The 144179-nt window shown below is 36.3% G+C and overlaps 3 protein-coding genes across 3 annotated transcripts in view; 1 reads left to right on the top strand and 2 right to left on the bottom strand.

Annotated features, from left to right (window-relative positions):
• Window positions 1–1444, bottom strand: part of LOC106139604 (neuroglobin) — a 21459-nt gene extending 20015 nt beyond the window's left edge. Inside the window, exon 1 of the mRNA XM_013341081.2 lies at window positions 881–1444. Within this exon, the coding sequence (XP_013196535.2) occupies window positions 881–1059 (179 nt within the window). The 5' untranslated portion in view covers window positions 1060–1444. The remainder of the gene's footprint in view (window positions 1–880) is intronic.
• A 2080-nt stretch (window positions 1445–3524) lies between these two features.
• Window positions 3525–66072, bottom strand: LOC106139761 (neuroglobin). Its single transcript, XM_013341260.2, has 4 exons — window positions 65941–66072; window positions 35140–35559; window positions 10047–10278; window positions 3525–6117 (listed from the first exon to the last, which is right to left on the bottom strand). The coding sequence occupies exons 2-4, from the start codon at window positions 35331–35333 to the stop codon at window positions 5971–5973; spliced, it is 573 nt and encodes a 190-aa protein (XP_013196714.1). The 5' UTR covers window positions 35334–35559; window positions 65941–66072; the 3' UTR covers window positions 3525–5970.
• Window positions 66073–75281: 9209 nt separating this feature from the next.
• Window positions 75282–81240, top strand: LOC132902540 (uncharacterized). The gene has a single exon (XM_060948138.1). It carries the CDS (start codon window positions 75814–75816, stop codon window positions 81136–81138), a length of 5325 nt encoding a protein of 1774 aa, XP_060804121.1. The 5' UTR covers window positions 75282–75813; the 3' UTR covers window positions 81139–81240.
• Window positions 81241–144179: the final 62939 nt, after the last annotated feature.

Genomic DNA, 144179 nt, shown 5'->3' on the forward strand with positions numbered 1-144179 from the left:
ATAGGTATTAAACACCCTCGTTACTAAAAAAACCCGTATACATACCCGTGTTTTGAAACTAGAAGACGTGGGGATGTCCTGATGGTTAAAATTTTGCAAAGGTGAGCATTTTCACCTTGAACCAAACGAGCGAGTTAAAAATACTTTATTTTGTTAACCATTAGCTGAGTGTAACGAAGCATATTGTTGAAAAATGTGCTGTAGAAATATTTACTTTAGTCTGCCTGCCTGAATTACGGTTGAGCTACTTACCAACTTAAAATTAAAAGGTTTATAATATACTAGCTGTGCCCGCGACTTCGTCCGCGTAGAATAGTTATTTCGGGCATCATTGAAGCCCTCAAGGTTGAATAAATTCCCCCGTTTTTTTCACTTTTTCCATTATTTCTTTGCTCCTAATAGTTCCAGCGTGATGTTATATAGCCTAAAGCCTTCCTCGATAAATGGTTTATTCATCACGAAAAGAATTTTTCAATTCGAATTAGTAGTTCCTGTGATTAGCGCGTTCAAACAAACAAACAAACAAACAAACTCTTCAGCTTTATTATATTAGTATAGATTAAATTTATTTAATGCACTCTCTTGGTTTGGTATGCGAATCGGTTTTATTCATACGTAAGAAAACACCACATTACCATTCACTCCCTATAGATAGGTGTTTCTATTATAAATAAATATCTATTATTGTAAAAGCAAGAATATAAGGCAGATAATGATAAAGGGTTTTGTAGTAAGGTTTAATAAAAAGTTGATTATTTTTCAAGAATTCCTTATTCTATTTGTAAAAACTGCATGAAAATCGTAAGTCGCATGAACAGACAGAGACAGAGGCGCAGGAACAGATAACATTATTATTTTAAAAGAAAAAAACCTTACTTACTTTATAAACAGTATAATTCCAGTCTTCTCAATTTGCCTGAAGACTCCTTTCCACGAAGCCAGCATGCAGTATTGTTGTTTCGTGGTCAGCGGTGACCTAGGATCCGCCTCGGGAGGTGGTCGGTCCAAAGCATCATGATTCACCTCCGAGGCAGCCAATTTCGTCAACTGACACCCCATTGTCCCTTCTATAACACCAATAACACTAAAAATTTCAAATTCAAATCCACTATCAATCTAACTTTATTCACTGGCAATATTGAACTGCTGTCGAATGCGATAGATTGTCTATTTCAGTTGTTTTTGTTTCACGCTGAGAGCCATCATCGGCGGATTAGAACGGCATGAATGATATAGGACCGAAATTACTCCCCTGCGGTATGCCAACGATAACGAACATTGAAAAATATATTTAGTCCAACGACGTTGTTTTTAAGGCGCGATATAATATCAATTAGAGTGGTTTTAATTTGGAATGTTATTAAAATGCAATAATATCTTTGTTATTTTCCGTTGTATAAATGTTTATTTAATCGAACGCCTTGACTAGTATAATGACCAGAGCACGTTTTGTTACTGAAGCTCTATTATGAAAGTAACAGGACTAGTGATGGGATTATTTTTAGACGGTACCTGCTAATAAATTGTTTCATTAAGAAATTTCAACACGTTATCAGTTTTATTGAAGTTCTTTACATATTGTTTTGAAATGGTTTTTTGGTTCGTGACTGTTTAATAAACAAGGTTAAGATATTTTTCAATAAACTTGTTTTAGATTTTATATATTTTTGGTCGCTAATGCTTGATAGAAAACTCAATAGTTCATTGAATATTAAAAACGAAATAAGATAAAATATAATATTAAAGAGACATGTAGCAGAAAAATAATTAATTTTGTTTTATTACTTAATGTAGTGATAACAAATAAGTAAATACGAGTTTAAAGAAAATTATGGAAAAATTATACGGTTATACATACCTATAGAAATCGAAATGTAACTTAAATATAGAGGTAGGGTAGACAGAGCCAACAATCTCGAAAAATTTGAAGGCCTTTCAGCTGGTTGGCTTTATGGACTTGAGAGTGAGATAATGGCATGTTGCTAGCCCATCACCAAATAGAACTCTAAGTTTATCAGCCTATCTTGAGATCAATATTATACGAAAATTCTGTATTATTATTAACCCAGCTATGTTAAATAATAAACATAATTTTCACTTGAAAGCTAGCATAACACACGTCAAAGTTCATGTTACAGAGAAATTATTTATGTTCCCTTTATTATATTTATTTTTAAGGAAGAAAAGAAAAAGCTTTTAGGAGCGTATTTCGTTCGCGTCTCGAAAGAAATGTGATAAACTCACTTTCATTTACCGTCATTGAGACGATGTTGTACAAATTCTAAATATATCTATTTGTGCCGTGTCGTTCCCGGTACCAATAAAAAAAAAAAGGACCACTCTGTCTCATTCCCATGGATGTCATAAGATGCGACTAAGAAATAGGCTTATAAATTTGTGATTCTTTTTATAGGCGACGGGTTAGCAAACTGTCACTTTTTGAATCTCAATTCTAGCATTAAGCCAAACAGCTGAACGTGGCCTATCAGTCTTAACAAGACTGTTGGCTCTGTGTACCCCGCAAAGAATATAGACGTGACTATATGTATGTATTATATTCTTAGAGTTCGCTTCATGACATTTCCCGATTTTTTTAACAAAACTCCGATGTTGTCCCATCACTACACCGCAACGGAACATCATACACTTCATACAATTTTATGACGTGCACTGCAATTGTATGATAATGGTTTCCTTTTTCGTAATTATGGACAATCTACGTCATTACCTTAAAGGATTCGATGAGCAAACTCAAACCTTATCACAAGCTGATAAAGTTGAATGAAATGATGAAGAGCCTTCACTGATGTCTATCGTTGTTCAAATGTGGACAGAATTTATAGATTCGGTAACAATATAAGCTGACTAATCTAAGAATGCAATGGAATACGTGATTGTACTGGCGACTAGCGTCCTAAAAGACTCCAGTTTTGTTGGGTCTGATTCAATTACGCAGTTCCGGACAATAAGATCAGGGTAATGCCGAGTTACTTATGTGACCCAGTTTCTTTTATCTTCAACGAACCTGTATATGTTTATGTCTATTGACATACATACAGTCACGTCTATATCCCTTGCGGGATAGATAGAGCCAACAGTCTTAATAAGACTGATAGGCTATGTTCAGCTGTTTCGCTTAATGATAGAATTGAGATTTAAACTATGTATGTACCTATATATTTTAAATTTAAAAGATATTAATATGTAAGTAAAGACGTTTCGTGGTATTACCCTGAATATAAAAGAGCGGTTTCTAGCTATTTATAAATGCGTAGGCATAGGTAATTGCTGGAGCATTATTTCTGAAATTTCGCATACTAACTAACTTACTTAAACTTCATCTCTATACATAATTTGTGTTGAAAATATGCGTTAGAAAAGAGAATACGTTTCAAATTAAAAAACTCATGACCAAACATTATTCTACATGTAGAAATAGCCTTTATAAATTTGGACCTTTGAAATCAACAGCAGAAAAAGTTTTTGTTAATACGCTTGGATGAGGACGAAGTATAAAAACAGTGTTCACTTTTAAATAATTTTTATTTAAAACCAAATTAACACTTCATTACACAGATCTTAAACGACGATTTGTTACAACACATTCATCTCTTAAATAAATTATTAATTACATTAATATAAACTCCCGCCCAACACGGCCGTTTCAAAATTGTGACACTCTCGCTTTTGTGGCGATAGATGGCGTTAATATCGAATTGTATCACACAATCATTATTACAATCATCTTAATTACAATTTTAAATACAATCATACATACATTATTACATTTAAGTTAAAAGAGTAGTCCATCATTTGATTTTTAAATAACAATACTGGCTGGATTTACAATTTTCTACTGACACATACCAGTTGAGAAATGTAGAACGTAACACATTTTCTATAGACAAAATGTATTGAAATTTATACTGTCTGTACATTTAAGTATTACTCGCCAGACACGTTTATATCCCTTGCGGAGTGGACAGAACTAACAGTTTTAAAAAGTCTAAAAGACCACGTTCTGTATTAAGTAATACAATAAAAATTATTCGAAAAAAAAATTGCAATACGATGAAAAAAATAGAAGATAATAACATCATTAGTGCCTACCTGAAAAATAAAATAGAAAGAACAACAGTAGACTTAATAGGATCTTGATTGATTGAAAATGATTTTAATTTGATCAATCCCGTTGTGAAAATTCTATAGTAGAAAGATTTCCTTAAGGTGAAGTAGGAATAGCTATTACTACATTAACGGCCTTTCATTTACAATCAATCAAAATTTCAGTAAAGCAATAAGGGTTTAATTTTATAAAAAAATTTCATCTATCAACATTTTTCTAAGTTGTTCAAACTATTTTCTCCATGTCAAACAACTATCAAACTGTCATTTTTATCGACGTTGGAATATGCTAGAGAATCGTTTATAACTTGCAAGTTACAAAGTTCGAGTTCCGATCGATCGAGAACAGCGGGCAGGTTAGATTCGTACGAGTATTCCGAAGGCCACACAAAAGAATAATAATGTAAAGGCTCTTTTTCTTGTAACTGAAATATTCATAGTACTAAGCGCAACAGACCTTAACAACGATGTACAACTATTACTCAATAAAATACGAGTATTAACAAACTCGTTTGATTGTGTAATTTTACAACTAAAGTTTTGTTGACGAAATTGAATTTAACTTGATGATATTTTGATAATTTGCTGCCAAACTGTACACATTTTACAATTCAATATCATGTTTCTGATATAAATTTTAAGCGCTTAATACTACATCGGATTGAAATACATTTCGATATACAAAATAACTATTGGTTTGTTATTGTAAAGTTGTAATAAAAATCTGTTTTGTAAAGTGCTATCAACGAGTTGAGATTCAAGTCTAAAAAATATTTGCGTGTACATTTTTCTTCACAATTGCTTAAGGTATATTATATTAAATCGTATTTCAAAAATAGTATTTAGGTTGTGCTACGTTTGCGCTTCTGATAAGACCCTTGGTCCGAAATTACAATGACTCTTACATCTGAACCAAAGAAAAAAAGAAAATACGAGTAGAAAAGATATTAATAAAACACACAGGAAGACGCAATTTATATTCTAAAAATCGAATAAGAAAAGAATATTAATTCCTAAAATATTGGACCAGCCATATAAGTGCATTAAATAACAACAAATAATACAATTATAACTTTAACAAGCGTTTGTTACATCAAAATAAATGTTTATTTATATTAATAATACACGCACATTTATACCTATTATAAACTACATATTATTTCTTTACTTTATTGAAATTATATTCTATTAATAAGCGTTCTATAAATGATAGTTTAAAACAACTTCAACATTTCATACTCCAATTAAACATAAGGCCTAAATGCTATAAATTATTATGATTTGTCTAACAATTGCAACGAAAACATATTCCTATACATAATGTTTATATTACTCACTTTATACACATTTATGTAGTCCATTATTTTATAACAGTTCTTGACAAATTGACGTTTTTAATTCCACATTGCGTTGACGACTAGAATTATACTGTTCTTACTTTTTGCGCCATATCTAAATATCCCCAGAAAATTTGATTATTATTATTTTTATCAGACACCTAAACAACAATGACAGTTATAACCTCATATAATCAAAATATCTTTTTGCCATTTCAACGTTACAATCTTGGCACGTAAAATTTGAATATTTTCAAAGAGGTTTCGGAACGGTTCTTTGTTTATTCCATTAATATGCAAGGTTTGTTAAGGATTAAATTTGGTAAGCGAGTCTTTACTTAATCAAAATTATTCAGTCAAACCATTTCAGTTGACTTCTTTTTTTTTGACATTCGTCTCATTGTACCAACTTTATCAACAATTATCGATGTTTGATACAATAAATCAATATTTTTCTCAGCGAATAAGTTATAACATGGTTTAAAATCATTAGGGCTTATATCTTTGCTCACGAGCTTTTGCCAGCCTTCTCAAAACCTTCGACGAGGGTTTCTAATATAAATTTAATTGTTATTTTGTAAATGTTCTCTACGTTTGGCGTGTACCGGTCTCCTAACGTAGACTCGACGGCAGCCAGGAACGGTGCTTCGATTTTCTGAAAATAAAACAAATTCATTTTATTCTCCTGGCTTCAACTGTTTTGGGATATTTTTTCTTCTTCACACATAGTTCCGAATTTATAACACTCTCTAATTAAATTGCCTTAGGTTATTATTTACATAAAATTACAAAGTCTACTCTCTACTTCTTAACCGCGGTAAAGGCTGAATTAGATTGATTGAATGCTAAGTAGTTTACAAGTACAGATATAATTTGGGGATCTCATGTAAGAGATACAAATAAGATTGATTTTGGACCTTTTGGCTTATAAAGAAGCCTTAATTATATTATTATTTTTGAGCAAATTTATTTCTTTCTTTGATCACTCCTTTCCTTGTAGTATTACCCCTTTTCCTTACATCAGAGAGAGGGGAAGCCAGCCAGTAAGGGTAGGTAAGTCAGTCTTATTAGTGTAACTCATAAGGTTGAAATCAAGTACACACTGAGATGATGATGACCAGATCAAAGTTGATGTAATGACAATAAAAAAAAACTACACAAGTATAATGACGCAGATAACTGGAGTGTAATGAAACAATTTGCCAGATGTATGATCCAGGTCAGTGGATTGACATAAAATCGATATGAATGCACTTAATACCACCAACTATGGCTACGTGGCCAGTTTGAATAAGTTTGACCTATTTTTCGTTCCGTTTGTTGTATGTTGAATGACATATGGTAAAAACTTTCAATTTACATTAGACGAGTATGTAGATGACCTTTATGTAGATGACATGGTGTTTTGAAGATTCGTCACACCCGCTCTTATGCCTGTTAAACACAAGAGTGAATCAAACGGCAAAATTTACATCATTCTTCTTCCTCCTGGCTTTAGTCCCGGTTGCATCCTCACCTCTCTGAAAAGGAGCCCGGGGTATGCCATTGACCATGGATCCTAGAGATCGTGCAAAAACTTAACTCACCCAGTTAAGTTTTTACACGAAGCGACTATATGACCACCGCAACAGGTAAACACAATCCGTATTATATCCATGGTTACACATCCTGGATGTGCATGTTTCCTTACGACGTTTTCCCTCGCCGTAAGAGCATGGGTTAGTATTCAAACTAATATACATATCTTTGAATTAGTCATTGGTACATGGCCAAGGTGGAATTTGAACCTGTGCCTTTCTGCGCATCACGCATTTTAACCGAGCACCTTACCGATTCGACCGTCTACGCTCGTTTTACAAAAAATTTACATCATTCTGATTTAGGAAAATGTGAAACATTAATTATGACTATTTTATTCTTGTGTCTTCGGTGTACTTGAACCAAATCTTGAATAAAATATTTCCTTAAATATATAAAAGAGAAATACGACAGAACTCTATAGAACTGCAGATAACTCATGAAAACGGGTCACGTCTCATTTCCTTGTATCAAACGGCCCTCGACCTTCGAGCCGCACAAATCAGAATAATAAAATATATTTTGTAGAATATTTCTTCTGTACGCCATTCTTGATTTAGAATCTTGGGTTCATGTTTTGAGTAAACATTTCAGTAGTCACTTCATTGTTACACAACTCCGAGTTTGTAAAAACAAGATCATTTTCATATCGATATTACTCAAGTTCTAATCGACAATCCATCGAGTTCTCAGAAAGGCAGTTTTGTGTGTCATTATGGATTTAACACGAGGATATGAAATGTTTCGAAAAGTGCCGTGTGGTTCCCGGCATCAATGGAAAAAAGAATAGGGCCACTTCTTTTCCCCATGGATTTCGTAAGAGGTGACTAAGGGATAGGCTTATGTACTTGGGATTCCTCGTTTAGGCGATGGGCTAGCAACCTGTCGCAATTTGAATCTCAATTCTATCGTTAAGCATAATAGCTGAACGTGGCCTTTTAGTCGTTTGATGACTGTTGGCTCTGTCTTCGTGAGTATAGACATGATTATATGTTATGTTATGAAATGTTAATAGGTTTCCCATGCTATCCCTTTTCTTCTGCATAATATGACAACTCGAATGTTTCTTGTACACATACATTTCCGTGTCATCTAATTACTGATACAAAACTAAGTCAGTGGAGTCATTACGTTTATAAAATAGATCAAAAATTTGCCAGCTGAGTAAAATGACACATTATAATGATCAAGTTTGGAATCGACGTGGTTCAAAGGATATTGCACCTGCTATAAATCATCAACTTTTATTTTTAATGGTACTATTTTTGAAGCAACGCGTATTATTGGAATTCAGCAGTTCCATCGCAAAGTTTCAGCGTTTGCTGAGAATGATATTTTTGAAACGTTATTATTTTTTGCATTAGTTTTAGTTTGTACCTACTAACTTTTTAATGCGATAACTTTATGAATGGTTGGTTTTGTTCGATTTGTTTTAGTTATATTATTATCGCGCGTTTTTGCGACTGCGACTATAAGATCTATTATAATTTTATTATATGTTGGTTTGATTAAAAGTTTAAAGGAATTTTACTAACATCGCTCCCGGAAGAATATCCAAAAATAAGCAGATTTCTACTTCACGTTATTATTAGCTTTGTAAATAAAAAAGCTGCAAGTTCTCTATTTTGAGACATTAAAACATACACATAATCATGTCTATATTCCTTGCGTGGTAGACAGAGGCAACAGTCTTAATAAGTCTGATTGGCCACGTTCAGCTGTTTGGCTTAATGATAAAATTGAGATTCATATAGTAACAGGTTGCTAGCCCGTCGCCTAGAAGAAGAATCACCAGTATAAAAACCTATATCCTATCGTCTTGTTATTTTTCTATTGGTGCCGGGAACCACACGGCACAAATTCAATCAATGTACAAAAATATCTTAACAACTCGTAGTAAGCACAAACAAGGTCACTATTTTATGATGGCAGTATGGAAGTTATATTAATTTCACGAAAACTACTCTGTCGCAACAAATAAATATCGATTATTGTAATGCCTGTTTTTATTACTGCCATAACATTTATTGGGAGTTCAATATATCTGGCAAGGATCTCGAAAGTATTATTATATTTATAACAGTTATTGAGAATATGTTAGTAGGATATAGACGTAATTATTATGTATATATGTTGACTGAATAACTTTTTAATGGGGATTAGATTAATTGATACTTTGCAACCAGATATAAGAGATTCTTTTTAAACTATCACGTCTTAGAACATAATAATTCTATAATCGGAAGAATGCCTTTCATTAGACGACTATATCTCATGTTGATGATGTCTTAAAAGTCTAAAATACAGCCGATACATGAGAACCGAACTTACACGAGACTTGGTATCAAGCCTACTTGACAAAATCTTAGTCTTAAAAGGATTTTTTCCTCCTGGCTTTTATCCCGGTTGCATCCTCTGGAGAGGAGCCCGGGGTATGCCTTTGACCATTGTTTCCTGGAGTCGGGTTTTTACACGAAACGTCTCCCGTCTGACCTCCGCAATCTGCAGGGGAACCTAACCCGTATTAGATCGATCATGGTTACACATTCAGTTGCCTGAATGTGCAGGTTTCCACACGATGTTTTCCCTCACCGTAAGAGCATCGGTTGGTTTCAAACTAATGTACATAACTTGGAAAATTATCATTGGTACATAGTAGGAGTGGGATTCGAAACTGTGCCTTTTTGCGACACACGCGTTTTAACCAGGAACCTTTCCGATTCAACCACCGACGTTCTTTAGTCTTAAAAGGACCTCAAGCATTTCTCGAAAAATTCTCATTAACTCGAAAATCATTCAGCATAATGGATGGATGGGAAAAGTTAGGTTTATACATACATACATAAAATCACGCCTCTTTCCCGGAGGGGTAGGCAGAGACTACCTCTTTCCACTTTCCACGATCTCTGCATACTTCCTTCGGTTCATCCACAGTCATAACTCTCTAGGTTAGGTTAGTTTAGGTTTATAAAATTGAAGAATGGAATAAATTTTACAGGATCTTACCCAAAAATACTCGACTTTGAATCCCGGTATCTTCCGATGGCTGGCGCCGACTTGGTGTATATACTCGAAAAAGTTGTCCAAATCATCCAGCCCCTTGATGCCTTCGTCCAAAGTGTTCATAACGTTGTTGGCATGTTCCGCTAACTCCATTGAATTGATTTGTTCCTCTTTGGTCTTGCACTGACGAAATTTCTCGAACATGTTTAGCAGGTCTTGGTTCTCTTCAAATAATCTGCGAAAGAATAGCTTACATTAGTTTTGTTACATTATCACCATCATTAATTAATCTGGCCTTTCAGACTTTTGGCAAGACTGCTGGCTATCAATGGGATATAGACGTGACTATATGTATGTTTTTATAAATCTGTCACTAAGTATGCTGACATATTTACATTCGCAATAGTTTCAATTTAATTTTATACAAACATACATACATATAATAACGTCTAGTCAGGTAGACAGAGCCAACAGTCTTAAAAAATCTGATAGACCACGTTCAACTGTTTGGCTTAATGATAGAATTGAAATTTTGAAAAAGTATAGTGCCGAGTGGTTCCCGGCACCATTAGAAAAAGAATAGGACCACTCCATCTCTTTCCCATGAATGTCGTAAAAGGCGACTAAGGGTTAGGCTTATAAAATTGGGATTCTTCTTTTAGGCGACAGGCTAGCAACCTGCCACTATTTGAATCTCAATTCTATCATTAAGCCAAACAGCTGAACGTGCCCTATCAGTCTTTTTAAGACATGTTAGCTCGACGTGATTATATGTATGTATGTATAGTTCACTCCATCTCTTGCCCATGGATGTCATAAAAAAACTAAAGTAACTATAACTAAGGGATAGTCTTATAAAATAAGGTTTCTTCTTTTAAGCGATGGGTTAGCAACCTGTCACTATTAGAATTTCAATTCTATCATTTAACAGCGAAACGTGGCCAATCAGTCTTTTCGAGACTGTTGACTCTGCTTTCCCCACAAAGGATATAGACGTGCTTATATGTATGTATACCACAACAGATGAGCTGAGCTCGACACCATTCTTGGGGAAATAAGATTATAATCAATTAATGTTACGTTTAACTTATCTCTTCTCCGTGTCAACAATGATAAGAGTTCATAGTGGCTACTCACATCAATTAATTTACAAATTCCTAACAGGAACCCAAATCGTTTAAAATTTATCAGCTTCTCTATCCCAGTCCGCACCAAACACGGTTATCTATAATAGCGAGCAGTCGATTTCATACGTGTCAAATCAAATTGGTTTTGTAAACATTTTGCCTTTAGGTAGGTATTTTGCCTGAGGTAAATACCTTTCCAACACATGAATATTTCATGGCCTACATTGATTATTTGAAAAGGGAATTTAGTTTAATGGATTTGCACATATAATGGGTGCTATTAGGAAAGGAAAGGGTGTTTAATTATGTTGGCTCTTGCTACTGTTATTCTGGGAGTGAAAATCTTTCAAACTTACGAATGAATATGTATGAATAAGTTATGTTATAAATGAATGAATTAATTAAATAATTTTAATTGGCAGTAACATATTTTGCAGAAATGAGATTATACATGCATACATTTATTTATTTTACATTTTTGGGGAGCTTACAGTTCAAAACATTAGTAGCCTAACGACATAAAGAATATAAGGCCTATTACAAGTTTCATGTTGAGAGAAAGGATAAGGACAGACTAACGAATGGAATTTATAAGGCAGAGCTAACCGTAAAAGTGGAACAGGGCCGGCCTCGTCGAACTTTCAAGGACCCAATTTCGAATGTCTTGAAAAAGGGAGATGTTAGGAGTGCCCGTGATCGTCGAATATGCATGAAAAGAGTAATGAGTGTGGAGGAAGCGGGAGAGGTCTGCAAGGATCGTAGCAAGTGGAATTCCATAGTCTCTGCCTGCCTTAATGGGAAATAGGCGTGATGGTATGTATGTATGTACAAGTTTCAAACGATAAAAATTTTTATATCAGAAAAGAACGTCGGAAAGTCAATTATCATATTACGTTAGAATCTTGCAAATACTCAAAGGACACGTTCAGTTGTATAGCCTTATAATGAAAATGAGATTCAGATAGTGACAGAGGTTGCTACTACGTAGCCCAAAAGAAAAATCCCAAGTTTGGACGCCTATCCTTTGATTGACTTTTACAATCTGCGTAGAGAGCAAAGAAACATCTGGCACGCTTTAAATATAGGAGTAATGTTACTTTATTTCATTTTATGGAGTATCAGTTATAGATTGATACAACAATCTTCAAATCAACATAAACTCCCGTGGGTTTGACGGACAAATAACTCTATTCTACGACAGGGAGTTATAAATAACCTCAAGTAGAAAATCTGAACAAATAATAGGTAACACTGACTGACATTATCTATAAACATAGGCGAAAATAAACAATGGTTATGTTACGTAAATTGTCGCAGACACAATGTGGGCGTTTCATTATAACAGGTTTACCCTCGGCCACCCAGCCACGAGGTAATGGGGTTATGTCCAGCAAAGCGGCAGAACTAAACTATTTATAGAATTCCTAGATTGGCATCTGTTAGTTAAAAGAAAATATATATCAATACATACTTACAAATAAAAAATCTAAGTATATCCCTTGCGGGTAGACAGAGCCAACAGTCTTCAAATACTAAAAGGCCTCGTTCAGCTGTTTGGCTTAATAATAGAATTGAGATTCATATAAAGTGACAGGTTGCTAGTCCGTCGCCTAAAAAAAGAATCCCAAATTGATAAGCCTTAAGTCGCCTTTTACGACATCCATGGGAAAGAGATGGAGTGGTCCTATTCTTTTTTCTATTGGTGCCGGGAACCACACGGCACTTTATCAATACAAAAAAAATTAATAAAAGCGCGATAAAATATGTATATGGATAAGCGATATAAGAGTATCTTTCGCTTGCCACGATCCCAGCATTTCTTCAAGCAAGCATCTGGGGGCACGGCAGTGCCCCGCCAAGTCGAGCAGAAAAAAGCGGCACGGCCGTACCATCCTTTTCTCGAAGAAATTCAGGCTATTTTCGATTCGGTTTACGTACTACCCTTGACCTCACCTATCGCCAGGACGTCCCCAAATTGATAAAGGTACGTTCATTTGTTATTTATTCATTCAAAAATATCTTTTAAATACAGAAAAAAAAACTCCCAAACTTATCCCAACGTTTTTAAATTGAATTGATGGGAGGGTTGCGTGTTATATGCAATTTGTAGGTGTTACAGTGTGGGCTGTGAGACCATAGTCATTAATCACATTTTTAAATTGATACCGTGTACCGTGACTTGCAATTTGCTTGGTTATGCCGAAACCAATTACTCCGACCGACCTTGCAATAGTTGAATGTTTTCAGAACTTTTCAATTTACTACATGAAAATTTTCACATAATGTGAATACTTCCACTTTGACGGCCTCTGTGGCGCAGCACAGTCAGTCACATCTATATACCTTGTGGGGTAGACAGGGCCAACAGTCCTGAAGAGACTGGCAGGCCACGTTCAACTGTTTGGCTGTATGATAGAATTGAGATTCAAATAGAGACAGGTTGCTAGCCCGTCGCCTAAAAGAATTCATACATACATATGATTACGTCTTTATCCCTTACGGGGTAGACAGAGCCAACAGTCTAGAAAAGACTGATAGGCCACGTTCAACTGTATGATAGAATTGAGATTATAATAGTAACAGGTAGCTAGCCCATCGCCTAAAATAAGAATCTTAAGTTTAAAAGCCTATCCCTTAGTCGCCTCTTATGACATCCACGAGAAATGAGATGGAGTGGTCCTATACTTTTATATATTGGTGCCGGGAACCACTCTATGTTCTTTATAAATATAAATAAAGTATTCAGGATTTTCGTAATCTCAGCCCCGATAAATTCTTTTAGTTTCAGTTTCTTTGTTCAAACAAAGAAAAAAAAGGAAAGGTCGGAGTGGGAATGCCTAGACGAACGTATCTCGATCAAATTAAGGACGTCCTGGCAAAGGGTCAGGTCAAGAGTACCCGAAACTTGCAAACTTGCATGAAGAGAGTTATGAATGTGTATGAAGCGAAGGAAATGTGCAGAGATCGTGGCGAGTGAAATTGTCTCTACCTACCCGTCAGGAAAAAAAGGGGTGCTTTTATGTATGTATGTGTCTTAGAAAAAAGAATAGGACCACTCCATCTCTTTCTCATGGATGTCGTAAAAGGCGACTAAGGGATAGGCTTATAAACTTTGGATTCTTCTTTTAGGCGACAGGCTAGCAACTTGTCACTATTTGAATCTCATTTCTATCATTAAGCCAAACAGCTGAACGTGGTCTATCAGTATTTTTAAGAGTGTTGGCTCTGTCTACCCTGCGAGGGATATAGGCGTGATTATATGTATGTATGTATGTGTGTATTCTTTGTTCAACCTAACAAAATGAGGTCAGCGGTAATCGGAAGTGATTTCTTAACGGATTTTCTCAATGATCCTTCCTATAGTGTGGTATTTTTACCATAGTATTTTATTCTTAAGCTTCTAAGGCTTTCTAGAGGCACGTAAAGTGTTAACGATATAGTTAACGGATGTCAGTGGAGGTAAATTGTTTGCTAGCCTTAGCTTATTCTATGGAAGGGTAATTAAAAAAAAATGTTTGCCTTGTGTTATCCCAAGCTATCCCTTAATCGCCTTTTACGACATCCATGAGAAAGTGATGGAGTGGTCCTATTTATTTTTTTTCATTGGTGCCGGGAACCACACGGCACGGCTGATATCCTAGTCAGTAAAATACTGAAATGAAAAAGACCATATTCATACTATCATATAATATTATAAATGCAAAAGTAAGTTTATTTGTTTGTTATCTTTTCACGCGTTATCTACTAAACTAATCTTCATGAAATTTTGCGTATATATAATAACAAGTCTGCAGAAGGACATAGGATACTTTTATCCCAGTGAAAATTATATAATTTTGGAGATTTTATTTTATAATTCGCTTCTATTTCCATCCCAAGATAGCTTTGTTTTATTAAAAAGACGCATAAAAGACAAGAAATTGACATAAAATATAGAAAGGAAAATCTTAAACTAAATCGCTGAATACTGCGACCCGTAAACAATTCCCTTTGAGACAAAGGGACACCCTTGTCAATTCCTAACAACATTAACAAACCGGGAACAATAACAGAATACAAACAGAAATAGATACTTACAGGAAACATATTAAAAATATTTCCTTGTAATGGAAAATTGGTTGAGAGTGGTGCTGTTAGATTGTAATATGTACCTGGGTGACCGAGCGGTGCTCAGTGGACGTAATAAGAACCATGTAAAGAGATCCACCCATTAATTCTGGGTCGGTAAATTTCTAAAACTCGTTCTTAAGTGTAACAAACACTTTACTGAAAACTGCATCAAAATCGGTTCAGCGAAACGCGAGATAATCGCGTACTTGTATCGCGTGTTTGTACGTAATATTTTATGTCTAGAAACATAATATAATGTATATGTAATAAAGATTTAAAATATTATTATTATATTTATTGCTAATAACAGCGACTTGCCGCTTTTTTACCTTAACTTGTTGACTGGAAGAGATCCCTTCATTGTATAAGTCCGACATTGCAAGTTATTATTTTTTTATAATAACATACATACATACATATAGTCACGTCTATATCCCTTACGGGGTAGACAGAGCCTAAAGTCCTTTCAATTTCTTGTAACTGCATAAATTTCTGTGCAATAAAGATATAACAAACAAACATACAAAACAAATAACACGTTGTTCTCTTTTCGAACCCTGGGCCCGTTAAATACCGTCAGAAGGATATAATAACAAAGGTCCCTTTATAATAGCCCCTAAAGGGAAATGGAAAAAATAATGAATGTCAAAATGTGAACCGCATCAAAATGGAAACCCCGAGACTCGAGAGCTTTCATCGCGTTTTTTATTTCAAAAGAGGGGGGGGGGGGGGGGGTGATTGTTATTTTTTATAAACTTATAACCTTTCAAACGTGTTGTGGTGATAAAAAGGTATTGGTATGTTTTGTCACGAGATTTTAAGAATAGAATGGATAATATCAAAATTGGATACAAGGTACCACTTATTGACATATCACATCACTTAAATCTAACTATAACTACTACCGCTTCCAAAGCGCACGTGTAGAAGAAGCGACGGAACAAACTACACTGCAGCATTTTCACCGGACGTCATATTAGAAATTTAGATCTTTTAAATCTAAATAGTGGACGAATGCACATTATTTGCCGGGAACAACACGGCACCAATAGAAAAAATAATAGGACCACTCCATCTCTTTCCCATGGACGTCGTAAAAGGCGGCTAAGGGATAGGATAGGATAGGATAAACTTGGGATTATTCTTATAGACAACGGGCTAGCAACCTGTCGCTATATGAATATCAATTCTATCAGTAAGCCAAACAGCTGAACGTGGCCTATCAGTAGCATAGATAATCAGTAGTATCAAGATTAGCTCTGTCTACCCCGCATGGGATTATATGTATGTTTGCATTATTATAGATAACATGAAGTCCTTTAAAATCTGGTTTGTGAGGTATTAAGTTGCATTCAATTTGCAGGCATTTCATATTTAGTAAAAAAAATTGTAACGAAGGGTGAACTACCCCTTAGGGAGCGGGGGAGTCTAACTCAGCATGTCATCGTGGAGGCAGACATTTTGTGAGCTCGGGGGATGAGCAATTTGCCAAATTGGCTGTTTATACAAACATGGGCTGCGTAAACGGTGTTAAGGGACAAGGATTTACTTTTAACATACATACATATAGTCACGTCTATATCCCTTGCGGGGTAGACAGAGCCAGCAGTCTTGAAAAGACTGAATGGCCACGTTCGGCTATTTGGCTTAATGTTAGAATTGTGATTCAAATAGTGACAGGTTGCTAGTCGATCGCCTAAAAAAGAATCCCAACTTTCTAAGCCTATCCCTTAGTCGCCATTTACGACATCCATGGGAAATAGATGGACTGGTCCTATTCTTTTTTGTATTGGTGCCGGGAACCACACGGCACACTCTTTAAACATAATCCAAGTACTTTGCGTAACGATACATATGGGTCCAAGTGAATTTAAGTATCTATACCTACATCGTAAAATATCCCCAAGTCGGTCCGTTCCAAGTAACACGAACTCTCTCTCCATGTCATAAATTGTTTTATGGCGTACCTTAAAACCGTATCGTTTTCCCATAAAACAGGAAACTTAACCCATATCCATAACATTTTGACATACTCGTATGTAATTATGTTAAATTTACATTTATTTTTAGGCAAGAAAAGGTAAAGTAAAATTATGTATGTTTAAAGAGACGTTATGTTAACAGATTGTGAAGTAATATCGCATCCGAATGAGTTTATTTTTTAAGCGGAGTTGATTTTTAAACCACAAACCCAAAGAAGTTAGGCATAACTGATTTTAAACGTTCTCGTTGCATTTTATACTATTTTAAAATATTACATACATACATTATAATCACGGCTTTAACCTTTGCGGGGAAGACAGAGCCAACAGTCTTGAAAAGACTGATGGGCCACGTTTGGCTGTTCGGCTTAACGATAGAATTGAGATTCAAATATTGACCGGTTGCTAGCCCATCGCCTTAAAGAAGAATCCCAAGTTTATAACCCTATCCCTTAGTCGCATATTACGACATCCATGGGAACGAGATGGAATGGTCCTATCCTTTTTTTATTGGTGCCGGGAACCACACGGCGTATTTATAAATAATACAGGTATTAAACGCGCATGTGTCAAGAATAGAATAATAATATAGGTATAATGTCGAAACAGAAAATCTTGCATGCAGAGAGTTACAAAATGTAAATGAAGAAGTATGCAGGGATACGCTCCCAGGTCGAACGATGAAGTATCTGCCTATCCCTCCGGGAAAGAGGCGTGATTTTATGTATGTATGAAACACACATCCTTCATCAAAAGTACTTGAAACCATAAAGGCATATACCTATGTGTGTCAACCACGATAAAGCCCTATTATAACAAAGAAGAGGGTGAGCTTTTAAAAGGTTTTATGACGCATTTATTGAAGCCTTCCCAGCTTTTAAGGGCGACCTGCAAAGCACTGCCTTCACGACCTACATCATTTTCATATTTTTATTAAAAACGTTTTGAACATTGCAACAGTAAAAACAACAAAGCCTTGTTTTGATTTAAAAAGCTTAATCAAAGCTTATATAAAGAAAAACTAAGACATTTTGACGGCCTCTGTGGCGAAGCGGTAGTACGCTTGTCTGTGACACTGGAGGTCCCGGGTTCGAATCCTGGCCAGGGCATGATGAGAAAAGAACTTTTTCATATTGACCTGGGTCTTGGATGTTTATCTATATAAGTATTTATTATAAAATATAGTATCGTTGAGTTAGTATCTCGTGACACAAGTCTCGAACTTACTTCGAGGCTAACTTAATCAGTGTATTTATATTTATAAGATTTTCATGCTGAGAAAATTGTCACCGATAAATATAATAGAATATATTTTTATACAAAATTGGATACAAGGTATCACTTATTGATGTTCACATCACTTAAATATATTTATAACTACTACCGCTTTCAAAGCGCATGTGGAGAAGAAGCGGCGGAACAAACTACACTGCAGCAGAAGAAGCAGAATTTCAAAACATAAGAAGTGATCCTCATGTAAAATTTTCAATCATTAAAATTGCAATTGGGACTAATGCTACAGAAAGTTATCATATTTTTTTTTTATTAAATTAAATCTAATTGCTATAACTTTTTCTAAATACCATCAGGTACTATAGAACTACTGTGAATTCGAATAGAACTCTTACAAAACTTTGATATGCTGGAAGTTGTTATGCAAACCTAACGCACACGACCCTGTCATATGTTTACAGTCAGCTCTTCTTAATAAATTCCTTTTAAAAATAAAATAAAATAAAAATTTTGGGCATTATTGAAGCCCTCAATGATGAATAATTAACCCCGTTATTTTTTCACATTTTCTATTATTTCTTTGCTCCTTATAGTTGCAGCGTGATGTTATATAGCCTAAAGCCTTCCTCGATAAATGGTCTATTCAACGCATAAAGAATTTTTCAATTCGTACCAGTAGTTCCTGAGATAAGCGCGTTCAAACAAACAAACAAATTGTTCAGCTTTATAATATTAGTATAGATGATATGCAATAAAGATTTTGTATTGAATAGAATGGAAAAAGCATGCAATCCAGGCATTGTACCTCGCTCGACCACGGCCGCTATCGACCGACTCACACTTGACCTGTTTCCACGTCAGGTAAATAGCCACTTGTGGACGGGCTCGCTCCGTCCGTTTATAAAGCTGCTTCATTTTATAGTAAACTTGTTTTTGCAATGCACTCACTTATGTGTAGTTTGAAATTTCAAGAAGACTGGTTGAAATAATGTTATGTCCATACATATATATATACATACATATAATCACGACAAAATCTCTTGCAGGGTCGACAGAGCCAACAGTCTTGAAAAGACTGATAGGCCACGTTCAGCTGTTTGGCTTGATTTCTTTTTCTATTGTTGCCGGCAACCATACGGCACATTATCTACAATTTCAAAATAATTAAGAACAGGACCACTCCATTTCTTTCCCATGGATGTCGTAAAAGGGCAACAAAGGAATAAGCTAATAAACTTAGAATTCTTCTTACGATACGATGGTCTAGCAACCTGTCACTATTTGAATCTCAATTAATATTCAAGCCATACAGCTAAACGTGGCCAAGCAGCCTTTGCGAGCCTCTGCCTACCCCGTGAGTGAGCTGTGGGTGCTTAATTACTCGTATTTTCCTCTTGGTCTTATTCCCATGAAAGAGAGAAAGGAGCCCAAGGTCCGCCTATGACCGCGATCCTGAGGTAGCTTTGCAAGATAACCTTGTCTTTTAATGTACTCGTGATATTTTCTCTCATATTATAAAGATTTCTTGAAATATTAATGGAATTATGATACACTAGTGATAAATAAAGTTCAGTAATGGAAGTTATTGCAATGTGACGCAACAAACGATCAGACATCGACATGATGTATGGCTGTTATTAGGAACACCTAATAATCCTTCACCATTACAAGATTGATGACGTTATCGCTATGTTTAACTAGGAGATCGTGAAGAAAATACGAAAATTGAAAATAGGAAAAATTAGAGCGTTTTTTGTTTCTCTGTCTGAGGAATCCCAAGTTTATAAGCCTATCCCTTAGTCGCCTTTTACGACATCCATGGGAACGAGCTGGAGTGGTCCTATCCTTGTTTTTATTGATGCCGGGAACCACATGAAACTTAAAATAATATTTTGACGTTAAATATTAATAAATTAAAGGCACATTTATTAATATTTAACTTCAATAATATTTTTAGTGCCGTGTGGTTCCCGCTGCTGCTACATGCTTTATTCACTCCAAAGCTACAACCTTATAACTACGCTCCCAGTAAATATAACATGAAACCTTTGAAAACTTTCATTTAAGAAGTTACTTCGTGCTGAAAATACCTCAAAGGAGATTGGAACTATTAAATTTATTTCCTTTATAGCAATACTTACTGTGCACGTTGCCAGTTTATTTACTAGATCTTGCCGGAGAAACATGAATATTTTCCGCTACGTTGAATTTTGTTTCCGTTCCGTGTAAATTTTTAATAAGGCTTTTGACTTAGGTCCCACTGAAAGTTCATTTATTTATAAAAATCATTGATAAAATGAAATTGTAAACGCGAAAGTTTGTATAACAAAATGACAAGTAGTAGGTACGATGTAGTCTCTGCCTACCATACATACATAAAATCACGCCTTTTTCCCCGAATGGTAGGCAGAGACTACATCTTTCCACTTGCCACGATCTCTGCATACTTCATTCGCTTCATCCACGTTCATAACTCTCTTTGTAAGCTCGTCGGTTTCGGGTACTCTTGACCTGACCCTTTGCCAGGACGTCCTTAATTTGATCAAGATACGTTCGTCTAGGCCTTCCCACTCCGACCTTTCCCTCCACACTCTCCTTGTATATCTGCTTAGTCAACCTGCTTTCATTTAACCTCTCCACATGACCAAACCATCTTAATATACCCTTTCTATTCTATTCCTGTAACTACATCTTCTTTCACATCACAACATTCCCTTATCACGCTGTTCCTTATCCGGTCACTCAGTTACCAATACGTAAAAAAGGCATAATTTTATGAATGAATAGGTGTTTGAGTATGAACATACCACTAACTTGGAAGAAGAACTCGAATCCTGTTATTCAAAAATTAATCCTATTTATATAAATACTACTAAAAAAAAATACTGTGCCGTGTGGTTCCCGGCACCAATACAAAAAAAAGAATAGGACCACTCCATCTCTTTCCCATGGATGACGTAATGGGCGACTAAGGGATAGACTGACAAACTTGGGATTCTTTTTTAGGCGATGAGTTAGCAACCTGTCACTATTTGAATCTCAATTATATCATTAAACCAAATAGCTGAACGTGGCCATTCAGTCTTTTCAAGACTGTTGGCTCTATCTACCCCGCAAGGGATATAGACGTGACCATATGTATGTATAAAAATACTCTTATACCCGATGCCAATAACAACTTTAATCAGTCCAGTAAAGTAAGTTCATTTTCTGAGCTCAAAGACGGAACTTTTAATTTCCGCGATACGGCTCGCCTTCCGTTAGATAAATACGACATTTCATATTACATGATTTTCATTAAATATCAACTCGTACATGACAGAAGGTGATTAAGGAAAAGGCATGTTGTAAATGAAAATATGGATGAAATAAGATCAAGTTCATTATGTTCTGAAAATAGAAGTACGATACGATCTTTTTGCTGAAGTTTTAAGTGGAATTGGACCAGTCTATATTTTGCTGTGGGCTGTGGATATCGTAGTAAATGACTGAAGAAGAAATAATTAACAACAAATAATGACAAAAATATAAATAAAATAATGAGAACACTTTAACAAGTCTAGGTGTTACGAGTATTAAAAAGTTAGTCGGCAAATGAATTGCCAAATCTATACCAATATTATAAAGCTGAAGAGTTTGTTTGTTTAAATGCGCTAATCTCAGAAACTACTGGTTCCAGATGAAAAATTATTTTCCGTTGAATAGACCATTTATCGAGGAAGGCTTTAGGCTATATAACAATACGCTGCGACTATAAGGAGCGAAGAAATAATTGAAAGTGTGAAAAAAAAACGGTAAAAAATTATTCATCCTTGAGGGCTTCAATGATGCCCAAAACAACTATTCCACGCGGACGAAGCCGCGGGCACAGCTAATCGGATTATAAAATTTGAAATAGCCACACAGACAAAACTGATAACAACACAACTCTCCTATACGCTTCGTAGTCGAGTAAAAACAAGGACACAAAGCGTGTCTAACCCAATGCTGGGTTACAGACAGACAGACAGGCTTTTGTGCGATGTTGTGCATCACTAGCTTTGTCAAGTCTTGATCGACGTTCCGCAAATCGAATGCGTTTGTACAGTCGGCTGCACGTCAAATCAACCCACCTTAGTTAGTATCTGTTGAATTGTTCTCCCTATATTGTACTCTTTTTTTCATCTATTTTGAAGAAATGGTTCACTCTAAAATTGCCTAGTTTTATTTAATTTTACATTTAACTGCATTTTTTCTTAAATTAATAAATATATATAGGACATATTACACGGATTGAGTTAGCCTCGTAGTAAGTTCGAAACTTGTGTTACGAGATACAAACTCAACGATACTATATCTATACATCTATACATATAATAAATCTGTAGAAGGGTCAATTCTGTACATTGAAAATATTTAAAAAATAAATAGCAGAGGGTGTTACTGGATCGATACCGAACACAAATATGTGATTAAAAAAATTTTTGTCTGTCTGTCTGTATGTTCAGGCATCACGTGAAAACTAATGGTTCGATTTTGATGAAACTTGGTATAATTATACCTTATTATCCTGGGCATAAAATAGGATACTTTTTATCCCGGAAAAATACGAAGAAAAAAAAATTTTAATTTTTCAGTTTATCCATAGACGTTCTGTAGAACCGCGAACACACGTTACGTAACCCGCAGTGGATTCAGCGCCGTAACTTATAGCGCCGAAAGTCGAATTTAGCTTGAACCGTTTGTGGCACACGCGGGCCGAACTAATACTAAAACTACTAATTACAATGAAAAAAATACTTTAGTCCGGTCAATGTAGACATTCGAAGCTACAATAATTCCCATCAAGCTGAAAATGAGTATAATTGTTTAAAACACAATCAAAAGCATTATTTCAAAATTCCCCATGATTCCGGTTTAAGGAAAAAAAATTACCCAAGGTCAATGGTAAAAAATGGGTGTTTCGCGATTTTCTTAATTAGGTAATTTTTTCAAATCGGAAAATTACCTCAGACATAAATTGTAGATCATAAAGTTATCTATAAAAAAGGTATCAATATTTTTTTCAATAAAGCTACCGTTCCTGAGATAAAACGATGCAAAAAGTTGCAAGCGTCATAATATGTACACGTTTCCACACTACCTCAGAGGTGGTGTGGTTTTTTTTTTAACATTTTTGTTATTAAACTTGAAAAATTCTGAAATAGGTTAAAATAAACACGTGTTTTCACTACGCAGTGGCACTCAAGACAAACTTTCGCATTTATTATTTAAAACAATTAGAATAACCCTAAGTGAGGAAAATCTTAGGACAATAATAGAGATTACAATTAAATCAAATTAAAACTAAAACTACTTATAAAAAGAAAGAAAAAAGATGACTACAAACTAAAATTTAATTTTTAAATTGTACAGTTCCTGCATAGTACGTATGTATGTACGTATATATATATAGTACGCATGTTAACATGAGGGAGTGTGCCCAGAAGGCTGGCAGCATTGCCAATTTGAATGGCAATGCTGATTCTCTGAGCCAGATAATTTCCAGCCCCCCGGTCAAGAGATACCTCAATCAGCTTTTTCGACAAATGTCGGAGAAGCAGATAGGCCCCCCGGTCCCAGAGTTTCCGTAAAAGGTTCAAAAGTATAGGTAATACCGATACCTACATATTTGCGCCTTTTGAGGTTTTTTGCCTCATTTGAAGCAGAACTGGCCTTAGATTTAGTAACCTGAAGATGAGACGGCGCAAATGTGTCGACACGAGTAGCATCCCACACCAAAGGCCGCCCCGATCTTTAGGGTACCAAAGTCATGCCATCCGGTCTCTTGGCATCATCCCGAGCCAGACCGTTTGGTTCGAGAACGGCTAGAACATGGATGGTGGCAAGAGCACGGAGGATTATATTATTTAGGGTGGCATGGCGCCCTAAACGACCGGCACTCCTAGGGCATGAGAGGCCGTGGTGTCCATAGCCGTCAACGGTATCCCCGCAAGGTCTACTATTATTAATGACTAACGGTATTTCATGTGTTGAGCATTTTGAGATAAAGCAGGTATACAACCCTAGCCACGTACACAATTAAACAGAGAGACAGATGTTGTCTCAAGGTTTCACTACAGTATAAATTAAGGGACTGGGTTTCATCATACTTATATGTATATTTTATACTTTGAATTCAAGTTAAAATTACCGACAGAACAATATTTTTACTTATATTACTGCTACACAGAGTATATACGAGACGTGCTTATGCATATTATGACGCTTGCAACTTTTCGCATCGTTATATCTCAGAATCGGTAGCTTTATTGAAAAAAAATATTGATTTCTTTTAATGGATAACTTTATGATCTACAATCTATGTCTAAGGTAATTTTCAGATAAATCTTACCGTTTTGAAGAAAATCGTGAAAAACCCATTCTTTACCTTTGACCTTGGGTAATTTTTTTCCTTAAACCGGAATCATGGGGAATTTTGAAATAATGCTTTTGATTGTGTTTTAAACAATTATACTCATTTTCAGCTTGATAGGAATTAATGTAGCTTCATTCTTATTTTTTGGTCTAAATTGATAGGACTACTTACATTGTGAGAGTTACTCAAAATGGAGAAATAAACCATCTACGCGATGACCGACATCCGCGCGGACGGAGTCGCGGGGGGAAGCTAGTTTTATAATAAATACTTATATAATTGACATCCAAGGCCCAGGCCAATCAGAAAATGTTCTTGTTCCATCATGCCCTGGCCGGGATTCGAACCCGGGACCTCTGGTGTAACAGACAATAAGCGTACTACCGCTACGCCGCACAGGCCGTCAATTTAAGACCTAACTCTTATCGGTGGAGTTAAGTGGAGCTTCCTCTACTCATCTCTTTCTTCTGTAATTTTTTTACTTGCTGGTATGTTGTAATGTGTACTTTTTGCTTTATTTGATCAAGATATTCTATTCTTGGTCTTATTGTTTCTTTTTATAAATTTTTCCTTTTTTTTTAAAGTTTTAAAATATTTCGTCATGACTGATTAAATGCGTATTAGTCTTTTCAAGACTGTTGTTTCTGTCTACCCCGCAAGGGATATGGACGTGATCATATGTACTCGTATGTATCTTTGATATTTATTAAATTTGGAGGAGAAGCATTTATCACTAACTAGCGTACTCCCAATTTTAGCCGGTAGTCAGTTAATCGTAAAGTGTACTAAAATGTTCGTGTTAATATCTTGCACACTGTACTTGTTTACTGTACCTATTGTACACGTACACACGCCATCATTGTCTACGGTTGGAACAATTGGACATAGACAATGCCGGTACCTAGAATAGTTGGATAGGATGGATACGATGGATGGACATGGCATTCACCTGGTTCAGTAAAATTTTCATTAACTTACGAGAAATATGCATGATTGAGAAATTTTGAAAAATTTACCTTTATTCTTCTTCATCGTTTTCCCACACTTTACGCGGAGTTGGCACAGTATGTTGGTTCTTTTTATTAATTGGATGTACACACACTAATCGCCTCTTACGACATACGTACAAATAGTCACGTCTATATCCCTTGCGGGGTAAGAGCCAACAGTCTTGTTGAAAAGTTGTTTAGCTGTATGGCTTAATAATGGAAATGGGATTCAAATAGTGAGTGGTTGCTAGCTCATCGCCTTCAAGAAGAATCCAAAGTTAATTAGCCTTTCCCTTAGTCGCCTTTACGACATCTATGGGAATCATAATTCCATATATAACGACTCCATATATGGAGTCGTCCTATTTGGAAGTACCGGGAACCACACGGCACAGAACGGCCTCTAACGACATCGTCAGGAGTTCAAAGTACCAGAAACCATGCCGATTACAGGTTTAGTTTACTATAAGCTTCATAAGTGGGTGTCTTCTTCCTCCTTTAAGTCTTGATTGCATCTTCAACTCTCTGAAGAAAAGACCGTAGTATGCTGTTCACCATGGATCCTGGATTCGGTGAGTCAGGTTTTTACACGAAGCGACTCCCATCTGACCTCCGCCACCTTAGCAGGTAAAACTAACCCGTATTGTATCCATGGTTACACATCCAGTTGCCTGAATGTGCAGGTTTCCTCACGATGTTTTCCCTCGCCGTGAGAGCATCGGTTAGTATTCAAACTGATGTACATAACTTTGAAAATAGTTACTGGTACGCGACCGAGGTGGGACTTGAACCTGTGACTTTCTGCGCATTACGGATTTTAACCTTACCGACTCGACCACCAACGCTTTCACAAATCAACAACGAAGCTTCATAATTGAGTGTAAAAAGTGTATATACATACATACATACATATGGTCACGTCTATATCCCTTGCGGGGTAGACAGAGCCAGCAGTCTTGAAAAGACTGAATGGCCACGTTCAGCTATTTGGCTTAGTGATAGAATTGAGATTCAAATAGTGACAGGTTGCTAGCCCATCGCCTAAAAAGAATCCCAAGTTTGTGAGCCTATCCCTTAGTCTTTTACGACATCCATGGGAAAGAGATGGGAGTGGTCCTATTCTTTTTTGTATTGGTGCCGGGAACCACACGACACTTTTAAAAATATCTCCTGAACTTTTAAATTCTCATCGGTACAACCTCTGGTAATACATTTATCGGCACATTTAATTCCAGAGCTTTTGTGGTCGAGAGCTTTCTGAAGCCAGCGGCCGCAATAAACTTAATTAATTTATTAATCGTAGGATATGGAAGATTGAATTTAAATCATGCCAATTATTATTTCAGTTTCGAATGAATTGAAAAGGTTCAATTCATTAATGGTGTGACTTTCTTTAAAATTCGAATACTTTTATTCATGATACTGTTGTTATATTAAAACCTATTAATTATGGATTTTCTTTTATATTTTGGTTGACTGAAAGAAATCCCATTGGGGATAAGTCCGCCTTTGTACGTACGTAAGTACGTATTCTTCTAAATCCAATAACTGTTTTATAATTTGTTATATTTATTTTTATGAGTTACGAATGTGGTTGAAGCGAATGAATTATGCAGGGATGCGTGGCCAGTGAAGAATGTAGTCTCTGCCTACCCCTCCGGGAAAGAGGCGTGATTTTATGTATGTATGTAATTTTTGATAATGACTAAAGGATAGGCTTATAAACTTGGGATTCTTCTTTTACGCAACGGACTACTAACCTGTCACTATTTGAATCTCAATTCTATCACTAAGCCAAATAGCTAAAAGTAGCCTATCTTTAAGACTGTTGGCTCTGTCCACCCCGCAAGGGATATGGATGTGATAATATGTATGTATGTATGTAATTTTTTCTCTCCAACATTATAAGACTGCAATAACGTACACTCTTCTCCATTCAACTCTAACGATATTACACTGAGGCTCATAAAATGCACATTTAGTACGTTAGGCCCTATTAACTCTGGATTAGGATTTTATTAACCTCTACTAGAGGACCCTTGTTCTTCCTATCGAAATACTAGTTAGTAATTTGTGGCAGTAAAATACTTTTTCCCAGCAAAACAGACCAGGCTATTCGAGATGGGCCAAGGAGCAAACATTTCAAGACATGTATTAATTTCATCAATTTAGGAGCGTTATTGGAGAAATATTTGAATGTGTTTTATCCGTGTGGTTCCCGGCATCAATAAAAAAATATAGGACCACTCCATCTTACTTATCATCATCATCATAATCATCATCAATCTCATCGAACTTACTTCGAGGCTAACTCAATCTGTGTAATTTGTCCCGTATATATTTATTTATTTCTCTAGTTCCCACGGATATCGTAAAAGCCGACTAAATGATAGGCTTATAAACTTGGGATTCTTCTTTTAGGCGATGGGCTAGCAACCCGTTACTTTGACTTTTTTGACTCATTGACTGAAAGGTCACGTTCAGCTGTTCGGCTTAATGACAGGATTGAGATTCAAAAAGTGACAGTTTACTAGCCCACCGCCTACAAAGAGAATCCCAAGTTAATAGGCCTATTCCTTAGTCGCCTTTTACGACATCCGTGGTCCTATTCTTTTTTGTATATGTGCGTGGAACTCATGGCACTATAGAATCGATACGCTTTTAAACCTTAACAGCCCTGTCGAGACATGCTCACAAAATTACGATTAAATATGAATAAATTCATTTGTGCAACAGAGACACCATTTACGTAATGAGCAGAATGTAGATAACTTAGTTCGCTCAAGTGAAGTTGTCTGCACTTGGTGTAACTTTGTTTTGAACTGCTCTGGACGAGTTTCCAAGGACTGGGAGACTGGGACTGGACGGTTGATGAGACGGTAATTTGTAGAGGAATATTTAACTTGCTACATCACAAGTATCTTTATTTGATTATTAAAACTTTTTATCGAAAAATGTACGAAATGCTGAATTCTATAATTAAGCAGAACAGCTGAACGTGGCCTATCATTCTTTTCATAACTGTTCGCTCTGTCTACTCCGCAAAGGATATGGACTGACTGACTGGATCTTAATATGCGACTATCCGATTGACTTTTTTTGTTAGATATGTACATTAGTTTGAATGATAAATCGATGCTTTTACGGTGAGAGAATAAATACGTAGGAAGGAAACATGCTCATTCGGGCCACTGGATGCGTAGGTAATATAACGATCCATGCTTATCCGAGCTACGTTTGTTAGGTAAGGGCAGAAAGACTTACTTATCATTCGAAGAGGTCACAGCGATTTCGTTCGAGGCGGACCGCGGTCTGAGATATTTTTATTTATCAGTTTAGTTTAGGTCCGGCCCTGAGATTTTATGAAACGCCTGATGTAAATTCACGGCAATGTTGCAGCAAATAAATTCAAAGATACGTCAGGCGCTCTCATAAGAAATTTCTGATTGTAAGAGATCAGATTAATATAAATAATATAATAATAATAAATAAGAGATTGAGTGGGCAGTTAGGATTCTTCTTTTAGAATATCCTTTTGGCCTATCAGTCTTTTCAAGTCTGTTCGATCTGTCTACCACGCAAGGGATATAAACGTGATTAAAAGTATGTACGTATGTATTTTGACAAAAAATTACGAGTTATTTTCCTTATTTTCCTACTACTAATGCAATAAATTTACTATCCAATAATAATGCGAATTTCTCTTTCAAAAATCATGAGGGGCGGGAAAATGCGACTGAATGTCTCTACATTTTTCCGCTGTATTTTATTTTTATGTTCTAAATTACATCTATTCATACCAGGAAACTGCTTCATCTAATAAACTACAGTCTTTTTTCCTTTTATTTGAGGAAAAAGTGTCTAAACAAAATAGTTTGTAAACGGGTAAAAGGCGACTAAGGGAAATGCTACTAATAGAAATAATAGGGATTCTTGTAGGTGATGGGCAGTCTTTACGACGCTGTCGGCTTTGCCTATCCCAAAAGGGATAAGTTAGATAGACTACTGATTGTACGTATGAAACTGGTTAGCATTTGAAGAAGTTACAGCAAAAACAATTATAAATAAACTTGGGATTCTTCTTTTAGGCGATGGGCTAGCAACCTGTCACTTCAAATCTCAATTCCATCATTAAGCCAAACAGTTTAATGTTTTGGTCTTTTCAATACTATGGGCTCTGCCTACCCCGCAACGGATGTAGACGTGATCACATGTTTGTATGTTTTTATACAGCATTTCTATTCGATTTTCTATGGGTGTAAACAATATTATTGTTAGCCTCCAATAGATGAAAGCCTATCATTAAAATTAACGAACTATAATGTCAATTCAAACCGCAACATATTGAGAACAATGTCATTACCAAATTGATCCATCGGTGTATCTAGCCGTGTAATGACGACCAAGGGATGATTTACCAAATTGAATGGCCAATTTTGTGGCATTCATCCCGTAATAAATTGGTTTAATAGCCTATTCGCGTTTACGGTAATCGTTATATAAGTGCGCTTAAAATTTATTCTAGTTATTGAAATTTATATATCTATTCATACATACATATGGTCACGTCTTTATCCTGTGCGGGGCAGACAGAGCGAACAGTCTTGAAAAGACTGAATGGCCACGTTCAGCTATTTGGTGACATGTTGCCAGCCTATCGCCTAAAAAATAATCTTAAGTTTGTAAGCCTATCCCTTAGTCGCCTTTTACGACATCCATGGGAAAGAGATGAAGTGGTCCTATTCTTATTTGTATTGGTGCCAGGAACCACACGGTACCTATCTATTCAATTAAAACTAATAATATGTGAATTTTTTTAAGTTGGCATAAATAACCAACAGTTTTGAAAAGACTGATAGGCCACATTCAGCATCAGTCTTCAAGACTGTTGGCTCTGTCTGCCCCGCGAGGGATATAGACGTGATAATGTGTATGTATGTATGTAGTTGTGGGAATCAACTAGTATCTAATATACGAAGAAAACAACTTATCCGAACTTCTAACGACAGCACTTAATTAAGTTGGCAAAAGTACAAGTAGTAGAAGTTACTCTTGTGTTTTTGATTAGCACCAAATTATACGAAGTAAGAGTCATTGCGCGTTAATAACTTTAATAATAATTTTATCCTTATTTTTTTCTTTATTTTTAAAAACAAATTCAAACAAGTTCCCTTTAGGAAGTAAGAAATAATATAGAAAAAAAATCAGATTTACTTTCAAAAATGGAGAAAAAAATCACTTATTGACGTCACATCAATTAAATCTGGCGCTTCCAAAGCGCATGTGTATAAGAAGCGGCGGAACAAACTACACACTGCCATTTTTAACCGGACGTCTATTAACAAATAAAGATATCTTAAATTAAAATCGTAGACGAATGCATATTGTAAAAAGTATGTATTTGGTAATAAATGGCAATGCGCCTCTACTTGCATAGTTTAGCCACGCGAATGAAGTTGCGGGTCAGATCAGCTAGTCGAATATAAAATATTAAAAAAAACGAAAAATAAAAAAAAGAAGATAATCCCATATTCGCTATGCTGGCAAATGTGATATCCCTCAATGTAGTTCCTATTCTTCATGGGTACAAATTGAAACATTTTATTCAATATTATGGGACATTTCGACATCACTTAATAGATAAGTAATTGTCATATATTTTGGTTTTTCACAACATTTGTTGACGAAAAATAAATAACCTAAAACTAAGCGCAGAAGAAGCGGTAACAAACTGCACTGCAGAATTTTCTTCATTAATGTCAACCTCACAGTTATCCAAACTAAGAATAAAAATGTGGACGAGAGAATACATTGTTATGATTAATTGGTTTATACAAAATTTTAATAATATTTACCCCGTGTGGTTCCCGGCACTCAGCACGGACCACTCCATATCTTTTCCACGGATGTCGTAAAAGGCGACTAAGGGATAAGCTTTTAAACTTGGGATTCTTCTTTTAGGCGATGGGCTAACAACCTGTCAGTATTTGAATCCCAATTCTATCATTACGACTAACGTGGCCTATCAGTCTTTTCAAGATTGTTGACCCTGTCTACCCCGCGAGGGATATAGACGTGACTCTATGTATGTATGTGTTTTTACCCCATCGCAGCCCTGGATTAAGGAGAAATACCCAACCATAATCTTAGAGCGGGCCGCCGTCCCAGCTACATCACTTACAAGGATTATATGCTTAAGTGATTATATCGAAGATACATAACTACATACATAAAGTCACGTTTTTTTATTTACTTATTAATGTATACAGAAATCATCGAGACTGATAATCAAAAGAAACAAAATCACAAAGGTTCTGCTTATTTCAAAAGAAATCTCTTCCAGCAGAACCATAATAGTAGACATTTCTAAATGAAGACAATTCTAAATTAAAACAACAGATGATTTTAGTTTGACGCAGAAAAAGCTAGGTTGAAAAAGTAACAAAAATATCAGTTCGCCCATTTTCCGTGTCTTTTTACATCCCTCCCGTATCTTGCGGAAGTGACGTCATCCGATCTTGACCTACATCCGGCCCCGAGAAACGGCGTCATTACACTACGGTTTTAATGATCTCAGCCCACAGTATTAGGGCGGATTTTACGAAGATTTTCCAGAAATTTACTTAACATGTCGTGATTAATTTGAACAGGTCGTTCGTGATGATGTTTTTCCTTGTTGCTTTATAGAATCAATTATTCAAATAAGTAAAGTCCATATCTTTCCATGGGTGTCGTAAAAGGCGACTAAGGGAATGGCTAATAACTTAGGTATATTCTTGTAGGCGATGGACTAGCAATCTGTCACTATTAATAATTGCAATTCTATCATTAAGCCGTATATATATATAAATATCACGTCTAATCAGTAATATATAAACTAACTAACATCTCTTAAATATGCTGTCCACCCGGTTCCAGGATTTTACCTGTCACTACCCAAAGGTTGGCTGGAAGAGATTGCTTAGCGATAAGTCCGCCTTTGCTCAACATGTTCATTATGTATGTTTCTACTGCGTATGTATTTTTTTATATGCAATAAAGATAATTTGTATTGTATTGTTTTAATTACAGACTTAAGGCTCAAAATAGATTATAAGTTTACAAGCCTAGAAAGTAAACAGAACCTTTTAAAACCTTTCGTTAGAAACACAATGAACTTCTTTGGAGTTAATTTCTACTGATTTTAGCGCCACCTATTGAAGAGTACATATTTTTGCGAGTCCCACGGGAACTATAGCTTATACTGGAAAAAGGTAGGAATGAACCTATGTCCTTCTCCTTACTCTTAATTATGTTTAACAAAAATTTTTAGAAGATTTTTTCAGTAGATCATCCCTTCAGGATTGCAAACAATTAAACAAACAACTTATATTCGCATTTATAACTATTAGTTAGTATTGATTTATTCATGTTAATTAGATGAAAGGGTCCTTGAAGGCCTATTCCAAGGACAGGGTAACTTCGAAGATAATCTTAAGTTACTGGCAAATTGAAATTGAAAGCAGTAATTCCAATTTTATTGCGAACACCTTAGAATTTATATTACATTGCAAGTAATTCACTGAAAATGTTATCAATTTACAGTATTTTCATTTCTAAAATGAAGGCAGTAAAGTCGGTTTTACTTTGCACCTTTCGGAAAATTAGTTTAGCAGCTGTAACATTTTTATTGGGTCCTCTGTCTTGCATCTTAGTAAAAGAGACTTATACAAGTTATTCCCATCTTTTCGAAAGATATTAAATTTTGTTGAAATACAGTATGAAATTAAGTAAATTTCTGTCTGATCAAAAATGTTTTTTCCCGTGCCTTTTTTTAAGTTTATTTGTTAGTTTTTGTTGACTCATCACGCGTAATCTTCTGAACCAATTTTCTTGAAATTTCCCGTCATATATAATTAAGAAGGACATTATGCCGTGGGATTGTACATTTTCTATTTCGCACGTGTAGGTGGCGATAAATTCGCGCGGTCATTAAAAACTTTCAGTAAACATGCTCGTATATACATACCATCACGCCTGTTTCCCATTGGGGTAGGCAGAGACTATGGATTTCCACTTGCTACGATTCTTACGCCTCTCACGCTTTCTCCACACTCATTACTCTTTTCATGCATATTCACGGGTACTCCTAACATCTCCCTTTTTCAAGTCATTAGAAATTTGCTCCTTGAAAGTGAAGACTTCGATATATCGAATTCCTAACTTTTTGTATTAGTCGTTAGTATTTCCAATAAAAAATTAATGAATTAAAAAAACCCATTAGTAATTAAATCACGTACCTACTTATTATGTAAGATACTCGTTACATCCTGAACAATGAAAGCTTGAACTGAAACTGAAAGCTTTCCTCTCAACCACAGATAAACTTCGGAGTGGCATATTTGTATAAAATTGGAATAAAAGACGTCACTCCTAAACTAAGTTACGAGTTTGTCTGTTACTCTCGAATTACGTAACTTTGATTTGTTTTTTTTTCTGTTTTTTGTTATCCTCAGAAGTTGCTCAATATATTTTTTTTTCGATTTGGGAATACAGGAGTTTAGTAGAAAATTATTTGTTGCGTGTTATCAGTAAGTTTTACGCTAACTAAAGCTATCAATGATTTTTTTTTTTAAAAAAAGAAAAAAAAGCTGACGTTGATTCTGAAAATTTTTAACGACACGTGCTGTCTCACGTTTTAATAAAAAGCGAAACGGTTTTGCGCGCGATAAAAAAAGCGTCGCGCTTGCCATGGTACTAGGGCGGCATTTTGTAATAAAATATATGAATGGAGATATGTATGTGGAAAAAGTTTGTCCATAGTAAAATAATGAGTGTTTGAATTTGAATTAACCTCTTATTGACTGGACAAGTTAATTAGTCGTCACAGTCATGGAGCGGCCCGGGACCAGTCAGGTTGATCATGAAACACCCAAACCTAACGCTTAATACACTATAATATAATTACCGCCGGTGCCGTGTGGTTCCCGGCACCAATACAAAAAAGAATAGGACCACTCCATCTCTTTCCCATGGATGTCCTAAAAGGCAATTAAGGGATAGGCTTTCAAACTTGGGATTCTTTTTTACGCGATGGGCTAGCAACCTGTCACTATTTGAATCTCAATTCTATCTTACAGCCAAATAGCTGAACGTGGCCTATCAGTCTTTACAAGACTGTTGGCTCTGTCTACGCCACAAGGGATATGAACGTGATCATATGTATGTATATAAATACAACGAAGTTACGATACGAACAATTTACAGCAAAATACTCACTTTATAAACATACAGATTCCAGTCTTCTCCATCGCCCTTGAAATTCCTTTCCATGACGCAAGCATGGAATATTTCTGCTTAGCCGTCAACGGGAGCCTAGGGTCCGTGGCTGGGGGGGGCCCATCGCTCAATGCCGGGGCGGGATCCCCCCTCTGGCGTTCAGACGCCGCTAATTTCCCCAACTTGCAGCCCATTTTTCACACCGCACTAATCATTATTCTCAAACGGACACTTCACAACGGAAACCGCTCACGTGATCATAATTCTCTCACTTTCCTAAAAGCATAACTGCAGTACCGAACACACTTCTGTTATCTACACATTGCACTGGTTTTGTTCGGCATTTTTCTGGTCACGAATGCTATACGTCCGGCGAATTACATCTTATCTAATCTAATCTGACGTCGTTCTCGGTGTCACCTGAAAAAAAAATGAGAAAAATGCGTTATTATTTATAACTAGAGGCCGCCCGCGACTTCGTCCGCATGGAAACCCTATCAATCCCGCGGGAACTCTGGGATAAAAAGTAGCCTATGTGTTATTCTGGGTCTTCAGCTACCTACATACCAAATTTCATGGTAATCGGTTCAGTAGTTTTTGCGTGAAAGAGTAACAAACATCCATACATCCATACAAACTTTCGCCTTTATAATAGTAGTAGGATGAGATTCAAATTGTCTTGCCATTCTTTTGGCTTTCTGGAAACTTTTTGTGTTTTTTTTCCTTCGCCTTTTGGTAAATTATGTGAAGACTTTTTTAAGAGACTTTATTGGTTTTTTTTTTGTTTTGACATATTCGTCGTTTGAATTTAACAACGGTTCGAAGAGTTGTTTAATTTTGTATGATTTTTTTTTCAAATTGTATATTCTTTATGTGATAAGGCTGTCTATTAAAAAATAGGATATCTTGTATAAAATCGGGGAAAATAAAATACAAATCCGAGGTCCATCTGTGACTTTGATCCTGGAGTAGTATTTGAGTTCAGTTACCTGAATGTGCAGGTTTGTTCAATATTTTCGTATGAAGTGTCTTTCATATCCATGGCTCTATCTAAATTTCTATTTATGTACCCAAAATTTGAGGAATAAATTTATAGAATATTTGTGCCGTGTGGTTTCCGTCAGTGCCGTTAGGTTTCTGGCTCCAACAGAAAAAAGAATAGGACCACTCCATCTCTTTCCCATGGATGTCGTAAAAGGCGACTTAGGGATAAGGTTATAAACTTGGGATTCTTTTAGGCGATGAGCTAGCAACCTGTCACTATTTAAATCTCAATTCTATCTTAAAGCCAAATAGCTGAACGTGGCCTATCAGTCTTTTTAAGACTGTTGGCTCTGTCTACCCCGCAAGGGATATAGACGTGAATATATGTATAAATTTATAGGAAGGAGAATACCTACTTGGATATTAATAAGAGACAAAACAATAGAACCGCAATACATTTGTCAATAACACATCACCAAAATAATATCTAATATTCACCGCATGACAGGACAGGCGGAACCGCAAACCAGACGGACATACAAGCCCATTGCTGGTAATGGCTAACGGCCGGATATGTAGATTTATTTATGTGTGCATTTGGTCGAATGGATATCCAATTAGTATTGTGATTAGCGGTTATGGGAATATTGGTTTTTTCGGCAATGCCGTGTGGTTCCCGGCACCAATACAAAAAAGAATACAACCACTCCATCTCTATACCATGGATGTTGTAAAAGCGACTAAGTGGCCATTCAGTCTTTTCAAGACTGGTGGCTCTGTCTACCCCGCAAGGGATATAGACGTGACTATATGTATGCATGTACGTATGTATTGAGCTCAACATAGCCTTATCTTGGGCCTACTGGCTTTATCTACCTCGTAGAAATATGAAATTATTATTGTTTTTAGCTTCATGGGAGGCAGGGTACTTTAAATACTTGTAAACTTTTAAATCTACAACTAATTTGTTGATGGTAAAAAATAAACGCAAAAATATAAACACTTCTTTTAGGCAAAACACAGTACGTGACTCCAATTCAAACATTCTTCCTTATCTCATTTCACATGCGTGTGCGATATGGAATCTACTTTTCATGTCCATTTTTCACTCTTTCAATTTCCGCCATTTTCCGCCAACGCTCCGCATTTCATAACATGTTTTTACGTACTGACGCTTTTTTAATAACGTTATGAATAATTCTATTTCGTATTCACTCATTGGAAAAGGTAGGTATATGTTATTTAATAAATATTTCAGAAAGGGTTACAGATTGTATTTTAAACTGATCATGCAAAACATACAATCATTCATATATTCATTCATATACTCACGTCTATATCCCTTGCGGGGTAGACAGAGTCAACAGTCTTGAAAAAAATGTTAGGCCACCTTCAGCTATTCGGCTTAATGATAAAATTTAGTTGAATCTAAATTTTATCATTAGGTATCATATAGTGACAGGTTGCTATTCCCAGCCAGCCCATCGTCTAAAAAAAGAATGATGCACAAACGAGGAGCAATATGAGTTTGGACTGTATTTCTGTGTGTGTGTGATAGAAGCAATAGGTACCTACCTAGTCTAACAAATTTAATATAAATTAAACTTGATTATCATTATTAGTTTCCTATATTATTTAGAACCGACCCATCCAAAAAAAGTCTAACCAATGAAAGAATTTTGAAAATAATCCCACCGCTGCCACCAATTTATGAAATTGATGACATTCGTAGTGTATTCTCGGGTTCTTAGATAATAATCTGGCGCAAAAGCAAGCATGAGTTGAAAATTCATATCAATGAAATGATTCAAAAAGTCAAGTCAAAAGAAGGAACCCGAAACGAACAAGTTCACATGAAGAGACTTATAGATATGGTTGAATCGAAAGAAGTATGCAGGGACCGTGGCAAGTGGAAAGATGTCTCTGCCTACCCATTCTGGAAAGGGAAGTCATTTTATATAAGTAATAATGTGCCTGCCGTACATGCCCTGCGAAGACAAACTAAGACCAGAAGATACCTATTCCTGACACGGCCCAAACTTAGTTTATCGCTGTTGACTCAACTGCCATACATCAAGAACCCACCCAATATTAGACTTCGGTCAGATTGGTAGAGTAAATTGGCGAGTGTACTGTAAGAATTACTGGTACTGAATATTTGATCTACTTGATTTACTTCAGCTGAAACTGATACCAAAATGAGTGGTAATTTTTGAGACTCGAAACAATGAAACTGACTTAATGAAATAAATAGATACATAGAGAGTACCCTTTATTGTACATAATATTAAAACAATAAATTGATCCTAAATTTACGTTAAGGTAATGTATGTCCAATCGAGTCATCTGACGCTTATTGTTATAATCGAATAGTTAGCAACTAGCAAAAGAGTTTGTAAACGAAATAATAATTAATATTCATAATGAAAACATATAATGTAAATTAGATATAATTTCCCTTATACGTATATCTAACCAACATAAGGTTTACTTCAGTTTTGTCATGAAGCAAAGACAACCAAGCACAGTCCCATGATATATAATATTAGTATGATAAGGTTTATTGCTGATTATCAATTTTGGAGTGAACTAATACGATGATGATATTAAATAATTTTACTCGCTCATTGTAACAACATTGAAATCTTTAGAATCACTAATTCATCTCTGCACCTCGGGGGCTATTAAGTTAAATTATACCAATAAAGCGATTAAACATTAAAGATACTTACTGTACATATTATTCAGAATAAGTTTTGGATACAAAAAAAAATTAACAATAGGAAAAAGACCACTCCATCTCTTTCCCATTTCCTGCAAAGGTTGTGGAAGTCAGACGGGAGTCGCTTCTTGTATCCAGGTTCCATGGTCAAGGGCTTACCCTGGGCTCCTCTCCAGAGAAGTAACTGAAGAACTTACATACATATATACATACAAACATACATACATACACACATACATATGGTCACGTCTATATCCCTTGCGGGGTAGAGAGAACCAACAGTCTTGAAAAGACTGCATGGCCACGTTCAGCTATTTGGCTTAATGATAGAACTGAGATTCAAATAGTGACAGGTTGCTAGCCCATCGCCTAAAAAAGAATCCCAAGTTTGTAAGCCTATCCCTTAGTCGCCTTTTACGACATCCATGGGAAAGAGATGGGGAGTGTTCCTTTTCTTTTTTGTATTGGTGCCGGAAACCACACGACAACTTCTTCCCACTTTACACATCTATATAATATATATTAAAATAGTCTTACAAAATGTAGTGGAACATAAGACGCTAGTTGACAAAGCCAACGTCTAACAATGCCGCCCAATATTCAGTGTAATTTAGCTAAGTGCGGGGACAATGTGGAGAAGCGGCGTGGGTGTGAGTTATCTCGCTAGATACGTTTCACTTGTAGATTCAGTAGTGTAGAAATATTTGACGAAACTATTGTTTTATACAATTGTTAGAAGAGAAAAATGTATTGCAGTATTTATGAAAATGCTGAATCGCGCAAGCAAAATTTCAATTTGAAGCATAAAATACAACCTCCGATTCGACATCGTTTGACCCGCGGTCACCAGACATAACACTCATAAGATGTTCCTTTGATGACGGTCATGCCCAAAAAATTTGCTTCGGGTTCAAAAACATTTGTTTACTGTCCCGATGGAACGCAAGAGGAGGATTGCTAGGTAACATATTAGGTTTTGCCCATAATAATCATACATACATATAGTCCGTCCATATCCCTTGCGGGGTAGACAGAGCCAACAGTATTAAAAAACCGAAATGCCACGTTTAGCTGTTTGGCTTAATGATAGAATTCAGATTCAAATAGTGTCACGTTGCTAGCGCATCGCCTAAATGAAGAATCCTAAGTTTATAAGCCTATCCCTTAGTCGCCTTTACCGCATTCCATGGGAAAGAGATGGAGGATCTTAATATTTTATATTTCTGCCGGGAACCACACAGCACTCATATAATAACAATACACGATAATCATTGTGTTTCTTTTATTACGAAATAATGATTTTGCAATACTTTTTAACAGTACGAAATTAGCCACCCTTTCTCAACGGAGAGGGAGGTTTTGGAAACCAAGTCCTCAGGAATGAGAAAGAAGGCAGCATTCACTCCCTTGGCCTTCACAGTAGATAAGTACTCAGTTTCGAAATTGCCAAATTTCAAATAAATTAGTTGAGACTAGCTGTGCCCGCGACTTCGTCCGCGTGGAATAGTTATTTTGGGCATCATTGAAACCCTTAAGGATGAATAGTTTTCCCCGTATTTTTCACATTTTCCATTACTTCTTCGCTCCTAAAAGTTGTAGCGTGATGTTATATAGCCTAAAGCCTTCCTCGATAAGTGGTCTATTCAACACAAAAGAGAATTTTTCAATTCGAACCAGTAGTTCCTGAGATTTGCGCGTTCAAACAAACAAACTCTTCAGCTTCATATTATTAGTATAGATAATAACGTATTCTTCGCAGATATGTAGGTTACAAGTACGGCATTAATTCCGCCTTTTGTACACTTTATTTTGTGCAATAAATGTTTTAAATAAACAAACAAAAACAAATTCTCGGAAAATTGTTAATGGAATTTTCAAACAAGTTAGCAACAAAGATTTTAAAAGTATATTCAAATGTAAGTAGCACATGTAAACGAGTCTTTATCTGGTTTACGTAACATTTCGCCTTGACTCGTTTCGATAGCGTTTACAATTTACAACACCACCATAACTAAATAGTTTAACATATTTAAAATATAAATAAGCATGTATGAAAATGAAGTATGCAGAGATCGTGGCAAGTGGAAAGAGGTAGTCTCTGCCTACCCCTCCGGGAAAGAGGCGTGATTTTATGAATGTATGTATGTATGTATGAAAATATTGGTGAATGTACGTACATACTTATGTACCGTTTACGTCCGCGTCCTATGTGGGGTAGACAGAGCAAACAGTCTTGACGAGTGATAGGCCATGTTCAGCTGTATGGTTCTATGATGGAACTGGATTCAAATAGTGACAAAATATATACGGGACAGATTACAAAGATTGAGTTAGCCTCGAAGTAAGTTCGAGACGAGATACTAACTCAACGATACTATATTTAATAATAAATACTTATATACATAAACATCCAAGACCCAGGTCAATCAGAAAAAATTCTTTTCTCATCATGCCCTGACCGGGATTCAAACCCAGGACCTCCGGTGTCCCAGGCAAGCGTACTGCCGCTGCGCCACAAAGGCCGTCAAATTTTAAATAAAATTACAAACATACATATGATCACGTCTATATCCCTAGCGGGGTAGACAGAACCACCAGTCTTGAAAAGACTGATAGGCCATGCTCAGCTGTTTGGCTTAGTGATAGAATTAAGATTCTAATAAATAAAATTAAGTTAGGTAATTTGTTTATATAGAAACATAAACATAAGAATTGTGATTCGTTTTTCGTATTCCAAGTCACGCCTCAAACCTTTAACCCCACATTTTAACCCTTGAGTGGGCCAAAACTACCCACGGTTACGATAACTCATAACCCGGATGCAACAGTGCTTAATCACAGAGGTGAGACAAGGGTGAATTTACTTATCAACAAAACAACGTACGTGTCTTGGAATTTATTTGCAGGAGCATATCCATATACATACATACATATAATCACGTGTAAATCCCTTGCAGGATAGAAATAGCCAACAGTCTTGAACAGACTAACAGACCACGTTAAGCTTTTTTGAATCTCAATTGTAACTAAACCAAACGGCTGAACGCGACCTACAAGTTCTCTTGTTTCTTTTCAAGACTGAAAAGAAGAAAGAGAACTGTTGGCTCTGTCTGCCCGGTAAGGATTATAGGGGTGATTATATGCATGTATGTCGTTGTACCAAAATCCACAAATCTGTAACTGTTGGAGATGGAATAATGTAAACAACGCCCATACATACATACATATGGTCACGTCTATATCCCTTGCGGGGTAGACAGAGCCAACAGTCTTGAAAAGACTGAATGGCCACGTTCACCTATTTGGCTTAATGATAGAATTGAGATTCAAATAGCGACAGGTTGCTAGTCCACCGCCTAAAAGAGGAATCTCAACTTTACAAACCAATCCCTTAGTCGCCTTTTACGACATCCGTGGGTGAGAGATGGAGTGGTCCTATTCTTTTTTTCTATCGGTGCCGGGAACCACACGGCATTTAACCAATTAATATCTACACAATCGTACCAGTAGCAATATCGACTTACAGGGCTTCAGTTGCCATGGTAACGAAATTAATTACGTAATTAGTTCGTGTGAGGTATAAACCCAATGGGCATATTCATATTATCACGTCTATATCTCTTGCGGGGTAGACAGAGCCGGCAGTCTTGAAAGACTGACAGGCCACGTTCAGCTGTTTAATGATAGAATTGAGATTCAAATAGTGACAGGTTGCTAGGCAATTGCCTAAAAGGAGAATCCCAAGTTTACAAGCCTATCCCTTAGTCTACATCCATGGGATAGATGTAGTGGTCCTATTCTCTTTTATAATATTGGTCCGGAATCCACACGGGACCAATATAAACCCAATAGTTTTGGTAGTTTTGGATATATATGGATAATAATGTGTTAATTTCTCACCCCCCGCTTCGCATCCCTTGGGATATTTGTGATTAAAAGTAGGTAAGGTGGGTGGTGGGGGTAAGTGTACGATTTTGACATCGATTTCAGGCGAAGTATATTCTGTAGTTATTTTGTTCAATAGTTTTTTTTATTTAGGCATCTTAGTTAGTTAGGTGACTGTAACTGTGTTTCTGAACTAAGGTGAAGTGAAATTGCTGTGTTAATAGCCTTATTATATGTTTATAACAGTATAAATAATCAATTAAAAAATGCATATGATTATGTTTTGTTTTATACATTATATTTGTTTTGTGTAGCAAATGAAATAATGTAAATAACTTAAAATAATGTTAATTCGATTACAATGAAATTATAATTTTAGTTTGTAATCATGTTGGTTTTTATAAGACGTTTTTAGTTTTAGTTATTTCTGGTTCTAAATAATCAAAATATCTTGTCACTTAGCACACTAATCTGTAAGCAGAATTTTAGAGAATTGTAATTTATCTATCTCATTTTATCCGAAACAACAAAACAATACATTTAATTTCGTTGATAACGATATTTTCGTTTGTAAAAATAACGTCAATTAACTTGGGTTGTCCTGAAAACCCTCTCTGGTCATAATGGCTTCATTGGCTGAATGACGTCTGCATTTAGACGTGGGCTTTGCGTGGGTGTAAAAAGCTCTCTTGGAACTAATCATGCTAATATTTTGCTCCAATTACTTAGTATAAAAGTTGAATTGGCTATAAGTTAAGTATTACTGTGTCGAATTCTTGTTGAGTGTCATTACTGTGTATATAAATCCTACATTAATGTATGTACATATAATCACGTCTATATCACTAGCGGGGTAGACACGTTCAGCTGTTCGGATTAATGATAGAATTGAGACTCAAATAGTGACAGGTTGCTAGCCCATCGCCTAAGAGAAGAATCCCAAGTTTATAAGCCTATCCCCCTAGTCGCCTTTTACGACCTCCGTGGGAATGAGAGGGAGTGGTCCTATTCTTCTTTTTTTTTATTGGTGCCAGGAACCACACGGCACGTAATTGTTGTGATGTATGTATTAAATGCTTCGACTAAGATCTGCTATCTGGAAGGATATTTTTTTGTCATTTGCATAGTTTTGGCATACCTTTTCCCACTTTCTACGTTTGGTCGGCACGGTGTGTTAGTTTCTTTGTTCTGTCACTTATCATCTAACTAGTCAGTCCTCTCCTCCTTATAATTTCATTCAAAGATCCATATTCTTTTCTACAGCGTCAAGAGAGAATTCGCCGGTAAAATATTTATGTACAAATTTTTATTGAACTTAATGAAATTTACAAAAGTTGGCCTTAATTCAATATGGTATTCTCTGTCATCGAACCTTTGCATAGATCTTAAATTTGGTCCAAATTGTGATATACTCCTAAATAGATAAACTCAGATCAGAAAAAATCAGATCTTAAAAAAATCGGTATGAAAGTACGAGTTGGTACAAAAGATATTATAAACTCTTTATTGAAACAGCAGAAAAAAAAATCAGGTCATAAAAAAATCGACAAAAGGTACTCGTACAAAGGCGAACTTATCTCTTCCAATGAACCTTAGGGTGGAAGACAACTAAAGAAAGTAAAAGTGATTGTGATGTACTCGTAAAGTCTAACCAAGAGTTTAAAGTTTAACCTTCTGTCATCGCGTCGATTTCACACGTTCCCCGTCTACTCATTCGCCGCTATTTTTGTCCAAAACAGATACATACCATCATTTACATTTCTCGCGAGTGTCTGAGTGTTACCAAAACAAAGTTATTTAGGTAACACTCACCTCCGGTTAGGTATTCTAAGGTTAAAAGATGTAAGCGTTGCATTAAATAAGCATTAATTCATTCGTTCATATAGTCACGTGTATATTCCTTGCGGGGTAAACAGAGCTAACAGTCTTGAAGAAACTGAACGGCCACGCTCAGCTGTTTGCCTGTATGATAGAATTGAGATTCAAATAGTGGCAGGTTGTCTCTGTCTACCCCGTTAGGGATGGAGACTCGAATATACGATGTATGTATTCAATTTACGGCCTCTGTGGCTCAGCGGTAGTACGCTTGTCTGTGACACCGGAGGTCCCGGGTTCGAATCCCGGTCAGGGCATGATGAGAAAAGAACTTTTTCTGATTGTCCTGGGTCTTGGATGTTTATCTATATAAGTATTTATTATAAAATATAGTATCGTTGAGTTAGTATCTCGTAACACAAATTTCGAACTTACTTCGAGGCTAACTCAATCAGTGTAATTTGTCCCGTAAAACTAAAAAAAAAAAAAAACTAAAAAAAATTCTACAGAATACCTGGATGTTATCTGCCTGAGAATAATATTTATGCATTACTCATTCACTTTATGTTGAGTCATCACGTTTCATCGCCGATCGTAAAACACTTGATAGAATTGAACCGAAAAAATACGGTTTTGTGTAAAATGCTGAAAATTCTGAAGAAAAAATCTTTATCGCGTACCTACAAAATAAACGTTGAATCTTAACAGCAAAAATAATTTATGAATCGTAAAATGCGAGGCTAATAGCACCGACCACTCACACAATTTCATATTGTTTGACAGCAGAAACTGAAATTTGATGAAATAAATTTGACAGAAATGATTTGGTTGATTGATAACGTTTTCGCAGCATTTTTATGTATTTCCTCCTATGATTATCATTCAGTTTTTGTAGTGTTACTGGTAGATAAATAGAATTAGAAAAGAATTTGATATGGTTTTCGGCGTCCTCAGATTCCAGTCCATTGGCTTACATATCATCTTTTTAATTATAATGTTGTCGTCATGCTACAAATTCTGTTGTAATTCTGTCAAATAAATTTTCAGAAGTAAGATGAAATAGGAATTCCTTTATGGTTTTACAGCCATCATTTTCATAGATAAAAGTGTTAAATACGTCACCAGTATTTAACACTTTTATCTATACTAATATTATAAAGCTGAAGAGTTTGTTTGTGTGTTTAAACGCGCTAATCTCAGGAACTATTGGTTCGAATTGAAACATTATTTTTGCGTCGAATAGTCCATTTATCGAAGAATGCTTTAGGCTATATAACATCACGCTGCAACTGTAAGAAGCAAAGAAATAATGGAAAATGTGTAAAAAAAAGGGGATAATTATTCATCCTTGAGGGTTTCAATGATACCCATAATAACTCTTGCACGTGGACGAAGTCGCTGGCAAGTAGATTTATATTATCCACGTGGTTCCCGGCAGTAAATAAGACCATTCCATCTATTTTTCATGGATGTCGTAAAAGGCGAATAAGGCTAATACTTGAACTAAACTTGGGATTCTTCTTTTGGGCGATGGGCTAGCAACCTGTCACTATTTGAATCTCAATTCCATTAAGTATAAAGTTATTCAGATGTTCGTGGCCTTTCGGTCTTATCAAGACAAGAAATATAGACGTGATAATATGTATGTATGAATGTAAAATATATAGCTATTTGGACAGTCGCATGAAAATAAATACACGAACAAATCAATAACAATCTTTTAAACTGCATAACAGACGCTCACGTACAAATCGTTTCGCAAATCCTATTGTTTCTCTCAACCATTTGCTGAGAGCTATTTTTCACATCGCTCATCGGTTATTACTTTTATTTCTGGTTGATCTGCTTTAGAGCGCGCGTTAGGTTAACAATTTTGTTAAACGTACATACATACATATAATCACGTCTATATCCCTTGCGGGGTAGACAGAGCCAACAGTCTTGAGCGGACTGATAGGCCACGTTCAGCTATTTGGCTTTAAGATAGAATTGAGATTCAGTGGCAGGTTGCTAGCCCATCGCCTAAAAAAAAGAATCCCAAGTTTGTAAGCCTATCCCTTAGTCGCCTTTTACGACATCCATGGGAAGAAGATTGAGTGGTCCTATTCTTTTTTGTATTGGTGTCGGGAACCACACGGCACAACGTCGTTGTTAAACGTCTTTCTAATATAATCTCTAAAGTGAGAGTAGATTAATACTCTATTTGAATCTCAATCTATGTATACTAATATTATAAAGCTGAAAAGTTTGTTTGTTTGAACGCGCTAATCTCAGGAATTACTGGTTCGAATTGAAAAATTATTTTTGTGTTAAATAGACCATTTATCGGGGAAGGCTTTGGGTTATATATCATCACGCTGCAACTATTAGGAGCAAAGAAATAATGGAGAATGTGAAAAAAATCGGGGAAAGTTATTCATCCTTGGGGGCTTCAATGATGCCCAAAATAACTATTCCATGCGGACGTAGTCGCGGGCATAGCTAGTTACGTAGAGCATATACGAGTAGCTGAATGTGGTCTTTCGGCCCTTCCAAAGACAAGTGATATAGACGTGATTATATGACTTATAGAACGTAGGTATTGTTAATCCTACTACTATTATAAATGCGAAAGTTTGTGGGTATGTCAGTATGGATGTTTGTTACTCTTTCACGCAAAAACTACTGAACCGATTACGATGAAATTTTGTATGTAGGTAACTGAAGACCCAGAATAACATATAGGCTACTTTTTATCCCGGAATTCCCACGGGATTGGTCCCACACGGACAAAATCGCGGGCGGCCTCTAATGGGTCATTTAATATAGTTAAACCGAAGAAAAATAATGTCTGATAATTCATTTCAATTTTGTGCACATTGAGATTAGACGCACTCTAGTGGACGGTACAAATCTATAACTTCTATCTCCGCTTTCCTTCCTATCAATTCATCGATAGACGTGCTTGAAATACAAAAAGGGTTTAAGCGATGTTAACTCGAAGTGAATTGTTATGTCTTCCAGTTCATTAATACTTTCTGTAGCATTCTCGACTTTTTGTTTTCATTCGTTCAAGAGTTTCTTCATTTGTTCAAAATATCTCTGTGCCTGTATTAATGCCTGTAAAATATATAATCGTGGACGGTCACCATTTTGTTTTTGTTTCGATATATTTACTTTCTTTATTCAATCGTAATTAATGTGCAAATATTCATCTCTTTCCCATGGATACCGTAAAAGGCGACTAAGGGATAGGTTTACAAACTTGGGATTCTTTTTTAGGCGATGGGCTAGCAACCTGTCACTATTTGAGTCTCACTTATATCATTAAGCTAAATAGCTGAACGTGGCCATTCAGACTTTTCAAGACCGTTGGCTCTGTCTACCCCGCAAGGGATATAGACATGACCATATGTATGTATGAATGTATATTTATCTGAATCAATGATATGTCTATTTTTAGTAAACTGTCACAAAATTTTGGTATCAGATGGGATCAGGAATTTATGAATTTTTTTTTGCCACTTACATATAATCACGTCTATATCCCTTGCGGGGTAGACAGAGCCAACAGCCCTGAAGAGACGTTACCGATAGCCCACGATCAGCTGTGTGGCTTAATGATAGAATTGAGATTTAAAAGTGACAGTTAGCTAACCCATCGCGTAAAAGAAGAATCCCTAGTTTATAACCCCATCCCTTAGTCGCCTTTTACGTATCCATGGGCAAGAGATGGAGTGGTCCTATTCTTTTTTATTGGTGGCAGGAACCGCACGGTATCTATTGGTGCCGGGAACCACACGGCACTAAATTTAATCCACATCTGTCGATAATTGTGTTTAATGTTCACTTGCAAACAACCAGCAACCATATGCTTATTTTCATACAAATAATTTACGATGTATTTTGTTGTAAACAGCTAAACATGTCCAATTGTTTACCTTACAATTCACAGGTGTTTTCAATTTAGTTTAAACTAGCTTTCCCCCGCGACTCCGTCCGCGCGGATGTCGGTCTTCGCGTAGATGGTTTATTTCTCCATTTTATTTTCAGTCCGGTCAATTTAGACCAAAAAATAGGAATGAAGCTACATTAATTCCCATCAAGCTGAAAATGAGTATAATTGTTTAAAACACAATCAAAAGCATTATTTCAAAATTCCCCATGATTCCGGTTTAAGGAAAAAAATTACCCAAGGTCAAAGGTAAGAAAATGGGATTTTCACGATTTTCTTCAAAACGGTAAGTATTATAGGAAAATTACCTCAGACATAGATTGTAGATCATAAAGATATCTATAAAAAGGAATCAATATTTTTTTTCAATAAAGCTACCGTTTCTGAGATATTACGATGCAAAAAGTTGCAAGCGTCATAATATGCATAAGCACGTCTCGTATAATATACTCTATGTAGCAGTAATATAAGTAAAAATATTGTTCTGTCGGTAATTTTAACTTGAATTCAAAATATAAAATATACAAAAGTATAATGAAACCCAGTCCCTTCATTTATACTGTAGTGAAACCTTGAGACAACATCTGTCTCTCTGTTTAATTGTGTACGTGGCTAGGGTCGTATAGATGCTTTATCTCAGAATGCTCAACACATGAAATACCGTTAGTCTTTAATAATAGTAGTCCTTGTGGGGATACCGTTGTCGGCTATGGACACCACGGCCTCTCATGCCCTAGGAGTGCCGGCCGTTTAGGGCGCCATGCCGCCCTAAATAATATAATCCTTGCTCTTGCCACCATCCATGTTCCAGCCGTTCTAGAACCAAACGGTTTGGCTCGGGATGATGCCAAGAGACCGGATGGTATGACTTTGGTACCCTGGAGATTGGGGCGGCCTTTGGTGTGGGATGCTACTTGTGTCGACACACTTGCGCCGTCTCATCTTCAGGTTACTAAATCTAAGGCCGTTCTGCTTCAAACAGGCAAAAAACCTCAAAAGGCGCAAATATGTAGTTATCGGTAATATCTATACTTTTGAACCTTTTGGGGTAGAAATTCTGGGACCGGGGAGCCTATCTCCCTATCAGCTTTTCCGACAATTGTCGAAAAAGCTAATTGAGGTATCTCTTGACCGGAGGGCTGGAAATTATCTGGCTCAGAGAATCAGCATTGCCATTCGAATTGGCAATGCTGCCAGCCTTCTGGGCACATTCACGCATGTTGATGCTATGCAAGGACTGTACAATTTATAAATTAAATTTTAGTTTGTAGTCATCTTTTTTCTTTCTTTTTATAAGTAGTTTTAGTTTTAATTTGATTATTGCATTGAATTTGATAATTGTAATCTCTATTATTGTCCTAAGATGATTTTCTTCACTTAGGGTTATTCTATTTTTTTTAAATAATAAATGCGAAAGTTAGTCTTGAGTGCCACTGCGTAGTGAAAACACGTGTTTATTCTAACCTATTTCAGACTTTTTCAAGTTTAATAATAAAAATGTTAAAAAAAAAACGCGCTAATAGTACACTACCTCAGAGGTGGCAAGGAAATGAATGCATATTATGACGCTTGCAACTTTTTGCATCGTTATATCACAGAAACGGTAGCTTTGTTGAAAAAAATTATTGGTACCTTTTTTATAGATAACTTAATGATCTACAATTTATGTCTGAGGTAATTTTCCGATTTGAAAAACTTACCGTTTTAAAGAAAATTGCGATACACCCATTTTTTACCTTTGACCGTGAGTAAATTTTTTTCCTTAAACCGGAATCATGGGGAATTTTGAAATAATGCTTTTGATTGTGTTTTAAATAATTATACTCATTTTCAGCTTGATGGGAATTAATGTTGCTATGTAGTATTTTTTTCATAGTAATTAGTAGCGGCCCGCTTGTGCAGCAAACGGTTCAAGCCAAAGCCGACTTTCGGCGCTACAGGTTACGGCGCTAAATCCACTGCGGGTAACGCAACGTGTGTTCGCGGTTCTACAGAACAACGTCTATGGATAAACTGAAAAATTAAGATTTTTTTTTCTTCGTATTTTTTCGGGATAAAAAGTATCCTATTTTACGCCCAGGATAATAAGGTATAATTATACCAAGTTTCATCAAAATCGAACCGTTAGTTTTCACGTGATGCCTGAACATACAGACAGACAGACAAAAATTTTTTTAATCACATTTTTGTGTTTGGTATCGATCCAGTAACACCCCCTGCTATTTATTTTTTCAATATTTTCAATGTACAGAATTGACCTTTCTACAGATTTATCTATACATATAATAAATCTGTAGAAAGGTCAATTCTGTACATTGAAAATATTGAAAAAATAAATAGCAGGGGGTGTTACTGGATCGATACCAAACACAAAAATGTGATTAAAAAAATTTTTGTCTGTCTGTCTGTATGTTCAGGCATCACGTGAAAACTAACGGTTCGATTTTGATGAAACTTGGTATAATTATACCTTATTATCCTGGGCGAAAAATAGGATACTTTTTATCCCGAAAAAATACGAAGAAAAAAAAATCTTAATTTTTCAGTTTATCCATAGACGTTGTTCTGTAGAACCGCGAACACACGTTGCGTTACCCGCAGTGGATTTAGCGCCGTAACCTGTAGCGCCTAAAGTCGGCTTTGGCTTGAGCCGTTTGCTGCACAAGCGGGCCGCTACTAATTACTATGAAAAAATACTACATAGCTACATTAATTCCCATCAAGCTGAAAATGAGTATAATTATTTAAAACACAATCAAAACGTTATTTCAAAATTCCCCATGATTCCGGTTTAAGGAAAAAAATTTACTCACGGTCAAAGGTAAAAAATGGGTGTATCGCAATTTTCTTTAAAACGGTAAGTTGTTCAAATCGGAAAATTACCTCAGAGATAAATTGTAGATCATAAAGTTATCTATAAAAAAGGAATCAATATTTTTTTTCAACAAAGCTACCGTTTCTGTGATATAACGATGCAAAAAGTTGCAAGCGTCATAATATGCATCCGTTTCCTTGCCACCTCTGAGGTAGTGTACTATTAGCGCGTTTTTTTTAACCTTTTTATTATTAAACTTGAAAAAGTCTGAAATAGGTTAGAATAAACACGTGTTTTCACTACGCAGTGGTACTCAAGACTAACTTTCGCATTTATTATTTAAAAAAAAAGAGAATAACCCTAAGTGAAGAAAATCATCTTAGGACAATAATAGAGATTACAATTATCAAATTCAATGCAATAATCAAATTAAAACTAAAACTACTTATAAAAAGAAAGAAAAAAGATGACTACAAACTAAAATTTAATTTATAAATTGTACAGTCCTTGCATAGCATCAACATGCGGGAATGTGCCCAGAAGGCTGGCAGCATTGCCAATTCGAATGGCAAAGCTGATTCTCTGAGCCAGATAATTTCCAGCCCTCCGGTCAAGAGATACCTCAATCAGCTTTTTCGACAATTGTCGGAAAAGCTGATGGGCAGATAGGCCCCCCGGTCCCAGAGTTTCTACCCCAAAAGGTTCAAAAGTATAGATATTACCGATAACTAAATACATACATACATACATAAAATCACGCCTCTTTCCCGGAGGGGTAGGCAGAGACTACCTCTTTCCACTTGCCACGATCCCTGCATACTTCCTTTGCTTCATCTACATTCATAACTCTCTTCATGCAAGCTCGGCGGTTTCGGGTACTTTTGACCTGACCCTTTACCAGGACGTCCTTAATTTGATCAAGATATGTTCGTCTAGGCCTTCCCACCCCGACCTTTCCCTCCACACTCTCCATGTATATCTGCTTAGTCAACCTGCTTTCATTCATCCTCTCCACATGACCGAACCATCTCAACATATCCTTTTCTATTCCTGTAACTACATCTTCTTTCACATCACAACATTCCCTTATCACACTGTTCCTTATCCGGTCACTCAATTTCACACCCTACATACTCCTTAACGCTCTCATTTCCACTGCATTTATTCTGCTTTCGTGCTTCTTTTGCCATACCCAACTTTCACTCCCATACATTAATGTCGGGACCAACACGCCCCTGTGCACAGCCAGTCGAGCCTTTTTGGATAGTTTCTGACTGCTCATAAAGGCATGCAAAGCTCCATTCACCATGTTCCCCGCGTTCACTCTCCTTTCAATATCACTATCACACTTGCCATCTGATGTAAACTTTGATCCCGATAACTACATATTTGCGCCTTTTGAGGTTTTTTGCCTCATTTGAAGCAGAACGGCCCTAGATTTAGTAACCTGAAGATGAGACGGCGCAAGTGTGTCGACACAAGTAGCATCCCACACCAAAGGCCGCCCCAATCTCCAGGGTACCAAAGTCATACCATCCGGTATCTTGGCATCATCCCGAGCCAGACCGTTTGGTTCTAGGAGGATTATATCATTTAGGGCGGCATGGCGCCCTAAACGGCCGGCACTCCTAGGGCATGAGAGGCCGTGGTGTCCATAGCCGACAACGGTATCCCCGCAAGGACAACTATTATTAAAGACTAACGGTATTTCATGTGTTGAGCATTCTGAGATAAAGCAGCTATACGACCCTAGCCACGTACACAATTAAACAGAGAGACAGATGTTGTCTCAAGGTTTCACTACAGTATAAATGAAGGGACTGGGTTTCATTATAGTTATGTATATTTAATATTTTGAATTCAAGTTAAAATTACCGACAGAACAATATTTTTACTTATATTACTGCTACATAGAGTATATACGAGACGTGCTTATGCATATTATGACGCTTGCAACTTTTTGCATCGTAATATCTCAGAAACGGTAGCTTTATTGAGAAAAAATATTGATTCCTTTTTATAGATATGTTTATAATCTACAATCTATGTCGAAGGTAATTTTCCTATAAAACTTACCGTTTTGAAGAAAATCGTGAAAATCCCATTTTCTTACCTTTGACCTTGGGTAATTTTTTTCCTTAAACCGGAATCATGGGGAATTTTGAAATATTGCTTTTGATTGTGTTTTAAACAATTATACTCATTTTCAGCTTGATGGGAATTAATGTAGCTTCATTCCTACTTTTTGGTCTAAATTGACCGGACTGAAAATAAAATGGTGAAATAAACCATCTACGCGAAGACCGACATCCGCGCGGACGGAGTCGCGGGGGAAAGCTAGTTATATGTATAGATAGATATTGAAGTTCCTTGAACGCTAGACTTAGCAACTGATAAAAGAGCTGATACGTGGTCCCCGGCACATACATACATATGTTCATATAATCACGTCTATATCCCTCGCGAGGATGACAGAGCCAACAGTCACGAAAACACTGCAAGGCCACATTCAGCTGTTTGGCTTGCTAGCTAGTCAAGCTAGTAAATTTATAAAAATAACTAAGAGTAAGTACACATTAAAATATTCAAACCCCCGTTTAATAAGACTAAAATTAATCTTAACAAAACAAATTAAGAAAAACTGAAAGATAAATCTACAAATTGACCTAAATATAAAGTGCCCAGAAGGCTGACAAATTAAATGGATTTGTGTTCATAAAAATAAAATTAACTTTAATCATAGTTCTCAGAAACTAAGAGTTGTTTATGTCGTTGACAAAATGTCTTCTACAACTTAGTACTATGTACTTGGAATAACTGTCATGTTATTTCCTCATATGTTGCAATAACATAAATATAATCTATATGGTCATGTCTATATCCCTTGCGGGGTAGACAGAGCTAACAGTCTTGAAAAGACTGAATGGCCACGTTCAGCTATTTGGCTTAATGATAGAATTGAGATTCAAATAGTGACAGGTTGCTAACCCATCGCCTAAAAAGAATCCCAAGTTTGTAAGCCTATCCCTAAGTCGTCTTTTACGACATCCATGGAAAAAAGATAGAGTGGTCCTATTCTTTTTTGTATTGGTGCCGGGAACCACACGGCACGGCATGTTGCAATAAATATTACGACATAATGCTCCAAGTTCACCAGCGGTGACGTCAATAAGAAATGCATTATGTCTCAAAAGTGCATTGAAATTCAAATTTTTGATTTGCATTTGAAAGTCTGCTAGTGACAGTCTCTAAATTTTGTTTTTAAATAACTTGTTGTCAATTTGGATCGTCTATTTAATGGTTGGATGAGTTTTTGTTGATGTGTCTGATAATCTATGCTTAAACACTTACTAAGATCTTATCGGACCTTACATGAGATGTTCAGGTTTTTACTACTCATGTATTAATTACTTTGGCCGTGTGGTTCCCGGCACCAATACAAAAAAGAATAGGACCACTCCATCCCTTTCCCATGGATGTCGTAAAAGGCGACTAAGGTATAGGCTTACAAACTTGGGATTCTTTTTTAGGCGATGGGTTTGCAACCTGTCACTATTTGAATCTCAATTCTATCATTAAGCCATTTGGTTTAAAGCTGAACGTGGCCATTCAGTCTTTTCAGGACTGTTGGCTCTGACTACCCCACAAGGGATATTGACGTGACCATATGTAAGTATATATTACTTAGATGTTATGATTCTTTAACTTAACATTAACTGGCAGAGCCAGCTTAATTTGTTAAGATTTTTTATTTTAATTAATTACCTTTAGGGTATAAAAATAGCACAGTACCTACTTTAAATCATCAATGAAATTTGATTTTTTGATTTTGATGATTTGAGTGATTTTATTTTACGCGTAAAAACGTAAACGGCGACTAAGGGATAGACTTATAAACATGGGATTCTTCTTTTAGGCGACGGGCTAGCAACCAATATGAATCTCAATTCTATCATTAAGACGAACAGCTGAACATGGCGCTATCAGTATTTTAAAGACTTTTTACATATGTTCACGTCTATATCTCTAGCGGGGTAGACAGAGCCGCCAGTCTTCAAAAGACTCATAGGCCACGCTCAGCTGTTTGGCTTAATGATAGAATTGAGATTCAAATAGTGACAGGTTGCTAGCCCATCGCCTTAAAGAGGAATCCCAAGTTTATAAGCCTATCCCTTAGTCGCCTTTTACGACATTCATGGGAAACAGATGGAGTGGTCCTATTCTTTTTTGTAATGGTGCCGGGAACCACACAGCGTATAAGAAAGGGATATAGACGTGATTATATGTATGTATGTACAACTAAGTATATTAGTTTGTTAACATGACTACAAAACGGCCATAAACGTAACTTAACAGTCATAACTCGAGACCAACCTGTGAACATCTAAAAATAAAACGCAACGTGTATAAACAAGACAGTAGTAACGTGTCAAAACGACCCTACGGAAACATTGTGAATTATTCAAAACAACCTAGAAATTACAGATGCTGTCAATACTCCATTTTACTTTCTGATATTGATGCATTCGGGTTCATATTTGTGATGTAAATCCTACTTATTTTAAATGTGAAAGTTTGTATGTCAGGATGTCAGTATGGATGTTTGTTACTCTTTCACGCAAAAACTACTGAACCGATTACGATGAAATTTGGTATGTAGGTGGCTGAAGACCCAGAATAACATATAGGCTACTAAACATTTTTTTATCCAGGACTTCCCGCGGGATTGATAGGGTTTCCATGCGGAAGAAGTCGCGGGCGGCCTCTAGTAACGTTATATAAACACATGTACTGGTTTCTTACAGGGTGGAAGGAGCCAATAGTAGAAATCGGCGTTTTCGGGTACTTTTGACCTCACCCTTTACCAGGACGTCCTTAATTTGATCAAGATACGTTCGTCTAGGAATTGATCTCAGACTAAAATATGAATTAAGATCTGTGCTGAAATAGAACAATTAATATTGACTATAATCTAAAGCTTCCACTTAGAATTACACTATTCACGTCACGTAACAAAGCCAATTTTTCCAATTTGTAACAAAATCGTAAAATCGATAGAATTCTAAGAAAACTTAGGTGTTTCTCTCACCGTACCGTAAATAACGTGCGGAACACGAGCTGTTTGCGAAAGAAATTGCGTACAAATATTCCGAGAAATAGGATATTTTCTTAATACCACGCACACGAAATGGTAAAGTATCTAGTGAAGGTAAGAATGTAGATTTATCGATAGAAATAATAGGAATTCTTAGAAAGCAACATTGTTTTTGTTAACGAAGTAGAAATGGTATTTTTTGGCTTGACATTTGCAAATGAAGTGGCCTGATCAATCAATAATTTTCCGATTAAAAATATATTCATAAACGAGTTTAAAGAATTTCTTATGTTGCAACTTGGTGCCGTGTGGTTCCCGGCACCAATAGAAAAAATAATAGGACCACTCCATCTGTTTTCCGTTAATGTCGTAAAAGGCGACTAAGGGATAGGCTTATATACTTGTGATTCCTCTTTAAGGCAATGGGCTAGCAACCTGTCACTATTTGAATCTCAATTTTATCATTAAACCAAACAGCGGAACGTGGCCTTTCAGTCTGATTATATGTTATGTTATATTACACCTCTTTACCAGAGGGGTAGGCAGTATTAATATTTCGCTTCACCTACATTCATTACTCTATTCATGCAAGCTCACCAGTGTAGGGTACTATTTGGCGGGGACTTCCCCTATTTGTACAAGGTACGTTCGGCCTAAAATGAGATTCGATATTTAAAAAGTTATCTCTGCAAGTCAAGCTCAATCCTAATTTGCTTTCTAATAAAGGCTGTTTATCGAGTAGTTATTCCATACTCCTCCTTCCTCCTGGATTAGTCCCGGTTGCATCCTCACCACTCTGGAGACGAGCCCGGGGTATGCGTTTGACCATGGATTCGGTGAGTCAGGTTTTTACACGAAGCGACTCCCGTCTGACCTCCGCAACCTTTGCAGTGGAACCTTACCCGTATTGAATCCATGGTTACACATCCAGTTGCCTGAATGTGCAGGTTTCCTCACGATGTTTTCCCTCACCGTAAGAACATTGGTATTAGGTATCCCCAGAATAACTCATAGGCTACTTTTTATCGCGGAGTTCCCGCGGGATTTATTCTACGCGGACGAAGTCGCGAGCGGCCTCTAGTTATTCATAAAGTTTCAAGTAAGATATTTTTATTCTCATTTGCATTATTCAGATTTCTATTAATTTATCTCACAACCAATTAGTTTTGATGCAAGCCATCACTGCAAATATAGCCGAAGCACTGTAGTTATTCCATTTTGTAACCAAACGCGAAATATTTTCAATCATCGACATAGATACTCAAAGTAGCGACGTGGGCGCACCCCAGGGAAATCTTGGGGCCTACAGGAAAATAGCTGAACACGATCAAGCGTACAAATTCGATATAAAGTAGTGCCGTGTGGTTCTCGGCACCAATAAAAAAAGGATAGGACCACTCCATTTTGTTCCCATGGATGTCGTAAAAGGCGACTAAGGGATAGGCTTATAAACTTGGAATTCTTCTTTGAGGCGATGGGCTAGCAACCTGTCACAATTTGATTTCAATTCTATCATTAAGCCAAACAGGTGAAAGTGGCCTATTAGTCTTTTTAAGACTGTTGGCTCTGTCTACCCCGCAAGACATATAGACGTGAAAATATGTATGTATGTTTATTTTTTAGAAAACTGATCAGCGTCAATATTTCATAGACACTTGCGCGCTGTTTGAACTTGGGATTCTTCTTTTGGCGATGGGCTAGCAACCTGTCACTATTTGCATCTCAATTCCATCATTTCCCATACAACTGAGCGAAGCCTTTCAGCCTTTTTAAGACTGTTGGCTCTGTCCACCCCACAAGGAATATAAACGTGATTATATGTATGTACGCATGTTTAAGTTGAAGATACCTATATGTTATCTTTATCGTCATGTGTGTTCATAATCAAAGTTGTACCAAACTTTTGTCAACCCCATTTGTGTCAGTACAAAATAAAATCGGTGTAAAAGTAGCACCTTATGCAATATTATATACCTACATATGTACTTCGAAATTATAATAAGATTTCTTAAATTATATTATCAACATTTTAGTAGTGCCTACTAGTTAAAAGGGAAATAATAATAAACAGTTAAATGTACATACATATTAAATAAGTATCAGGTATGTACATTAAAAAGATACGCGCAAAAAACAACGTCTCTTTCCAGCCGAGTACTAATAAAGTGTCGAGAAACATTACACATGTATACATACATACATAAAATCACGCCTCTTTCCCGGAGGGGTAGGCAGAGACTACCTCTTTCCAATTGCCACGTTCTCTGCCCACTTCCTTCGCTTCATCCACATTCATAACTCTCTTCATGCAAGCTCGGCGGTTTCGGGTACTCTTGACCTGACCCTTTACCAGGACGTCCCATGCACATGTATACAAACTTTATTTTTAGAAGGTAACGATTCACCCCTGCTTGAGCGCGTGTGGTGAAAGTTTTCAGTGAATTCGATTATAAAGACAAAGCCGTGGGTTGAACTGGGTTTAAACTTTGTCGTAGACCCCTCATGTTATCGGTGTAAATTATACTAATGATTATAAAATAAGGCGACTAAGGGATAGGCTTATAAAATTGAGATCCATTTTTTAGGCGATGGGCTAGCAACCTGTCACTATTTGGATCTCAAATCCATCATTAAGCCGAGCAGCTGAACGTGGCCATTCAGTCTTTTCGGGACTATTTGCTCTGGCTACCCCGTAAGGGATATAGACGTGACTATATGTATGTATGTATTATAAAAATATTGTATATCGTAAATAATAATGCGATACGTATCACATATTGCTTTGTGCCTTGGGAGTCAGGCATTTTAGAGTAGAACCACTCCATAAATTTGAATGGATGTCGTTAAGACGACTAAGGGATAGACAACATACATACATACGATGTTGATGATGGTGTTATATGTATATGTATATATTTTACCTCACGCGGTTTAGTACCCTTGGTTCGGCTACCGTCAAAAGAAACATGATGAATATTTCTTTTTAAATTCCTTGACAGCACAGCCATACGAATAGTTCAATCCTAGCCAAATTAGTCAACAAAGAGGTTTAGGAGTTCAATTGGCTGTTCACAGTACAAAAGTTGAAGAAGCCATTGTTGGAGATCTGCAAATTGGCTCTACGCTAATCTATGAGATTAGCCGCCTGATGCAGTTTTGATTTAAGATTTCTTTAGTCATCGGCTGAATTGTAAACAAGGAAATAGTTTTGTTTGTTTGTTTGTAAACTCTTTACAGCACATAAAAAGAAATATAACAAATTCAAAACAGTCATTGATTGATTTAGAACAGTGTTTCCCAAAGTGGTCTTTATCGACGTGGTATAGGTCGGCGAAAAAAAATTTCGGGGTCCATGAAATGAAAATGAGGAAATCAATATCAGGTAAGTAGGGGGTCTACCCAACGCGGAAAAACATTACAAGGTCTACGACACAAAAAGTTTGGGGAACTCTGATTTAGAAGAATAAATATACCTCCTGGCTTTAGTCCCGCGGTTACATCCTCGCCAATCTGGAGAGGAGCCCGGGGTATGCCTTTGACCATGGATCCTGGATTGGATAAGTCAGGTTTTCACACAAAGCGACTCTCATCTGACCTCCGCAACCTTTGCAGGTAAACCTAACCCGTATTGAATCGATCATGGTCACACGTGTAATTTTTGTAATGAAACATTAAAGAGTACCCGAAACCGCCGAGCTTGCATGAAGAGTTATGAATGTGAATGAAGCGAAGGAAGTATGCAGAGATCGTGGTAAGTGGAAAGATGTAGTCTCTGCCTACCCGGGAAAGTAAACATTTACATACACTGTATTTATGTACACTAGCTACTAAGCTACCCATGAATTTTGGGGTAAAAAGACATCATTTTATACCCACAAAGGTACTCCAAATTAATGATGTATTGGTACCTTTACATGTATATATCTGAAGCTAAACGATAAGGTATATCGTGAGCTTTTGATTAACTGACTCGCCGAGTCGTCGAGTCGGAAAATTGAAATCCGCGTAAACTCAACCCACACCGAAAAGGTGGGAACGTGGAACGGTATGTAAGGAAATGACGTTTTGCTAATGTAGGAGCTGAGTTTTCTAGCAATTTTCACGATTTTGATGCAGAATTTACACGCGGTAAAAGCGATTCAGATTTACCTATACTACCTACAGCTAAACGTGGTCTTTCAAGACTGTATAAATTTCTATGCAATAAAGATATTACGAATAAAAAAAACTGTTGGCACTGTCAACCCAATTACGGATGAAGACGTGATTATTTGTATTTAGGTATGTGTTCCACTTCCAATCCACATAGTTGAACTTGATACAAAATATGTTTAAGAAATTTGTGATAGGATATCAGGTCTATATCCCTTGCGGGGTAGGCAGAGCCAACAGCCAACAGTCTTGAAAAGACAGGTTGGCCACGTTTATCATTTTGGCTTGATGATAGAATTCAAATAGTGACAGGTTGCTAGCCCATCGCCTAAAAGAAGAATCCCAAGTTTATAAGCATATCCCGTAGTCGCCTTTTACGACATCCATGGGACAGAGAGATGGAATGGTCTTATTATTTTTCAATTGGTACCGGTAATTACACTATACGCGTTCATAAAAGCAAAATAAATATCTTACCATAATGTAAATACCATTTTTAAACAAGACAAAATAAAATGGTTGCTCCAAATCGCTACACTGCATTAGAGGACAATCTGAGACAACCGCTATAAAAACATTGAATTAGCATAACGACATTTGGGTTCGTTCCAGTAAAAACTAACGTACCTGGTCTCCGAGCACCGTACACAATTGCCTTAATCTTATATCAAACAGCGCGCCCGGAGCGTCGCCAGAGAGTTATCATTTTTGTCAACCCCATGCGTTAAATAACTGGGAATGTGGAATGGCTGCATCTGTGTGCAAAATTTCATCAAAATCCGTCTAGTGAAGTTTCAGCGAAAGATTAAAAACACACACACACATAATAAACCTTTACATATGTATAAGTAGGATTTATCATACATACATAACATACATACAAATAATCACGTCTATTCCCTTACGGGGTAGATAGAGCTAACAGTATTGAAAAGACTGATAGGCCACGTTCAGCTGTTTGGTTTAATGATAGAAATGGGATTCAAATAGTGACAGGTTGCTAGCCCATTGCCTAAAAGTAGGTAGAATCCCAATTTATTAGCCTTAGTCGCCTTTTACGAGTAGAAAGGGAAAGAGATGGAGTGATCTTATTCTTTTTTTACTGCTGTCGGGAACCACACGGCAGGTATTTATCACATCTTTATACAATTGTAAATTCGAAACTATACCAAAAACTTTTCGTTTTTAAATTTTAATAACTAATATGACTTCAGTATTAGTTCGTGCTTCATCTACCGGCTTAAATAACTTTTAATTTATTATTTTGGGTTTTATTTATTTATTTATTTTTGTATCTAAACAACTCACACCACGAATTAAAATTATTAATTTTCGTTTTTTTTTTTTAAACTCTTTAATTTCTTTTCTCTTAATATTTTTTCTTCGGTACGAATAACGAACTGTCTCCCCAATGTCAAATTCACAATAGAATGCACAAAGTAACTCAATTCAAAGACTTCATACCTTAACTTGGCGTTGAATAAGATGCTACTTTATCATCGTCGGACGTACATAGATATAAAACCATTGTTTACCAGGACCGGAGCCCTGATTTGCATAACGATATTATTTTGGCCTCTCCCCCACTTTATTCGTACATTTTGACTTAATCTGTAATTGAATTTTAGCGAGATAACTCGACTCAATGTACCTATTGGAGAATGTATAAAAATGCTTCGGAATTGATAAGTCAGGGATAGGCTTACAAACTTGGGATTCTTTTTTAGGCGATGGGCTAGCAACCTGTCACTATTTGAATCTCAATTCTATCATTAAGCCGAATAGCTGAACGTGGCCATTCAGTCTTTTTAAGACTGTTGGCTCTGTCTGCCCCGCAAGGGTAATAGACGTGACCATATGTATGTATTGATAAATTTTAGGTATATTAATAATATTTTTGTGACGGTAACACATTACGAGGAAACCTGCACATTGAGATTACTAGATGTTTAAATCTAATATGGATGAGGTTTCCCTGCAAAGGTTACGGAAGTCAGACGAGACTCGTCTCGTGTAAAAATCTGACTTTATCAATCCAAGGTCATGGTCACAGGCGTACGCCGCACCTCTTTTTACGAGGCCTGGGTATTACGAACGGATTAAAGCCAAGCGGACGATAAATCTAGAAATTTTTTGAACCTACTAAATAGCTTTATGGATTAAGAATTAAAAGAATGAACTGGGAATTATTTCATTTATCAACAAGTGAATGCCAGCAGATCTGCCCATGTATTGAGATATGTTCCACTAATTTCTTGCGGGTATTTCGGTAAATTATGTCTTAGTGAATGAAGAGAAGCATGAAGAGTGTTATGAATGTGGATGAAGCGAAGGAAGTATGCAGAGATCGTGGCAAGTGGAAAGATGTAGTCTCTGCCTACCCCTACGGGAAAAAGGCGTGATTTTATGTATGTATGTATGTTTGTTTGTATCTGTTAGTGCATCCCTAGACCACATAAGGAACCTACATGCCAAATTTGATCAGTTTGTCGAACTGTAAGCCGATTTGTTAGCCGGTCAGTTAATCGATCAGTTCTGTTAGTCAATCAGCTAGTCGGTGTACTCTTTGTTATATAGGTACATATATTGCGAAAGACTAACAATTATAGAAAAGGTACGAACATAAAAGAATTAACAAAAAAATATTAAGTTCGCTTCAGAGGTACTAAACCAACTCTATTAAAACAAACGTTAAATTACTTATAAAAACATAGTTTACCGACAACATCATCAAGCCGAACGTATCCGTGCAACGAAAACAGACATAAAAAGACAACGTTTTCATTAAAATTTTCATCTGGAGGTAACAGATGCAGCGTTTGTATGCATATTCCCAGTTTTTTCCAGAGCCGAAATGTAAACCGCATTTTTGGGAAAAACTATTTTAAGCGTGACCCTTTCTTTCTTTCTTTTATCAACATAGATACATATAATTACGTCTATATCCCTTACCGGGTAGACAAAGCCGACAGTCTCCATAAGATCTAAAGGCCACGTACGCTTTATGATATAATTGAGATTCAAATAGTGACAGGTTGCAGTTGCAGCCCATCGTCTACAAGTGGAATCCCAAGTTTTAAGCCTATCCCTTAGTCGCTTTTTAATTGAAAAAGTTTATTTTAATTTCATTAATATGTCTTACAAACACACAGACCTAACCGCTGGGTTTAGAGATTTGAAAAGTTTCATACGCTCAAATATCCTAACAAAATTGTAGTACAAAAATTAAATTGTCAGTAATTAATTCACTACAACCTCAACTTATTCACCGGGACGACTGTTTAACACGAATTAAAATAACAATTTAAGTCCATTCAGACATGAAGGACTCCCATTAGTTCTACTGAAAACTCAGACACAAAACATTGAAGTTACGGAGATAAAGCTTTATAACTTTAAAATTAAAAATAAAAATAGGATGAACTAGCAAAATGTCGCTATCTGAATCTCAATTCCATCATTTACCCTAGCTGAATGTAGCCTTATTTTCCGCTCTGTCTACCACGTTAATGATAAGGAAGTGAAGTGGAAATGCATTTTATGATTAAGCCCTTGTTCTAATAAACGTAAAATTAAAAAGTAACTTTTTTAAATTGTTGTGAATCATGGCGATCAATGACTCTATCTACCCCCTAGGATGTAAAGACGTAATTTGTAAATGTATGCGTGCCGTGTGGTTCCCGGCACCAATACAAAAAAGAATAGGACCACTCCATCTCTTTCCCATGGGTGTCGTAAAAGGCGACTAAGGGATAGGCTTACAAACTTGGGATTCTTTTATAGGCGATGGGCTAGCAACCTGTCACTATTTGAATCTCAATTCTATCATTAAGCCAAATAGCTGAACGTGGCCATTCAGTCTTTTCAAGACTGTTTGGCTCTGTCTACCCCGCAAGGGATATAGACGTGACCATATGTATGTATGTATGTATGTATGTATGTATGTATGCGTATGAATTGTATTAAGTACATTTTTTCATTTTCATTTGGAATTTAGACTACCAAACAATAAATTGAAATTAATTTAAGATTAGGTACCTACTTGTGGTACAACTTCTGTTTATTTGATATTTTAATATTGACGCAGAACTTTACTGAATATTCAAAAACTTGTATTTTACCAACACAAAGTGAATAACAATAGTGGGAATAATATTAACATTACCAACGCAAATTGATTTTAACTGGAAACCCGTTCTGTTGGGAAAATAAATCTTCTTCGTTTACAAAACGAAATATTTTTACTAAAAAGTAAAGAAAAAGAACGAGAAAGTTAAATTATTTTTTTAATAATTACGCCTTTTACGACATCTATGGGAAAGAAAGGAGTGGCCCTATTGTTTTTTCTAATAGTGCCAGGAACCACACGGCACGGATGTGTAACCATGATCATTATTACCCGAATTTATTTTTGGTAGCATCTTTGGTTTTGTTGAGAATATAAAAGAAGATGTTAGGAGTACCCGGAATCGTCAAATATGCATGAAAAGTGTACCTTATAAGTGTGGAGGAAGCGGGCGAGGTCTGAAAGGATCGTATCAAGTGGAAATCCACAGTCTCTGCCTATCCCTATTGGAAACAGGCGTGATGTTATGTATGTATGGATAAATATATTATTTTTCTCTTGATCTCAAGAATACCTGCTGTAAATATTGATGAATGTGGATGAAGAAGTATGCGAGGATAACGGCAAGTGAAATGGATGTAGTCTATGGTATCCCTTCGTTTTTTTCCCTTTTTTCCTTCCTGGTATTTTTGGGTCATGTTCCCCCAACAAGCCTGGGTAGTAAAGTTCAGGTCATAGAGAACCACTGATGTCTGGACTCCACATCCTTATTGTCAAAGGAAACCTAAATAATTTCACCTAAACCTTAATTATTAACTATGGAAATACCTTAGTCGCCTCTTACAGCAACTAAAGGAAAGAGATAGAGTGTAAATGCCGGGTAGTACACAACATATCATTTGATTAAAGGTAGGTACCAACTTAATCGATATTGTTATTTATCTACTTGGAAAAATCTTTGATAAAATCATTATTTTGTATCAATATCTACTACAATAGCTAAAACTGTATTATATCTTTAAATTCTCTCTGGTCTTATTACAAAAATGAGAATTTACAATTAACTTAGCGCCAATAAAAAAATATAAAGACATTTTGAAATCAATACTTTGACAGCTAAAAATTTTTAAAATATAAACCCGTATTTAGACAATACAGCATATTCTCATATCTTTTTACGACAACATTCGACCTTAAAATAATTAGAGGCGTCGTATATTAATTTAGATATTTATTTCAAAATAAAAAATCGTAAATTTCGATCTAATTTAGCGTAATCTGTGTAATTTATTCCGTATATATTTATATCAATTGATCAAAATAAAGTACTTACCTATACACAACCACAAATCCAAGGGAGTGAAATCACAACACTACACACACACAAAACACTGAAAAAATTATTCAGGGTAGTTAACTCAGCGGATGCCCGAGCCAGACTGGGCGAGTTCAGATAGGGGCATAGAGTAAGTACGCGTAGACACGGCATTATGGTAATAAATGTTGTTAGGCTTCGAGCTACGTCGGGCCTCCGGTTATTTTGAGAGTTTAGTGAGATTGAATATTTTTTTGTGAGAATATTATTAGATTGTTCTTTTAAAATTAAATATTTTTTTTCATTATCATTTAAAACTTACGTTATCGAACTAAACTGAGCGTTTGAGCGTCGATGACAATGACTTAATATTTTTAATTAATTTTTTTAAGAATAAATATACATATACATCTATATCACGTTTATATCTCTTGCGGGCTAGACAGAGCCTGAACAAGACTGAACGGCCACATTCACCAGTTATGATGGAATTGACATCAAAGAGTGATAAGAATAAAATATGTACAACAGATATTAAAAAAAAATAATAAGAAAAATTATTTTCATTCACGATTATTTTTTCTAATTAATACATCCTTCCTTCCCATTAATACTGAGGGCATCAGACTTAGTAAGCTCTTCAATGATTTATCACACATAATTACTGTACATAATGTGCTCAAATTGGGCATAATTATCGCAACTTTGTTGTTACAATTGATTCAATTCAATCAATTGAGCGACAATGTGTAAGTTATCTCCTTTTACGGTTTACTTCACCATAAATAAGTTCCGTGTGTTCGTTTAATGCCCAATAAACCGGGAACTAAACAATAGCAGACATAAATAACTTTACGAGCAATTATTGAGCCATTGTTCTGCCCTTGTTTAATTGTCAATGAAATGTTGTAATTAGGCAGCTAATTATTTCGTGTATTGTATTTTTATACACAACCGTTGTTAACTCTGTATAGTAGAATTCTATGATTTTGTTTTTTTAATTGAACCTAATTGAAAATATAATAGTATAGGTAAGCATTCTTAATTAAAAAATATATGATGAAGGCATTTTTTTTTTATTATTATTATATTTTTCATAATTTATTTATAAAAAGGTTCACATTACGATTTTGAATTGTCACTGGTTTTTCTGGTGCATAAAGAAGATAAATTTATTTCATTTCTTGAACTAAGTGTCACTGTTTTGAGCTGACATCTTAAATAATAAAGACAAAGAAATAATCTACTCAATTTTTTTTACAACTTCAAGCAAACCTACTACAGTTATATTTCACATTATTAGAACCTGTCAAAAAAATTGTATAAGTTACATAAGTTTGTATAAGTAATAAGTAATAAGTAAAATTGTATAAGTTAATCAATATAAAAAGATACCATCTGAGAGACAAACGCCATTAATACCTCTTTCGCCTCACTACACTCAATTGTTCTTTGACAAGGTTGTTTCCCTTCATCCCTTTCTCGCTAGGCTTCAGGATAGCTCTGTCTCCCTCGCACTCGCATTCAAAGCTGTGACGTAGGTGAGCATGAAATGTGGCTAAAACCAAGGCTTTCAGCTAGATAGTGTAGTTTACACTTTACGGCGAGAATAATCACTTAGTACTTAACTAGTAACTAATATTATAAATGCGAAAGTTAGTTTGCTCTCTCTACATACATACATACATATGATCACGTCTTTATCCCTTGCGGGGTAAGCCCGTCGCATAAAAGAAGAGTCCCAAGTTAAATTCCCAAGTGTTTGTGACACCGGACCAAACCGGGGGACCGGGTTCGAATCCCGGTCAGGGCATAATGAGAAAAAAACTTTTTCCGATTGATCTGGGTCTTGGATGTTTATCTATATAAGAATTTATTACAAAATATAATATCGTTGAGTTAGTATCTCGTAGGTAACACAAGTCTCGAACTAACTTCGAGGCTAACTCAATCTGTGTAATTTGTCCCGTATATATTTATTTATTAAATTAATTAATGTAGTGATAATTTTATACAGATCTTGGAATGAAAACGTGATTAATAGAGAAAGAGAAAGCAATACAACGAATCAATTACAATGAAAATTAATATTCAACAAGTCAGTGATTAATCCGCGTGCGTGTTAAATAAAGACATAATTATGAAAGAAAATTAAGTATTATTTCATTATGAAAGAAAAGTAAGTATTATTGCATTACAATGAGCACAATTAATATTTCTTTGAGCACTCAGTCAATGTATAACGTTGCAAAGTTTGTTAAAAAATCAATTGAAATATTTATGAATTTGGGATTCTTTTTTATATCTCGGGTGCCCTGTGATATCGGCTCTTTAGAATGGGATCGCTGTTTCCCATTGATGTCGTAAAAGGCGACTAAGGCAAATGCTAATAAGCTTCAATTCCATCAATCGAGTCTGGATTTTCGATTTTTTATTATTTATTCGCATTTCAGAAAAACTTTATCTATATACATACCATGTATGAAAGGCTGATAAAACTTACGTATCTTTTTATAGAGGAATTTCAATCTCAATTTCAATTAAGTCATCCATAATTTAAACGTATCCCACATTCCACATAAATTTAATCTTCTAACTATTAGTTCTGTCTACCCCGTAAAGGATACAGATGTGATGTGTATGCATATTCGTCAAGTAATTTAAACTTTTGTTCTCTTCAAAACAATTTTAAAATAAGTACCACCTGACCAACAGGTGTACAAGGTGGTCTTAACTGGCAGCTGCTGTTTATAAATAGCCTTATGTTTGCGACCGGCACACGTTTGTGTGTTTTTGTTTCTCAAAGACCATAAAGAATACAAAAAGTTATATTATTTTTTAATTTAAGATTGCTTTATGATTTGTACGTTACCTTACCAACCTTCCGAAAGTCCTTCCATTTTCTTTGTCTGTATGTATGGGTTAATCTCGGAAAGTTGTGAACGGATTTTGTTTTAAATTTAAATGTTGGTGAGAGGGTTTTCTGAGGAAGGTTTTTATAGGTATATAAATGCTACCCGTGAGATAGACTTCTAAACTTTTACACGATGAACTAGAAACCTGTCACTATTTGAGTCTCAATTCTATCATAAAGACAAACAGCTCAACATGGCCTATCACCCTTTTCAAGACTGTTGGCTATGTTTACCCCGCAAGAGATATAGACGTGACTATATGATATGTACATACATACATATGGTCACGTTTATATCTCTTGTGGGGTAGACAGAGCCAACAGTCTTGGAAAGACTGAATGGCTATTTTCATCAGCTCATTGGTTCAGCTATTTGGTTTAACGATAGAATTGAGATTCAACTAGTGACAGGTTGCTAGCCCATGGCCTAAAAAATAATCCCAACTTTGTAAGCCTATCCCTTAGTCGCCTTTTCCGACATCCATGGGAAGTGGTCCTATTCTTTTTTGTATTGTTGCCGGGAACCACACGGCACTATATAATATGTATAGAATTTTTTTTAGACAATCTTTAAAGGATTTAACAATATTTCCTCTTAGATTTATTTTCTTCATCTGACCTTTGTGCTGTTATTGTAAGAAACCCTTTCGTTAAGTTTCTAGCCTGTAGCTTTGAAAGCTTATTAAATATTTCATGCATGTCACTTAAGCTTTGAGCTCGCGGCATTAAATTCTATAAAAGTTTGTCACGCCACATTTTCAAGCGGCGTTACCTATTTGAGTGTAAAATAATTAAAGAACAGAAGAATATACTCGTACATTTGACAGGGCAGTAAAGGGTAAGTAAGAAAATGGTTTTAAGGTTTGTCACTCATAAGCATTCATTTTAAATTATGTTTCGACTTTTCTTACAATTGTTCTGTAAATCTTATATAGTATTATATACAATATGCTTTCTTTTCGTAAGCGAATGGGACTGGATTTCATTGTGGAAAATCACGAATAAATTTTTTGAGTTTTAGGTTTTAAATTCTCAACAAAGAATTTACGGCGAAGAAAACTTAACAAAGGTACATGCTGTTACTATAATCGGGGTCTGATATAGTAAGATTTATTTTGAAAATTAAATAAACAAGTTAATTATTTACATGCGTAAGCGTTGATGGCTGTTCAGTTTTTAAAAGACTGCTAGCTCTGTCTTTCCCCTTAGGAGATAAATATGTGATTATATTATAATTTTATAAGTCAACCACAAAAACTGTTATAAATTATTAAGTACAATTATACTATTTATTAAGCTAATTATAAATATCACTCCTAATTAAGTAGGTAGATCCTCTTCTGTTGTATCTTTATTTTGAATAGCAATTACGGAGGGTGACTAATCAAATTTATCAACATGGCGGATTTTCATTTTTATTTTACATCACACTTGCTTTGTAAGTAAAGGCGTACACATAAATAAAATAGGTTCTGTCCTCGTGTTATATGGCCAACGATTCAGCTGATGACAAAATCGATTGGAAATTGGTCCATAGACTCAATGGGCAATTTATTATGATAAATCGATAAGGATAAATCTCCTACAGGGACACTCATAAGGGCGGTAATTTGTTATTGCCCGCGGGTTCGCTCGCGCGAATCCTACGGGAACAATCCCTTTTTCGGGATGAAAAGTTCCTGTGCTGTCCTACTACGAGTATGTACGTCTAATGGCCGTGTTCTAAATTGTAAAATTTAAGAAGAACGATTTATTATTATAAATTATGATAAGTTAAGTGACACGTCATATTGCATATGACGTGTGGAGTCCGGCACTTAAGAATAGAACCACTCCATATCTTTTCCATGGATGCCGTTAAAAGGGACTAAGGGATAGACTTATAAACTTGAGATTCTTCTTTCAGGCGATGGGCTAGCAACCTGTCACTATTTGAATCTCATTTCCATCCATAAACCATACAGCTGAACGTGGCATTTCAATCTTTTCGAGACTATTGGCTCTGTCTACCCCACAAGAGATAGACGAGACTATATTGCATCAGAGACGTGGCAAGTGAAAAGATATAGTCTCTGTCTATACTACGAGGAAAAGGCGTGTTTATAGTATGTTTTCTATATGTTACACACATACATACGTTTCACAATATAACAATAGATTGATTGATAGATCCAAAGCAGAACACTTACAACATAAAGCCCTGTAGTTTGTTTAGTCTGTCTGTCATCGACATCATAACACGTAAACTGAACGTTAATAATAGTTACGGAAGTTTATATTAGTTGATGTCAGTTTATTTTTATATTGATGCATCTGAATTATGTTGGCCGGAACTTTGGTTGACGTAAGATGGTTTTATTATATAATTTCACATATTTTTTTATTTAAAGCTTTATTGAGTATTATAATAACAATAAATAGGTGGACTTATTAGCATTTTCTAACAGTCAATCTGTAGAAAATAGCAAACGGAAAAATAAATATGCACGTCTATATTTTCACGGGGTAAACTATATTTAATTTAAAAAATGATTGCTACTCGAATGGGAACGTCACTTATACAATTAGAGTTTTTCATTTTAATTTAATTTTATATACAAACATTCATTTTATCAAGTCTCCCTATATCCCTTGCGGCGTAGACAGAGCCAACAGTCTTGAAAAGACTGAATGGCAACTGAATTGAGATTCAATTAGTAACAGGTTGCTAGCTTACCGCCTACAAGAAGAAGCCCAAGTATATTAACCTATCCTTTAGTCACCTTTTACGACATCCATGGGAAAGTGGTCCTATTCCATAGTGCCGTGAACCACACGGCATTTTGCATGATCTTATTTATTATGCTAATATTATAAAGCTGAAGAGTTTGTTTGTTTGTTTGAACGCGCTAATCTCAGTAACTACCTACTGGTTCGAATTGAAAAATTACTTTTGTGTTGAATAGACCATTTATCGAGGAAGGCTTTAGGCTATATAACATCACGCTGTAACTATTAGAAGCGAAGAAATAATGGAAAACGGGGTAAATCATTCATCCTTGAGGGCTTCAATGATGCCCAAAATAACTATTCCACGTCCATCTAGTCTCATATATAATTAAAACACATGTCGCATAAAAATACGTTCAGAATTTTTCTGAATAATCGCAGTAGCATCAGATTTGGTCGTTTTTATACATAAAAACAATATCTACTCGAATAGGAACGTCAGTTATACAATTAGAGTTTATCAAGTCTCCCTATATCCCTTGCGGCGTAGACAGAGCCAACAGTCTTGAAAAGACTGAATGGCAACTGAATTGAGATTCAATTAGTAACAGGTTGCTAGCTTACCGCCTACAAGAAGAAGCTCAAGTATATTAACCTATCCTTTCGTCACCTTTTACGACATCCATGGGAAAGTGGTCCTATTCCATAGTGCCGTGAACCACACGTCATTTTGCATGATCTTATTTATTATGCTAATATTATAAAGCTGAAGAGTTTGTTTATTTGTTTGAACGCGCTAATCTCAGTAACTGCTGGTTCGAATTGAAAAATTACTTTTGTGTTGAATAGATCATTTATCGAGGAAGGCTTTAGGCTATATAACATCACGCAGTAACTATTAGAAGCAAAGAAATAATGGAAAACAGGGTAAATCATTCATCCTTGAGGGCTTCAATGATGCCCAAAATAACTATTCCACGTCCATCTAGTCTCATATATAATTAAAACACATGTCGCATAAAAATACGTTCAGAATTTTTCTGAATAATCGCAGTAGCATCAGATTTGGTCGTTTTTATACATAAAAACAATATCGTGATTACATACCCCGGTAAGGTTATTTATAAAATAACCTGCAGCGAGAACGTTAAAATAAAACACAAAGGGCTTAAGTAGGTCATGTTATAAACCCTTTTCACCTGTAATATCTCTATTTACATACATATAATCACGTCTTTAGCCCTTACGGGGTGAGCAGAACCAACGGTCTTTAAAAGACTGATAGGTCAAGTTCACCTGTATGGCTTAGTGATGGAATTGAGATTCAAATAGTGACAGGTTGCTAGCCCATCGTCTAAAATAAGCATCCCAAGGTTTTAAGCCATTCCCTTAATAGACTTTTACAAACTGCGCTTTTACTGTAATATCCTTGTAGAAAAGGGTATGCTTAAGATGGTTTTGTAATGTAAAGTTGACAAAGTTTACAAAGGGTAGTGTAAATAGAAACGTTGGAGTGGGGAGACTTTAAAGAACGTACCTTAGACAAATCGGAGATGTCCTGGCAGATGTTCTGAATGTGGATGAAGAGAAAGAAATGCCTTCCCTCCGGGAAAAGGGCGTGATTTTATTTATGTGTATTTACGTAAGTATCTATAAATGAATATTATCACAATATAGAATAGATTTATTTTCAAAGTTTGATTTCAAAGTATCACTAATTGACGTCACCTCACTTAAGTCTAGTTATAACTACTACCGCTTCCAAAGCGCATGTGTAAAAGAAGCGGCGTAACAAACTACACTGCAGCATTTTCACCGGACCTACTACTATCTCAGTTCGCTATGGACGCCCCAACTCGTAAATTTGTTTGAAACTGAATTACGCAAGTTTTAATCCCTTTAAAAGTTTAGCGGTTGTATTAGTGTGTCAGCAGATGGCAATATTTCTATATATTATTTTCTATTGACTAGTACTAGACTAGTATTACTATTGGAGTAAACTAGTAGTTCTACTACTAGAGTAAATTTCCTAGTCTACTGGCTGCGCTCCGGGGCTTTGTTTTCGAGGGAATTTCGGGACATACATACATATGGTCACGTCTATATCCCTTGCGGAATAGACAGAGCCAACCGTCTTGAAAAGACTGAATGGCCACGTTCAGCGTAATAGAAGCGAGATTTTTTAAAAAACGTAATAAATAAAAATGTTCATAAACTTGGGAGTTTCCTTGTAGGCGTTGGATTTTCAACCGTTCACTATTTGAATCCCAATTCTATCATTAAGCCTTACAGCTGAACGTGGCCTTTCGGTCTTTTCAAGACTGTTAACTCTGTCTTACCCCTTAAAGGATATATACGTGATTATATGTATCTTAATCTCATCGGCAATGAAGACGTCAATATAATATGTAATCCTGTAAAAGATATCTTAGTCCCGTGACCCATTTTTGCCGACAAGCCGAGATTGACGCGACCACAATCGCGTGACTAATGTGCCGTCACTGAGGCAGGACTTAGCCCGTGGTGGGAGGGACAAGTGGATGTTTTACCAGGGTCAGAAATGGTTTCTGTCTTCTTCCCCCTGGCTTTAGGCCCGGTTGCATTCTCTAGAGTACCCGAAACCGCCGAGCTTGCATGAAGAGAGTTATGATATACAAGGAGGGTGTGGAGGGAAAGGTCGGAGTGGGAAGACCTAGACGAACGTATCTTGATCAAATTAAGGACGTCCTGGTAAAGGGTCAGGTCAAAAGTACCCGAAACCGCCGAGCTTGTATGAAGAGAGTTATGAATGTGGATGAAGCGAAAGAAGTATGCAGTGATCGTGGCAAGTGGAAAGAGGTAGTCTCTGCCTACCTTTTCGGGAAAGAGGCGTGTTTTTATGTATGTATGTATATATGCATTCTCTACTCTCTGGAGAGGAGCCCGGGGTATGCATTTGATCATGGATCTTGGATTTGGTGAGGTTTTTTCAATGAAGCGACTCCCATCTTCATTTTTCCTACTGAAGAATACTAGCTTACTGCAAACATCACATACATATAATCAGGTCTATATCCCTTGCGGGGTAGACAGAGCTAACAGTATTGAAAACACTGATAGGCCACGTTCAGTTGTTTGGCTCACTGATAGAATTGAGATTCATATAAAGTGACAGATTGCTAGCTCGTCGCCAAAAAAAAAAAAATCTCATGTTTATAAGCCCATCCCTTAGTCGCCTTTGAAGACATCTATGAAAGTGTCATCCTATTCTTTTTTTCTATTAGTGCCCTGAACCACACGGCACACAAACAAAAGTATATATTTTTCCCTTATCACTTGGAACACACCCCACCTCGCACAAGGTGTCTGACAGTAACAGATGAGGGGGGTACCCTAACGTCTAACAAGATGCCCACAAAGAAACAGGATTCATTCATCGTTTTTACCTATATTTATATCATTTTAGCTACACTTATTGCGTTGTCAATATCAGATTCACAAAGATTTGGAATCTAAAACTAAACAAGTACTTAATACTACATACATACATATAGTCATGTCTATATCCCTTGCGGGGTAGACAGAGCCAACATTCTTGAAAAGTCCGACAGGCCACGTTCAGCTTTGTGGCTTGATGATAAAATTTAGATTCAAATAGTGACAGGTTGCTAGCCCATCGCCTAAATGAAGAATCCCCAGTTTGTAAGCCTATCCCTTACTTGCATTTACGACATTTATGGATGAGAGATGGTGTTGGAGCATATATACATAAATAAAGAATATTAATTTAATATTTTTACACCATTTCATAGACAATGTTTAACTTTGTAAAATTAGTTTCTGAACGACAACGCGGCGGTTGTCTATTGCATTTATATCCGTTTCCTTAATTCACAAAAATCACGCTAGATCTTGTGCTCGCCATAACCTCATTTCGCAAAAATATTGTCATCAAAAGAAATAAACGGAATTACACAGGCATTTGAACCAAAGGAATCATTCATTTCAAGACCCAAGCGCCAACATATGTTGTGGACCTTCGTCGCCGCATGAAGACATAGAACCAGCGAGGTTAAGACGTCGGAGGAACTGCTGCATACATTCGGTACGGCCAGCCATCCTTCCTAACCTCGTCCCTGTGAGTTCAATCTGTGCTAATACCGTGCTTTGTTCATATTTCAGTTCTTGTGCATCGCTATAGTCAGCTTTGTGCCGTTGCTAGCATCGGCTGACGCCACAGTACGAACAGGAATATTCACAAACCGTAAGTCCTTTCACAAACAACCAAAATGAGCCTAGTTAATGATGAAGCTAAGCCTAAATCTCGCGATAGGTCTCCGTACAGTAGGCCCCCTACCGCCTTCTGTAACAAAGATAGTGAGAAGTTGACTGATTTAGTAAAAGGCAGAGGCATAATCAAAGGTCGCCTCACAAGACTAACAACCTTTATTAATAGCATAACTCGAGATCAATTAAATAGTCAAAAATGCATTGATTTAAAACTGCGTATGCAAGGCGCAGCCAGCTTACTTACTGAATTTAATAATATTCAAACAATGATTGAGAAGATAGTGATAGACTCTGATTTAGATTGCCAATTAAATCAACGAGATTTATTTGAGGATAGCTATTATAGTGCCTTGTCACGAGCTGAATACTTACTTAACCGAGCCGAAGTCTCTGATGGCTCCAGTGTGTGTCATAGTAAAATAAAATCAATTAAATTACCTGTCATATCTATGCCTACATTCGATGGTTCATATGAGCATTGGCTCGAGTTTCGAGATACATTTATGTCTTTAGTTCATAATTCTAATGAAATTAGCGATATTCAAAAATTTCATTACCTAAAATCCTCATTAAAGGGCAGTGCGGAGTTGGTTATAGATTCTGTGGAGTTCTCAGCCAGCAATTATACTATAGCATGGGAATTACTTCTCAATAGATACAATAATAGCAGTATGTTAATACACAACCATGTTAAGGCCTTATTTACCATTCAGAAATTAACTAAGGAGTCGTACCACATGCTCAGGCGCCTAATTGATACAATACTTAAGAATTTAAGAGCTTTAAAAATGCTTGGTGAACCCACTGAGCACTGGGATACACTGGTCATATTCATAGTCACTTCTAAATTAGATGAAACTACTGAACGCGAGTGGGAGCAATATAAGTGTACTATTCGTAAACACAATGAAACTAAATCATCACTAAAGGTGGATGATCTACTCACCTTTCTCAGGGACCGTGCTGAGATGTTGGAAACATTGCAAGCCTCTCATAGTAAGATTAATCTTGATTCCAAAAAACAAACTACACATAAGGCTCAATGCAATGTCTCCACCAAGTCACAACAAAGTCGCACTACCTATAAGAAGCCATGTTTAATGTGTTACAATGATCATGCACTGTATTCCTGTCCAAAGTTTTTGGATGCTAATATAGACACTAAACTACACTTTATAGCTACCAACAAGTTGTGTGAGAACTGTTTACGCTCTGGACATACGTTAGAAACATGTAAGTTTGGTCCGTGTCGAAAATGTAATAGAAAACATAATACGCTAATTCATAGTGACACGTCTAATGACGCTCAAGTAATGACGCTTCATTCAAATTGCAATAATCGTGAGCCGAGAGATGTACCGACCGCGCCCGCGACCCCCGCGGTCCCCGCGGTCGACGTCCCCATGCATCGGTCTAGCACGGCACAGGTAAACAAGCCGCACATAGATAACACTCGCTATACGTTCAATAATCAATCAGTTAAAAGTATAAATTCTGTTTTATTATCGACTGCTATGATTGAAATAGCGGATAATCACAATAATTATCATATTGCACGCTGTCTTCTCGATTCAGGAAGTCAACTTTGTTTTTTGTCTAAGGATTTATGTACAAAACTTAATGTTACTTTAATACAGTCCACTTGTGAAATACGAGGAATAGGTAACTCGGTTACAAACTCAACACAGATCTGTGATGTTAAAATAAGATCGCGCACCGGTGCCTATTCTACGAGTTTAAAATGTTTTGTGTTGCCTTACATTTCATGTACATTGCCGGCGGTTGCATATGATCAAAACGAACTATTCATCCCTGAACATATACAGCTAGCCGATCCATTATTTTACGAGTCCCACAATATTGACATTTTGATTGGCGCAGAAATATTTTGGGATTTATTATGCGAAGGTAAAATAAGGTTACCAAATGGCCCAGTTTTACAAAACACAAAATTGGGTTGGATAATTTCAGGGCCTATACACAGTAATACGCACAATATTGATAGGTCTTTCCAATGTAATTTTTCGCACGCTATTGAAACACAATTACGGCAGTTTTGGGAACTAGAGGAACTGCCTAAGGCTAGTCTCACACACACGGACGACGAGCGTGCTTGCGAAGAACATTTTATTAACACTACAACGCGCACAAGTGATGGAAGGTTCTGCGTACATCTGCCGCTTCAGAAGTCACCAGCTAGCCTTGGCGAGTCGTACACTCAGGCTAAAATTCGTTTTTTAGTTTTAGAAAGACGCCTCGAACGTAATATTACTTATAAAAAATTATACACTGATTTCATACATGAATACCTTGATTTGGGTCATATGAAAAAGGTAAGTTCATATGGAACACCACATTATTTTTTACCACACCATGGTGTATATCGGGAGCATAGCTCTTCAACCCGATTGAGAGTAGTCTTTGACGGAAGTGCTGCTACTAGTAATGGAGTATCCTTAAATGACATTCAGCTTGTCGGGCCGCCACTACAAAGTGAACTATTTGATATTTTATTGCGGTTTAGACGATATAGGTTTACTGCGTGTGCAGACATACAAAAAATGTACAGGCAGTGCCTATTACATGAGTCACAACGCGACATGCAACTGATTGTCTGGCGGGATAATCCTTCTGAGCCTTTAAGTATGTACCAGCTCAACACCGTGACCTACGGCATGGCAGCGTCACCCTATCTTGCTGTTAGATGCCTCAAACAGCTGGCACTTGAGTGTACTGACCCTGATGTAAAGAGAATCATCTCTGAGGACTTTTACGTTGATGATATGATCACAGGTTGGGATGATAAACATGAATTATTATCATTTTGTAACAAGACTTCAAAGTGTTTACAGTCCGGTTGTTTTCCATTGAGAAAATGGACATTTAACTTTCAATGTGATCAGTCATCAGGTCCGTTCAGCGCAGGTAAGGAGTTAACATTAGGTGATACTGTTCAGTGCAAGACTTTGGGTTTAGGATGGTACAACACTAGTGATGAATTTTATTTTAATACGCAATTTAAGAGTGACACTAACAAGATAACAAAACGTAGTATTTTATCACACATATCTCAAATTTTTGACCCCCTTGGTTTAGTTAGTCCAATTATAATAATAGTGAAAATATTATTACAGCGACTTTGGTTATTGCAATTAGGTTGGGACGATGTGGTGCCAAGCGATGTTCTACTTACATGGACTAAGTTTGCGAACGCCCTATCGGAACTTAACACCATTCGTGTGCCTCGTCATGTTATTAACACTACTGCTACACATTCGGAGTTACACATTTTTACCGATGCATCGCAAGTAGCGTACGGCGCTTGTATTTACGTACGCTCAGTCAGCAGTGACAATAATTCATTGGTGAGACTGTTGTGCTCAAAAAGCAAGGTTGCTCCTTTGAAGCCCGTTAGTATTCCGCGGCTAGAATTATGCGGAGCTTTATTAGGTGCAAGGCTATACGACAAAGTGAATAAGGCACTTCATTTACAATTTAAAAATATTATGTTTTGGACTGACTCAACAATTGTACTAGGCTGGTTACACATGCCACCTAACTTACAAAAAACTTTTGTACAAAATAGGACATCAGAAATACATGAGTTGACGAGGGAACTTCCTTGGCGTCATGTAAGTGGAAAAAATAATCCAGCTGATTTAGTGTCCCGCGGTATGTCGCTAGAAGATCTCTCAACTTCTACGTTATGGTGGGAAGGCCCGGCCTATCTTCGCCAGCCCGATTTTAGATGCGATCTGGTGCCTTCATTTATAAATGGTTTGCCTGATGAGTTACCAGAGTTAAAATCGGGCGTGACGCTTTCTGCTGTGCCTGATAAAGTTTCCGAGTCTTCCTTGTTTCCCTTCTATAGATTTTCTCAATTTAATCGCATGAGACGCGCTGTCGCATACGTAAATCGGTTTATTTATAATTCACGCAATACTAATAACCCGCGATCAGGCGTCCTATGTGTCGATGAATTGAGAGAGTCTGATATAACTTTAGCTAGGCTGTCTCAATTGGAATCTTTTCCAGTTGAATACATGTCGCTTACTAAAAATAATTGTTTAGGACATAAACACAATTTAGCAAAGCTAAGTTTATTTATTGATCACAATAAATTAATACGTGTAGGTGGTCGTATTTCCAATTCACAAATTTTCTCGTTGGATAAAAAACATCCAATACTCATATCTGGTAGCCATCCTTTTGCTACTTTGCTATTTCGGTATGAGCACACCCGTTTGTTACATGCAGCTCCACAAGCGCTTTTATACAATTTGCGAGAGACCTGGTGGCCTATTAGTGGTAGGAATCTTGCTAGGAAAGTGGTACATAATTGTATTGTTTGCAAGCGGTTAAGGGGAAAAACTCCAACTCCTTTAATGGGGAATTTACCAATGGAACGTTTGGACGCTACTTTTCCTTTTATGCGTTGTGGTGTCGATTACGCCGGGCCAATGCTCATGCTAAATCGTAGGGGTAAAGGTTCGAGGACTACAAAATGTTATATTTGTATTTTTATTTGTTTCGTGACTCGTGCCATTCACTTGGAGCTAGTCAGTGACTTGTCCACTGAAGGGTATTTACTTGCATTAAAAAGATTTATATCCAGACGTGGCAAACCTTTAGAAATATTCTCCGACAACGGTAGAAATTTTGTTGGGCTTATGAATGAATTTAAAAAGTTTATAAATAATTGCTCATCGGAGATAATAGATTACGCAATAAGTCAAAATATCAAGTTTACTTTTCTTCCTCCATATTCTCCTAATTTTGGTGGTTTGTGGGAGGCTGGAGTGAAATCCTGTAAGTATCATTTACGACGTGTCGTAGGAAATGCACACTTAACCTTTGAGGAGTTTAGCACGGTTTTGGTTCAGATTGAAGCCGTTTTGAATTCCCGTCCCCTTAGTCCTATGTCCACAGATCCGCAAGACTTCACTCCTTTGAGCCCAGCTCACTTTTTGCTTGGCCGTCCACTTACTGCGCCTGCTTGTGAAGACGTGACTGAAATTTCGACGAATCGTCTTACTCGCTATCAACGTGTGGAACAGATTCGCCAGCATTTCTGGTCCAGATGGGCTAAAGAATATGTTTCTGAACTACAAGCAAGGACCAAGAGAACAAAGGATGATACTCCGTTGAAGCCCGGAATGCTCGTCGTTATCAAGGATGATAATTTGCCGCCTTTGAAGTGGCATCTTGGACGAATCATCGACATCTTCCCAGGAAAGGATGGCGTTGCAAGAGTGGCAGACATACGGACTTCGACGGGCATTGTCAAACGATCGTACAGCAAGATATGTCCTTTGCTCGAGTAGCAGAGAACACATTGAAAGCACGAGCTTCCAAGGCCGGGGGCATGTTGGAGCATATATACATAAATAAAGAATATTAATTTAATATTTTTACACCATTTCATAGACAATGTTTAACTTTGTAAAATTAGTTTCTGAACGACAACGCGGCGGTTGTCTATTGCATTTATATCCGTTTCCTTAATTCACAAAAATCACGCTAGATCTTGTGCTCGCCATAACCTCATTTCGCAAAAATATTGTCATCAAAAGAAATAAACGGAATTACACAGGCATTTGAACCAAAGGAATCATTCATTTCAAGACCCAAGCGCCAACAGATGGAGTGATCCTATTTCTTTTGTTTTTTTATAGATGTGAAGTTATAAGGCAAGGGATATAGATGTGACTTTATGTATGTATTCTATGTATTAAGTCATAAACTAACAAAGTCAAAGTCTTATAGTCTGGTATTTTTCTTGTATGAATGCATTCGGTTGCTAAGCTGTTCACTTTAACAACTAAAGCATTAAATCATAACAAAATATATATATTTTTAAAAGAGTTAATTACTGTTAAAAGCCTTATAAGACAATGACCTGAGACGTGAGAATCCATCATTGTTTTAGTTATCGCACGAAGGAAATGAAATGTACTGTAATTATAATTACCATTTTAATCAGTACGTTTCATCTTTGTTAAACATTTTCTGTAGATAATTACAATGAATGTTCTATTTTGTTTGAGTAATGAAGCAATCATGCTTATGTTTTTAACATACATACATATGGTCACGTCTGTATCCTTTGCGGGGTAGACAGAGCCAACAATCTTGAAAAGACTGAATGGCCACGTTCAGCTATTTAAGATAAGAATAGGATAGATAAGAACTATCCCAAGTTTATAAGCCTATCCCTTAGTCGATTTTACAGCATCCAAGGTAACGAGACGGAGTGGTCCTATTCTTTTTTTAATTGATGCCGGGAACCACACGAAGCTTAATCTATGATTTAATGATATTTGATACCGAATCGTCTGAACGATATTGGTTGCCCATAATCGGATAATATCGGATTATCTACGAATCAATTTGAGATAGGATGAATCAGACTGATTTTATTAAAAATTATGTAGACCAGAGTTATCAATGTGATGTGTAATACGATTATTTTGGCGATGAGTTGTGGTAAAACTGTTTTAATATTATTTATTTTTGGACATTTTAGCGAATGGATACTCTAGTCAATTATGATCTTCTTAAAATTGGGATTCTGGGGTATGTACGTCTATCCCTTAGTCGCATTTTACGACATCCATGGGAAAGAGGAGGAGTGGTCCTATATATTCTTCATTCTATTGGTACCGGGAACCACATTGCTTCATACATATAAACACGTCTTTATCCCTTACGAAGTAGACGGAGTAAACCGGAGTAACCGGAGTGATGCCGAAAATAACTATTCCACGCGGACGTAGTCGCGGGCACAGCTAGTATTTAATAATTTTATTATTTTTTAAGTAATGTTTTTTTTTGGTTTGTAGTTTAGGAATTTTACTTTATTTTAATCTACATAAGATTTATTATTAGTTAAATTTAGAAATATAATGGTCACATTTTCTTAATATAATACCAAATAGTACCTACTCATAAATAAAATTTTATATTATTTATTCTCTTCCTTGTAGGAAATAAATTTCTTTTCCAAAAACATAAATTATATGTATGTGTAATTTATTATGCGTAAGTTATAAATTACATGGATATAATAGCAAGTGCTCACGTATATGACATTTTGATGACCTACTTTATATTATATCGATCGGGATTAGTAGGGACGCGTTTTGACCCACTTCAAAACAGCATGTTCTCTAATTCCATCTACAGGTATTTTATTGTGGGAATCATTGCAAGAGTACCCGAAACCGACGAGCTTGCATGAAGAGAGGGTCTGAATGTGGACGAAGCATATGAAAGGATATGCAAGTGGAAATATGTAGTTTCTCTAAAAAATGTTTCAAGTAACTTCATCTAATATTAAGACCAATTTAACGATTATCGCAGACAGTGATTTAAAAAATAAACTATATAAATCCTTTAAACATAAGTATCTAATGTAAATATTTATTTATTTATTTACTTTCCATAAATGTTAAGTTGTGCTTTGGTAGCGGTAGTAGATTATGATTAGATTTTAGTGATGTGACGTCAATAAGTTGTCTCTTATACCTTGTATCCAATTTTGAAAATAAATCTATTCTGTTCTATTGTATTCTACTTACTTATTTACCTAATCATTTATTCACTCACACACATATATCATATACATATATTTATATATTTTTCTCTTGGGTCTTACAACGAGTCACTATCTCAATCTTAATTCCATCACTGACAAGGAACACAATAAAAATACCTACCATTAATGTAACTTAACCCTATAAAAACGCACTTCTTTAAGAAACCGTGTTAAAAAAATTCGTTATAATTTTCCAGAACGTTAATATCTCGGTCATTGACCCCCCGTGTGGCTCATTAAGGATTGACCTCATAAACTTCTCGCCTACAAAAGTATCGATTATTCCCACTCGACTACTGTTTGCCCACCACCCTGTGTTTGCTGACAAACAAACTGACTAGTTGTTTTCCGTTTGTACGGAATTAATTCAATGTTTTGTTTCAATAGCCATACAATGGAATATAATATTATTATCACTACATGTTATAAAGTTACCCTAATATCTCTGTCTGTCTGTATGTATGTTGCGCTAATCTCAGAAAGTTGTAGACGGATTTTGTTCCTGTTTGAAATGTTGGAAAGAAGGTTTTCCAGGAAACGTTATTATGTATAAATGCTACCCGAGTGAAGTCGGAGTGGTACGCTAGTTTTCTGTAAAAAGTACTGAAGTATGCGTAGATCAAAAAACTATATCTGTTCCCTCGGGAATTTTTTCCCACGTTCGGGCTATGCGTTGATATGTCATTATCAGTCACAGTCAGTCAGTCATTTAGAAAAGAGTAAACTAATGCTTTCATCAACTTTCTTGAATACATTTTTGAACAAATAAATGGATGAACCGAAATAAGTATACAGGGATCGTATCAAATTCAAAGATAACCTATTCCTCCGGAAAACAAGCGAGATTTTCATGTATGTATGTATGTATTTTGATTAATCACAAAAAAATTCATCAAATTCTGCCAAGACATTTATCGATTGGTCACATCACTATCACTTCAAGTATAAAGCTAAATCGCTTCCCGCGTCTGCCCTTATGTCTGTATGTATGCTTAAATCTTTAAAACTACATAGCGGATTTTGACACACACATATAATCACGTCTATATCTCTTGCGGCGTAGACAGAGCCGTTAAAAGATTGATAGGCCACGTTCAGCTGTTTCACTTAATGATAGAATTGATATTCAAATAGTGACAGGTTGCTAGCACATTTTGCTGCAGTTTTTTTTAAATAGAATAATGTAATTTAAGACAAAGGTTTATAAGTATAAATCCTAACCGTGCGAAGCCGGGGTGGGTCGCTAGTTATTTCTATAATATATACATTTTCCATTGCAAATATAAAACTTTTCGGACCGTGAGCTTAAGAGACGATGCTTAGGAAACTTTTTAAGTATTGAATTCGAAGCTTTACATAACTTTGCTGAAGTATAATATAAACAAGCCATGTACTTAACTGATGGGAACAAAAGTAAATATTACCTACGAAAATTCGGGTCAGGTATATATATATATATATATATGTATACATCATTGACGTACTATAGTTGATCGAAGGTATAGTACATAAAAAATACGTATAAATATACATATATCCTATCCTACTAATAAATATTATAAATGCGAAAGTTTGTGAGCATGTCAGGATATCAGTATGGATGTTTGATACTCTTTCACGCAAAAACTACTGAACCGATTACGATGAAATTTCGTATGTAGGTAGCTGAAGACCCAGAATTCCCGCGGGATTGATAGGGTTTCCATGCGGACGAAGTCGCGGGCGGCCTCTAGTACATATATAAAGTGCCGTGTGGTTCCCGGCAGCAATAAAAAAAAAGAATAGGACCACTTTCCTTGGGTGTCGTAAAAGGCGACTAAGGGATAGGCTTATAAACTTGGGATTCTTCTTTTAGGTTATGGGCTAGCAACCTGTTACTATTTTAATCTCAATTCTATCATAAAGCCAAAAAGCTGAACGTGGCCTACTATCAGTCTTTTCAAGACTGTTGGTTCTGTCTATCCCGCAAGGTATATAGACGTGACTATATGTATGTATAAGCTATACTGATAGCAGAATATTTACTCATGTTCCCCTTGGTTACACAGGTTCTCAATCGTCCTGAAAAGGGTTCGGATACGAGTACGGCTATGTTTATATTACTGGCAATAAAGCTGGCAAAAATTACAATTCCATGTATTTGGGTCGAATATCCGATAATAATTTACACGTGTAATTTTTGCACCCTCATCTGTGTTCATACTTTATTAATACCTACATATATTTATCTTTCTATCGTGTTCACGTCTCTGGAGTGGAGCCTAGGATGCTGTGACCAGGATCCTGTCCCTGTAACAGCACGCACGAAAATCTAACGCTGTTCCGCTTTTTATTGACGTGACAACGTCTTATAATTCGATTGGGCACGCACGAAATAAAATGACTTATATACAGGGTGACATTTAAAACAACTGCATCCTTTTAAACATAGACTTATACCCATGCTTCTGAGCCGTTTGAGCCGTATTTAAATTAAACGTCATCATTTTCACATTTAAAAAACCCATTAAAACTACGTCACACGCTTTATTAAAGACCAATACTACAAAAATAAATTAAAACTGAACATGTAAATAAATGTCTGAAAAACAAATTATTTTTCTAGTATCAAGATCAAGTAAAGTACAGAGTTGTCGAGATCGCTCAGCTGAATGAATTGTGTCGTTGACCTCTGAATCTTACGCGTCGCTTTTCCGCCGGCCGGGGTAATATGACGTATTTAGGATCGTGGATTATGATACTTTTATTTTTTTTCGAACTTTCTGAAATATGACCCGATATTTTTCTTTTAACGTTTTTAAATATCCTTTAGATGAGTACACTTAACAGTTAAATTTATGCAGTTGAATTAAAAGTCACCCTTCCCACCCAATATAAATATTTCGAATTATAACATGACGTAAAATGCTGACTCTTTCCCGATGGGGTATATACAGCCCACAGTAATGTAGATGAACCGAAAGAAGTATTCTTTCGGTTCATCTACATTACTAACTCGATTCATGTAAGTTCATCGATTGAGGTTACTTTTGACATAACCTTTTGCCAAAACGTCCCTGATTTGAACTACCTTTTTTAAATCTGGTAATCAGTAAAAAATAATAGTAGTACTGGTAGTTAATAGGTAATAAAAAAAAGAAAAAATATTTTTAAAACAACAAACCGTTGATCATCGCTAAGCCTATCACGATTAAATCTGACATTGATTGACGATAGATATTATTTTTTAGTACCCAGATTTTACGCAATGAAAAAATTTTCTACAGCTTTATAGATCTATGCTTTACTTCCCATGTAAATTGTAAAAGTTAAACAAGAGAAAAGCCAATGCACCTGGGATTCTTCTTTTAGGCGATGGGCTAGCAAGCGAACAGTCTTGAAAAGACTGATAGGCCACGTTCAGCTGTTTGGCTTAATGATAGAATTGAGATTCAAATAGTGAACTGCTAGCCCATCGCCTATAAGAAGAATCCCAAGTTTATAAGCATATCCCTTAATCGCCTCTTACGACATCCATGGGAACGAGATGGTGTGGTCCTATTATTTTTTTATTGGTGCCGGGAACCACACGGCACATTAATGTATGTGTATTAATGTTAAATTTGTTAACCGAATAAACTACCTGATACAAACGAAGGATTTCTTTTGTACTTGTAAGTAGTGTATCCGATAAGGTTGATGTATGGATGCTATTCATTTCAAGTAAGATTCAGGCTTCTATCGATTCTCCCTGAATCGGCTTTTATCGCTAATCTTATAAATTACAAGCTTTACCATATCAACTGATAGCGTTCTAAAGAGTCAACATTGTTGGCATGTTGTACCTTATATGTTTTATATGCGGTCTCAGGGTGCATACATACATACATAAAATCATGCCTCTTTCCCGGAGGGGAAGGCAGAGACTACCTGTTTCCACTTGCCACGATCTCTGCATACTTCCATCGCTTCATCCACATTCATAACTCTCTTCATGCAAGCTGGAATCATTCATCAAGCTTCATTCCTTCTTAGGGTGCACTTTCCGTAATATCTGAAGTAACTGAAATAAACTGTATATCTTATTACCTACTAACTTTGATTGTTTGTTTGTAAGGGCTAATCTAAAGGAGTACCGTCTGAACTGATCATGAAAATTGTCATGGAAACGTGATATTAGTTAAAATTTATTTAATTATTATTTTTATTATTAAAGCAAAACGTTACGTGGTTGTAAATTTGCATTATCTTATATTATGATGGATAAATCAATAAAGTTTCCTCTGTTTACTTAATACATAGGTAGTATCGAAAAGACACGAAAATTGTAAAATGTAAAGTGCCGTGTGATTCCCGGCACCAATAAAAAAAAAGAATAGGACCACTCCATCTCTTTCCCATGGATGTCGTAAAAGGCGATTAAGGGATAGGTTTATAAACTTGGGATTCTTCTTTTAGGCGATAGGCTAGCAATCTATCACTACTTGAATCTCAATTCCATCACCAAGCCAAGAAGCTGAACGTGGCCTATCAGTCTTTTCAAGACTGTTGGCTCTGTCTACCCCGCGATGGATATAGACGTGATTATAAGTATGTGTGGTGTAAGTTACACCACACATACTTCTTAAAGCTCTCATTTCGACTGCGTTCACTCTATATTCATTTGTTTCTGCCATATATCGGCCAATAAAAAATAGTTTTCAGAAATGTGTTTGAATGAACGGTGCCAGCAATAATGCGGTCAATATTGGCTTAGAGTCAAGTACTTTCTGTCAAGGGGTTAAGTTGATGATACAATCAGACAAAAATATTTTATAGTAAATACTTATATTTAGATAAAGATCAAAGAACCAGACCGACCAGAAAAAGTTCGTTTCACATCATGATCTAACCAGGATTCGAACCCGGGACCTTTTGGTTCAGAAGCAAGAACCGGACAACTGCGAAAAACAGTATATAGTCGTTTAAAATTACAATATTTTTCGAGATATTGTCTTTTTGTGTGGTCTAATGCCGTGTGGTTCCCGGCACCAATAGAAAAAAATAGGACAACTCCATCTCTTTCCCATAGATATCGAAAAGGCGACTAAGGGATAGGCTTTTTTAATTGGAATTACTCTTGTAGGCGACCGGCTTACAACCTATCTCGTCTAAATCCCCTGCAGGGAAGACAGAGCCAACAGTCATCAAAAGACTGTCCAGCTGTTTGGCTTAATGATAGAATTGAAATTCAAATAGTAACACGTTGCTAGTCCATAGCCTAAAATAGGAATCCCAAGATATAAGCCTTACCCTTAGTTTCCTTTACGACATCCATGGGAAATAAGAAGATAAATACATACACATATATATAAAGCTTCGGCCGGCAGCGTTAAGTGTCACCGCCCTTACTTCGCGTGACTATCTTCAATATCTTCCGCTGCTGAAGTCGGCTCGATGCGACGCGATAATAGGTACAATTACCATGGACGGAACTTATTATGTCTACCACCAATTTAATTTACACTCATAATGATTGGCTGTTATTGCCTATATGTTAATGATAGAATTGTTTTTTTATATATGGTGTATAGTGCCGTGTGGTTACCGGCACCAATATAAAAAAATAATAGGACCACTCCATCTCATTTCCCATGGATGTCGTAACAGGCGACTAAGGGATAGGCTTATAAACGTGGGGTTTTCCTTGTAGACGATGGCCTAGCAACCTGTCACTATTTGAATCTCAATTCCATCATGAAGCCGTTCAGCTGAACGTGGCCTATCAGTCTGACTGTTGGCTCTGTCTACCCCGCAGTGGATGTGGGCGTGATAACATGTATGTACGTATTTAATCAGATTTATGCGTTAATGATAAAATGCGATTTAAATAGTGACAGGTCGCCTTAAAAACCATTGTGTTCTGTAAAAAAAAATCATTGATTCTCTAAGCAATTAATTAAAAATATTATCTCGGTAACAGCAATTACCGAATTCCTATATTCTTCTTTGTCAGTGAAAAAACAATCTTATTTAGTTCACCTTATGGTATATTATTGAGAACGAAAGTTTTACATAAACCATTTTCAGGAGGCTCTCGCATTTAGCGAGTTCTGATTAAGTTTTAATCCAGGTTTTAACCGTTATGTGAGGATTAAGAATATTATATTCAGAATATAATATACCGCCGTGTTTTCAACGGAATTCTACCCGATAGTAATCGTTGACTTAATTACTAACAAGTACAAATTATTTTTCATTCATAAAATCACGTCTATGTCCCTTGCGGGGTAGACAGAGCCGGCAGTGTTTCAAGACTGACAGGCCACGGTCAGCTGTTGGACTTAATGATAGAATTGAGATTCAAATAGTGACAAGTTGCTAACCCATCGCCTAAAAGAAGAATCCCAAGTTTATAAGCCTACCCCTTAGTCGCCTTTTACGACATCCATGGGAGAGAGATGGAGTGGTCTTATTCTTATTACTAACAATTACGAATAATTTTTCATCAATTCATTCATAAAATCACGTCTATATCCCTTGAGGGGTAGACAGAGCCAGCAGTTTTGAAAGACAGACAGGCCACGTTCAGCTGTTGGACTTAATGATAGAATTGAGATTCAAATAGTGACAGGTTGCTAGCCCATCGTCTAAAAGAAGAATCCCAGGTAAACACACTAACATTTTATACATTCATTCAAAACTCAAACCCTTATGTACACATATTTAACGTCTATATTCGTAACGGGGTACACAGAGAATAGTCACAAGACACCAAAGCGACGTTTAACTCAGATGGCGTCGGTAATTATTTAGATTTAGTGCCCATCACTTAAAAAAAGAATAACAGCAAACGTTAATATTTGGCATAAAATAACGTAAGGTAAAATGCACATCACAATATGTGCAATGTGCATTCTGTTTTCACTCCGAAAAGGTTTGCAACTTCATGCCTTATTATGTAAGTATTTCATTTATCTATTTTTTTACTAATTTATTTGTAGGTACACAGAAAACATCGAGACTGATAATCACAAGAAACAAAATAACAAAGGTTTCTACTTACCTATTGTGTAGTTAGTGTCATGTGGTTCCCGGCACCAATAGAAAAAAGAATAGGACCACTCCATCTCTCTCTGTCGTAAAAGGCGACTAATGGATAGGCTTATAAACTTGAGATTCTTTTAGGCGATGGGCTAGCATCCTGTCACTATTTGAATCACAATTCTATCTTAAAGCCAAATAGCTGAACGTGGCCCATCAGTAATTTCAAGACTGTTGGCCCTGTCTACCCCGCAAGGGATATAGACGTAACAATATGTATGTATGTTTCTACTTATTTAAAAAGGAATCTCTTCCAGCAGACCCGAGATAGGAGACATGTTGGGAAGGGTGACAGGCGTGCACTCCACTCACACAACTAACTATTTGTATGTTACTCACCTTGTTTGTTGTACAGCTAATTAGCGGACCAAATAAAATATGAGAGAACTAGCTGTGCCCGCGACTCCGTCCGCGTGGAATAGTTATTTTGGGCATCATTAAAGCCCTCAAGGCCGAATAATTTTCCCCGTTTTTTCACGTTTTCCATTATTTCTTCACTCCTTATAGTTGAAGCGTGATGTTATATAGCCTAAAGCCTTCCTCGATAACTGGTCTATTCAACACAAAAATAATTTTTCAATACGAACCAGTAGTTCCTGAGATTAGCGCGTTCAAACAAACAAACTCTTCACTTTTATAATATTATAGTATAGTATGATCTATGAATATTCTCACGAGGGGTAGGTAAACGCTAGATACGGAACAAAGCCTTAAGTACTTAGACTGATTTTGAAACCAACAGTTTTAATTAAAAGTTACTCCGTCTTTATCATAAAGGCGTACTAGTTAAATCTGATTACATTCACCACAATTTGCATTGCGTATAATTATTATGGTTCCACTTATAAGTTTATTCTGGCACGGCCTTTCAGTCTTTTGATGACTGTTGGCTCTGCCTGCCCCGACATGGATATAGATGTGATTATTGTTATGTTATGTTTATTCAGCACTTGGTGAAATCCTATGAAGATATTAAACTATGTAGATGATCATAACATAACATAACAATGAAAGTAGGTGAAAATAATTAAACAAATATAAATAGCGATTGTAATTGGGAACGTTTGCTTTTTTGTAAACTCTTTATTGCAAACAAAAATATAACAAATTACAAAACAGTTTTGGATTTTGAAGAATATGTGTACAACTACTGTGTGGTTCCCGGACCCAATAGAAAAAAGATTAGGACCACTCAAAGGAAAAAGGACAAGTTGCTAGCTCATCGCCTAAAAGTAGAATCCCAAGTTTATTAGTCTATCCCTTAGTCGCCTTTTGCGACATCCACGGAATAGAGATGCAGTGGTAATTTTTTTTTATTGGTACCGGGAACCACACGGCTTTACACAGTTGCGTACACAACATTTTTTTCCTTGAAGAAATCCCTTAGTTACCTTTCACAATCTGCACGTGATAAGAAGTAGGTATATGGCACAAACTAAGATTTTATTCAGCCAACATATTAGCAGAGAATCATGCGCCCTTAAAATCTAGTCACGTAAAAAAATCTTATTTAAACAGGCACTGTATTTCACTAAGTACCTACCGACCTTCGTATTTTCTTTTCCGATACTTAAGGAGAATAATATTAAACTTCCCTCTCAACCCTTAATACGTGCCCTGAAACTTAAAAATCAGTTTGGTGGAAATCTCAAGTGGTTACCATGAGATGAAAATCTTTAAAAGTTACTTACATACTAACATACATACATATAATCACGTCTATACTATATCCCTTGCGGAACAGAGCCAACGGTCTTGAAATGACTGATAGGCCACGTTCAGCTGTTTGGCTGAATGATTGAAATTAAAATAGTGACAGGTTGCTCGTCCGTCGCCTAAAAGTAGAATCCTAAGTTTATAAACTTATCCCTTAGTTGCCGTTTGCGACATCCACTGGAAAGAGATGGAGTGGTAATTTTTTTTCTTGGTACCGAGAACCACACGGCTTTACACAGTTACGTCCATAACAATTTTACCTGCGGTTTCGGCCGAATTTAGCGACACCTATTAAAAAAATAGTTTTTTCGCAAATCTCACGGGAACTGTAGTTTTTAACGGCATGAAATATCCTAAATTTTATTTTTTACGCGAAATTTCAAGAAGATTTCTATAGAAGATAACATGTGAAGAGTTAACAAGCTAATTCAGTTTCGCATTTATAATATTACTTAGAATAATGTTAAACTATTTCCTATCGTAGCGTAGGTATTCTCTAATGTAGTCGCAAATTGCTATCCTAAAAGTTAGTGACACAATTCCTTAAAGAACACGATTATTTTAACAATAAAACCTTTTCCCTGTTTATATGTTCCCTTTAGTCCCTTAGGAGCCTCTTCTGGAAACAGATTTGATAGCTTGCCACTAAGCGCCTGTTTAAAATGTATCAGCAATCGGGGGCTTAGTGAAATTGCTATGTCTTTTATTGCAGGATTTGTACTATAAAGAATGACAGTTCCGAGATTTACTCAGATTATTGTGTGGTCTGTGGATGAATAAATATTTTTTAATTTATTAATTTTTAGGCAGATTGTTCAATTGAATCTAGGGAAAGGTTCGCAAGCTTGGGTTTATAGATGAAGGGCTGCTACCAACCTGTCTTCATTTAATTTTATCATTAAGCCAAACATATGAACGTGGCCTATCAGTATTTTCAAGACGATTGGCTCTGTCTTCACCGCAAGGTATATAGACGTGATTATATGTATGTATGTACTTTTACTTCTGGACATGGTCCGCATTGTAAGATGGTTCCCTATATCTCGAGCCCCTACCACTGACAGTCAGGGTCTTTATCTCCTGTCATCTGTCCTTCTAGAATATTTTCAATTTTGTGAAAAGAGAAATAAGCTGTATAATTGAATAATAATATAATAATACCTGGTGAGTTCAGACATATCATCCATTGATATGGCCGAGAAACGAGAACAAGTTATTTGCCTTATAGTTATATATGAGTTGCGAGTCAAATCGATTTCTTATGGAATCGATAAGAGAACAAAAGGTACGTTTCCGTTCGTCGTGAGAATCGCACCTGTACATGGATTTATTTTTAAATATCTTTGCTTCGTAGGTTTTATTTTTGCTCATAATAATGTGGTCATTGTCGTGGTGAGAAAGTTTATTTAAGGTAAAAGTAAAAATGTATTTATTTTCTCCAATAAACTTGAGTTTTACTTGAGAAAAGGACCACTCCATCTCTTTACCGTGGATGTCGTAAACGACGACTAAAGGAAAAGCTAATAAGCTTGGGAATAATTGACAAAGTTAAAACCCGGTATGAACTTAAATATGTTTTACGAAACTCAAGAGTGTTCGAAATGCAAACGTCAAAACTTTTGAAATAACTGAAGGGAAAAAAAGGTTTAGGAATAATTTTGCAAAGGTCAGAGGGAAGTAAACCGAATTTCTATGGCATTTTGTAACCTTATAAAAATTAGAAAGTCACTCGAATTGTTTAAAATAGATAAAACAGAAATAAATAACATACCTACATACGAAAATACGTAATCATGCCCCTTTCTCGGAAAAATAGGTAGTCTGCATACTTTTTTTGCTTCATTCGCATTCATCAATCTTCTATAAAACGCCATTTAAAAGTACAAACGAATGGTTTGCATTCGTGCACTTTTGACTCCGACCGTACTATTATTACACTTTACCACAGCACTTTACCTAATTATTTTATTTCATTTATAACTGTATGGAGCTTTGAGGCTACAACAGGTTTATGTTCATCTGTAGAAGCTCAAAAGCTCCTTGCTGAAAGCATTCGATTAAAATTTCCACACAATATAAATTCAGTCATGAGCATCATTGAAGCCTTCAAGGATGAATAATTTTCCCCGATTTTTTCACATTTTCCATTATTTCTTCACTCCTAATAGTTGCAACCTGATGTTATCTATACTAATATTATAAAACTGAGGGCTTTAGGCTATAACATCACGCTGCAACTATTAGGAGCGAAGAAATAATGGAAAATGTGAAAAAAACGGAGAAAATTATTCACTCTTAAGGAATGATGCCCAAAATAACTATTCCACGCAGACGGAGTTGCGGGCACATCTAGTATAGCCTAAAGTCTTCCTCGATAAATGGTCTATTCAACACAAAAAGAATTTTTCAATTCGAACCAGTAGTTCATGAGATTAGCGCGTTCAAACAAACTCTTCAGCTTTGTAATATTAGTATATACATATGTATGTGCCAGTAACGCTTCGAAATAGCTTTCCAGCAGTCCAGGGTTCGGTTCCAATATAGCATATCATTTTTATTCTAACAATATTTCGGCACACAATATTGCTTAGGAGAAATTCTGTATCATACACCCAATTTTGTATCCGCATTGTGTACACACACACACGTCTTTATCTCAATTATATTGTATTCTTTCGCGATATTGAGTCAATATGGCTCTTATTGGGAAATGTCGGATTTCTTCCTGAAATAAGAAAAGATAAGTCAGCCACGTATGTTGGTTATGTTTGGTTTGTTGTCATACAAATTGGTAAAAGCCAAGTCATAATTACTCCGATTTATCTCCGATGTTATAATTACTAATCTTTCATACTCCCTCATTTTCGCTTTACTTGAAGACCTTCTTGAACACCTTCTTTGTATACTTTTTTTAAAAATCAAACTCAATATTTTATTATGATGCTTTCGCAGACAATTTTTGTTTTCAACAATTTACATTTCTATAAATCAAATTTAAGTTATACCTAATATATTTGTCTCATATATAGGTATTGTTAAACAGCTACAAGCTACAGGAGCACTCTGAGCAAGAATTTTGAGGAAGAGAACGCAATGCTCTACAAAATGTACACAAAATCCTTTTAAAATATTTTTTTGATCTTTGGCTTCCTCTATTAAAAGCTCATTTGTATCATCATATTCTCGTATATATCGATAGCCTTACATTTATTTAACCAACAATTATTCAAACTAATTAAGGTTCTCTTGTTAACAGGGTCACAGAGGTCCAAAATATGGGAGGATGGATTCCAAGAGTGGACTGACGTAAAACTAGGACAAAAAAGCCGGAAGAATGACGGAAACAATATAATATTGTACCACTTACGAGTAAAACAAAAGATAGCAACAGAATTCCATCGTCATAATGAGAGTCATCGGTCGTATTTAACAAGAATTATATACATACACATACACACATACATTCAACACATCTTAATCCAGAAAACTCTAAATTAAGCCAAACAGCTTAGAACGGGGTAGACAGAGCCAACAGTCTTTTCAAGACTGTTGGCTCTGTCTACCCCGCAAGGGATATAGACATAATTATATGTAAAAATCTCTCATGAATGACTTCTATAATCTGCATGGTAAGCAAAAGAAATGATATAAGAGAAGCAAAAGAAATGACTGCGAGGATTAGCAATGGAAAATTCAAGAGGAAATGAAATTCAAGACTGATATCTTAACTCATCGACTGCAGCAATGACTTGGGCAAAATGTAATCACTGCCTACCCCTCCGAAGAAGAGGCATTAATACGTAATTACAATATAAACAGCAGTTAAACTATGTTTAGTTTTTGCCGTGTGGTTCCCGGCACCAATACAAAAAAGAATAGGACCACTCCATCTCTTTCCCAAGGATGTCGTGAAAGGCGACTAAGGGATAAACTTACAAACTTGGGATTCATTTTTAGGCGTTGGGTTAAAAACCTGTCACTATTTGAATCTCAATTCTATCATTAAGCCAAATAGCGGAACGTGGCCATTCAGTCTTTTCAAGACTGTTGACTCTGTCTACCCCGCAAGGCATATAGACGTGACCATATGTATGTATGTATGTTACTCTTTGTCGAGACGAGTCGGCCGGACGTTAGAGGAATTTACGTCTACGCCAATTAGTTTGGTCTGTTAGCATGATATACAATTACAGGGGTCATCGATCTTAATCACAGCCGAATCCCGGGGGATTCACTATGTTATTTACTATCAGTATTTATTTAATCAAAGGTAAGGATTCGTCTATTCCTGTTAATATTAACAATGAAATAGTTTATTTTAAGATATTGGACAGGGTCCAGTAGACTAAGACTATCATTAGACATTAGATTTATCATTAGTTAGAGCATATAATAAGAATCACGTTTTTATCCTTCACAAAGTAGACAGAGCCAACAGTCTTAAAACTGTATGTATTAATAATAGAATTGAAGTTCAAACAGTTACAGTTATAGTTAGTTTAACTAAAAGCTCAGCTAGATTTTAGATACGAATGCTTACGGGAACGAAATCCCGCGCAAAAGCGTAAAAATTGGTCACCATTCAATTTGCGCATTTTATTCATTTTCATTCTATTATATTCCTTTTATCATTTTCCCCTTTTCAGACAAAAATCGCGAAATATAAATGTAATATAAACCCTTTGTCTTTGGAACAATAACGGAGGTCTCTCCATAATGAAACATTAGCTTAATTTTATCAAAAAAGCTTTCCAGTAGCAGAAACTCTTTGCTGAGTTACCTTTAATTTTGAACCTTTATATTCTTTAAATGTTAAGCAATAACTTATAGGGTTGACAATGACGTCTAATTGAAATACATACATATAGTCACGTCTATATTCCTTGCGGGGTAGACAGAGCCTGATAGGCTACGTTCAGCTATTTGGCTTTACGATAGAATTGAGATTCAAATAGTGACAGGTTGCTAGCCCATCGCCTAAAAAAAGGATCGCAATTTTATAAGCCTATCCCTTAGTCGCCTTTTACGACATCCATGGGAAAGTGATGGAGTGGTACTATTTTCTTATTATGAAGTTATATGAAGTGTCCCATAATAATGAATAAAAATTTTGATTTGAATTTGAACAGAATCATATTTGCAAAATTTTAGTACACAACTTTAGACTTTATTATTAAATATATATCCAGTAACTATTGTTAAAATTTTCAATAAGCTTAGCAACACAAAGGGAATTTTAAAACAAAATGGAAATGGGATTATGTGAAAGCTGCTTTTAACATTTACCTAAGCTTTTAATTTTACTGCCAATATATCTGTCCGAACTTTTACAATTTACGGTTAAGTCTTTAATGATGGACGTATACATAGACTGTAAAACTGAAAGCTGCTTAAAATAGGTTTGTTTCTAAAAAAACTTCTTGTTCTTCATCCTCCTGGGGTTAGTCCTGGTAAGATCCTGACCTCCCTTGGGAGGACCCTAACCCATATTGGATAATGGTCACACATCCAATCGCCTGAATGTGCAAGTTTCCTCACTCAAATTCAAGTTCACAAAATTTTGTTTATTATTATAGGATACCTTATATCGCTTAACAATTGTCATATATTTTGGTTGACGTCAAATAAATTACTTAAAACCAAGTTTACTGCCGCTTCCAAAGCGTCAGTGCAGAAGAAGCGGTAACAAACTGCACTGCAGCATTTTCTATTTTTCCGCTCATCATCAGAGCATCGATTAGCACTTAAACTAATGTACGTAACTCAGAAAAGAGTAATTGGCCCGTCCGTGGTCAATTTGTTATTATTACTGGCGACCAGAGTATTCAGTGAATCTAATACTGAAGTACCCAAAAGTGGGTGAAATCGAAATTGTCCCACAAATCCCTTAACCCTTAAAAGGGATGACCTCATGCATTTTTAATTCCCCGCTAATTGCGGTCAAAGTGGCAAAAGACGGGAAAATGCAGGAATTCGGGTGATATTAAAACATTGTTGGGCTCGGAGGCTCTCCATTTGACATTTTGAAATATAAAACAGTTTTAGGGTTGTAATTTTAGCTCTACTCTATTGATATTGTCTACAGCCGGCAGAGACAATTTTTGTAAAAGATTTGTATTGAAGCAGTTCTCTGTTCTTACCTATTTTATAACATACATACACATAGTCGCGTTTATATCCCTAGCGGGGTAGAAAGAGCCAACAGTCTTGTAAAGACTGAAAGGCCTCGTTCAGCAGCTCGGCTTGATGATAGAATTGAGATTCAAATAGTGACAGGTTGCTAGCCCATCGCCTAAAATAGAATGCCAAGTTTATCCTATCCTTTCCCTTAGTTTTATAGAACTTTTACCCTGGAGGCAATAAAGCTCAAATTGACTCTACCGTTTAGTAAGAAAACGTTTGTATGGAAAAAGAAAATGGCTGTTTTTAAAGTTTTTTCGCCAATTATTCCAATTTTTCTCCATCACTGAAATTCAACGAACATTCAATAAAATTGGACAAATTGGTCCAGGCGTTCTTGAGTTGTGCGCTTACCAACACATTTTGCGATTCATTTTTTTTATATGATAAGATTTATATAATTTATAATAGAAACGGGAAAGAGATGGAGAGAGATATATTGAGCCTTATAAAGGCAAAAATACAACGGCGGCTCCACAACGCAACTTGTTTAGAGAGGTAGTTTTTCTGATTGTATGTGTACAAAGCCTAACTATTCAATATGCGGGCGGCACGCAACGAACCACATATTTGATCAGCGTCACCGTGATTTAAAATCGACGTCCATCTAGAATAGCAAATGTCACGTGACCCGGGGTCCTATTTTTGTAGTAGTGACTTGCATAAAAAGAACGTGACGAATGAAATCATTCTGTAGGTTAATAAATAAATATATACGGTACAAATTACACAGATTGAGTTAGTCTCGAAGTAAGTTCGAAACTTGTGTTATGTGATACTATCTCAACGATACTATTATATCTTATAATAAATACTTATATTGTTAAACATCCAAGACCCAGGCCAATCAGAAAAAGTAAATTTCTCATCATGCTCTGTATTATTGTTAGTATTTTTTGTGTGAGTATTCAAAAAAAATACACAGAATTAGCTAGCCCAGAATTAATTTTGAGTGTTGACAAAAATTTTAATATATCCAAAACACAGGCCAAACAGAAAAAGATATATTTCATCATAACCTGACCGAGGATCGAAGGCAGGTCCGAGGCGAGAATAAGACCACTAAGACACACAGGCCGATAAATTAAAGATTAGTATCTAAGCTTTAGGATTTAATGGTTTGATAATGGTGTCACTGAAGTACTTATTCCTATAATTGCTCCTGTGACATTTAATCTCAAAAGTAATGATCATAATCAAATTAACTGACATCAATACACACATAATATAACGCCTCTAACAATATCAACGACAAAGGTAAAATTTTGGAAACCATTTAATGTATGTATTAATATACTCAGAACATTTCTGAGCTTTAATATTTTTTAATTTTATAACATCTAAGCTGTATCAAATCAACCGAGAATAAAATTTCGAATAAACAGTGATATGAGTGGGATCATTCGAGTCGCCCGTTGTGAGCGAGTCGCTTAATTTGAGAATAGGTCTCTCGGGGCAGACCAACCGTCGACTCATGTAGTCACGTCAGTGGAACATTTTCCAAAATAGATTTCAATGAAGTCATGTTAGAAATGTTGTTTTTGAATTGATTGACTTGAGTTTGTCCGCGGATTCTTGTTATCAGTCATGTTTAACAAAATAAAATCTTATTCATTTTTTTTGGTTTGAAGATTTCCTTTTGGCATCTGTTGCACTTTTTTTACTTCAAAGCTTTTGCCTTCGTCCGTTTCCACATTTCTCTCTCTACCAGAATATTAGATTCAGATATTAGTAAGGCGACTAAGGGATAGACTTATAAACTTGCCACGCTAGCAACCTGTCACTATTTGAATCTCAATTCTATCATTAAGCCATACAGCTGAACGTGGCCTTTCTGTCTTTTCAAGACTTTTGGTTCTGTTATGATTTATACGTGATTTTATGTATGTTATATATATGGATCAATTTCCAGAAAAATATCATTGGTTACAAAATAGTCAAAATAGCGAATAGCTCTATAAATTATGCCCATTTCAAGGCATTTATAACGATTTGGAACTAATCAACTCGAAGTCCAATTAAAGTTCGTTCCACATCCACGTGTCTATAACACGAAAACTTTCTGGTTTGATCGTGTAATTAATTGACTCGTGATCGACGGTTAATTCGGTATTTTGACGGTTTTGATTGAACTTGGATAGACTTGAGTTGAGAGCCAGTGAATGGGTGGTTAAAGTAGTAGTTTCAGGTTTTTTATTCATTAACAATGGAAATTCTATTGAAAAATTCTAAAATTTTATTCATCATTATGTCACACTTCATAAGTATCACTTAACAATGGTCATACCTTTTGATTTCACAACATTGGTTGACGTCAAATAAAATACTAAGTTTACTGCCGCTTCCAAATCGTCAGCGCAGAAGAAGCGGTCAAAAACTGCACTGCAGCATTTTCTTCTGCAACGTCAACTTCACAACTATCCAAACTTAGACGAGACAATACGTTGTTGTGATAAACTTCGTTGAAATTAAATAATAAAACAAGGTATACTGTTGTGAAAGAAGATATAGTTACAGCAATAGAAGAAATGCTTAAATGGTTTGGTCATGTAGAGAGGATGAATAAATTATTATACAAATATATAGGGAGAGTGTGAATGGGAACATTGGAAACGTTGTACAACAGGTGGACTTAATGCCACAAGGCATTCTCTGCCAGGCTAACCTTTGGACCAAACTGAGATGGCTTAGTATCTTCTACAATTCTTAGTACCAAAATATATAAAATTTAAATTCGTATTGAAATAACTAGATCTACATTCGTTCATGTTTTTTAATGTAGACAATGTGCATTCGTCCATGATTTAGATTTACAAGATCTATATTTGTATATTGACGTCCGATGAAAATGCTGCAGTGTAATTTGTTCCGCCGCTCCTTCTACTACGATTTAAGTGATGTGACGTCAATAAGTGATATACAATTTTGAGAAGAAATCTATTCTATTATATTATAGGTAAATTGTGTAGGTTTAAACATTGTTGTGTTATGCAAAGTTGAAATGAAATGAAAAAGTTCAACATTTCTCTCCATAATCGCGTGTGTACGACCGGTTGATGGAAGCTACTGGGCTTTCAAAAGCTGTGATTATATGAGAGCGAGGTTGTTAAGTTAAATATCCCGTGGGTAAGGTTAATGCTTCGGATTACCCGGCCTTATTATCTTTTCAGGGTTTCGTATGATACAATTAAACCTTTTGGTACAAAGTTAATGGTAGAAATTTTTCTGTTTTACTGTAAGTTATATTATAGTCGGGTCTGTCATAATGAATTAGATATTTAAAACATCAAATCAAGATTTTATATAGATTTTTTTTTATTATTATACGTCGTCTACTAACATACATATTTACATACTAGCTGTTGCCCGCGGCTTCGTCCGCGTAAATTTCCAATTTTTCCGCGTAAACTTATTTATATGACGATAAGTTTTGTTTTAGTGAAATGATTTTGATGAAACAAACTTTAAATTTTTTTCTGAGTAAAACAAAGCAATTAGTGAAAGTTTTAAGTAAATCGGTTCAGTACTTTCGTAGATAAGCGTGATCATTCATACAGACAGACAGACATAAAATTCTAAAACAAAATTTTTGCTTTCTGTTATTCATTCTTATTGTCCCTCTATTCATTTCAGTCAAAAATACTAAATTTACAGACAAAATATTTTTACTGTTTTATTATATGTATAGGTAATCAGGTCTTTATCCCATGTGTGGTAGACAGAGTCAATAGTCTTCATAAGACTGAAAGGCCCCGTTCAGCTGTTTGGCTTGATGATAGAATTGAGATTCAAATAGTGACAGGTTGCTAACTCATCGCCTACAAGAAGAGTCCAAAGTTAGTTAAGTTAAAGCCTATCACTTAGTCCTCATCCATGGGAAAGAGATGGAGTGGTTCTATTCTACTTTTTTTACTGGTACCAGGAACGTGCCGGGTGGTATTTGACCTAATAACGTGGATAAAACAAAATAAATTTGCAAGGACCAAGGCAAGGGAATGTAGTCTGTACATACAAAGGCATAAAATCACGCCTCTTTCCCGGAGGGGAAGGCAGAGACTACCTCTTTCCACTTGCCACGATCTCTGCATACTTTCTTTGCTTCATCCACATTCATAACTCTCTTCATGCAAGCTCGGCGGTTTCGGATACTTTTGACCTGACCCTTAACCCGGACGTCCTTAATTTGAATCATATTATGTAGTCTGTAATAAGTTGTAAATAAGTTTCTCCGCCATTGCACATGATTTATTTATTTTATAACTAATTTCTATTTCTTGTAACTGTGTTAATTTCTATGCAAAAAAGATACATAGCGGGGTAGACAGAGCCACCAGTCTTGAAAAGACTGATAGGCCACGCTCAGCTGTTTGGCTTAGTGATAGAATTGAGATTCAAATAGTGACAGGTTGCTAGCCCATCGCCTAAAAGAGGAATCCCAAGTTTATAAGCCTATCCCTTAGTCGCCTTTTACGACATCCGTGGGAAAGAGATGGAGTGGTCCTATTCTTTTTTGTAATGGTGCCGGGAACCACACGGTACAAAAAAACAAACAAGTTTGTAGCCTTCCTACCCGGATGTAGACCCTGTCAATGACCAGGATATATCCAGTTATATCTTCAGATAATTCTCATCTAATTTGTTCAGACGCCACACGCATCGTCCTCCCAAAATTTACAGCGCACCGGGCATTTAGTAAACAAATTATGGACTCAGATTTATTCCCAATTGAACGATAGAATAAGTAAAAATAAGTAACACCTTTGTACTATAATAACTGTACTGAATGCTCCTGTTTATAATTTCGTGTACATAAATAAATAAATAAATAGAAATTGTGGCGTATATTTCAGTACACATTCCAATACATACATATATACATATGGTCACGTCTATATCCCTTGCGGGGTAGACAGAGCCAACAGTCTTGAAAAGACTGAATGGCCACGTTCACCTATTTGGCTTAATAATAGAATTGAGATTCAAATAGTGACAGGTTGTTAGCCCATCGCCTAAAACAGTTTGTAAGCCTATCCCTTAGTCGCATTTTACGATATCCATGGGAAAGAGATGGAGTGGTCCTATTCTTTTTTGTATTGGTGCCGGGAACCACACGGCATTCTAATACATGAATGCATATATTACACCTTTATCTCTTAAGGGTTAGACAAAGTTTCAATAGCTTCAAAAAGAAATTTCATCCTCTTGGGTTTAGTCTCGATTGCATCCTGAACACTTTGGAGAGGAGCCCGGGGTACCTATGCCTTTGACCATGGATCCTGGATTGGGTGAGTCAGGTTTTTACTCGATGCAACTCCCATCTGACCTCCGCAACCTTTGCAGGGGAACCTAACCCGTATTGGATCGATTATCGTTTCACATCCAGTTGCCTGAATGTGAAGGTTACCTCACGATGATTCCCCTCACCGTAAAAGAATCGGTAAGTATTCTAATTATTAACATCGAAAATAGTCATTGGTACATGGCCGAGATGGGATTCGAACCTGTGCCTAATCGACCACTGACGCTCAAAAAAGAGATGTTCAGCTGAAATAGAATTGAACACATTAATACTACTTCATAACCCAATCAACTAGATAAAGAAGCTTTAAAACGTAAATTTAAGATTAAATTTAAAGTTTACGGTATCAGATTACTAAAAGAGGATAATCCACTTTTAGTTATAGGTACTTTCTCATCTGGATTTTTACAGACAAACCTGTCACAATTTGAATCTCAATTCTATCATAAAGCCAAACAGCTAAGCGTGGTCTATCAGTATTTCCAAGACTGTTGGCTCCCTCTACCCCGCAAGGGATATAGACGTGATTATTAGTATGTTTCGATGATGTTTTTAATTTTTTTTAATTGATGTTTTTGACAAAGAGGATTATTTGTGAAGTGAGACTCCATCTCATTCTGTAGAACGACCAAAGACGAAATAACGGGCAAAGATATTATATCAAACATCCCGAATGAATTGACCAATCTTGCCAAGAGTACCACAACCAGGGTCAAATCTTTGGTGACAACGTGCGGATCACCACGTACTCCCACCTTTATAATTACGTCACGTCGCATTCACGTCACGGCCCCGTCACGATTACGTCGCGTGATTTATGCGAGCTAAGCGTGGGTACGTTCAACGATAATCTGCTAAACGACGGATTTCTGTAAACTTTTTAACGTTAGGAATATTTATAAAAAAAAGAAGAAAAAAATTTGATCGATCATCAATTTTAATTGCCGTGTGGTTCCCGGCACCAATATAGAAAACAATAGTACTACACCGCCTCTTAATAGCCTAATACGGATGTCGTGTTAGGCAACTAAGGAATAGGCTTATAAACTTGGGATTCTTCTTTCAAGCGATGGGCTAGCTATGGCTTTAACCTATTTGAATCTCAATTCTATCATTAAGCTATTTAGCTGAACATGGCCTTTGTCTTTCAAGACTGCTGGCTCTGTCTTCCCCGCAATGATATAGAATGATGGATCGCTATAGGCAGACCTCGGGATCCTAATTAGGTAGACGATGCAACGGAGCATAATGCCAAGAAGATGGTGGATTTTTAATTATTTATTTAATCTTCATTGCACAATATACAAATGTATAGCACAATTGGCGGACTTAATGCTAGAAGCATTATCTACCAGCCAACCATTGGGTCTGACAGAGAACTTTATGTCGCATTTGGTTTAATTCATGTATGTAAAAGGCGACTAAGGGATAAGCTTACAAACTTGGGATTCTTTTTAGGCGATGATCTAGCAACTTGTCACTATTTGAATCTCATATCTATCATTAAGCCAAATAGCTGAACGTGGCCATTCAGTCTTTTCAAGACTGTTGGCTCTGTCTACCCCGCAAGGGATATAGACGTGACCATGTGTATGTGTGTGTGTATTGTATTCATATCAGAGCCAGGTGACCAATATTCATCAATTTCGCCTTTTGTGTAGTGAAATAAAACCAAACCAAATCCAGTTTCTGATGGCTTCATGCCCCATCAATCATTTTGGTAAGTAGCCAAGCGTGAGCGCACCTGTCGAGGTTATTGACCCCTGAAATACAGATTGTTGGTAGAAGGTGTGCGTTGAAATTTTTTACTTTTGTTATACTATTTTTGTTATGAAAATTATTAATTAAGCTGGTACTTGCCCCTTGGTACTTATTAGGAGGAGAGACTTCTTAAATATTTCTGGTAGGAACTCTGTCATCTGTGATAAAAGTATGATTAAAAAAGTATGATGACAATTTTTTTTTGTAACATTAGCTCACTAGAACGACGAACGTATCTTGATCAATTTAAGGACGTCCTGGTAAAGGGTCAGGTCAAAAGTACCCGAAACCGCCGAGCTTGCATGAAGAGAGTTATGAATGTGGATGAAGCGAAGGAATTATGCAGAGATCGTGGCAAGTGGAAAGGTAGTCTCTGCCTATCCCTACGGGAAAGAGGCGTGATTTTATGTATGTATGTACATATGTATTAACTCACTAGGTTCACCTGTTTTCTGAGTAACAGATTTCACTAGTATTGCCTGATTTTTCCGATCCTGGAAAGTGGTCAAGGGGTGTTAGAAATTCACATAGAGCGCAGATGATGTAACATCAATGATGATGGCCATATTTAATTCACAATTGTTTTTTTTTGTGCCGTGTGGTTCCCGCGCACCATTAGAAAAAAGAATAGGATCACTCCATCTCTCATGGGTGACGTAAAAGGCGACTAAGGGATAGGCTTGTAAACTTGGGATTCTTCTTTTAGGCGAAAGGCTAGCAACCTGTCACTATTTGAATTTCAATTCCATCATTAAGCCAAACAGCTGAAGGTGGCCTATTAGTCTTTTTAAGACTGTTTTGACTGACTGTTTTTTAAGGCTCTGTCTTCCCCGCAAGGGATACAGGCGTGATTGTGTGTATGTGAGTGTGTTGTTTTTTATATTATTTTTATATTTACGTATTATTCTGGTTATAACTCAGTTATCTTTCCTCTACTCAGTGGCGAGAAAGCCTTTTTTTTTAATTTTTATTATTCCTAGTTTCGCGGGTCTAGACTAAAGAAACAAAACGAATGTTCGCCAACCTGCTTCAAACACGTCACTTCCCGTCCACTCTTCAAATCGCGGGAATATGGTAATTTCTCACGACAATCCACATCTGGATCTCATAAACTCTATCTCCTATCACTTTTAACATGATGGAACAAAGTCTATTATCGAATATCACGTTTTTTGCGGCTGGCGGATGCGTCGTGTTGGATTGGATTCACGCGTCACAAGGTCGGCTCTGTTTCCTGGGGGTATTTTTTGCTTTTTTTAGGGTTCCCGAACTCATCAGCATATGGAAACCTTAGTTTTCTTATAATACTGTATTAGTTTATATGTTCCGTCTCTCTGCGTCCGCCGGGGAGATGAAATCTTGGCTTGATAAGAAAGGGGCTGAAAATCGATTTAATTGGGTAAAAGAGTAACTAGAAACAATTAACAATGAGAGAAGGAGAGACGGAGATAATTACACTATAATTATATTTGTTCTAAATAAGCTTCCCAAATCGCGTATTTGGCAAAATTTCCGATGACAAAATTTACAAATATACAACCTAAAAAATTGTTTAACTTTTTTATACACGCTATCAGATTTTGAAGATCGTTTGACCTATCCGTGAATGTTAACAAATATGTTAAACTATCTATATTTATAATTATTATATTAGTTTAATGAAATTAGGATTATAATGGGATGGGCTTACAAATTTGGAATTCTTTTTGAGGCGATGGGCTAGCAACCTGTCACTATTTGAATCTCAATTCTATCATTAAGCCAAATAGCTGAACGTGGCCATTCAGTCTTTTTAAGACGGTCGGCTCTGTCTACCCCGCAAGGGATATAGACGTGACCATATGTAATGTAATGTAATGTAGAATTATAATTAGTCATATTTACAGTACTCACTAAACGATACGGAACCATAGATAGAAGAAAGATTCGGTCTTGACCTTTTGTTTTTTTTTTCTCTCGCGTCCGGCGCATGTGTAGTCAGTGTTGTGATTAAGCTTTGCGGTAGCTTTTTAAGCTCTTTTTGCGAGACAGTACGATTGGGACAATGTTAGTTTGACCTACAAAGGTTTTGCTTTTTGTGTGAGCTTTCGTATGTCAGGAGTTATTACTATTACCTACGTATGATTGTGATAGGAATAGAGTGGAGGTGGAAGTTGGAAATTTATACTAATATTATAAAGCTGAAGAGTTTGTTTGTTTGTTTGTTTGAACGCGCTAATCTCAGGAACTACTGGTTCGAATTGAAAATTATTTTTGCGTTTAATAGACCATTTATCGAGGAAGGCTTTAGGCTATATAAAATCACGCTGTAACTATAAGGAGCAAAGAAATAATGGAAAATGTGAAAAAAAAACGGGGAGTATTATTCATCCTTCAATGACGCCCAAAATAAGTATTCCACGCGGGCGAAGTTGCGGGCACGGCTAGTTTTAAATAAGCAGTTTAAAAGTTATCGTTCTTCCTTTAGGTTTAGGTCATATAGAAATTAATATGCAATGTGTCGAAGACTCAGAATTGCTTTTAAAAATCTACAAGCTTTTTCCCGCAACTAAGCTCGCGTGAATTTAGCGCCACATGCAAAAGAATATAGTTTTTTTTTTTTCAAATTTTATATCTATCTTATATCAATCGAGATGAAAGATTTTAATATATTTAAGCGATATTTCTGGAACATTGATTCAATAGATAACGCGTGACGAATACCTATATAATTTCGCATGTACTCGTTAAATATCAGTTGTTAATAAGTTGTAAGGAGTCTTAGTAAAGTGCCGCGTGGTTCCCGGCACCATTAGACAAAAGAATAGGACCACTTCATCATTTTCTCATGGATGTCGTAAGGCGACTAAGGGATATGCTTATAAACTTGAGATTCTTCTTTTAGGCGACAGGCTTGCAACCTGTCACTATTTGAATTTCAATTCTATCATTAAGCCAAACAGCAGAACGTGGCCTATCAGTCGTTTTAAGACTGTTGGCTCTGTCTACCCCGCAAAGGATATAGACGTGACCATATGTATGTATTAATAAGTATATATGTATGTATTTATTAATAAGCTGTAAAGAGTCGAAATATTTTTGTTGAAATAACACTGTCTGGATAGAAATATTCAATGATTCAGGAATTTAAAACAAAATGGAGCTCGCATTTAGTGATGTGGGTGTGTACCAAAACGCGACTGTTTCAATTCAATTAACAATTGAATGCTTTGTGAATTTGTAGAATTGTGCATAGGATTTTCGTTATCTACATATTCTCTACAATTTTATTTGATTAAATAACTTAATTTCAAGGTTTGAAGTTACTACAATCTGTGTAATTTGTCTATACATAAATTTATTTATACATATACCTACATATTGCAAGAAAATTAAACGTAAGAAAAAATTAAAGCAAAACAGCTGAACGTGGCCTATCAGTCGTTTTAAGACTGTTGGCTCTGCCTACCCCGCAAGGGATATATACGTGATAATATGTATGTAATTTAAGTATATTCGTTACAAACAAACCAATATCAAATCTTTCCTTTTATATCTTTCTCATTATCGAATAGATAGGATATCGTTATGGATTACAGCAACAATGCAATCTTAATTAATATTTATATCGAATCTCCAATGCTCTGTCTATCCCGTAATTTATTATCCGTGTATTTTTATATCAACACCAAAATCAGATCGGTTCATCTAAAAACTTAGATTATTCCTGAGCGTTCTAAGCTTTCGAAACTAAGCTTTCGTAGACATTGCCTCTGAAAGCTCTAGTTATATTAGCCTAAATTAATTGAGTGCCCTAAGCCCTAAACCCTAACTCACTTTAGCACATAGTGAGAATTAACTTAATTTTCGTTACGCGTGTTAGCTTTATTCGCTATAGCATACACTCTATCATTAAGCCTAACAGCTGAATGTTACCTTTCAGTCTTTTCAAAACTTGCCTCTGTCTACACGTCTAGGGATATTGACTATAAGAATCCTAAGTTTATTAGCCTTTCCCTTAGTCGCCTTTTACGACATCCATGGGAAACTCGTGAAGTGGCCCTATTTCAAAGTGCCAGGGACCACACGGCACCACCGTGTAGGTAATTGTGTTATGTCAATGTTTTAGGCAAATAAATAGCACATCCAATAATTGAATGACTGCGCGAATGAGTATTTGTACAACAAAACAAACAAAACAATTCAAATAATACGAGCGGCCTACATTCCCAGCCCCTGAATAATAGGCGACGAAGCCTAGAATACAGGCAGATTGATGAACTACACACACACACATACATATGGTCACGTCTATATCCCTTGCGGGGTAGACAGAGCCAACAGTCTTGAAAAGACTGAATGGCCACATTCAGCTATTTGGCTTAATTATAGAATTGAGATTCAAATAGTGACAAGTTGCTAATCCATCGCCTAAAAAAGAATCCGAAGTTTGTAAGCCTATCCCTTAGTCGCCTTTTACGACATCCATGGGAAAGAGATGGAGTGGTGGTATTCTTTTTTGGTATTGGTGCCGGGAACCACACGGCACTACTGAAAACTATAGCCTAAATATTTTAAATTTGGATTATTACTCGTAGGTTCCTTATGTGTGTGTGTATTTTTGTATGTATGTGTAGTCCACTAAAGAGTATTTCTCAAAATTCCTACGACGACCGGAAATAAATAGTATTTTTCAGTATACGGGGACGAAGCCGCGGGCGTACCAACCAGTAAATATTTGTTTTCCAATTCGCTATTCTTAATCCGTTAACCTGAACTATATGATTTCTTATCGGAACTACGGTTAGCGATTCTCTTGTTCACAAGTGAAACAGAATTATCAACTTTCATGTGAAAAGTCATTGTCTTGGCAATGAAACGATTACTCGTTATAACTGATGACAAGGTCTTATTAGATTCTGTTTTTTCAAAACTATTTTGTGCTGATACTAGTAAAGAGTTTGTTATCTATATTACAGTTTAACAATAAAACTCGTTCCATGTCACTGAATGTTTTTTCACATCAATATCTTGAATAAAAAGATGTACACTGCATAAATATGTGTTTATAATTATTTAAGGTAAATACCTAATAGGAAAGAAGTTATTCAAACCAACAAATTTCACAAACTCTAAGATTAAAAATATCTATAGGTATGAAATATTAGTTTTTATTCAGATCTTTTTCAAAATTGTAATATAACATAGCCAGCCATATTCCGCCATTACTTACTCGTACCTTAGCCATCGCAAAATTATAAACAAATTTTATGAAATACTGACCCCAAAATATTCAATTCCCTCGTATCTATTATTTATTAGTGTAAATTACACGAAAACAGTGATTTTCAAACTTTGTTCTGGATGGAAGTATAACATGTACAACCTAAGTCCGAAATGAATAAGTTTTTCCTTAAAAGATTCTTAAAAAGATTGGTCAATTCATGGTTTGGTCAACTCTTGAAAATATAACGAACAAAAGAATTTTTTTAAATTAATGAGACGCTTTTGTAAACCCTTTTACCAGCCCATCGTTTAAGTTATTAACCTTTTTAAGAACAGACCTTAAAATTCTTTACAAAACTTCCCAAAACCATTACACCTCACACCTTTCATAATAAAAATTCCAAAAATGAAATCAATCAAAAAGATAACATCGTTTCAAGAGAAACATAGCTACCGAAAAGCCCCATATAACTCCTTCGAAGCTTAGTTTAGCTTCTGTCGACGAATGTACCGGTCGCGTTCTACGAATGCGCGCGCGCACGCCGTGATACGAAAACTAATGTGTGTGTGTATGTGTGTGTGATTTACGCCGTAACTGTTGTGTGAATTGTGCTTTTTCGGATTGTGTTTATAAATGTGAGTGGCTTTTCGGTAATTTTTGGATCTATATTTCTCTCTATAATATTCTAATGCGCTCTGGAGAGCCCAAGGTCCGCACATTACCGGTATGATACCAATAAACAAGGAATTATTTAATTCCATCATAAAAAAGATTAACTTTGCAGCTGTAGGACAGAGCCCAGGGTCTGCCAATGAACACGATCCAGAAGTCAGGCTTTTACACAAAGCGACTTTCATCTGACCTCCTTGACTCCTTTAAAGTAATCCGACACTAGCTATACATAAACTAACGATAGAATTGAGATTCAAATAGTAACAGATTCCTAAACCATCGCCTAAAAGAAGAATCCCAAGTTTGCAAGCCTATCCCTTAGTCGCCTGTTTTCGACATCCATGGGAACCAGATGGAGTGGTCCTATTCTTTTTTTTTTATTGGTCCCGACATACGTGCCTGCGAGATTTGATACTGTGCCACTAAAAACGTCCCTCTTTTTGGGCTGTTTAACCGCTACACCATCAACGCTTATCTCCCAAGCTCACGATCACGTGATAACCTCCCATCCTGTTTACATCCGTATGTATATCTATACCCCCGTACCCCCCGCATAGTGATGAGGATTATGGTAATCCAGTAGATTTACGGCTAAGATAGATATCTTCTTACTGAATAGTTTATCGTGTCGATTATTCAACGCGATTTATTTTTAGAGAACGATTTCATGGATTACATTCATACATATAATCACGCCTATATCCCTTGCGGGGTAGACAGAGCCAACAGTCTTGAAAAGACTGATAGGCCACGTTCAGCTATTTGGCTTTAAGATAAAATTGAGATTCAAATAGTGACAGGTTGCTAGCCCATCGCCTAAAAGAAGAATCCCAAGTTTATAAGCCTACCCCTTAGTTTCATAGATTACCTTGTACTTATGTATGAAAATTCGCGACGTTTCTTGAAATATACCTAATAGTTTAAATTGAATTCAGTTCTAGATGTTTAGGAATTTTGTGACACAAGTACCATTATTTTTTGATCACGGTTTCAGAATAATCGACAAAAAACTAAACTTTATTTTTTTATTATTTTGATAATTAAGCTGGATGTAAATTTTTAACCGGTGAAGGGCTAGTCTTTAAAATGAACCTTCATTCGCAGTGAATAACTTGTTACTTAGTGAATTCGAAAGAAATTATTTCACAAAACTTCTAGAAAAGTCTAAATGCAGTAATGAAATTACACTTTAAATTTATTCCAACAAAACCTATATATGACAAGATTTACTTGGCCGTGTCGCAATAAATTTAAGATTACACACAGCACGATTTCATTCAATAGGTTGTTTATGCCTCCTGTTTTCTTAACGCATCCATGGGCATAGATATGAGTACACCTTTAAACGATATATTTATGCGTGCGTATGCGCAATGTCCCACAGAGAACAGATAAAATAAATCATAGCTCAATCAAGCTGACACTTCAGGGTGTCTGAAGAGCTGATTATGCGCTGAGCTCCATACTCCTCTGTTCCGGTCTACTTTTTTGGACAAATCTTTCCAGGTTCAGGCTGTAAGGCCCTGGAATGCTCTTCCTGAAATGACAAGGAGAGCTCTTAGTCGCTCTGCGTTCAAACATGCCGTGAATGGGTTCTCACTTCGGCAGATCAATAATGGGTCATCCTTATTTGATATTTTATGTATGTATATATATTCTGTATGTATTTTATGTATGTTGTATGTATTTATGCATTTTGTTTATAATGTACAAGCTGTGCCCGCGACTTCGTCCGCGTGGAATAGTTATTTTGGGCATCACTGAAGCCCTCAAGGATGAATAATTACCCCAGTTTTTTTTTTCACATTATCCATTATTTCTTCGCTCCTAATAGTTGCAGCGTGATGTTATAGCCTAAAGCCTTTCTCGATAAATTATCTATTCAACACAAAAATAATTCAATTTGAACCAGTAGTCCCTGAGATTAGCGCGTTCAAACAAACAAACTCTTCAGCTTTATAATATTGGTATAGATGTATTTTGCAGCATCCAAATTGCCGGGAATATTCACACGGTACTTTAGCGCGTTTAGTTTTTTATTAGAGAAAATAAAATTATCATCTTTTGATTTCGTTTACCTTCAATTATCCCTTAACAAATTGTTACGCTTAAAATAATTCCATTATCATGTTAATACATTGTTATTACATTGTTCCAATATCGTTAACTATTCAGTGTAGGTATTAAGCTTAGCTGTATCTATTAAAACAAAAAGGTACAATAATCTATGGCCGGCCATTAAATTAAAATTAAAATGAGCCGAAACGGATGCCGCATAAGAGAGAATACACACGTCCCGTTTCATACATACATACATTAATAATCATGTCTATATCCCTTGCGGGGTAGAAAGAACCAACCGCCTTGAAAAGACTGAAACGTGGCCTTTCAGCTGTTTGGTTTACTGATAGAATTGACACGGCACGGATAGAATTGAGATTCATATAAAGAGACAGGTTGCTAGCCCATCGTTAAAAAAATAATCCCAAGTATATAAGCCTATCCCTTATAGGTATATTGTAGCGGGTGCGATGATTCGGCTCGACCGCCACCAAAGGGAAGATCTTCCGCCAGGCTAGGTGTGATGCCTGGGGAACCGCGGCTTGTGTCGGGGTTGTATAAATTTCTCCAATCTGTGAAATCTTTGCTTGCGCGATTTAGGTTTTTTTCGTTGTTTTTTGACTGATAACGTCACGTGATTTGATTTTTTATTATTGTGACCGTGTGGCGTAGAGATGTCGCCACAATATTATAGCGATAGTAAATCGCGCAATAAAAACGGCTTCGCGCGAGCAAATGACATGGAATTAATACTCGTATCAGTTTTTTTTTAATCTGTGATCTGTTGTAACCATTTCAGTGGAAAGCGAGTGGCTACCTCTTTGTAAATACGGCCAATATTTTACCAACAAAAGTCAAACGGGTGTCACAGCTTGGATTTTACCAGTATCTGGAAAACTGGGATTTCGTATTTTCGCTTCGGGCTAGATACTCTTTACATGTAAAAGCCTGTTTTTAGCTTTTCTACATTCAGTATCTCGGTCTTTTACTTACTCTATTTTAATTTCCTTTTGTAAAAACAAATTACACATTAATTTTAAAAAAAGGTCATAAATCTACAATTTTTTTAATTTTTTTTTTAATGTCTGGGCAACAATTTCTGTTTTGTTTGCAAAGGAAATTATAACACACTTAGATCATGTAACCCTTTAGTAGACAGAGATAATAATTATAACTCACAAGACTCAAGTCCACGTTTCAGAGCTAACCTTTGCTCTTACAAATATCGTGAGGAAACCTGCACATTCAGGCAACTGGCCGTGTAACCATATATCCAATACGGGTTTGGTTTACCTGCAAAGGTCGCGTAGGTCAGATGGGAGTCGCTTCACGTGAAAACCTCACCAAATCCAAGATCCATGATCAAATGCATACCCCGGGCTCCTCTCCAGAGAGGTGAGGATGTTACCGGGCCTAAAGCCAGGGGGAAGAAGACAGAAACCATATCTGACTCTGGTAAAACATCCACTTGTCCCTCCCCCCACGGGCTAAGTCCTGCCTCAGTGACAGCACATTAGTCACGCGATTGTGCTCGCGTCAATCTCGGCTTGTCGGCAAAAATGGGTCACGGGACTAAGATATCTTTTACAGGATTACACACCATATTGACGTTTTCATCGCCAATGAGTTCAAGATACATATAATCACGTCTATATCCCTTGCGGGGCAGACAGAGCCAACACTCTTAAAAAGACCGAAAGGCCACGTACAGCTATTTGGCTTAATGATAGAATTGAGATTCAAATAGTGATAGATTGCTAACCCGACGCCTACAAGGAAAATGCCAAGTTTATTAGCAATTTATTGACTACGTTTCTCAAAACATTTCGCTACCACTACGCGACTAAGGCCAGAAAAAAATGATTTCTCTCGGTTCTAGTGAATTGTACAATACCCTTTAGAGAACGTCGTAATCTCATCGAGTCTTGAACGGGCCAGTAGCCGCTACGTTAACCCTAAATGTTAGCGGAAACGCGGGGGTCGTGAGGGCTTCACAGGCCCCCGATCCGGTTTGTGTACCTGTTTTGAATTGGGGAGCGCCGCCATTCAAAAATTGATGAATGAATTTATCTTGAACCGATTAAATTAATATTCATTCATATTCATATGGTCACGTCTATATCCCTTGTGGGGAAGACAGAGCCAACAGTCTTGAAAAGATATACTGATAGGCCACGCTCAGCTATTTGGCTTAATGATAGAATTGAGACTTAAATAGTGACAGGTTGCTAGCCCATCGCCTAAAAGAAGAATCCCAAGTTTATAAGCCTACCCCTTAGTCGCCTTTAACGACATCCATGGGAAAGAGATGGAGTGGTCCTATTCTGTTTTTGTACTGGTTCACTACATTAATATTGGTACAATTAAAGGATTTTCTAAGCAAGAATTGTCTTCCTGGAGATAGTTCATTCATTTATATACTCACGTCTTCATATACATTCAGTCAGAAAAGTATCGGGAATGGATTATTTATTCATGGTTCCAAATTCAAATTTTTGTTTTTTTTGTTGTTGTTAGATTGGCACAACTGTTTTCCATTTTGGCGCGGAGTTTGAGTTGCATCTGTTGTTTACATTAAATACAGTGCTATTTTTAGTTATATCATATCTAGTGTGTATTGCTAATTTCATAATGGATAAAAACATCGAACAAAGAGTTTGTCTTAAATTTTGCATTGCCAATGGAATATCGTGTTCGGAGTCACTGAAAATGTTACAGAAGGCTTACGGTGAATCGACTTTATCAAAAACTCGTGCTTATGAGTGGTACAAAGCGTTCAAAAGCGGTCGAGATGTGATGGAAGATTTGCCTCGCTCTGGTAGGCCATCAACGTCTGCAACTGAAGTTAACATCGCAAAAGTGAAGGAAATAGTGACTGAAAATCCTCATTCAACTTTGAGAGAGATAGCCACCGAACTTTCTGTATCTCACGAGTCGATCCGTACCATTTTAACTAATAATTTGGGTATGAAACATGTTGCCGCTCGGCTAGTCCCAAAAGACCTGAATTTTTTTCAAAAACTCAATCGCATGAGAGTCGCTGAGGACATGCTAGAACGAGTCAATTCCGACCCAACATTCATGAAACGCATTGTTACTGGTGACGAGACGTGGGTTTACGAGTTTGACATGCAAACTAGTCAACAAGCTTCGGAGTGGCGCCTTCCAACTGAACCGAAACCGAAAAAACCACGCCAAAGTCGTTCAAAAGTCAAAGTCATGTTGACTGTTTTCTTTGACTATCGCGGTGTTGTGCACTCGGAATTCTTGCCGGAAGGTCAAACGGTAAATAAGGAATATTATTTGAGTGTTATGCGGCGTTTAAGAGAGCAAATCCGACGAAAAAGGCCAGATTTGTGGAAAGAAAATTCTTGGATTTTGCACCATGATAATGCACCTTCGCACAAGGCCATCATTGTGAACGAATTTTTAACCAAACACTCAACAAATACCATCGAGCAACCACCATATTCACCAGATATGGCTCCAGCCGACTTTTTTCTTTTTCCTAAACTCAAATTACCACTTCGTGGCACCCGTTTTCAATCGGTAGAAGACATAAAAGAGAATTCGCGGCGAGAACTGACCTCAATTCCGGAAACAGCGTTTAAAAAATGTTTTGATGATTGGATTATACGTTGGCGTAAGTGTATCGTTTCTAAAGGAACATATTTTGAAGGTGATAAAATAAATTTGGATGAATAACAAACAGTTTGTGTATTATTGATCTTTTCCCGCTACTTTCTTGACAGAGTAGTATATGAAAACGTGATTATATAAATGAATGAACTATAACTATAGGGATATCCCTAGAGGGGTGAACAGAGCCAGCAGTCTTAAAAGACTAACAGACCACGTTCAGCTATTAGCCTTATTGATAGAAATGAGTAAGGAGTAGGTAGTTTAAAATTTAAAATTAGAGGTGAGTATATAACAGGGACTATTGCCAGGACCGCCAGTGCCGTGTGGTTCCCGGCACCAATATAAAAAGGAAAAGGACCACTCCATCCCTTGCCTATGAATGTCGTAAAAGGCGACTAACGGATAGGCTTATAAACTTGGGATTCTTCTTATAGGCGATAAGCTAGCAACCTGTCACTATCTGAATCTCAATTCCATCATAAAACCATACAGCTGAACGTGGTCTTTCAGTCTTTTCAAGACTCTGGGCACTGTCTACCCCGCAAGGGATATAAACGTGACTAAATGCATGTATGTATCTATCAGTCAGTCAGTTAACGTAATATTTACAGTTTAGTTCAATATTTATTGATTTTATTGATAAATCAAACGCGTTAAACTTGAGTAGAACGATTTAATTTTGTTATATAAAAAGTTTACTCAAGAAACAGCTTTAAGTACTATAGTAATGAAAGGAAAATCTTCCAATATCGGATCTTGTTCAATGCAATCTGCACCGTTTAAAGCTTAAAGCTTCCTTCCTCCGCGTGAAAGTCGTGGGAACGAGATGCAAGTGTTATTTTTAAGCTTTCAACTTTACAAAGCTTGGATCGTTAAAAGTTAACATTGCTATTTCAGTGAAATTAAAATATTAATCGTTACTTTTTTACGGTGAGACAAAACACGATTTAAATTTCGATTATGTTACGATTGAATGAAAAGTAAAAGTATACGGTTTTAAATAAAAATTATTTTTATCTTTTACATACATAAAATCACGCCTCTTTCCCAGAGGGGTAGGGAGAGACTATCTCTTTACACTTGCCACGATCTCTGCATACTTCCTTCGCTTCATCCACATTTACATAATAACACTCTTCATGCAAGCTCGGCGGTTTCGGGTACTCTTGACCTGACCCTTTACCAAGACTTTTATCTTTTATATTAATTGATTAATAATTTAATCTATTTCTCATACCTCTTATTGATAACTTGATAAGGGTTGTCTACCCTTAAGATTTTTTTTAACTCAAAATTACTTTAAAAATATTTATATGGCAAAACAACGTTTGCCGGCACAGCTAGTTATGTTATAATAATGTTTACTAGTTAATTCAATCGTTGTTCTTGTTCCCATACTTTTTCAAACAAAAAGTAAACAAAAGGAAGCCATTTTCTTATAAAGGGTGTTCTTCCATTAACATCGGTGAACTATCGCTGTATTACAAGCCACAAAGCCGCAACATCCTGTTGGTACAAAATATACACTAGAGTCCGTGGCGTAGTGGTTAAATCGACTTGTAAGCTTTAAGTATTGGCATTCAAATCTCATTGCAGTCTTAACATTATATCCTACATACATACATACATATGATTACATATATGCCGTGTGGTTCCCGGCACCAATACAAAAAAGAATAGGACCACTCCATCTCTTTCCCATAGATGTCGTTAAAGGCGACTAAGGGATAGGCTTATAAAATTGCGATCCTTTTTTTTAGGCGATGGGCTAGCAACCTGTCACTATTTGGATCTCAATTCCATCATTAAGCCGAGCAGCTGAGCGTGGCCATTCAGTCTTTTCGGGACTATTAACTCTGTCTACCCCGTAAGGGATATGGACGTGACTATATGTATGTATGTATATGTTCCACCATTCCCTATGGGGGTACAGTAGAGTTGCATGCGTAGTGATGTATGCTCAACTTGCACTAGTTACTAAACTAACAGGTGCCATGCTAAGTTAACTGTCCATTAGTTACTAACTGTCGAATAACTTCCTTACGAAGTTGCCATAGTATTTATAGAGAGCGGTAGTTACTACCACTCTATTATATATATTATAGAATATGCTTACTACATATGTATATGCATACTATACCTACTTACATAGTCACGTTTATATCCGTTGCGGGATAGACAGAGCCAATAGTCTTGAAGACTGGAAGGCCACGTTCAGCTGTATGGCGTTGTGATGGAATTGAGAGTCAAATAGTGACAGGTTGCTAGCCCATCGCTTAAAAGGGGAATCCCAAGTTTATAAGCCTGTCCTTTAGTCGCCTTTTACGCGAGATAATCGCGGACAAACATACATTGATAAATACAAACAATGGTACATACAGACAAGTCAAACTGACAACCACCTTTTCATTTAAGCCGGGTAAAAATAATATATATAATTCTCGTGTCACAATGTTCGTTCCCGTACTCCTCCGAAACGGCTTGACCGATTCTCATGAAATTTTGTGTCAAATCGGCCAACATCTATTTTTCATACCCCTTCGAAATAAGGGGCTACCCTTAACATTTTTTTAACTAGAAATTACTTAAATAATATTTGTATGGCAAAACAACGTTTGCCGGGACAGCTAGTTATAAATAATAAATTCTATCGGTCTTAAATAAAATACACTCGTCTTGCAAAAGTAATGCGATAATTACTCTAACTTTGAGCACTTTGAGACATCTTGCTTGGTTCACCTCGTTAGTAAATGAGTTTCTAACCGCAACCAAATTTAAGGTATCACTTCTCAGCACTTCCTTTAGTAAACGTATCCGGTAGATATTCTATCTATAAGTCATTGATCTATAAGGATTTTCGGGTAATTGGGCATAGACAAAGGTTTTGGCTAGATGATAGGTAGGATATATTTTATAGATTCACCCCGTGTGGTTCCCGGCACCAATGGAAAAAAGAATAGGATCACTCCATCTCTTTCCCATTGTTGTCAAAAAAGCGACTAAAGGATAGGCTTATAAACTTGGGATTCTTTTTTTAAGCGATGGGCTAGCAATCTGTCACTACTTGAATCTCAATTCTATCATTAAGCCAAATAGCTGAACTTGGCCTATCAGTCTTTTCAAGACTGTTGGCTCTGTCCACCCCACAAGGGATATAGAGGTGACCATATATATGTATGTATGTATATTTTATAGATAATTTCTTTGTGTCTCAAATGTTGATCGTAACTGCGCTTTTCCTTAGAACCCGGGGTCCTGATTTGAACATGAACCATGAGCAAGTACCTAATCGTACTAACAAAAAGCAATTTTAGGGTCTAACATAACCACGCCTAGCTTGATTAAGGTTGCTACCTACACAAAGAGTGTACTACCTTAACCGTCTCTTACGAAAACGAGCTACGGAAAAGATACTATCTATGTTTCAAAATGTTATTTCTGATTTTGTTTGTATTTTCAGGTGGCCGTTTCTGGGATTTAAAAGAAAATGCAAACGAAAAACATTAATTTGAACCAGGAACAACGGAATAAAGATATTAACGATGTAAGTTTTCACCGTGTTAATATTATTTTTTTTCAGGGTAATGAAACGTTGAAACATTCAGCTCATTTTAGCATCACTACTGCCATCTATGTTATTTTATTGAAAGCTATTTGAGTAAACTCTACTTGGTCATGTGTTTTATTAGTTCATACTATAATTAAAAGATGGCGGTAGTGTAAGAGTGAACTGTTCAAGGGTATAATTTTTTTTGTGAACGAAAATTATTTTTATAATTAATAAGCTTCGATTTCATTTGTAGATAAATGTAGTTTACAATTTCAATTAAAATTGATATAGGTAATTGTTTCTGCTTACAGAAAATGGGTCGCCAGGAACCACAAGGTTTGTCCATCGAAGGTTCATTGTCTCAGACTTTCGTCACGCAAGTCACGAGCCAAGGGCTGGCTTCCACGTATTTTGGTCAGTATGTTATACTTAATACAAACTATCATATTCTGACACATTTAGAATAGAATAGAATAGATTTATTTGCAAAATTGGATACAAGGTATCACTTATTGACGTCACATCACTTAAATCTAATTATAACCACTACCGTTTCCAAATCGCATGTGTAGAAGAAGCGGCGGAACAAACTACACTGCAACATTTCATCGGACGTCAATTTACAAATATAGATCTCTTAAAACTACATCGTGGAAGAATGCACATTGTCTACATTAAGAAACATGAATGATGTAAGTAGTACTACTTATATCAATACGAATATTTCGTCAAATAAATAAAATTTCTTTAAAATGTTGCCATATTCAATAGTTCCTCAAACGTGGTCGCATGAATAATCCTTCACCGTTCTTTACAGTCTTAATTGGTTCTTTTGTTTAAGTCTAAAAAGGTAACAAATAATCACTATCGAATTTATGTGAGTATGGATTAAGAATCTTGTGCAAGAACTTCCTCCAATGAAAGAGGAAGTTGGAATATATTTTTCTTAGTTCGAAATTTAAGCTCCTTTTCGGAAGCCTTAAATTTGCTCATGGAAGACAGAGCCTTTCAGTCTTGAAAAGACTGAAAGGTCACGTTCAGCTGTTTGACTTAATAATATTATTCTTTGTTATTAGGTCAGACTTTTTAATTGCAACGCGAAGAATTGTAAAAAGATTTTGTGGTGCTTTGAGGAAAAAAGAGGTACTACCCCATCATAAATAATACATGGAATATGCTAAAATGAAAAAGAAATATGAATACTATGTGACACTTTTTGCTTTGTGTTTATCTTGACGGCATCCAAGACCCAGACTAATCAGAAAAATCTTTTCTGATCATGCTCAGGCCGGGATTCGAACCCGGGACCTCCGGTGTCATAGACGCCGTCAGTAGAAGAAGTTTTCCATATTTTATTCCATGCAGGTTCATTGTCCCAAGTCGTCTCGACACCGAAGTACCACGTACCCGGGTTCCACGTATTTCGGTCACTATGCAATAAGAAAATTAAGCGATTCGTATAAAAAAATGGCGGTGACTTGTCATTGTCACCAATTTCCCAGAATGTGATCTGATCGACACCCTATAAAATATATTAAACATACAAAGAATTTACTTTGCCTTGGAATAGTAACGTGGAATATGTATTCCAAAATTATTATGTATGTACATACAAACACGTCCCTATCCCTTGCGGGGTAGACAGAGCAAACAGTTTGAAAATAATGAAAGGCTAAATTCGGCTGTATGACTTCATGATGGAATAGAGATTCAAATGGTGACAGTTTGCTAGCCCATCGCCTAAAATAGGAATCTCAAGTTTATAAGCCCATACGTTAGTCGCCTTTTACAATATCCGTGGGAAAGAAATGGAGTGGTCCTATTCTTTTTCTATTCATGCCGGGAACCACACTGCATTAAGCCTCCATATTTTATTTTAGAGCACGATTATTCCCTCATTTAAAAATTACCACAAACCAGCCCTCATCAATCAACCCTAACTGCCGCTCAGATAAACCCTTACCTATAATTTTCTTTTAGTAATTTGAGCATCCCCAAAAAAAAACTGGTCAAGCGTAATTCTATCACAAAATTATGGTTCCGTTTTATTAAGACATACATACATATGGTCACGTTTATATCCCTTGTGAGGTAGATAGTGCCAACAGTCTTGAAAAGACTGAAAGGCCTTTGGCTCTCAGCTATTTGGCTTAATGATAGAATTGAGATTCAAATAGTGACAGCCCATCGCCTTAATAAAAGAATCCCAATCTAAGTCGCCTTTTACGACATCCAAGGGAAATTATTAAGACATGCAAACATAATATACACGTTTAATCATGGTTTCATCCCGTACGGAGTAGACAGAGTCGATATTTGAAAATCTGAAAGGATATTTTATTTATTTAAACTTACTTTGCAAATGTATACGATACATTGGGCGGATTTAATACTAAATGCATTCAATATTTAGATTACACAAATGTTAAGTTATATTTTTTGAAAAAACTGTTTTTATGCTAAAATTAAAATCAAATTTTGTGACGTATACTGCTAAAGTACTTATTTTATTAAAATTATCATATCTTTACCCCTCTTTAGATTATTGACAAAGTGTTCAAAGTGGAACCCTAAAAATCCGTCGACAGACAAAGAAAGAATCATGATTCACGTATACACAAAAGAGATAGAAGATCGTGTATCTTTCCAGTTAAGTATGGAGGCATGTGATTTAATATTGACGTGTGAGATGCCCAGACATTGTGAAGCACATGACTAGAGCCACTGCGGTTGTGGGCACAATGTAGTGTTGTAAAAACATCGATAAGTGTCATGTCGATAATTCTCTTCCTTTAAAAAGAAAAATACCAGAAAAAATTTAACGTCTGTAGGAAGTATAGTTATTAAAGTTATTTATTCCTTCAGAAGAAAGAAGGAGAAAAGAGTAAAGAAATTATCAGTTTTAAAAAAACTATATTATTAACATAAAAATTAAGAACATCTAACAATAAAAAATAGTTTTTGACATATCTCTTACAAACAACATCATGGCAACCGTTGCTATGGCGTATACCAAGAAGGTTGCCTACACGTCGATTAATTTATGAAAGGCTCTTATTATTTTCACTCTCGACATTTTAACTATAGAGTATACATTTTTTTCGTTCGCTTACGAGGTTTTTTGACTTCAGAAATGCATACGACAGACTACCTAATAAACTGTGTTTTATTGAATTAAACCAATTTTGACACAAAATACAATATCATTAAATCGGGTCAAAAAAAAATAACGAAATAGCATACTGTATTTATATTCAGAACTTAAACACGTACACATACGAATGAACGAGAACAATATAATGTCATTTTATTTGATCGACCTATCGACAATATTTAATACGATTTTAAAATTATCGATAACATAAACAAATCTGCTACAACACTACAAGGTACTCATACCATCCGCATAAGGTGGGCACATGCACGCGTGTTCAGAAATCTAAGTTGATATCAAATCTATACCTCGATGATTCAATAAAATTCAATACAAAATAACCTCGGAATATTGACAATATTTTGAACAAAAGAGCCATTGAAAGTTATTTGAAATAAAACTGTTGTGTGGTGACAGTGTGTTTTTAAGTGATTTTGATAAGTTAATATTGAACCTGGATCCACGAAGACGAGGCATAGTAGGCTCTTCGGAGGCCTATGATATTTTCTACACCGGTAAGTTGCACAATATTTCATTTATTATTTTTTATTTATTTATTTGGGTTTGGTTTACCAACGTTTGTTTACAATATTTCTTACTTGCTAAGGTCTTACATAAAGTCATCTAAATAAGATTACTTTATACAAACAGATATTACTTCAAAGTTTATTAATTTTTTTACAATACCATTTTTTTTTATTTGAAATTTTAAATTGTATATTTTAATTCTTCAATAGCACTTTCTATAAAATTCAATAGTACTTAACTACATATCAAGTTGTCTTAGTTATCAATAAGTCTATACCTATAATTGACGTAATAATATACTATTGATTCATTTAAGTCGTAGTTCGTGATCTATTTCATAGATGGCGCTAGGTTTTAGCCTACTTTGTCGCGTCTACGTTACGCGTGTAGCATAAGACTACTCCACCTTTTTCCTACTGATGTCGTGAAAGACGACTAAGAAAATAAGCGCATTCATCTAGTCCAGCTTTAATCATGATTCAATCTGATCGACAATTGTCGAAAAAGCTGATTGAGGTATCTCGTGACCGGAGGGCTGGAAATTATCTGGCTCAGAGAATCAGCATTGCCATTCAAATTGGCAATGCTGCCAGCCTTCTGGGCACACTCCCGCATGTTGATGCTATGCAGGGACTGTACAATTTATAAATTAAATTTAAGTTTGTAGTCATCTTTTTTCTTTCTTTTTATAAGTAGATTTAGTTTTAATTTGATTTAATTGTAATCTCTATTATATCTGGATTAGATGACCCTGCAAAGGTTGTGGAGATCAGATAAAAACCTGACTTGCCCAATCCCTTATAATGGTCAAAAGGCAAAGGCGCACCCGGGGTGCTCTCCAGAGTTGAGGATGCAACCGGGATTTATACATACATACATATAATCACGTCTATATCCCTTGCGGGGTAGACTGAGCCAACAGTCTTGATAATACTGATTTCAGTTGTTTGACTTACACATAGAATTATTGAGATTCATATAAACTGACAGGTTGCTAGCCTGTCGCCTAAAAAAGTTGGACCAAGTTTATAAGCCTATCCCTTTTACGACATCCATGGTAAAAAGACGGAGAGGTTCTATTCTTTTTTTTATTTGTGCCGGGAACCACACGGCACTTTGTTTTAAAAAAATATATACACCACGAGGAAGATAGAAAGGAGTCTCGTGTACGTTAAAATCAATCTAATATATCAGAAATAGAACTAAAACAGCTTTACTTTAAAAAAGAAAAAAAAATAGAAGTAAAAATTCCAAGATATTAGGTACAAGTGGTCTAAATTATAGGTATTGCGTGCGGTTAAGAGCCTACTCCGTACATGCAATCCTTTGTGTGATAACATGTTAGGAGTGTGGTACAAGTATTAAACTTATTTATTTTCAGTAAAAAATAATTTGACTGCGTTTGATGCGTCATTTGAATCATTGCCGTGATGCCTTGTGGTTTCCGGCATCCAAATATATATGTACCTAAATTCTAATTGTATGCACTACTGCTTCCAAAGCGCATGTGTAGAAAAGCGGCATTTTCATCGGACATCAATTTACATTCGTCCGCGATTAAGATTTAAGAGATCAATATTTGTAAATTTACGTCCGATGAAAATGCTGCAGTGTAGTTTGTTCCGCCGCTTCTTCTACACATGCGTTTTGGAAGCGGTAATAGTTTTAATTTGATTTAAGTTCAGTGAAGTCAATGAGTGATACCTTGTATCTAATTTTGAAAATAAATCTATTCTAATGCATATTGTCTACGTTAAAAAATGTGATTTTTATATTATAAAGGAGCTGCGATCTTATTGGTATTGCTATGAAGTTATGGGTTTATTTGATACTTAAATAGTACTGCTTAGTTATATTAATTATGTGATTCTACCCTCTAGAAGTTTCCTTCTTGGACCACAACTGAACCCTTGGAATCCCAAAATAGGTATCGCCGGACGTCGTTACCTCATTACTTGGTTTCTTTTGTTATTTGACGTGTTTCAATAGGTTGTATGTCGGTTAGTCTGATCTGTTTTTTTATCAGAAACTTTATTTTATTTAAAACACTTTTTCAAGCCAGAGGACGCCGCTGACGCCTCCCGCGTAAAACTAAAAATCCAGTTAATATATTATCTCGCGACATTTTTTGGGAATTTCTTATTATATCGGTTCACCACATAAGGAACATGCAGATTACATACCAAATTCAAAATGTTTGGACTTAGCGATTCGGGATACGAGTTGATAAGACAGTCATTATCCTCTTTCATACAAATGATTGGGTTAGATGTACGGAAGAAATTATATTGGAAGGTTATATACGCGGTAATATGAAAAATATGGGTTTTCTAGAAATTCTGAATAAAATTTCAAGGGTAGGATTTACATTGAAAGGTTATAACATAACATAACTTAAAAACACGTCTTTTCAGGCAGAGACTACATCTTTCCATTTGCCACGATCTCTGCATACTTCCTTCGCTTCGTCCGCATTCATAACTCTCTTCATGCAAGCTCGGCGAAGGATGGAAGGTTTTTACGCGGGAAAATAAAAAAATATGGGTTTTCTAGAAATTCTCAATAAAATTTCCAAGGAAAGAAAATATATTGAAAGATTATATACGCGGGAATATAAAAATATGGGTTTTATAAAAATTCTAAATAACATTTCCAAGTCTTTATATTTACCGACAACACCTTTAATGAACACACAACACCAAAAAAACTGTAATAATACATACATTTTCGTTTAATTTGGAATTATTAACCTTTCGAGGTTGTGTGGGTGTTTATAACATATCTGTGCTCATTTCTCGGAAACTGCTGTTTTTTGTTTGCCATTTAAGAATCGCGTGAGCGGATTGGATTTAATTTGTTTTGGGTAAGAATAAAAAAAATAAGTAAACCATACAAGAAATCTTGGGTCTATTTTTGGACGAATTAATTCCAAAAACACTTTCAATATAAAATATTTATTTTTGAAATAAGTAAAAACAAAAAATAAATTAAGTAATCCTAAAGCTGCATGTATCCTTCCAGTCTTTTTTAAACTTTTGACTCTGTCCACATCGTAGAAATAAGGGCGTGTCATGTATGCATTTTATTACATTCTTTTATATCCTTGCGAAATCAGACGAAAGGTCATCATACAATCAATTTTATTAACTACGTAGGCGTAACAAATTGACAGACAGATTATCACAGATTTATATTAGATAGAGCCAGGAAGTGTATAACAATAATCGTTTAACGGTGGATTTGATGTCTGTCTGTATGTCCGCCTACTTCTAATAAGCTATTGACAAGTGACGGTTATAAGTTCGGTATTAAATTTTTATGTGTACCTATAATGATTTGAGTGCGCATAAACCTTCATGAGATTTTTTTTTTAATTTTCAAACTATATTGAGCCTCAAAAGTACTTTAGGTGAATTTTATGCTAGAAGCATTTACCAGTCGACCTTATTATTATAAATGACTAGTATTATAAATTGTTATTTTTATAAATGACTAGGTTTTTGTCTGCAACTCCGCTTGCGTGAATTACCCTTACCCTAGTACCCTTTATCCTGACCCGTAATCAACTGTACATGTTATTACAAAATTTCATGGAGGTCGGTTTTGACATAAAACACAGACAATCACTTTGACACACAATGGTCTTATACTAAACATTAAGATTTACAAGTAGGGCATAAGCATAAGGTTTTATCGTTTATAAAACAGAACACGGAGCGCGAGGTTTACTTTTCTTTGCTCTGTGGAGTGTGACACTGAAAGCAATAATTTGTGGTCACCAGTCGCGACCGCCATAACACTTTTCCCACAATAATAAATAGTAAATTGCTATAGAAAGTCATTATCTGAGCTATAAATTTTATACATTTTTTTTTTATTAAAATAAAGACAATATTGCATATCCTCTTAGTAAGAAACAAAAGTTTAATTAATTTAAAAATAAAGGCCAACCTACCTTTATCACATCGGGGACGTCCTGGGGAAAGGTCAATCAAGAATACCCAAAACCCGCCGAGCATGCTTGAGAGTTTTGAATGTAAAAAAAAAGATGTAGTCTCTGCCCACCCCTTTGGGAAAGAAATATGATTTTGTATATGTATGTATGAAAAACTAGCTTTACCCCGCAGCTCCGTCCGCGTGAAACTGAAATTCGAATTTTCCCCGTTTCCTTATAAATTTCCAGAAAATTGCAGCATTATAGAGTCCTACTTATTTATAAATGCGAAAGTTTAGTAACCTTTGGTCTACCTCAGAGCTCACCAAGTTATTTAACTCGCTATCCTCAGGCGGCTACTCCCTGGATCTCGAGTCTATAGCTAAACTACGCTCTCCTGAAAATTAAAAAACTAATCTAACTAAAGGTTGTCGCTATTTTATGAATTTAAAAAAAAAAATTCGAAATTAAAAATGTTTTAATCATTACTATGGAACTTCATTTCACCCAAAAACTACTAAACGGATTTTAATGAAACATTGCAATAATGCTTAGACGTTGGTACCTATAACGAAATAAGTTAAAAAAATTATAGAGGTATGAGTTAATAATTTTGCGAGCCAAAATTACTCTCATTACCTAAAAATGAAAGTAAAAGTATAGTTTCTTATTATCTCTTATAGATCATGTAATGGTTTCGAAACTAACTCGCGGGTCACCGGTTCAAATCCGTGTAATCTAATTGCAATCAGTAATTATGGTAATTGATTGGTGTAAAATTATTGCTATTTTTTATGCGGTAATGTTGTTATAATAAGTAGGTAGTGTTTCATTCGTTAAAAAATAATAGTCAAGTGTTATTGAGTTTAGCAATTGCAGTGTGGTTCCCGGCTTTTTAGAATATTACCATAATTGTATTGTAAGTAATGTTTCAATTATTTTATGATCTACGAGTATACTAATATTATAAAGCTGAAGAGTTTGTTTGCTTGTTTGTTTGAACGCGCTAATCTCAGGTACTAATGGTTCAAATTGAAAAATTCTTTTTGTGTTGAATAGACCATTTATCGAGGACGCTGCAACTCTAAGGAGAAAAGAAATAATGGTATATGTGAAAAAAACGGGGAAAATTATTATTCATCCTTGAGGGCTTCAATGATGCCCAATATAACTATTATACGCGGACGAAGTCGCGGGCACAGCTAGTTATTTTATAAATTACGAAAACAACAGCATTAACTTTAAATGTTAACAGATATAAATCTTTAAGATTAAACTTGCTTAATTAATAATGAAGACAAATCAGCGTAACTATATCATTAAATTTACGTGACTATCAAAAGCTCTTAAGATATATGGCTCCGTATAAGTTCAGAAGGCCATTTAACCCACACGTTCAAAATATAATGATTTATATATTACTTAACCTTTGTACAAGTTACTAATGCTTACTCATAAAATCTTTTTTTACTTTGTTTTATTTATAACACACTAGATTGCCGTGTGGTTCCCGGCACCAATACAAACAAGAATAGGACCACTCCATCTCTTTCCTATGGATGTCGTAAAATGTGACTAAGGGATAGGCTTATAAACTTGGGATTCTTCTTTTAAGCGACAGGCTACTATTTCGATCTTAATTCTATCATTAAGCCAAACAGCTGAACGTGGGCTAATAGTCTTTAAAGCTGTTAGCTCTATCTACCCCGCAAGGGATATAGACGTGACCACATGTATGTATGTATGTATAATACACTAGACTATGCCCGCTAACTGGAGCTAACTGTAAAAGTGGGACAGGGCCGGCCTCGTCGACCTTTCAAGGGCCAAATCTCGAATGTCTTGAAAAAGGGAGATGTTAGGAGTGCCCGTAATCGTCGAATATGCATGAAAAGAGTAATGAGTGTGGAGGAAGCGGGAGACGTCTGTAACGATCGTAGCAAGTTGAATTCCATAGTCTCTGCCTACCCCAATGGGAAACAAGCGTGATGGTATGTATGTATGTGTCCGCGGCATGCCCCGTGTAAAACAAAAAATGTCGCTTATTTCCGTTCCCACTGGAATTTCGGGAATTCCTCTCTTAGCGAACCCCTAGACATCATAAGGAAACTTCAGGATAAATTTTTCTTTGGTACCTACCACATATATTGTCTAGCTAAGTTTATTGTTTGTCTTCGCCGTGAGAGATATAATGACTACCCAATAATTAGAACAAAATATAGATAATATAGGGACGAAGTCGCGGGCAGCCTCTAGTATACCATAAAAATAATATCACCCGTATTCGTTTTAAATGTATAAAAAAATTGATGAGAAAATAGGTTGCTGGAGATGATCCAAAAATATCAAAACTAAATACAATTCTTAATATGAAACCAAGTGAATTTTTTAAAAGCGGATTTACTACTTTCTTGCATTAAGATTTGACGGCCTCTGTGGCGCAGCGGTTACACGCTTGTCTGTTGCACCGGAGGTCCCGGGTTCGAATCCCGGTCAGGGCATGATGAGAAAAGAACTTACTCTGATTGGCCTGGGTCTTGGATGTTTATCTATCTAAGTATTTATTATAAAACATAGTATAGTTAAGTTAGTAACTCGTAACACAAGTTTCTAACTTACTTCGAGGCTTACTCAATCTGTGTAATTTGTCCCGTATATATTTATTATATTTATTGATATAATAACCTACAATATCGTTTTCACCATAAACACCGATTAGGGTAAATCTGGTACAAAAAGACGCCACAGGGACTCAATTAGTGTTCAGTCAGCTTCAACGATGACTATTCTAGACTTTCTAAGAACGGGGCCAGTAATTAGGCTTGTTTATACATATAGTCTATATCCCTTCCGGGGTAGACAGAGCCAACAGTCAATCCAAAAGACTGATAGGCCTAGTTCGGCTATTTGGCTTGATGATGGAATTGGGATTCATACATACATAAATATAGTCAATATCCCTTCCGGGGTAGACAGAGCCAACAGTCAATCCAAAATACTGATAGGCCTAGTTCGGCTATTTGGCTTGATGAAGGAATTGGGATTCATATGGTAACAGGTTGCTAGTCCATCGCCTACAAGAGGAATTCCTAGATTTTTTAAATTTGCCGGTTGGTTATGCCGTGTGGTTCCCGGCACCAATACAAAAAAGAATAGGACCACTCCATCTCTTTCCCATGGATGTCGTAAAACGCGACTAAGGGATAGGCTTACAAACTTGGCATTCTTCTTAAGGCGTTGGGCTAGCAACCTGTCACTATTTGAATCTCAATTCTATCATTAAGCCAAATAGCTGAACGTGGCCTTTCAGTCTTTTCAAGACTGTTGGCTCTGTCTACCCCGCAAGGGATATAGACGTGATTATATGTATGTATGTATATCTAAATCGTGGACGTAAGTATGCACATTGTAACATTGTGAGTTGGAACTTCCCCTTTTTCAAGACTGTTGGCTCTGTTTACCCCGCAAGGGATATAGACGTGATTATATGTATGTATGTCTAAATCGTGGACGGAAGTATGCACATTGTAACATTGTGAGTTGAAACTTCCCCCTTTTGAAGACTGTTGGCTCTGTCTACCCCGCAAGGGATCCTTTGCGGGGTAGACAGAGCCAACAGTACATACATACATATAATCACGTCTATATCCCTTGCGGGGTAGACAGAGCCAACAGTCTTGAAAAGACTGAAAGGCCACGTACAGCTGTTACATACATATAATCACGTCTATACGTGATTATATGTTACATACATATAATCACGTCTATACGTGATTATATGTTACATACATATAATCACGTCTATACGTGATTATATGTTTGCATGTCTAAATCGTGGACGTACCTATGCACATTGTAACATTGTGAGTTGGAAACTCCCCCCGCTGTATCATGCAGGTGCATTGAGTCCCCCCCCCCTCCTGCACCGGCCTTGATATTTGCAACCCCATGCAGGTGGCAATTGGCGGTTTGAACACGCGATGATGCGCTTCAATGACGGCGCTTACTCTGAAAAAAGGTTCTAGACATAGAAAGTTACAAACATACCTGCAGATATCTCGTATTTATGTGTTCTACCCATACTCTGCCTCAAAATATTAGCGAATTGAGGCCACCCGAGATTTAATCCGCGTGAAAATCGGGCGTTCATCTACCTACAAACAAAATTTCATCGTAATCGGTTCAGTAGTATTAGCGTGAAAGAGTTACAATAATTCATATGTACATACTCACAAACTTTCGCATTTAAAATACTAGCAGGTTGTTATAAACCAAGTTTTGACAAAATCTAGTGGAAATTTTATAACAGGTAGGAATCATTGTGTTATGTCTCTAACTCGCCGTGTGGTTCCCGGCACCAATACATAAAATAATAGGATCACTCCATCTCTTTCCCACGGATGTCGTAAAAGGCGACTAAGGGACAGGCTTATCAACTTGCGAATCTTTTTCTAAGCCGATGGGCTAGCAACCTGTAACTATTTGGATCTCAATTCTATCATTTAACCAAACAGCTGAACGTGGCCTATCAGTTTTTTTCAACTCTGTTGGCTCTGTCTACCCCACAAGGGATATAGACGTGACTATATGTATTTTATTTATTTAAACTTCATGCACGTAAAATGTACCTACAACAGGTGGACTTAATGCCACTAGGCATTCCCTGTATGTATGTATGATTTTAACTATGCAACCTCCGTTATATACTCTACAAATGGCGTCTTGACCAATAAAAGGCCAATAACATTCTAATTTCATCTCAACTCAAGGTGTCTCTTATTAGGTACATTAAACATACAATTACATTAACAACATAATAAGCGTAACATTTCATACGCTTTCATTATGAGTTACAATTTTAAACATAAACTGTTATTATACTCGTTTTTATGTGGATACGGGCAAAGATGTTTGATACAGTTCTGCAGGTTGATTTTTTGTAAAAACAAAATTAATGTCAGATGGATCATTACAATATATGTATGTATGTAAAAACGCATACATTTGTTTGTTTCTAATATCTTTATTGCATAGAAATTTACACAGTAACAAGAAAATAGTAAGTGCATAGTTATAAAATAAATAAATCACTTGCAATGGCGGACTTATCCCATGAAGGGATCTCATATATTACATACATAACATACACATACATAAACTCACGCCTCTTTCCCGGAGGGGTAGGCAGAGACTACCTCTATCCACTTGCCACGATCCCTGCATACTTCCTTTGCTTCATCCACATTCATAACTCTCTTCATGCAAGCTCGGCGGTTTCGGGCACTTTTGACCTAACTCTTCACCAGGACGTCCTTAATTTGATCAAGATATGTTCGTCTAGGTCTTCCCACCCCGACCTTTCCCTCCACACTCTCCTTGTATATCTGCTTAGTCAACCTGTTTTCATTCATCCTCTCCACATGACCGAACCATCTCAACATACCCTTTTCTATTCCTGTAACTACATCTTCTTTCACATCACAACATTCCCTTATCACGCTGTTCCTTATCCGGTCACTCAATTTCACACCCAACATACTCCTTAACGCTCTCATTTCCACTGCATTTATTCTGCTTTCGTGCTTCTTTTGCCATACCCAACTTTCACTCCCATACATTAATGTCGGGACCAACACGCCCCTGTGCACAGCCAGTCGAGCCTTTTTGGATAGTTTCTGACTGCTCATAAAGGCATGCAAAGCTCCATTCACCATGTTCCCCGCGTTCACTCTCCTTTCAATATCACTATCACACTTGCCATCTGATGTAAACTTTGATCCTAGATATACAAACTCTTTCACTTGCTCAACTTTTTCTCCTCCAATCAAAATATTACATGCTGTCATTTCTTTCTCCATTTCAAAAACCAGTGTTTTAGTTTTACTTACGTTCACTTTCATTCCTTTCTCTTTTAAAGCTTCATGCATACAGTTTACCATCTCCTGTAACTCCTCCGCTGATGACGCCAGTATAACCTGATCGTCGGCATAGAGCAGACATTTGACGAGTAATTCATTCATCCTTAATCCACTTTCAGACTCTTTCAAATCTGTCAAACAACTATCCATAAATAGGTTGAACAGCCACGGTGACGCAACACATCCCTGCCTAACACCTTTCTCAATCTTAAACCACTCAGTGTGCGCTCCGTTTATCCTGACACAAGCACTCGAATCCTCATATAAGGATTTCAGTGCTCGTATCAAGAGACTGCTCACCCCATGCATAGAAAGTGCTGACCACAATTCATTCCTCTCAACTCTGTCATAGGCCTTTTCCAAATCCACGAATGTGCAATAGACTTTTTGACTCTTGGCCAAAAACTTTTCGGCTATGCACCGCAAAGAAAAGACCTGATCAGTACATCCCATTCCCTTTCGAAATCCCGCTTGAGCATCCCATATTTTGTCATAAGTTTCATTCCTGACTCTATTAATCAATACCTTAGCATACAATTTGCCGACGACGCTAAGCAGGCTTATACCACGATAATTTTTGCAGTCCAGTTGTGACCCTTTTCCTTTGTAAAGTGGCACAATAACAGCCTTACACCAATCTTTTGGTACTCGGCCGCTTCTCCAACACAAATTGAAAAGGCAGTACAACTGTCTAGCTACGACGCCTTTTCCTGCTTTAAGCATCTCGACCGACACTCTATCATACCCGGCAGCCTTACCCGCTTTCATACTCTTAAGTGCTTCCACAATTTCAAACATTTCAATTTCGCCTTCCATCTCATTCTCTTTTTCTTCGCTATAGCAGAACTCTTTCTTATTTTCTTCCTTTTTTTCAAATAAACTCTCAAAATAGTCCTTCCATATCTTTAGCACACATTCTTCTCCTTTCACAACGCTACCATCCTGGCATCTGATCCTAGTCAGCTCTCTGGTTATAGTTTTTCCTCGGGCTGACCTTACGGATTTCCAGAATACTTTCAGATTTGACTGAAAGTCTTCTGATAGCCTTTTATCAAAATCCTCTTTATACTCTTCTTTCTTTCTAATCACAGCTTTCTTAACCAAATCTTTAATTTTTTTATATTCCTTACGTGCTTCATTCACATCCTCATCTATAACCTCTTGCATTCTTAAGTTAGCTTTTGCTGCTAACAAATCCAGCCATGCTTTCTTCTTTAATCGCACAAGTTCTTGCACATCTTTACTCATCCACGCATTTTTGTGATTTTTCCCTTTCCTTCTTCTACTTACACCACACACTTCAACAGCTACTTTCACAATTCTTTCTTTAAATTCCTTCCATCCATCTTCAATATTGCTCCTCTCATCTAAATCTTCAATTTCATCCTTCAGTCTATTAATATACTTCTTACCTACATCCATATCTTGCAAATTTTCTACTTTCACTCTTTCCAAAGCGCTGGTTTGCTCCCTTACCCTGTGTCGCCAGCGATTAAGATACCCCTTATCCGGGATATCACCAGTAAATGGTCCGAGTCAATGCCAGCACCGCGATATGCACGGGTATCCAGCACTTTGTTCTTCAATCTTTCATCTACAATCACAAAGTCTATCATACTTTTTAAAATACCTTCCACTCTTGTATAGGTGTGGATCTCTTTATGTTGAAACATTGAGTTCGACACAAAAAGATCCCACTCTAGACAAATTTCTAATACACTTCTTCCATTATCATTCACCTTTTCGTCACCAAACGCACCAAGCACCTTTTCATATCCATCACGCTTTACACCCACCCATCCATTAAAATCACCTAACATAATAATCTTCTCATTTGGCTTGGTAACTTTCAATACTTCTCTTACACTATTCCAGAACTCCTCGTTTTCGCTTTTTGCTGATGTTGTACCCCTCGAACCCACATCCCACGGTGCATAAACACCTAAAACGAAGATCCGAGTGATTCCAACTTTCAGCCTAATCCATAGAAGACGAGGGCTGACACACTCATACTCATTCACACACTCAGCCATTCGTGCAGAAAGGATTAGACCGACCCCTTGACAGCCTCGGCTGGTACTGGAAATTCCAGACCAATACGCCGTGTAAGGGCCGTGCTGCGTCGCGTCGCATCCTTTCCGCTTCGTTTCATTCACGCACAACACATCCAACCGTCTTTCACCCATCATCTGACATACTTCCTCAATTTTATCCTTCATTCCTCCTCTTACATTCATCGTCGCAAAGCGGCTTTCAGCAGACCGCATACCGCTCCCGCCGGGAACGAGACGTGATGGGGTGCGGACACCATCGCCGCCATTTAGGTGCTCTTTCAAAAAATTTGCATCCATGCGATTCCCACGAGACGCAAGGGAACAATTTTGTCCGCCCCAGCAGAGCCCCGCATGCCAGGGTAAGGCTAGCCATTACCTGGGGGTCGCCCAACCCCATGGCGGAAGTGGCACGCTCGAGACTAGGCTCGCCCCTAGCCATGCATCCATCGGCGCGGCAGACCTTAGATTCTCATATATTTATTGTATGTAATATAATATAAAAATGAAATACAGAACAGATACAGATACACTACACAAAATAGGAGAGGTTGCGCGCAAATATTTAATTGTTTTTTTTATCGTCTAGTACATACATATAGTCACGTCTATATCCCTTTACGGGGTTACCTAATATTTATTGACTCAAAAACCAGGAAAACTATATTGTTTTGTTATGAACCCGAATGGGAAAAAATACACGCGTCTATTTACCACAAAAACAACTAGAAACTGGTTTTCTACAACTGTTCTCGGTACCACAAAGTAGTCATTGTTACAAACACAATACTCTATATGTCAAGTCGGTATATTTCGCCGGCAGTTCTATTGAGAGATGGCAAAAACTCGCACGTTCCATATACCAGCGATTGATACAGATTATATTTTCTTGTAGATTCCTAGTAGGTTGTCTATGGTTTTGATTTTTTTGGGAACATTTTTGTGATTTTTTTTTTCTGTGACAACGTTTTAATTTGACACAATCACAACTAATGTTGAATTGCTTATCAATTCACAAGGTTTATTAAAGTTTGTCATCAATATCACTTATTTACTATACTTTATTTACTACTAATTACAAATTATTTTCTCTGTGCCGTGTGGTTCCTAGATTGGGGTAGTCAAATTTTTCACACGAAGTGACTTACATGTAACCTCCGCTACCTTGTACGGGAAACAAAGCCAGTTCGAATCATATTAATAATTCTATAATAATCGACGGCCTGTGTGGCGCAGCGGTAGTACGCTTGTCTGTGACACCGGAGGTCCCGGGTTCGAATCCCGGCCAGGGCATGATGAGAAATGAACTTTTTCTGATTGGCCTGGGTTTTGGATGTTTATCTATATAAGTATTTATTATAAAATAAAGCATCGTTGAGTTAGTATCTCGTAACACAAGTCTTGAACTTACTTCGAGGCTAACTCAATCTGTGTAATTTGTCCCGTATATATTATTTGTTTTATTTGTTTATAATTTAAAAATATAATACTAATTATTTAAAAAGACCGAAATGTAGACTGGGTTTGCAAGTTCATGTTAACTGGGTAAATTCTCAAATATGGACACACCATCTCTCGAAGCAGTTCTCCACGCGCCGCCGAGCGCGACGTGGCGTAACCTGACGTGGAGTAACCATACGTTACATGCTAATTATATGAGATATATATACTATGTGCCGTGATTGCTAGATCACATGGCGCATACGCAATGGCTATGTAGATAATTTTAACTTACTTACTTACAAGTTTATAGGTCCTAGGATCCTAACCGCGTACTTTCGGATAGAGTAGCACAATGTCATCTCATCCTGTGAAATAAATACTGTAGGAGGTGTCAAAAGGATAAAAACATTAAATATAAGTTAACAAAAAATCTCTAGTTGTGTCGACGTCAGTTAAGTTATCAATACAGACCTTTCACAATATCAGTAACTTATTTGATTACAATCATGGTCACTTGATCCCAAAAAAACTGCTAACCATCAATGATAAGTGGAATATTAATAGATACTATAATTATGTCGCAAAAGGCGACTTAGGGATAGGCTTACAAACTTGGGATTCTTTTTTAGGCGATGTACTAGCAACCTGTCACTATTTGAATTTAATACTACCATTAAGCCAAATAGCTGAACGCGGTCGATCAGTCTTTTCAAGACTATTGGCTCTGTCTACCCCACAAGAGATATAGACGTTGCCATATGTATGTATGTATGTACTGTAATTACGCAAGAACATTATGGAAGCATAATCTTGGTGAACCTGATCAGAACCAGTGGTTTGGAACCTAGCAGGCACTGGACTGTGGTCTTCCGCGCCTCCTATTTTACCTAACTGTTATGTGGTGTTGAACAACAAGTCAATTAATGATGATTGACTTTAATAATATCCAATTATGTACATACATACATACATATGATCACGTCTATATCCCTTGCGGGGTAGACAGAGCCACCAGTCTTGAAGAGACTGATAGGCCACGCTCAGCTGTTTGGCTTAATGATAGAATTGAGATTCAAATAGTGATAGGTTGCTTGCCCGTCGCCGAAAAAAGTATCCCAAGTTTGTAAGCCTCTCCCTAAGTCGCCTTTTACGACATCCATGGGAAAGAGATGGAGTGGTCCTATTCTTTTTTGTATTGGTGCCGGGAACCACACGGTACATTGATGTTGAACAACAAGTCAATTAATTATGATTGACTTAAATAATGTCCATTATGTGGTGAAATCTATATCCATATATTGTGTAACTAGAGAGCGCCCGCGGCTCGAAAGAAAAATCACGTTATACCCCATTATCTTATGTTCCCGCGGGAATTTCCCATAATCCTTTCTTAGTGGACGTCTCAAAGTTACAATCTACCTTCCTGCCAATTTTCATCTTTATTGGCTGAGTAGTTTTTGAGATTTCGTGATCAAAGTGAGTGGTGTTTTTCGCTTCCATATATATATATATATAAGTACATTCAGTCAGAAAAGTATCGGGAATGGATTATTTATTTATGGTTCCAAATTCAAATTTTTGTTTTTTTTGTTGTTGTTAGATTGGCACAACTGTTTTCCATTTTGGCGCGGAGTTTGAGTTGCATCTGTTGTTTACATTAAATACAGTGCTATTTTTAGTTATATCATATCTAGTGTGTATTGCTAATTTCATAATGGATAAAAACATCGAACAAAGAGTTTGTCTTAAATTTTGCATTGCCAATGGAATATCGTGTTCGGAGTCACTGAAAATGTTACAGAAGGCTTACGGTGAATCGACTTTATCAAAAACTCGTGCTTATGAGTGGTACAAAGCGTTCAAAAGCGGTCGAGATGTGATGGAAGATTTGCCTCGCTCTGGTAGGCCATCAACGTCTGCAACTGAAGTTAACATCGCAAAAGTGAAGGAAATAGTGACTGAAAATCCTCATTCAACTTTGAGAGAGATAGCCACCGAACTTTCTGTATCTCACGAGTCGATCCGTACCATTTTAACTAATAATTTGGGTATGAAACATGTTGCCGCTCGGCTAGTCCCAAAAGACCTGAATTTTTTTCAAAAACTCAATCGCATGAGAGTCGCTGAAGACATGCTAGAACAAGTCAATTCCGACCCAACATTCATGAAACGCATTGTTACTGGTGACGAGACGTGGGTTTACGAGTTTGACATGCAAACTAGTCAACAAGCTTCGGAGTGGCGCCTTCCAACTGAACCGAAACCGAAAAAACCACGCCAAAGTCGTTCAAAAGTCAAAGTCATGTTGACTGTTTTCTTTGACTATCGCGGTGTTGTGCACTCGGAATTCTTGCCGGAAGGTCAAACGGTAAATAAGGAATATTATTTGAGTGTTATGCGGCGTTTAAGAGAGCAAATCCGACGAAAAAGGCCAGATTTGTGGAAAGAAAATTCTTGGATTTTGCACCATGATAATGCACCTTCGCACAAGGCCATCATTGTGAACGAATTTTTAACCAAACACTCAACAAATACCATCGAGCAACCACCATATTCACCAGATATGGCTCCAGCCGACTTTTTTCTTTTTCCTAAACTCAAATTACCACTTCGTGGCACCCGTTTTCAATCGGTAGAAGACATAAAAGAGAATTCGCGGCGAGAACTGACCTCAATTCCGGAAACAGCGTTTAAAAAATGTTTTGATGATTGGATTATTCGTTGGCGTAAGTGTATCGTTTCTAAAGGAGCATATTTTGAAGGTGATAAAATAAATTTGGATGAATAACAAACAGTTTATGTATTATTGATCTTTTCCTGCTACTTTCTTGACAGAGTAGTATATATATGTAAGCAGAAAAATGAGTTGTATTGTCTCAAATTTCAATGTTAGATTTCTCCACGCTGGTCATATAGCGTAGCAAAGAACAAAGCTTGTGTCGGCTTCTTCTCTTCCCGCTTAGAAATGAAGGTCAATCAAGGGAAAGCTTTTAAACTAAGATTATTCTTTAAGGTGACAGGCATACCCTTTCCATTCCAAGCCATCATCAAGTTTAATGTAAGATTCGAGTGTTTTTTAAACCGTATGCTCTGTCTACCCTGTAAGGGATAAAGAAGCCGTATTACATAAGATGTTCCTAATTGACGAACCCCACCTCTCTCTAGATTGTAATTTAGAAGAAAATAAATAAAATAATAAGAGTACTTGAACCGACGAGCTTGCATGAAGAGAGTTACGAATGTGGATGAAGCGAAAGAAGTATGCAGGGATCATAGCAACTGGAAAGATGTGGTCTCTGCCTACTCCTTCGGGAAAGAGGCATGATTTATGTATGTTTGCAAATAAAATAAGCGATATCTGAGTTTTTTTTAATAATATTTATTCCACGCAAAATCTTAAAACTATTAGATCTGTTAACATTTTACCTGTTTGTTTGTTTGTAAATACTTTTTTGTAAGTACTTACATAACAAATTTTTAGTAGTAAATAAAAAGACATTAAAAATAACTGCACAAGGGCCGACTTATGCCTGTGAGGGATTTCTTCCAGTGAACCAGGTAATTCAAAGAAACATCAAGTTAAGGTATAGTCACTTGTCTTCAATAAGGAATCATCCAAATGGTCTCCCCCCAACATTACCATTCAATTTCCATACAGCTCAGGTTGTTTGCCTGGCTGCGGTCAGCGGAGCCCGACACATTAGTGGAGGCACCGACGTGTGAACGACAGTACCGCACCACGTAGACTTAGATATAGCATAGACAGGACTGGAAAGGATGGGACAGATGGGAGACGCTTCGTGTTATAACCTCACCCAATCCATGGTCAAGGACGTACTCCAGGAGCCTTTGAAGTGACTTTTTGATGATACTTTATTATGCATACATACATATAGTCACGTTTATAACCCTTGCGGCGTAGACAGAGCTAACAGTCTTGAAAAATTGAATCGCGTTCAGCTGTTTGGCTTAATGATAGAATTGAGATTCAAATAGTGACAAGTTGCTAGACCACCGCCTAAATGAAGAATCCTAAGTTTATTAGCCTTAGTCGCCTTTAACGATATATTTAGGGAAGAGATGGAGTGAGCCTATTGTTTTTTTAAAACTAAATCATAATTTATGATAAATCCTAATGAATTTTTATGATCATCATCATGCATAATATTATTATCACAGATTTAAGTTATAAGGGTATTAGTTTTAAGGGTCAGGTCAAAAGTACCCGAAACCGCCGAGCTTGCATGAAGAGAGTTATGAATGTGGATGAAGCGAAGAAAATATGCAGAGAACGTGGCAAGTGGAAAGAGGTAGTCTCTGCCTACCCCTCCGGGAAAGAGGCGTAATTTTATGTATGTACTAGAGGCCGCCCGCGACTTCGTCCGCATGGAAACCCTATCAATCCCGCGGGAACTCTGGGATAAAAAGTAGCCTATGTGTTATTCTGGGTCTTCAGCTACCTACATACCAAATTTCATGGTAATCGGTTCAGTAGTTTTTGCGTGAAAGAGTAACAAATATCCATACATCCATACAAACTTTCGCCTTTATAATAGTAGTAGGATGTATGTATTTAAGTTATACATAATTATGTTCTATAACTAATACTTAAAACTAAAAAATCATGAAAAATCAGTGCAGTAGAATATGTACAAAACATTGCTGCACTTTTATCTTTATCATATCTAGGACGTCGAATTAAATTAAACTGTTTTATTCAGGCTCTTTGTCAGTTCACCGAGAGAGTGCATTTAGCGATTTTATCTCAAAACATAACTGTCAGATTGCGATAAGAACAAAATAACAGCTTTCTTTACGAGCTTCCTCAAGTATTTATTCGGCTTAATTACAATCTTTTGATAACTTTCGCTAATTTTAATACTTAAACTAAATTTATAGTGCCATTAAATTCAGAAATTACGTTACGACAAAGAATTGTAAACAAAAAGAACTACTTATTTGTCGAACAATGCTTCATCAAACAAGGCCGCATCTGTTTGTTCACAGCTCTACGTCATTTCTTGAGGTACGAAAAGCGAATCTCTGCGGCCCAATGTAAGCAACCACAAGGCGTTCAGTTTATTTCGTGCGGTCTTGGCTCTATGTGCTCTACTGTCTTGGCCTTTGACAACCGAGTTCGAAAATTAAAAAAAGAAACATCCCGCCAAATTTTGTAATCGGAATTCGCGGGTGCGTTTTCATTTGACAAGTTAATTTTTTCATATGAATGGCGGGATTTTTTGGAAGAGTAATTTGTAAAATTTAAACATTTATGTGGTTAATATGAAATGTGTTTTGTGACCGTGTTTGTGAAATGGTTTTGTGTTAACTAACGCAAATTTGGTGTGTCATCGTAATGTTTGACTTTCCTCAACGCAGTAAAATCCCAGATGTACTTATATAAAACGTGTGAATGATTCCATTAAAAAGTTAGAAATGGTCGTTGCAAATGCTTATTTATGATTTTCGATAAGTTGTTACATATTATATTTTTCATTCTATAACACCTTTCGATGAGTTATAAATGCTGTCCACAAGCGATATGATCTCTTCTTAAAAAAATCAATTAAAACTTCATAATAAATGATTTATTGTTTTGTATTTGAAAACGATAAATATACGAAAACTGAACTTTGATATGTACTAACTTAACACTAAATCGATTCAGTTACACTTAACACTGATACATATTTAGGCAGTTATATACTTATCTACTACTTAATTTGATAATTTCTAGAAATGTAATCTTATTAGTCCCTTTGTATTTTTTACACGTACATTGTTTTTCTTATCTGAACGTTATATTTTAAAGTTATATTTAAATTTTACCGTCTCGTTTACGGAACCTTTATTGATTCCGGAAAAAGAATATAACACCATCTCGTTGCCCATGAAATAAAAGGCGACTAAGGCAAAGGCTTATAAACTCGGGATGGACTCCTTTTAGGTGATGGGCTAGTAACCTGTCACTATTTGAATCTCAATTTTATTTCAATGATGATAACACTCTCAGATATTATTTCATAACGTAACTTTATACTAACACCATGACATCATATAAGATCATTAGGGATTTTGGTAGACGAGCTACTTTTGAAGCACATGTAGGTAATAAAAAAGGTTGCTCGCCCATCGTCTAAATGAAGAATCTCAAATATATAAACACACATGTTGTAGCAAGTGGTTTTTTCAGACAAGCTGTCTCACCACTAAGCCACAAACACATAGCTCGACCAACCTTACGATTATCGTCGCCGAATCAACGCAGCGCGCCAATTCTTGACTGCCATCAAATTCTATCCTATTCTGTAAGAGCTTGGTACTTTTAGAAGGGACGATTCAAGATAGCATATGAAATTATCTAGAAATGAAAGTGGCCTATTATGATACTCCTGAAGATTTTACTCTTGAGTTTAATTACAATGTTTTCTCTCTATCGGAGTTCCTACCTAAACTTAGCCTATCCTTATCAAATTTGGATTACCCCATTTCATAAATGTCACTATTTAAATATCGATACTATTATTAAGCCAAACAGCTGAACGTAGCCTTTCAATATTTTTGATATTGTTTGCTCTGTATAACGTGTAT

This window comes from Amyelois transitella, chromosome 15 (genome assembly GCF_032362555.1).
Source record: "Amyelois transitella isolate CPQ chromosome 15, ilAmyTran1.1, whole genome shotgun sequence".
Taxonomy (NCBI): Eukaryota; Metazoa; Arthropoda; class Insecta; order Lepidoptera; family Pyralidae; genus Amyelois; species Amyelois transitella.

Bases quoted from the DNA above. Each gene is read 5' to 3' on its own strand.
- LOC106139761 (XM_013341260.2), bottom strand. From the start codon at position 35,333: ATGGGCTGCAAGTTGGGGAAATTAGCGGCGTCTGAACGCCAGAGGGGG. The intron at 10,279-35,139 runs GTGAGTATTTTG...ATTCTTTCGCAG, and splicing joins GGAATCTGTATGTTTATAAA to ATTATTTGAAGAGAACCAAG. The intron at 6,118-10,046 runs GTAAGATCCTGT...TTTTATTTTCAG, and splicing joins TCAAAGTCGAGTATTTTTGG to AAAATCGAAGCACCGTTCCT.
- LOC132902540 (XM_060948138.1), top strand. From the start codon at position 75,814: ATGAGCCTAGTTAATGATGAAGCTAAGCCTAAATCTCGCGATAGGTCT.